The 141,058-nt window shown below is 44.5% G+C and overlaps 9 protein-coding genes across 12 annotated transcripts in view; 2 read left to right on the top strand and 7 right to left on the bottom strand.

Moving 5' to 3' along the window:
- Nucleotides 1-19,247, bottom strand: part of DTD1 (D-aminoacyl-tRNA deacylase 1) — a 26,462-nt gene extending 7,215 nt beyond the window's left edge. The window contains exons 1-5 of one of the 2 annotated variants that reach the window (XM_086745476.1): nt 19,140-19,222; nt 17,905-18,005; nt 16,702-16,792; nt 14,294-14,529; nt 7,277-7,374 (exon numbers count right to left, since the gene is read on the bottom strand). In XM_086745476.1, coding sequence (XP_086601602.1) covers nt 7,277-7,374; nt 14,294-14,529; nt 16,702-16,792; nt 17,905-17,920 — 441 coding nt within the window. In that variant the 5' untranslated portion in view covers nt 17,921-18,005; nt 19,140-19,222. Of the gene's footprint in view, nt 1-7,276; nt 7,375-14,293; nt 14,530-16,701; nt 16,793-17,904; nt 18,006-19,139 lie in introns of both variants that reach the window. The other variant, XM_086745475.1, reaches the window with a different exon arrangement.
- Nucleotides 19,248-20,179: 932 nt separating this feature from the next.
- On the bottom strand, nt 20,180-22,000 carry SMIM26 (small integral membrane protein 26). Its single transcript, XM_086744773.1, has 2 exons — nt 21,850-22,000; nt 20,180-20,844 (listed from the first exon to the last, which is right to left on the bottom strand). The coding sequence occupies exons 1-2, from the start codon at nt 21,989-21,991 to the stop codon at nt 20,660-20,662; spliced, it is 327 nt and encodes a 108-aa protein (XP_086600899.1). The 5' UTR covers nt 21,992-22,000; the 3' UTR covers nt 20,180-20,659.
- Nucleotides 22,001-22,740: 740 nt separating this feature from the next.
- SEC23B (SEC23 homolog B, COPII component) lies at nt 22,741-43,186 on the bottom strand. 2 transcript variants are annotated; one of them, XM_086745470.1, is made up of 20 exons: nt 43,058-43,186; nt 39,817-40,052; nt 38,633-38,690; nt 37,942-38,028; nt 37,495-37,731; nt 37,028-37,113; nt 36,077-36,221; nt 35,345-35,503; nt 34,395-34,510; nt 33,086-33,209; nt 32,481-32,561; nt 32,085-32,174; nt 31,145-31,251; nt 30,807-30,960; nt 29,631-29,708; nt 29,173-29,334; nt 28,227-28,313; nt 26,497-26,652; nt 25,574-25,639; nt 22,741-23,185 (listed from the first exon to the last, which is right to left on the bottom strand). In XM_086745470.1, exons 1-20 carry the CDS (start codon nt 43,184-43,186, stop codon nt 23,096-23,098), a joined length of 2,448 nt encoding a protein of 815 aa, XP_086601596.1. In that variant the 3' UTR covers nt 22,741-23,095. The 2 variants fall into 2 exon arrangements, with proteins under 2 accessions (XP_086601596.1, XP_086601595.1); XM_086745469.1 differs by lacking the exon at nt 43,058-43,186 and adding an exon at nt 42,285-42,395.
- Nucleotides 43,180-44,828, top strand: RBBP9 (RB binding protein 9, serine hydrolase). The gene is given in 5 exon segments (XM_086745472.1): nt 43,180-43,317; nt 43,419-43,494; nt 43,894-44,053; nt 44,530-44,628; nt 44,631-44,828. Coding segments are annotated over 3 exon segments (339 nt in total). The 5' UTR covers nt 43,180-43,317; nt 43,419-43,494; nt 43,894-43,995; the 3' UTR covers nt 44,813-44,828.
- Nucleotides 44,829-49,722: 4,894 nt separating this feature from the next.
- POLR3F (RNA polymerase III subunit F) lies at nt 49,723-60,553 on the bottom strand. The gene is made up of 9 exons (XM_086745471.1): nt 60,455-60,553; nt 59,512-59,629; nt 56,836-56,903; nt 55,747-55,814; nt 54,846-54,958; nt 52,863-53,006; nt 51,974-52,081; nt 51,026-51,217; nt 49,723-50,407 (listed from the first exon to the last, which is right to left on the bottom strand). The coding sequence occupies exons 1-9, from the start codon at nt 60,508-60,510 to the stop codon at nt 50,330-50,332; spliced, it is 945 nt and encodes a 314-aa protein (XP_086601597.1). The 5' UTR covers nt 60,511-60,553; the 3' UTR covers nt 49,723-50,329.
- Nucleotides 60,554-61,445: 892 nt separating this feature from the next.
- On the top strand, nt 61,446-92,842 carry DZANK1 (double zinc ribbon and ankyrin repeat domains 1). Its single transcript, XM_086744052.1, has 21 exons — nt 61,446-61,561; nt 62,519-62,643; nt 63,316-63,469; nt 64,559-64,676; nt 65,053-65,149; nt 65,906-66,030; nt 66,571-66,656; nt 67,340-67,457; nt 75,439-75,552; nt 77,063-77,155; nt 79,070-79,192; nt 80,239-80,403; nt 81,016-81,244; nt 84,244-84,347; nt 86,616-86,690; nt 87,616-87,712; nt 88,923-89,011; nt 91,075-91,155; nt 91,723-91,850; nt 92,294-92,368; nt 92,626-92,842. The coding sequence occupies exons 1-21, from the start codon at nt 61,458-61,460 to the stop codon at nt 92,789-92,791; spliced, it is 2,466 nt and encodes an 821-aa protein (XP_086600178.1). The 5' UTR covers nt 61,446-61,457; the 3' UTR covers nt 92,792-92,842.
- Nucleotides 92,843-92,976: 134 nt separating this feature from the next.
- BIRC5 (baculoviral IAP repeat containing 5) lies at nt 92,977-94,826 on the bottom strand. The gene is made up of 4 exons (XM_086744053.1): nt 94,701-94,826; nt 94,493-94,602; nt 94,158-94,275; nt 92,977-93,886 (listed from the first exon to the last, which is right to left on the bottom strand). Exons 1-4 carry the CDS (start codon nt 94,824-94,826, stop codon nt 93,803-93,805), a joined length of 438 nt encoding a protein of 145 aa, XP_086600179.1. The 3' UTR covers nt 92,977-93,802.
- Nucleotides 94,827-97,992: 3,166 nt separating this feature from the next.
- Nucleotides 97,993-117,583, bottom strand: KAT14 (lysine acetyltransferase 14). 2 transcript variants are annotated; one of them, XM_086745431.1, is made up of 10 exons: nt 117,069-117,583; nt 114,424-114,542; nt 112,461-112,582; nt 109,718-109,899; nt 108,785-109,201; nt 107,255-107,826; nt 106,588-106,724; nt 105,902-106,077; nt 102,551-102,741; nt 97,993-99,858 (listed from the first exon to the last, which is right to left on the bottom strand). In XM_086745431.1, the coding sequence occupies exons 1-10, from the start codon at nt 117,340-117,342 to the stop codon at nt 99,685-99,687; spliced, it is 2,364 nt and encodes a 787-aa protein (XP_086601557.1). In that variant the 5' UTR covers nt 117,343-117,583; the 3' UTR covers nt 97,993-99,684. The 2 variants fall into 2 exon arrangements, with proteins under 2 accessions (XP_086601557.1, XP_010125289.2); XM_010126987.2 differs by having other exon boundaries at nt 108,785-109,204; nt 117,069-117,582.
- Nucleotides 117,584-117,598: 15 nt separating this feature from the next.
- Nucleotides 117,599-129,544, bottom strand: PET117 (PET117 cytochrome c oxidase chaperone). The gene is made up of 2 exons (XM_086745432.1): nt 129,401-129,544; nt 117,599-117,748 (listed from the first exon to the last, which is right to left on the bottom strand). Exons 1-2 carry the CDS (start codon nt 129,494-129,496, stop codon nt 117,599-117,601), a joined length of 246 nt encoding a protein of 81 aa, XP_086601558.1. The 5' UTR covers nt 129,497-129,544.
- Nucleotides 129,545-141,058: the final 11,514 nt, after the last annotated feature.

Raw genomic sequence — 141,058 nt, 5'->3', positions numbered from 1 at the left:
TGCCGCTCGGCAGGGGAAGGTGGTAGAGATAATGTTAAGCCCGGGAAGAGGGAGGGGTGGGGGGAGGTTATCTTGTTCCCCGTCTCATTCTCCTGCTAGTTTTAGAAATAAATGAGTATTTTTCCCCAAGTCGAGTCTGTTTTGCCCGTAATGGTAACTTTAAGGATTTTCTCCCTGTTCTTATCTCAAACCTCGAGCCGTTTTTCTTATATTATCTCCCCCTATTCTCTCGGAGGGTGGGGGGAGCGAGAGAGAGACTGCGTAGTCTGGTCCCGATCCAGGCTGAACTACGACATACACGTCAATCCTTTTATCTCAAGCACAGTACCCTGGAATAATTTTCTGTTATGACTTTGGCCACAACCAAAACTCACAAACCAACCAGCTGTTCAGAAGAAGTCCTTTATTAAGAAGTCCTCCCTGCTAGTAGTCAAAAGCTGTGATTGAGGAATCAATATGTGGTCTGACCCAACTGCTGAACTTCTGAAGCATGAAAGAAATTAGAAAAGTCTTGAAACATCTCAAGTGTTTAAGACCATCTCCCTTGTGACCACGCACAAAAATGCAAGAGTCCTCAGAAGGCAACTTTTCTTTTTTCCCGTTGTAGTACAGATATTTTACATTGCTGAGACACAACCTATGAACTAATAATCTCAAACTATGTGGACACTGCTTCGTCCCCAACAGACTGACCAATATATAAAGTAATAGTTTTGGAAAAGGTCAAAATTTACACTTAGGTTGGCAGATTCTTTGACAAATTCTAGCCTGGTTCAATTTAATAGTACACCACAGACATGAAATTCTAAAAACTTAATTACAGTGGAAAGCTAGACTGCGCTGTGAAAGAAGGTTTCACCAAGGCAGAAATGTCTGCCATTACATCAGCTGAAATACATCACATCACTTTTGCAATAAATTTGCTGTAGCAAAAATATGCAAACAAACTGGCACACCAAGTCCCCTACATGAAACTGGTAATAATTCTCCAGGTTGTCTGTTTTGCTGAATTTAATTTCCCACATTCAGAAAGGCCTTAGTGTCAGTCTTCCCTGAAGTTCTACCTTCTTGAATACAGAAATACATCCTTTGTTTTCCTTTTTCTCTGTGACCAGTGTGTTCACAGAGGTTGATTGCTGCTCTAGAGACTGCTTTTCCTTTAGCAATCGCTATGGATAACGCCAGGAAGAAGTGAATGACAACAACACGAGAATTATTTTGTTAGCAGTCTGCTGGAAAATCAGTGGCAGGGTTCATGTTTCTGGAAGTTCAAACTACAACGAGATCTGCAGATGTATGTTTTAAACATCAGTAGTGGCGTGCCAAGCTGCTACAATTTCAAATTAAAAAAATATATATATATCACAATAACTTTAAGGACAGCTTACATTCCAGAAAGAGACCAATCCTTCAAACTGCCCTAGGGCATTGCAAGTCTAACAGTTTCATACTAAAGCCACTAAGCAAATGATAGCCCGGAGATAAAATGATTATCAGAGATCTGCTGCAAAAATAAATCATTGGAAAGGTCATGAGAGAAGGTGGCTAATCTTCAGAATCTGTTAAGGAGATGGCAGATCATCTGACTTTTTCCTTTTCCTTTCCACATATCTATACCTTAGACTTACAATCAAAGTGTTATTAGGAGTTTTTTTCTCTTTGAGAAGAGGACACAACCCTTTTGGCCAATGAGCAGGTCATGCAAGGAATTATATACTTCATTTTGTTCCTAGCAGAAACGTGAGTGGCACACAATGAAGTTACATTAGATAGGTTCAAAGCCTGAGACAAGAAAAGTGCTACCAGCCCTTCATTAGTTAGCCTGGTCTAACTCACTGCCCAGGGTCTTGGAAAAATTCCCTGGCCAAGAAGTTTATCAGCTGCATTGCTTCCCCACTCTTTTTCCTCAACCGCTCTTTATCACCAGTGATATAGATAACCAGTTGAGCTCCCTTTGGTTCATTTTCCTCACCACAACTTTCAGTCTAAGAAAATGAACTAACAGGTTTTGGATTTGTTTCTTCAAAGTAAGCTCAAAAACAGCGCATCTTGAAGAAGAGAAACATCAAAGCTGGCAACATAGCATCTAGAAAAAATGTCTGCTGATGGTGCCAAGGAGAGGCCTGTAGTTTATTTCTCATAATGGTGCATATGTTCACATGTGAAGGATTTAAAACTAGGTGACAAAAAACAAATTCAAAAACAACTGGAAAAATCCATTTGCTGCAGACGGAGGCCCTCACTATACAGTCATTTACCATAGTTTAACATCACTAAATATTTGAGACCAGCTGTGTCAGGACTGTGCTACTGATCACATAATTCCAAGACAATTCCCATCCCTCCTTAAAATGAAAACTGAAGCTGAAGCAACACCATGCTTGGAGAACTGAAAACACCCTCGGTTGCATTATATTAAAATGTTCTAACTGAAAAGTGATAGAAAATTTAAAAATACTAGATTTGGAGTTTCTCCACATTCATCAAAGAAATCACTTTTGGCTACACAGTTACAAAAAGTTTTTTAAGGCATAAATAACAGAATATTTATGTGGAATTCATTTAATGGATTTTCTATAACCAAGGTCCTCCTGCCATTTAAAAATGTAAGTTACTTAAATGTCAGTCTTGAGAAGTTCCTCTCTCATTCAAAACACTGACATTTCCAAGGGGGATTACATTATTATTTACACCTCATACCAACTAAGCATGTGCATGCTGCTTTATAGTACTGATACAGGCAGATTTGCTAACAAAGATCTGCTCCAATGCTTTCATTCTTATCCCTCCCACTACAGTGTCCAGTTCCAAAATATTGTTTAAAATACAATGTAGTTTATTTTATTCTAGACAGTAATGGAACAAATGGGTCCACAGAGATCAGTTCAGCATCTAATCCTTTTGTTTTCTGCATCATAGTCAAGAGTGAAGAGAAATACTTGATCTACCTTTATGGTCAAAGACTATGTAGGAAATGTAGTCACTGCTATTGAACTCAAAACAGAATCACCGCATGCGTATATTGACCTTCTCCCATCTTATGCCTTTTTGTTTGCACATTTCTTATCCAGTTTCTAATCCGTGGCTTTATTTTGCCTTTCAAGCAAAATTTCTTGTTCATCAGACTTACCAAAAAGGTGCTTTAAGAGCTCAATTAAATGCCAGCTATTTTTTCTTTTTCCAAATGTCCAAATTCCAAAATCATCACAAGTCTTCGGAAAAGGCCCAGCAATCACTAACTACTGCTGGTGCAAGAACCTTCTGATTTACTTCATACTTTGAATTCATTTGCTTACTATAAAATCAGACAACAATGGCACTGAACGGTTCACAACAAATTGAGCTGTGGTCGCTTCCCCTGCTTACCAGGGTTTCACAAACAGCTGGCATATTCTCTTTTATATATATACACATATATATACACACATATTACATATATATACTTACATATATATTTGTTGTATGTGGAGGACTTTTTTTTTAAATTAACTCTGTAAGTGATTTATTTATACCTCTCAAGCACAAGGAATACAAATAGATTTGGATTAATCAACTAATTACAAATTGATCAATAATTACTAATTACATTGCAAAGGAATTATAAAGATGAGATTACCAATTACAACCACAGACAACTGCTCAAAAAAAGAGGTATTTCACTGTCACATCCAATAACATAAAAGAGCTACATCAGCAATTATTTGTCTAATCTCTTTCTGTTAACATCACATGAAACACTGCAGGATGGTTTATTTATCTCTTCTTGCTAAAGCAGGAAGCAAAAAGATAAAAACCACATCATCTCTACGACTTAGATCCCATGCTACAAGTAAATCCACAGACTGTACAACAGCAAAAAAAAAGAAAATGAAATGGGCAGGGAAGACAGAAGAGAATGACAAATTTAAATTAATTCTTCCTCATCCCCCACTTTGTACGACGGGTGAGAGATGATGGCACAAATGTCAAATAATATCAGGAAAGGATGCTTGAGAGTGTGAGAAACAGCAGTGCCTCCAACAGTGTGTGTTAAGGTCCTGCTATGAGCTGGAAAAAATACCAAACAACAGTTAAAAGAGCTGCCAATTTTCAAGTAAATGGGGTTCTTTGAAATATGACATAGATTAAATTCTTTGTACATCCAAAGCGCACACGGCTGGACTGCTTTATTGGTGTCTTTGCCACTGTAAGAGCTCATCTATTTCTGTGACAAACAAGAATCCCCTGCATCAGGACCTGCAATGAGCTGGAACTGAGGGGGGCTAATGAAATGTGTGTGGACAACATGTTGCAGAATGAAAGTAAGCAAATTTACATTATTCTTATTCTCATATAAGGACTGCGCAGAACCCACTCAGACAGCCTATAGAAGGACCATGTCCTCATTTTTATAGGGTCCAGGCACAGATTCAGTAAGAAGATACTTGGTGTAACCTTATCTTAGGATAAACAACATCCTGCACAAGAAGCCTCATCTTGTGATGAAGAATGAGGTTTAAGGAGGAAAGGAAGGCAATTAGCAGGCAAGACTGAAGCACAATCATTCACATTAAAGAGAAAATTAATGCCAGACAAAGTTTGAAAAGCAGCAGCATCCTTCCTAGTCTTTATCCCATGTTATGGTCACAAGGAAGTTGTCAGATAGGAAAGGCAGGCAACTGTGAGGACAAAACCCTTAAGCCCATGTTCCCCACACACAGGATAGCAGGGGTAAAAGCTCTCTCGGTGCTCTCCATTTAGGTCAGAAACTGCACCATGTCATCCTTCAGTGATCAATCTACCCTTATGCCAAGATACCTTAGCCATTTAAGGCAAGAAGAGATGCTTCTTTAGGCCTTCCCATGCTCTTTTCCCAGTAGAATCCAAATGCCTTTAGTATGATCTTTTGAGATATGCAGAATTCCCAGGAGATGCCTAATTCCCACCAATTACAGCCACCAGTTGCACTGCAGTTATCACAGAACCTACAGCAGGCTTTAAAAGAGCAGATATAAACACACATGGCTGACTGAAAAACCTAAATGTCTGATTTTTAATTCAGAAGAGTGATGGTCAGATGGCAACTCAAGGACAGATTCGATCAGCAAAGTGATTTTACCTTGCTGATCAACTGATAATTGGGTAGGATCACTGTACCTGGGACAAGCTGCAGCTAGAAAGATAATAGAATAGAATAGAATAGAATAGAATAGAATAGAATAGAATAGAATAGAATAGAATAGAATAGAATAGAACAGAACAGAACAGAACAGAATAGTTCCAGTTGGAAGGGACGTACAATGATGATCTAGTCCAACTGTCTGACCACTTCAGGGCTGACCAAGAGCTAAAGCATATTATCAAGGGCATTGTCCACATGCCTCTTAACACTGACAGGCTTGGGGCATCGACCACCTCTCCAGGAAGTCTGTTCCAGTGTTTGACCACCCTCTCAGTAAAGAAATCCTTCCTAATGTCCAGCCTAAACCTCCCCAATGCAGCTTTGAACCATTCCCATGCATCCCGTCACTGGATATCAGGGAGCAGAGATCAGCACCTCCTTCTCCAGTTCCCCTCCTCAGGAAGCTGTAGAGAGCAATGAGGCCACTCCTCAGTCTCCTTTTCTCCAAACTAGACAAATCCAAAGTCCTTAGCTGCTCCTCACAGGACATTCCTTTCAGCCCTTCCACCAGCTTTGTTCCCCTCCTCTGGATGCACTCAAGTCTTAACATCCTTTTTAAATTGTGTGGCCCAGAGCCAGACACAGTACTCAAGGTGAGGCCGCACCAACACTGAAGACAGCAGGATAATCAGCTGGTTATGCTGTGTTTGATGCACCCCATGATGCGGTTTGCCCTCTTGGCTGACAGGGCACACTGCTGACTCATATTGAGCCTGCTGTCAACCAGCACCCCAGGTCCCTTTCTGCAGGGCTGCTCTCCAGCCACTCCTCTCCCAATCTACACTTGTGTTCAGCATCAGTTCATCCCAGGTGCAGAATATTGTTAAATTTCATGCCACTGACGACTGCCCAGTGCTCTAATCTATCCAGATCCATCTGCAAGTCCTCTTGTCCACTGAGAGAATCAACAGTACCTCCCACTTTAGTATCATCAGCAAACTTACTAATGGTGCATTCAACTCCTGCATCCAGATCATTGATAAATATATTGAACTGAACTGTCTCTAGAATTGAACCCTGAGGAACATCGCTGGTGACCCATCGCCAGCCAGATGTTGTCCCATTCACTGCAACCTTTTGAGACCTGCGCTTCAGACAGTTCTTCACCCAGCGCACTGCATATCTGCTTATCTCACAGTTGGACAACTTGTCCAGAAGGATGCTGTGAGGCTCAGTATCAAGAGCCTTACTGAAATCCACAAAAACTACACCCACTGCCTTCCCTTCATCCACTAGGTGGGTGACCTTATCATAGAAGGATATAAAATCAGTTAGACAAGACTTTCCCTTTGTGAACCCATGTTGACTGCGCTTGATGATTGCACTGTCCTTTAAATGCCTTTCAATAATCTTTTCCATAATTTTCCCAGGTACTGAGGTCAGATTAACAGATTTGTAGTTTCCTGGTTCTTCCCTCATGCCCTTCTCATAAACTGCAATAACAATTTCAACAAGGTTAAGTGAAGTGTTACACAAATAGGGTTGGTGTGGCCTCGCTGAAGTACAGCTGGTAATAACAATCCCCCCCCTTCTCTTTCAGCCTGGAAAAATTGGTCACTGTTGTGTTTAGAGGATGAGAAAACCTCATCATTACAGTTAGTTTTCAGCATAGCTTGTGCTGTTCCTCAGCAGAGCTAACTCTTCACTCCAGACTTAAATTCAGGACTTAAACTTGCTGTTCTCTTGTTTCTGGCAAAGAAGCAGTTCTCCAGTTCCATCCAGCCACCCACATACAAAAGCTCCTAAATGTCAAGAAACTTCACTAAAAAAAAGGAGAGTCCAGACACTCATTAACATAGTTAATGTTAATTAACTAGTTAACATAGTTAATGAGTCGTAATTAAACAGCAACTTTATTGATGAGCAAGAATAAACTGTAAAAAGTTGTTTTGCATTACACACGCACAACCTTTACCAGGACAGCAGGCAGCTATCAACAGACCAGGGAATTGAAGAAAACAATGCAATTATTTAACTTTTCAGAGGCTGCACAGACAGCACAAGGTCCTCATGACTAAGGAAAGCTATACTGCTTCATAACAAGAATGCTACAAATTCACAGAGGAGGCACAGCTTATACGTGCACCTTTTCCAGACTGACCCTGGCTCACTTACCTGTTTAGGGTCGACAGTGGCAGCCGGGGACTCCAATTCTATTGTTACAGGACCATCGTTCTGGATGTGTACCTGCATGTAGGCACCAAACTTGCCATCTGCAAAGGAAAAAGACAAGAGCTAAGGGCTCTTGAAAAGGTAACACATACCAAAATATTTCCCCAATGTGCTATTAAAGAGAAAAAAAAAAGATACATAAAAGGTCAAACAACGAACAAACTGCAGAAAGCTACTAAGAAAAAAAACAGTCTGTGTGCACCCAGCTCTGCAGTCTGACATTCAGAGATGATAAATACATAGCTAAGCACAACGATGTCCACAAAACAAACCAAGTCTACAGATAATCAAGGTGCTTGCTCATAGTTCAGGATGGGCAGGATAGCTGTCACAGGCAGGAGATGCAATTTTAAAAGATGCACCAGCTAAGCCTAGGGATCCAATCCAGCTAACTAGTTGATCTTCTGAAGAAATTTTACATATGGGCAAAAGACAAAAAGACTCAAAAGTCTATTCTGAAGCATTTGCCACTGAAAACTCTAGAGCAGGAGACACTGGTGTACAGCTTAGTCCCAGTCTGCTACAGTAATTTCTGTGTTCCTGTAGAATGGCATTCTTTGTCAGAGTTTGGCAAAAAAAGACAGCGTCTACTCCCTCAACATGTAACATGTAAAGGGTCTCACTGAGAAAATATGTCAGCTCATGATTATAGTTTTCCAGCACAGTTTTCAAACCCTTTCCCACCTATGATAGTTGAGAACCTGCAGAGAAAACCCAGGATGTTTTTCCCTAAACCTGTAGCTTTAGGTTTCACTGGTGAATCATGCAGAAACACATTTTCAGGGATGCCTATAAATGACTCTCAGTTGAGAAATAAAAGCTTGAAGAATGCTTGCTTTTGGTTAGCTGTATCTACACTCTTGAAGTCTAGCTACCATAAAGTCTAAGAGTCTCTTCAAGAAGAAATACTGACTACAGCACAGGATCTCACTGAATTGTTTCCCACACAGAGACGACAGCTTCTGCGTCTGACAAGCACAGTAAAACAAGACTCTATACCTTCGTGCAGATCATGAGGGAAGATCTACTGACATGCTTAGAAAGTGGTTATGTTGCAGCTTTGGGAAGATCAAGCAGACCCTGCTTGAGTTGCTGCTCATAGAAGGGTTGTTGTTATATTTACAGTGTATATGGAAAGAGATCTACCTATACGCTGATCACATAAACCAGTCGTAAACCAGTCAAAACTAATGCATTTTTCTTCAACAAAATAATAAGCAAAAAATACCATCTTAAACTGATTTAGTGGGAGCACAACTTTCCAAATAGCTCTCTACATATCATACCATCCCTCTGCTGCACTTTACTCACAGGAAAGGACTGCCTTTTGCACTTCTCATAAATGTATGGACGTAAAAAAAAGTAAACTTCACATGTCCCTTTTCAGAGGCTGATAAAGTGGTCAAATAAGCCCTCACCTATACCAGAACACTCAAAGCACCTCCATGTCACAAGCACTTTCTATCTTGTTTCAGCATCAGAACTACTGTCAAGGGACACCTTTCTATAACAGCTCCCTCCCATTCACCTCATACTTAAATTACCAGTTTTTTGACCCAAGGTCACCTCAGGTCAAAGTGAAGCACAGTTCAGAAAGTTGAAGATTTAAAGCTAATGAAAACAGTACTTAAAACAGAAATGCTTGTTAATGTTCCCCTCCTCTACAGCCTCTCTCTTCCAGACCCTCCTCTCAAAGACAGGAAGGGTCTCAGTGCCTTGCAATCACCAGAATACGGAAGGCTGTGTGGGTTTCAGTCTCAGCAACCTCATTCTTTCAAAGGATTTAAAAAGCTAACTGAGGGAGAATTTCTTCACACATTCCAAAATCCCTTTATTGGCCTTAATACAAAATGCCTTCTGGACCACTACACACCCTCATCTTCAAGCTTTCATCACCTGCAAAGGTGATGTTGTCAGAAGCAGCTGCTACCCTCCCTCATCACAAATTGATGTATCCTGTAGTTTCAGGGATTTTTGTCCCTGCATAGCATGTGCTTCTGGATTTGTGTGCTGGCAGCTCCCTGTCCTGGTTTTGGCTAGGACGGAGTTAATTTTCCGCTCAGGAGCTGATGTGTTTTGGATTTCATTTGTGAAGAATGTTGATAAACACACTGATGTTGTTAGTTGTTGCTAAAGAGACCAATGTCACTGTCTTCCCAGGTTTCACTAATGTGCAGGTGCAGGAAGCTGGGAGGGATAAAGCCAGAACAGTTGACCCAAACTGGCCAAAAAGAGTATTCCATGCCATAAACATCATGCTCAGTACTTAAGTGGGGAGGTGAGCCAGTGAGTTCTTTTTTTTTTCTCTCTCACTGTTTGGAATTGTTCCGGGATCGTTTACAGTTTGAGGTTTTTTTGGTCAGTGATTGCTGCTTGGGACAGGCTGTATCAGTCATCGGGTCATCGGGTGGTGAGAAATTGTGCATCATTCATTGTTCTTGTTTGTTTATTTAGGGGTTTTTTAATTATTATTATTCTTTTTTTTTTCTATTAGTATTATTATCATTATTACATATATTTTTATTACATTTTCTTTTGCTATCCTTGTAAACTGCCTTTATCTCAACACACAAGTTTTCTTTTCTTCCCGATTCTCTCCCCCATCCCCTGGGGAAGGGTAGGGTGATTGACCAGCTGTGTGGTACTCGATTGCTGACCGTAGCTAAACCATGACACTCCCTTATACAACAAAATCAAAGGGTTCTAGTGGTCCATTGGTCCTCGTAGCTCTTTTCAAGAAGAGCCCTCAGTGTAACACAGCTTTTTACTCTGCAGCTTCAGACTCTGGTCTTACCTGAAAGAACAGGGGACAGCTATAACCTAATTTCACAATTTCTTCTTAAATCAATGCCTAATCCCTCCTTAGGAAGAGATGCTTTTTCAGCAGGATCTCCCTAAGTGTGGGATGCCTGCCTCAAAAACTCAATGCTCCTGCCTTCCTTCCCTTGTCCCAGTGTCTACCGTAGTGTCAGTATATGGCAATTCCTATAATCTTTCAGAGAAGGCGTTTTTCATTTGTGTGTTATGGTTTCCTGAAGAGGTAAGTTGAGAGACAAGCCTGACTCCCCTAAAACAGACTAACATCCGTGGTACCACTGCATTTTGCATTCACCTAAGAGCACACTAGTGGAACACATCACTTCTGCAGCCCTTGGGCAGACAGGCTGCGAAGCAGTACATTGTTCTGCCCCTGAATCCAATTTCTTAAACTCCGATGCAGACAAATCTCTCTTCTGCACAGGACTGCAAAGAAACTGAAGACACCATCTCTTCCATCTGTCTGTCCCAACAGTCTGTCTGGACTGATTTTCATTTTCCAGTCAGAAGGAAAGGAGGAGAAAGAATCCACCCTTCTTGGATGTTGCTTGTTACCCCAGTAACTTTGGGTAAATTTATCACATGACCCTGTAGTGTCCATGGGAGACACTAGCAACTTACCCTTAAACACTATTTCTTTTCCTGCTTTTTATACTGCAATGCACTTCAATGCAGTAAGTATCTTTCCCCACTTTAAGACTTCTTGACTGATCAAGTCACCTCCTTGCAATATCCTCTGCAACAAAATGGGATCCTACAAGCATAATTAAAGTGACAAGTTTATTCTGCTGGACACCCATCTCTGCGAATTCCTTTTCCCTTAGAATCTGGCATGCATGCCTCCCTCAGAGGTAAAGATCTTTATCTGAGGTGAGACAGACAAGCCACATCTGAGATGTAAAGACTTGAAAATGAGATACAATTTACTTTCAGAATATTTTTTTGGACATATCTCAAGCCTCATGACCTAGAAACTTCACACTGGTTTTATTCAGAAGTTACTTATAAGCCTGTCTACTTGGAAAGTTATTCCTAATTACCCCCATGAGAGTACTCTTGTTCCAGATAAGAGCACTTCTTCCAAAGTGACAACACTCACGAAGGGAATTAATCAGAGAGAATAATTCTGCTTTCAACTTGCACCAAACCTCAATCTGAATTAAACTCCTCCTTGTGGAACAGTCCTCTCGTACTTACTCAGAGATCGTTATTAAGGGAGTGAGATATTTCACACTCTTTGCCATGCTAATCCTTACTGCCTCAGAAGACTAAATCCACATTCAAGACAGAGAGTGAAGACCCTGACACACAAGGAGAAGCCCTGGTAGCCTAGTTTTTGCATATTAGCTTGCTCAACAGACTACTTAGACCTGTATTCACCAGCTCTGCTCCTCAGAAGAAGAAAACACTGAAGCGAGAAAAGCAAGGACTTGTGATGCAAACTTCTCTTTCCTAGACATGGGTGCTCATCTGCAGTCTGAAGATACCTGTGTTAAACTAGAAGCCATGGCTCTGAGCCTTCTCCAAGATTTTGTTTGTCAAATGTCCCTCTGCTCTGGGTGTGAAAGAATGGTTTGTGCTTCTCTTTGGAGAACACTTCTCATTCTGAGCTCCTAGCTGGCAAGCTCTAGACAGACCAGATACCAGACGGAGGAGCTCCTGCCCAGCGCCTACAACAGTGACACTCATAGTAGCTCAATTTCCAACAGCCCAATTAGTCTACTGAAAAAATATAGGGACTAGAAAACACAAAGCTCTTGGGCAATATGGCAAGACATTTATTGATCTGTCTTTGACTCAGCTACACAAATCCCACTTTAAATGATTAAATTATTCCTCTAAAATGCATCAAGCCATTTGTAAGATCAAAGGGAAGGGCATCTACAGCAACCCAGAGAATTAAACTCCAATCTCCCAATAACTACGACTATGTGTGTGAGTATCTGTATGTGTATGTGGAGGGGAAATGCATGTGTACAGATTTTGAAGACAGAAGGTAGAGCCTCATGCTGATACACTAAGCCTATCTTAACAGTCCAGCAGCTCATTCATCAATGCTCCTTCCCAGGGTCCTCCCATCACCCTGTGCAATACAGTAGCACGTAGGACAGTCCCGCAGCAAGGCAGGTTCTGATTTCTCCAGGACTTTTTTGAGGCAGAATTCAGTATGTTTGCATGTCACACTACATCACAGCCCAGGTATTACAATTTCACAAAGTTATACCTACACTCAAGCAGTCCTGCTCACATACAGCCTGCCTGTGCTCTAATACACCTCAGCTCAGGGGAACTGTAAACTCTGCTGATGAAACCACAGGACTTAGCCTACTACCCATGAAACTGCCAAGCTTCGGAAATTTTGTATGCAGAAGAATAAATAGACAAAACAAGTAAACAAACAAAAAAGCCACTGGCAAAGCAATTGGCACAACAGAAACTTTGATCAAGAGAGTCTAAAAGACTTGGATCCAGCACAACGTAGACTGGCACAGCCTAAAAAGAAAGCAAAATTATAAATTAACAGGTGGTTCCAGTGCTGCCAGCCATTTCAAATGCATGTGTTATCTGACACAATAGCAAAGACAGTCACTCTTGGGCTTCTGAATCTATGTTTTCAGCATTTAAAAAAATGCAGAGGTGAAGGCTCTTTCTGCAGCAAGCATTGTCAAACAAGTGCCAAAATACAGGCACTTAACAACAGTGGATATTCATTTCAGTTGTATAAGTCTCATTCACTGAAAAGAGAAGCTCAAAAAGCTGCTGTAAAAATATGAACTGATTGAAAGTATTTCAGAAAGAGCATTTTCCAAAGCCCAAGGATAAAGATGGAGATATACAGAGATATATCAATTTTTCCACACCTCATTTAGGTGAAAGAAGAAAGTCCATACTTGCTTTCAGTTTACCAGGACATAAGGGTCCAACTCGATCAAATCTTACCAGAGCAAATCTTATTCCCATTGACTTTTCAGGAAGTTCTATTACCAGTTTCAGAGGCACAAGAACAGGTCCCAACTTAGCCATAACTCAACAAAGATAAAGATTCAAAAAACATATACTGCAAATTTGTTACAACAGAAGTTTTCTATTATATGGACTGAAAGGGATGCAGGGAAGGAGTATCAGAAATGCATTCCTTTTCATCCACAAATATTGATTGGAAGAACATATCAAACTACTGGGAAGTTGGCACAAGATGGACATTTTACGTGTGCATTTCACTGCACCTCCTTGGAAAGCACTTAGGATAATTTCCTTCATCTAGAGTCGATGTGGAGGTTAGCCTCTAAATCTTTCGCCAGCTATCAGTTTTCTGTCTTTTTCTCCTTTTTTTTTCCTCATAAGGAAAGTAAGGCTGACCATTATGTAATAGCCCCCATTTAATAAATAGTCTTTTCTAAACACTTGTCTTTTGGGCAAGTGTATCAAAAATTCAAGTCTAAATAAGAAAATGGCCAGAAAACAAACAGAAAAGCAAACAGAAAAAATCAAGGGTAGATAGAGCACAAATACAAGGGGAACTCGGGCGTTTTCTGGTAAAGAGAAAACTGTTGCACATATGGCATAGAGTTGAGAAAAGATAGTCTAAATCAAATGCTGTTCTCAAGTTGTACATTACACCTTCCACTGTCATAATTATAATTTAACAGAAAATAAAACTAAAGTGACAGATGGAGCTACACTGCCCATCACACACTGGTGACGCTTTTGAGTCTGACTAACCACGTATGCCTCAGAAAAAATGCTCCTCCTGGGTTAATCTAGCTACACAGTGCAAAACATCCAGCCTTTGAGGGAGCCTGACCCCAGAGCTTGTTCTCATGGCTGCAGTCTCTCTGGGTTTCGTTGTCAGAGTTATTGCTCATGTTGCACAGCCAATAACAATACAAGAACATCTACATGTCAAACTATTCCAGAGGAACACCAGGAAACAGCTTGGCTAGAGGAAGACTGGAGTGATCACCCTGCCAGGCGGCTAGTGAAAATACCATAATATCCCATCATCTATGGCACGTAAAGGCAGCTCCTTTGCAACTCAGGCAGAAAATTGCAGAATAAAGAAAGTAACAATCAGGGAAGAGCACATACAAACCAGGGTTCACTGGTCACATCAAGGACCTTACCAACCTTTTACCTCCTTACCTTTAATAAGCTCTGGTTTGTAGGCTTTTCTCAGCTGCTCTAGGAAGTTGTTATAAAAACACTCCGCCTGCTCTGTGGGCATTGCCATGTGGTAGTCAGGCTTGTTTCCCTTCAGGATGCACTGGAGAGTAAATTGGCTCACACACAACACTTCATACTGTTTATCCATCACGCTTTTGGACCAGTGCTTCCCACTTTCATCTTCAAATACTCGCAAGTTCAAGATCTTTCGAACCCTAGGAGAAGAAAAAGATAATTCCTCAATTGTTCCATGCAGGAGCAACAGGTACAAGTTAATGCCTACTACACAAGATGAGATAAAAGGGAAGGCAGATGAATATTCATTCTGCCTCTACATAACAACATCTCTTTGTCCCTTCCTTCCTAAACCACGGGAACCTCATCACATTAGGCAGAGCCCTCACGTATAACATTGTTAGATCATTAATTAACATAATCATTTTACAGAGCATGAGATCAGGACATAATAACTGCAAGTTACAGGGTGACATAAAAATAGTACAGGATGTAAGAAAGCTGACTCTTTGCTATCTATGTGTCACAACATTATTTAACATATTAAGAGTTTGGGGAATTTTAGTGCTCTCACCACACTGGGAAATCACACTCAGTATGAAATGAGAACACCCGAAACTATGGTTGCTTCCAAATCTGATCCACATATATTCCTCCAGCTTTGCCACCTCCTAGCACTCTTCCCAAATGCTGCCCTACAAGCCAGATGAGGACAGCACTTTTTCCTCAGGATGAGAGGAGGAAGGCAGGGAACAGTGCAGAATTGCAGATGGCAGCAAAGTGGCGACTGGAACTTATCTGTATTTGTATTAAGGCTGTTTTTTAGAGCTGGAGGGCAGAACTGCCTGAATACTCAAGAGAGTCCTTTCACAAATGGATCCTGAAAAGCAGCAGGCAGACTTGCAACCCAGTCTGTGGTTGAACATTGATTGATAACAAGACTGCATGCATGCAACTCTCCTGTCTTTAGTTTCTTCTTTTAGCTTCTACAAATCTGCAGCATCTATAAACAGGGGAGTGTATCAAGTGCAAAGCATTTCAACTGCAGCCATCAGCCAGGTATTTTACATTGCAGCAGAGGTGACGCAGTGAGTATAAAGGTCAGACTTTGTCATGGTCAAGCTTCATGGCTTTGCCATCACTGAGGCACAGTCACAAAAAGCATCCTTGCCAATTTGTGTGTGTCAAAGACAAACTAAATTGTCTCCTGAATTAAGTGGATGGTTAAAAGCCATGGAAGGCCCCAGTGCATAGGCTTAAATCATCATCACTGCTGTGTTTTAATAACAAAGATGTTTGTTGTTTCATTTACAGGATTACAAAAGTTCCCTTTAATAGCACTTGAAGAGCCTGGTTAAGCTGATTTCTTTCACTCCTTTTTTTCAGATGCTGGCTTCCTGCTTTTCCTGCATCAGTCATCCAAACAACCTGGTGTTGAGAGCACAGTCGCTAGCAATCACCTGCTTGCAATATTCAGAAGCATCTTTCACAACGACGATAGAGCAAATGTTACACACTGAGGAGGCAAACAGTACGGCAAGCCAATGGAGCATGTAATAATAAAAACATGTTCAGTTTTGCTGTAATTCTCTACAAGTTTCACATGTTTATGTGAGATCTTTGGTGACCTTTCGTTCACATCCCCACTCTCTGCTTTCTCTTCCACATCTGCTAAGGGTTGTTTTCACCCTCACTCACACTCTTCACTGCTTGAGCCTTTCCTCTTCTTGACATCAGTTAGCTCTATTACCTGTTTCTTCTTTGTCTTCATAAGAACAATGCACAGTGTGAAGAAGACAGTAGCCGCCCCTGGAGAACTCTCTCTTGCATGCGTTTGTGGATAAATCACAGTATTTCGTGGCCATGGAACAGATGGCCAGAGTCAGCCCTCCAGGCTGCCAAAATTTATTCAGTTTTACAAAAAAAGCAACTGACGAGACTATCCAGCCTTTTGGAAGAACAAAATTTCTCATGTGCAAGCTAAAATGAGAGTCTGAGGTTTCTGACAAATCCCATCCTTGAAGGATGGAGTCCTTTGGGGTAAATTCATACAGAACGAATATCTGTCAAAAAGGACAGATATTTTTAAAAGGAAGATCAGAAAATCCCAACATGTTGATTCTTCTTTTTTGAGTCTGTTCTTGATAAAACCACATAGACAGGGAATGGAAACAGATTTTTCTCAATGGAACATAAAAAGAAAACTCTAACTAAGAAACCTGTATTCAAGGTAAAATCTGAAGAGGAATTAACAGGCAAACTTGAGTTTCCCAACAGAAGTGCCCCATTTGTTTGTCTACTGCACAGGTATCACTGATTCAGTGTCAGAAACGCAAAATAAAAGAGTACAAGCAAAAGAAAATATGACTTACATGTGCTCCAGCTCTCTTTGCGTATCTTCCAAAGAAATGCCCAGCAGCACACAGAGGCCTCGTCCTATTGAACTTATTTGTTCACCACCCACTGGGGAAGGGGAGCAGGGGGGGAAGAAAAGTAAGGCTAAATGCACTGTCTCATTTTATGACACAGGTAAGTACCAATTTCAGCTGGAAACTGTACAACCACCAAAGAAAACATCATGTTAAACCCTTCTTCTCTGTCCTAAGTTTCTTACAGAGTAAAGATCACATAGAAGCCCTCTTTCAAAAGTTTTCCAAATGTCATGACTTATTTGTAAGGAACTCACTCAAGATGCTTACTCCAGCATTTAAAAACACTGTATAAAGACTTTTTACTACAATTGGATCAGTAGCGCTAAGAACCGTCTCCAATCCTTGTAAAAATTATCCACCTGGTTGATATCAATACGTGTACTCAATTTCTCTACTCTACCACTCCCTACATACTTTGCATTAGTTGTGAAAAGGTGATTTCTACTTGATATAGTCCTCATGGATTTTTTGAAACAAGAACTTTTAACAACCTGCTAATTCTGCCTTCCTAGCTGGGAACACAACTTCTTTAATGACACTTATAACAAAACACAAACCATCACAGAGGTATTGTGTTTTCCTAAAAAAATGTTTTAAATTATCTTAATTTTAATTACCTTAACATGTTTGAGCCTGAGATGATTGTAGTAAGATTTAAATAAGGTCTTAAAACTGAGATAAGCACCAGCACTCCTCCCAAAAACTCTTCCTTTCCATACAATCTGGGTATGCCCTCCAGCTCAGAAATCTATCCTCCTGCTAAGCACAGCACTATCTCCCTCACAGATGGACACCTCAAACCCTTTAACAGCCAGAAACAACAGTTTAAACTCTACGCAGAAATGTGGCTATAAGTTAGCCACAATTCCAGTGCTGATGAGGTCTGACCACTATTGTACCCGCAGGACCAGCTGTGCACAAAAGCTGTGCCCTTTACTTATCGACAGGCCTGCTCTTCCAGTGCTTACTGAGCAGTCATGCACAAGAAGAAGTGACTTCTTTAACATGCAGGCTATCCTGCTGCACACCACTTTGCCCTTGGGCTTCACAGCAGGCACACTTACTGCCTCACATGCAAACTTCTTGGGGATTTGAAGCATCCTGAACACAGAAGGGCCTACCAGTGCAATACCTGGGACATACCGTCAGGATACATCATTCCTACTGGCAGCTAAGCAAGCGCCAGGGCTATCACTGGCTTCCTCGACCCACGCAAGCAATGCATGGTGGCAATTGGGACAGCACTGCTGACACACGCAAACAACACAAACAGGTGAGTCAGGCTGCACTGCCAACATGCTTGCAATGCAAGGAGGTGACTTCAGTTGTAGTGTCAACATATGCAGGCTGTAGGAGAAGATAACTGGGATGGCACTGCCACCACACACAAGTAATGCACGGAGGCATCTCTGATTGTAGCGCTGACATGTTTAAGCCATGGGAGAAGGTGATCGCAACCACACTGCTGGCACACACAAGCAATCCAAAGAGGCAACTGTGAACATAGTGCCAACACATGTGAGCCACGCAAGAAGGCAACTGGGATGGCTCCACTGACACACACAAGCAATGCGCAACAGGAATCGGGACAGCCGTGCCACGACAAGCAAATAAATGCAAGGAGATTACTGTGATCATAGTGCCAACGCGTGCAAGCCATGCAAGAAGGCAACTCAACACATGCAAACTATGGGCAAAGGCAACTGGGACAGCACTGCTGACACGGACAAGCAATGAAAGGAGATGACTGTGACTGTAGTCACAATGCAAGGAGGCAATTGCAACCAACACACGACAGCAATGCAAGGAAGCAACCTTGCTTACAGTGCTGAGACATGCAAACCACGTCCCTGGCAACTCGGACGGCACCACTGAAGAAATGCAAGGAGGAGGCAACTCTTATTATCGTGCCTGACACATGCAAGCCGTCGGAGAAGGCGATCACAACTGCACTGCCGACACACGCAAGCCACGCAAGACAGCTGCAATTGGAGCGGCAGCACACGCAAGCCACGGGAGAAGGCGACGGGGACGGCACTGCAAACACATGCAAGGAATGCACGGAGGTGACTGGGCCAGCATCGCCGGCACACACCACCACCAAGAAACACCCAAGCCGCCCCACGCCAAACCCACGCAGGGGAACGGCGAGTGGGCCGGGGGACGACCGCTTCCCGCACACACATAGGCAAGGCGAGGAGGGGATGGCAGTGAAGGGAAGACGCTGAGGGACCGGTGGAGGCCGCGGCGGGGAATGTAGGCCCGGCCGGGGGAAGGGGGAGGCGGGGGCGGGCGGAGCGTGGCTCCGCCACGCTCCGCCCGCCCCCGCCTCCCCCTTCCCCCGGCCCCGGTAGCCCTCCCGGTGGCGGCACACTGACCTGTGACACTGGCCTGGGCCACCCGCTGGACGATGGCCTTCATGGTGGCGCGGCCGCGCAGCGCAGGCCCGGCGCCGGTACGGGGCGAGGCGGTGGCGGCAGTGGGGGGGGGAAGGCGGCGGCGGCGCTAGGCAACGGCGGCTCATAGCGCCCCCTGGTGGCTGGGAGGTGCTGCCGCACCCCCCCCCCCCCCCCCCCCCCGGTCAAAGTCCCTATAGCGGTGTGTGTACAGTATAGCATAAGCACAAGCGGTGCCTATAGGGGCTTCCTCTATAGGAATAGCTATAGGGGCATGGAGAGGGTGCCCATAGAGATTAGTGGCTGGGAGAAGCTTTCTGGAAAAGGAGGTGGTGGCTGTAGGGACCAGAGGAGCCCAGATAGAAAGGTGGGTCTGTGGGTGCACGGGCTGGGGCTCGTGGCATAAAAGCCCCCATAGAAGCCGAGGTGTGTGGGCAGACGGGCTGGAGATAGCTTTCTATACAGCACTGTGGGGAGACCTTATAAAGACTTGTGTCAGGAGGGGTGGCATCCTACAGAAAAGGCTGTAAGAAGAGCAGGCAGCTCCTGCAGAAACAGGGAGGTGTCTGCAGAGGCAGGGAGAAGCCTCTGCAAAAATGAAGGTCTGCTTGGGGAAAGTCTCAGCTCAGCATCCTCTAAAGGGAGGCCATGTCTATAGCGACTAGGGGAAGCCCCACGTACAAAGCAGGGACTGTGGGCAGCCTTCTAGAATTGGAAGTGGTGGCTGCAGGGAGTCCCTATAGCAATGAGGGTCAGCAGTAAGAGAAGCTGGGAAAACACCTACAGAAAACAGTGGCCAGGAGCAGCTTACTGTGAAAGGAGGTGATGTCTGTAAGGACTACGGAAAACCCTATAGAATGAAAGTCAGGTACAGCCACAGCATCTGGGGGGCAGTACCCTGCAAGGAGAGGTAGCACCTGTAAGGACCAGGGAAACCCCTACAGAAAGGAGCACCTGGTGGAGGGCCTGGAGCAGAGAATGTAGTAAGTTGTCAGCTTACAGTAGTACTTCTGCACTTGCAATTCATCTCTTGTAAGCTTTTATTTGAAGGACAATTAACAATTCCTGTATCCGAAAGTTTAAACTACGTTCCTTCCCATTTACTCATTGTTCTTAACGTATCCGTTTCAGAGCTGGTCAGTTGAGGAGCCATTCCATTCTGAGTACGTCCTGGATCACCCGGGTACGTCCTGCATACCAGCTGGGAAATCAACGTGGTAAAAAAGCTGTGACAGCCACCTGGTCAGACCATCAGACACAGGACACCAGGCAGCACACAGATTCATCAACATCTCACAACCCAGTTCACATTTAATAATTTGAATACATGTGCAAAGAACAGCAGTCATCCAAGCAGATTAGGTCTGCACACCCTGCAAAGCCATGTCAGAAATGAAGTTGTTGTTTCAGCAATGCAAGAGAGTTTTCCACCGACGGTCTCGTGCCAGGATGACTTTCTCTGATAAACCAGCTCCAGCACAAGGTCTGAGCTTCTGGACCACTCAATTTTCAGAAGGAGGGCTGTCGTTAGAATCAAAGAATGATTTCACACGCCTGAGCAGCCGAGTAATAGGAGGTTGAACATCTCTGTACGTTATTACTGTTGTCACGCGTAATCCTAAAGCTGTTTCTCTAGTGAATACTTCTTTGGAATTTCCTTGGTTTGCCTGAGAATTACTTTCATTCTCTAGGGAATATGGAGAGTAAGGGGGGAGAAAAAAAGAGCACAGCAGTAAAAATGTTTTAGCCCTTCATCATAGCAACAGCAGCCACATAAGCATTCAGTCTTCATTTTGCTTCTTCTCAAATTCTGAGAAATAGCAAAGATCTGGTGACTGTGTAGACAGAAAAAGTTATTTACTAGGATAAATTAGCTTGCTGCCCTGGGACTAGACTAGTATTGATACTACAGTAGCAGCAATAACAACTGGCTTCCAAATTATCTGCATTACAGCTAGCTAACACACGGAGTCAATAGAATAGAATAGAATATTTCAGTTAGGGACCTACAATGGTCACCTAGTCCAACTGCCTGAACCACTTCAAGGCTGACCAAGAGTTAAAACATATTATCAAATCCAAATGTCTCCTAAACGCTGACAGGCTTTGGGGCATCAACCACCTCTCTAGGAAGCCTGTTCCAGTGTCGGACCACCCTCTCCATACAGAAATGCTTCCAAATGCCCAGTCTAAACCTCCCCTGGCGCAGCTTTGAACCATTCCCACACCGCAAACAAAAGCAACAAGTTGGAAAGGGTCTAGACCCTGTTCCTGTCACCAGAGATAAGGCACATGCTCTTCCTACCAACACGGGATTTATCCTCCTTCAGGATGAACCTCCTCGGGATGCCGGGAGGCGCTGGGCCCGCCTCGGGCGCCCTGCCGGGCCCTGACAGCTCACCCGCCCTCGCACCCGGCAGCCACACAGCTGCAGGAGCCCCGAGCGGCAGGCAGGCAGGCAGGCAGGCAGGCAGGCAGGGCACTTCAGCGCAGGCAGCACCCGACGCTGCCCTCCTCGGCCGAGGGAACAGCCAGAACCGAGGCTGGGGGGCCCCGGAGTCCGCCCAAGCCCCGCCCCCTCGCCCAGGCCCTCCCTCGGCCGCGTCACCCACCCGCCGCCACCATCGCGACCACGCCCCATCGAAGTGACCCCAGGAGGCGTCCGCGGACCCGGGGCCGCGCTAGCCCGTACCGGGCACGCCGCCGTCCTCGGTGCCGCCGTCCTCGGTGCCGCCGCCGCTGCTGGAGTTGTAGTGGAGCATGGCCCCCAGCAAGGTCCAGCCGCCCACCGAGTACAGCAGCGCCGCCCGCGCGTTCCACACGGCCGCCCGCATCGCCCTTCAGCAACGCCCGCGCTCATTGGTCGGGCCGCGCCGCCAATCGGGCGGCCCGCGGGGGCAGGGACCTTGGTGTGCGCATGCCCCCTGGCGGCCAGCAGAGCCGCCGTAAGATGGCGGAGTGGGTAAGGCGTAGTCGTTGCCGCGGTGACAGAAAAGCGGAGCTCCTGCTGGAAAACACAGCGCCTGCGTGCGGTGCGAGGATCACGGCAGGAAGAGGAGCGAGCGGGGAGCACGGCAGCTGCTGAGAACCGAGTTTGGGCGGGAGCTTTGCGACTGACGCGACAGAGAGGGTGTGAGACGATTCAGCCCGGCCCTGGGCGCCCACCGGGACATGGTCTTAGTCAGGTGTAGACCCCGTGTTAGCAACAGCTGCACCGCCGGTTTTCCTGTCAGCTTTCCAGCTTATTAATACTGTGCTAAAGTGAGAAGGGAGGGGCTTGCATCACGGCAATGCAGAGGCAATGCTTCAGCACGCCACTTTCATTCTCAAAGCACACATTGTAGCTCTCACCCCCTTCCTGCGCTCGTCAACACATTCTCCACCATCTGACACTTCTTCTGCACTGTCTTGCCCCTAGAAGACCTCCCACTGAAAAACGATTAATGACTGAAGATATCAGTTAGGTAACAGAAACTGAAACTATTTTCGTGTACGTACCCCAGTGTTAGGTTTTCAAAAAGGAAGGGTGGTAGGCCAAGTCCATTGCTCGTACTGCTGAATTGGGGATAGCACTAAGTAGTAATGCTCTTACCCAGTTTTATTTTTCATTAATACAGTCCCTTGTTGCTAAAAGACAACTTTTAAGAACACATAATGTTAAAGCTAAAGACCGTTAAAATCTACATTGGCTAAAACATCTTCTAGCTTGAATTACAATGTATGAAAAATGCAGAGTAAACATAATATAGACAAAAAGGAATACAAATAAATTAATATCTAGAAGGGACAAGTAAAAAACCTTCCCTGATTATTTATTTCATTTCATACTTAAAAACTTTAGTCTAAAAGAGAGAAGGAAACATAAATAAATTGCTCCAGTTCTGTCATCAACATGACTTATGCAACTCTTCTGTTCTTGCTTCTCGGTTTGATCAAAGTCATGATGCACTTGAAACTGCCAGCTTTTTCAGATGGTCCATGAATACCTGGAGACTAACATCATCTGTCAAGATTGGGGCTCCCGATTCCTGCAGAAAAAAATAAAGAAACAATGAGCCTAAAATGGTGTGGTTAACACTGGGGACTAACTGAAAGCGAATCAGGTGTCAGCACTCTGAACTAACTGCCTGCTGAATCAACCACCTTTTTCCCTGCAAAGGACAGATACCTACTGGAGAGATGCTACTTTTGGGCAACAGCACTGACACTATCCTCTAGTGCAATCTGAACTGCTGGAAAAAAATAAAGTATCTTCTTTCTAAAGCATTAGGAATTTTGCTGCCCAAAGCTCTACACAATCAAGGTAAAGAAAGAGGATATAAAAGTCTACTATTCTCAGATAAATTAGATCTGTATGTATCCATATGCTTGTTACTTTTTCCAGAATACTAAATACACGGTGATCTAAGAGTTTTAAATCATATTTGTAGGAAAGGGTGAAGATAAATTTCTACATCAGGTCATCTGAAACCTGTAAGAGCATATCTTAGATCAAATTAGCTGCTTCCTTCAGCAGCAACCACCACAGAAAATTGTCCTGGTCCACCTGTGCCCCATGTGTAGCTGGGATATAGGAAGGGAGATCAAAGGCACAGAGCACTCATTCTGAATCATAGAATCATTATGGTTGGAAAAGACCTCCAAGATCATCAAGTCCAACCGCCAACCCAACACCACCGTGCCTACTAAACCATGTCCAAAAGTGCCACGTCTACATGTTCTTTGAACACCTCCAGGGATGGTGAATCCACCACTTCCTTGGGCAGCCTGTTCCAGTGCCTGATCACTCTTTCAGTAAAGAAATTTTTCCTAATATCCAACCTAAACACCTGACACAACTTGAGACCATTTCCTCTTGTCCTATCACTAGTTACCTGGGAGAAGAGATCAACACCAACCTCCCTACAACCTCTTTTCAGGTAGTTGTAGACAGCAATGAGGCCTCCCCTCAGCCTCCTCTTCTCTGGACTAAACAATCCCAGTTCCCTCAGCTGCTTGGGAAAACTTGGGCCCCAGACCCCTCACCAGCTTCATTGCCCTTCTCTGGACACGCTCCAGCAACTCAATGGCCTTCTTGTAGCGAGGGGCCCAAAACTGCACACAGTATTCAAAGTGCGGCCTCACCAGTGCCGAGTACAGGGGCACAATCACTTCCCTACTCCTGCTGGCCATACTGTTCCTGATACAAGCCCAGATGCTGTTGGCCTTCTTGGCCACCTGGGCACACTGCTGGCTCATGCTCAGCTGGCAGTCTACCAGCATCCCCAGATCCCTTTCTGCCAGGCAGCTTTCCAGCCACTCTTCCCCAAGCCTGTGGCGTTGCATGGGGTTGTTGTGACCGAAGTACAGGACTCTGCACTTGGCCTTGTTGAACCTCATAGAGTTCAACTCGGCCCATTGATCCATCTTGTCCAGATCCCTCTGCAGAGCCTTCCTACCCTCCAGCAGATCAACACTCCCACCCAATTTGGTGTCATCTGCAAACTTACTGAGGGTGCACTCAATCCCCTCATCCAGATTATTGATAGAGATATTAAATAAGACTGGCCCAAAAACTGAGCCGTGGGGAACACCACTTGTGACTGGCCACCAACTGGATTTAACTTTGTTCACCACAACTTTCTGGGCTTGGCCATCCAGCCAGTTTTTAACCCATCGCAGGGTACACCTGTCCAAGCCATGAGCTTCCAGCTTCTCTAGGAGAACGCTGTGGGAGACAGTGTCAAAGGCTGTCTGTCCAGGTAGATCACATCCACAGCCTTTCCCTCACCCAGTAAGCAGGTCACCTGGTCATAGAAGGAGATCAGGTGGAGACCACTCATCTCCTGCTATCAAGCTGCTGAGGTACTGAGCTGTTCTGGCAGCACCTCTATTTGGACAGCCATTCCTTGGATCCATTGAGAAAAAGCCCCAAAGTCAACTGGACTTTGCTGAAAATTTGCAGGGGATTCAGCACAAGAAAAGAAACATAAGCTAATCATCCAGGCTTGAAAACTGTATTCTGATCATCTTGTCATCTAGTGCTCCCCACCAGTACTGTTTCTCTTATCAACAGCCATGGACTCAAATAAGCAGGTTGAATAAAAATCTAACCTGCCTAAGCCTTAGCGGCAAATCTTATAAATTAGTTGTGTCTTTTAAAATGCTACAATTATTGCAGTCTCAGCTGGTAATTCCATTATCAGATCCCTTGGTACCTAGAAACAACTTTGTTTCCTTGCACCACAAAGCACGGTGAAGTTTTCAAATCCAGTCACATATGTCTGCAAAACGCTCTTAAGTAAGAAACAGAGATCAAATGTAAACAGCTCATGGTTTGTGGCCCTGAGGTGAAGCAGGATGGCTAATGCATCGACAGATATGTAAATGTACACTTCACGGTATTCACAAACACGAGCAGCTCTGCCACTGCTTACCTGTCCCCAGGCATAGAGGTTATTGTGGGTCTGAGAAGGGTTGACTTTAGACAAGAGGAACCGGGCCTGTTAAGACAAAACATTAGAGAAGTAGGTATGTAAAATGACAGACCCGTCAGCTTCCTCAAGACTTCTTACCACCTTAGATACATGACTATTGATGTTCTTCCACTTTTGCAAGCAAGACGCTAATTTAACTTAAACAGACCTCAAGCCCAGAAACAGCCCTGCTCCACAGACAACTTGTTTCCAATGGGGGCACAGAGTGCTCTGCTACAGCAAGCAGCACTCACCTGGGAGGGCAGCTCTGGTTCCATGTGACATGGGCATGTCACCAGCACTGGCCCTCGCATGCCCCTGTCTGCTCTTCAGAAAAGAGGTCAGTGGAGAACCAGCATAACACAATCAGGTCAGAAATTAATACAAAAATTTTGTTTTGGAGCATCAGTTCATGCCTCCTCACTGCTACAAACAAGCCACACAGAGACAAGCACTGCACAAGTGCAATTCCAGGAAGAGCAAAAATAGAAACTATTTTATATCCTCATTCGGCATCCGAGAATAAAAGAACAGATGGTCAATCATTCAGCGTAACTTAATGTTCTAGCAAGCTAACTGCACTCCCTGTCTTGGGTAAGTTTAGATAGGTTGCCTGGGGAATAAAAAATTAACTACGCTGGCTTTTCTGGTTTTTTTTGGTTTTTTTTCCATTTTCAGATTTCAAAAGCACATCCAGTAAATGACTGACTTATTAAATGACAATGTTGTAGCACGAGCTCAGGAGAAAATATGCAAGCTCTATACTTTGAAGAGCTAAATTGCTACTGTATTTAACTTACAGAACCATCCTTTTAGTAAAGCAGAAAAAGACAGGTATTTGCTCTATTCAACAACAGAAAGCGTTCCTCGATAAACCTCCTTACCTGACTGCCCCCGTGTTCAGTGTGGATGTAACGCGGCATTGGGAATCTCGTCTGCAAGATTTCCTGGGCATCATCCAGTGGGGCTTGCAGTAGGTGCTTGAAGTTTTCATATTCAGGCATGTCTTGGTAACCAGCTTTCTGCCACTGTGCAATAGTCTATTGACGGGACAAGGAGGAAATTAAAAAATAGTAGAGATGTCTGCAAGCCTCGCCTTTTTAACCTGCACAACTTAAGGCAGCAGAACATTACCTGTACTTCTGCTTACAGAGCACAGGACAAATGCATGCCTTCATTACTCTGGCAATAACATTATTCAGTTTCTGTCTGTTTCTGAATTTAAGAACAGACACTCAACACAAAAGCTGGCAGCAGCTTGTGCAGTGCAAGAGCAATTAATTGAAAGTGATCTTCAAGCCTTTATTTTTCAGCCTGTGCCAACTCAGAAACACAAAACATTCACAAATGACTGACATTCTGAATCTGACTTGGTCTTAAATGAAGCAGCCATTGCCTGAACAGGATTTTCAAAATACTTAAAACCATGTACCTAACAATTGCTCTGTACATGCACAGGTCACACACCCAGCTCTTCCTTTGTCTAAATTTTACCCAGTTGCTGAGGTCTTGCTCAGTGTCTTGCTTTGCAACAGCAGACAGAAACTGGTTTAAGGCAACTCTGGAAGATTTGTCATTGTTGACTCAAGCATTCAACTCCTGTTCACATCAATCAGGTATCCCTGCTCATTTCGCAAAGGGAACAAATCCTGTATGGAGGCAAGTTGGGAGCTAATGATGGAGCTGCCACAAACTATCACGCCAAGGATCGAGCATTCTAATAGCAATCATTAAATGAAGTAGCTTAGTTCAAAAACAAAGGGAAGAGTTAAAATGCCTCCCCAAAAGTTTTCACTAATAGGAATGTTTGACCATAAAACAAAACGGGTTTATTTCAACTACTCCAATCTGATGCCATCTTTAGGTAAAAGAAACTGGATGAGGGCCACTCCCCAAGCAGGACTATAAAGGATACAAGGGGGAAAAAGGCATCAAAAAACAGGGAGATTTTCAGAGAAAAAAAAAGTGGAAAACCATCTTCTTCTTCATCCCTTACCCTATAACTACTTTATGGAGTAATTTCCATTCTGCAGCTACAGTAGCATACTGCTCCCCTACAAAAACAGACATGATTAAAATACAGATCTACAAGTCTGCATACTGAAGAGGCACTGGAAAGCCAAGGCTTTGGATATTGGCATAGATATAAATTTTCAGAAAGGGCAAGTACCTAAGCACTTAGCTCAGTCACAATGAAAGGAAATTAGCAGGAACTCAAGCAAAAATTGGTAAAATTTGTGGCTGATTTCTTTATATGTGTCTAAACGTAGCAACCAAGTATCTCACGTATCTGAAAATCAAACTGCAGCTCTCTGCCCTGCTTAGTTTCATCTTTCTCTGTCTTTTTCCAGGCATGGTAAGGGACCATCTTCATTACCAAGCTAACATGACAGCTATTCCTCAGTGCAGAACACATCCTTAGTGACTCCAGTAGGATTTTTTTTGTTAAGTTGAACTGTGTGGTAATTGTATTACAACTGGCAGCGTGTATATGATCTCATTATGCGAGTGTGGCCTTTGCCAACAGCTCTTTTTATACCAACAGTGACACTGCACGCACGCATGGCAGGAAGGAGGGAGTGCAAACAGAGAATGAGAATGTATTTCACTGTACCTCACCAAGGTAGATAACTATCTGGAAGAAAGTATCCATCAGTAGGATTCTGTCAGGAAGAATACTGCTGCTGTCCAAAAGCACTGGCTGGGGAAAAGAAGGAAGAAAGTCAGGTGTCACCAGGCCCTCAGAACTGTATTACCCTCCATGGTTGGCTGAACAGCTGGGGCAGCCCTGCCCATATAGACACAACTCCACAGAGGGCTGCTCAGTCCATGTGAACGCCCTGCAGAGCGTGGTCAGCCTTCTGCAGCATCACTGAATGAAGCAGCAGGCTATCAGCTACTGTATGAAGCGCAGGATGCAAGACAGCAATTTCTATGGCTAGCCATGTTTAATTTGAAATGATCTTGAGCAAGAGTATCTTGAGAATAATAAGGAATAACATGTAAACTCTGGCAAATGCTGCCGAGAAGGTTTCCAAGTGTTACCCCAGCAGCTCCTGCGTTTCTTTCCTGCCAGACACACTCCTTTCAAGGAAGCTGTCAATGTAAGGGAAGCTGTGTCCATCCACTGAATACTTGCAGACAGTTAAACAAGGCTGTATAAACAACTGAAAGTAAGCAGCTGGTGGGAGGTTATGCCCTGGAAGGGCTGAGGCTTGCTGACTTACACAGTGGAGATGGTAGCCTCTGGCAGAGAAGCAAAAAAGTTATACTGACAGCTGCAATATTCACTAGATGTTAGGGGGTGGGGGCTGTGGCTTGACATCAGGAGTAGGGGCGATAGGTTGGGTTTTGGGGAGTTTTTTGGTGGTTTTGGTTTTTTTAATCAAAGCTGTAAGCTTACTGAAAACACAATTCCTATTTTACATTGCCACATCTCGTCCTTTAATAATTACCTTGATTAAATATATATAGGGGCCTTTTTGCTGAAATAGTGTTACTCTGACTGAATACTCATTATTTTGGATTGATCCACCTCTTACGGTTAAACAGGGACTCACCTCAGGAGGTCCATGAAAAGAATAAGCATAAAGGATGGGCTGGATCATAATGAGAGACTGGGTCAGATCTTGCCTAGCAAAGTGGTGACGGTAATAAGAAGATTCATCTGGACTGTTATTGAAGACCTGCAGGAATGGGGAGCGTCGCAGATGGAACATGAACTGCACCAGAAAGATGAGTGGGAAGGGAAATGTCACCAAGTTGCCAAAACTTCTGCACCCAAGCCCAATCTTTCTGAACTGCAAATTCTTTGAAAAAAAAGTCTACCCCTTATTAACTCCTCAGAGTTCTTCCCTTATCAGTCATTTGCAACAGTAAACTACAGGATCAGCCCACCAAATTAAAAACATGTACATTCCTCCTCTCTTGAATCTGATAAATGGTACAAGATGTTCTACCATCACTTTCCCTCCCCCTTGCACACTTTTCCCATGGCTGAGGGAAGTTAAGTTCTTACCTGGGGATACAACGAAAATGATTCTGACAATCTGAAGGAGTTGGGATCATCTTTGTTGTATTGTCCAAATTTCTGACACTGTTGGAAGCAAAATGGATACTTTAGTTACCTGTCTCTCTTTTTTTTTTTTTTTTTTTTTTTTTAGAATTAACACTTTTTTTGGGGAAGGGTGTGTTCTTTTGGTTGTTTTTCAACAGAGCAACCAAGGCATGAAAGTGACAATAACAAGTAATAAAAATTTGTTTTTCTTTCAATCAGTGGTTTCTGTGTCTTACTGGAATGAGAACAATGGTTCAATCTATTTTTTTATTCTGGCCCCTGTTTCTTCAGTGTCTGATTTGCTGTATCTGTTAGTATCAACTCCACATGGGTGTCTGGACAAAGCCAGAACTGATTTAGGCAATTCAGGCTTCTGAAATTCAAAGGAATAGACAGTATGAAGTTGTGGAAGACTACTACCCTGAACCTGGCACTGGTAAGCCCGCATCGGAATGCTTGAGTCCAGTTTGGGGCTCCACAGTGCAAGACAGACAGATATACTGGAGTGAGTTTAGCAGAGGCCACCAAGCTGGTCAGGGGCTGGAGCACCTCATGTAGAAAGAGAGGCTGAAGAAGCTGGGTTTGTTCGTCCTGGTGAAGAGTGGGATCAAAGAGTCATATCGCTGGCTACAGCAACCTGACAGGTAGCTAGAGAAATGGAAATTTGGGGAGGGTGGGGGAGAAAAGAGAAAAAAAAAATAATCACAGTGACTGTGATGAAACATTGGAACAGGCTGTCAAGGGAAGCAGTAGAAACTCCATCTTCGGAGATCTTCAAAACTCAGCTTATCAAGACCTGGAGCAACATGCTCTAAATTCAAAGCTGGCCCTACTGTGAGCAGGGGAGTTGAACCAGAGGCCTCCAGAGGCCCCTTCCCACCTGCATTATTCTGTGTTTCACTATCACTTCTTTAATCTCGGGTTTAAACCCTTCAGCATGACGGGGTGTTTACCTACCCTGCTCATGCTGGTTTCTGAGCTATTGCACACTACAACACTATCTCATACTACAACTATGTGACTGTGATCAGAACACAAACAAAGCAAGTAAATCTGGAAAAAGAATGGTGTTTTAATTTCCAGAGACCATTTTTAGTAAATTCAAGAATGCACCCAACTGCAGTCTATTAATCTTACCAGTCTGATCAGCTGCCTGTCCAGCCATCGCAGAACATCAGGTCCCTCCTCAGATTCAGCTCTGTACACTCCCAGTCGTGCCATCAGCACAGCAGCTGCTTCCTGGTCAAATGCAGCTTCTATATGCTGGAGTTGACTCTGTGCATCTGCCCAACTATAGGGTTAGTAAAGGGTTAGTGCTACATGCATTCACCTTCAGCAAAGCCTAAACCAGATCCAGCCTCCCTGTGCCAAATACTCTGCAGCCAATGCATGCAACAAAAAGCTTAGAAAAATTCCAGCACAGACTGAGGCTTAAGTTTCTGCCATCTGCCAAAGAACTGGCATGAGATACTCACTTTCTGGCTATGGTGGTGACACGAATGCGTTTCTGCGTACTGGAGTGTTGATACTGAGTGACAAACTGCACTGCCCCTCTGCCTCCCTGAGGTATCGGTGCATTGTGCTGCAAACAGAACAAGGTAAGCCTTCAAAACGAGCTGGCTTTTTCATAAGTCTGTACACTACAGAGACATCCAGGGCATCATTTGAGTAATCATAGAATAAGTAAAAGCTAGAGATTGACCAGAGAAGAGAGACACGTCTGTTAGTGTTGTGTTTTCCAGCAGCCCTCAGAGTCCAGTGGTGCTGGGCCCATTTAATATTGTGCCTGAGACTTTATCAGCTTGTCCCTTTAAAGACAGCTGCAACATACCACCTCTATAGTAATGAACCTAAGAATGGCAGTACGAGGTCTGAGCTAAGGTCCTGCGAGTCCACCATCCTATTCCCAACAGTAACAAGCCCACACAGCAGCGAACACAAAGAGAGACAAACATGGAATAGAATTCCTTTGGAGTGGTCTTCCTAGCTTCTAGCTGCCACATACTCAAAAACTTCCTGAGCTAAAAGCTGCTTCTGAGCCATCAAGTTATTACATCTTGGAGGATCAGCCCTCCATGAATTTGAAGGTATTTATACTTCTATCCTCCACAACACCTACTGGCAAAAAGACAACTTCTTCTTTGTTAAATAAATACCATAGAAAGAAGATAAGGAAAGAATGCTGGTTTTGTACAGAACAGAAATATTAGGCTATTTACGCATATGAAAACAACCCCTAAGACTATTTCTTTGGCACAAAACACTTGGTTGCTTTGCAACCATCCATCTGCAACACAGACGATGTCGTTGCATTTCCTGGCCCTGTTACAAATACTTTGTTGTGTAAAAAAGGCAACAACAACAACAAAACAACAACAACAGAAAAAAAAAAAAAACAACCAAGCCAGGACTGACCTGATTTACCACTTCAAAGTAAATGGCCAGAGTTGTGCTGGGATCCAGGCTACAAATTTTCCATTGGGATGTTCCTCCAATTCCAAGCTCCTGCATAGAATTGAAAAGAAAGTAACATTTTTGTCTCTAGCAGCACGTAAGGCAAGCTTATGTTAAACTCTGATCAGAGGTACAAGTTACGGCAGGCCTTCTAGATTTCTTATCTTTTGGGTGTGAATGAAGTTACTGAAGGACATACAGTTAAAAGAAAGCATTACAGGGCAAGACTAGGAAAGACTGTCTTTTCCTAGGGATGTTTCCAAATTGTTGTTCTTGCAAACCACAATTTGAGCTGTAGGTCTAGACATAAACTCTGTACTGGTTATTTAAGTCTTTATTTCCACCTCAGAAACTTACGTTTTCAGAGACACATGGCCCTTTAGCATTCAGGGATATGCATGGTCCAATAGCTCCTGCAATTTTCAGCTCCCTAGAGGTCTAGAACAAGGTAAAAAAAGTTGTGGGTTTTTTTTTTTTTTTTAATCAAGTCAGTCACATAGAATACACACAGACTAAATCAGTTGCTGAGCTTTCACCAGATGGTACATACACATTGCTGTCAGGGAAAGTACCTCTTTCCCAGATCACCCAACTACAATTAGTGAACATAAGAGAATCCACATAGTCACATTATAATAATGAAGGCATATTTATAGTGACCATGAGAAAGTATGAAATGTTCCTTGCTGAGTGCAGAGAGGCTGAGCTCAGGGCTTTTTTTTTTTTAAAAACCAAAAACAAAACCAAACAAAAAACAACAAAAAAACACCACCAAAAACCACCCAAACATATTTAATAAGCTTCCAAATAAAAATCACTCAATTCCAGTATGGTGCTTCTCCCAAAACAGGCATTATGGCTGACCTCAAATATGTAGAATTTTCTACACCCCAGATACTTAATCAAAATGAACAGCACTTGTATTTCCCAGGTAATATTATCCAATGAAACTTATCTCTCACCTTCACATCCAAACTTGCACCAAAAGCCATCCGAAATTCCCCGTTGAACCCTTTGTTAAATACCCGCTGGAAGGTCTGCTTGAAGAGAGAAGTATTGAAGGAGTCTCCCATCACCATGTGTCCTCTGGGAAAGAAAAAATGATACACAAGGGAACTTAAGCAACTGGGAACCAGAAGTAAACCACAAAGGATACATCCCTCCAGCTCTCATGCGTGCAAACGCATGCAGAAACTGTTTTAAAGCGTGCCTTTGCAGAGGTAGAGTTCACATCAGGGAACACAGATTAATGGATGCCTCCTCCAAAGCCAGACAAGTTAATGCCAGCTTGCTTTCACAACTATATTCCTTGCCATCCCTTTAGCTGCCAGTTAGTTAGAATCATCTCAACTCAGGAAAGAGCTTTGCTCATCCTGCTTTCCCTGAGTAGGGCTGGAACCACCCAAACTCCAGGCAGGACGGCTGCACCACTGCGGTACAAGGATGGATGTACAGATCTGTGCTGTGCACCCCTCAAGTGCCTTGGTAAACCCAGGCCTGATTAGATGGAGCTTAGTAATGCATGCAAAGGGTCAAACAATCTCTCTTCTGCTTACTGAGTATTATATTTTTATTTACAAATACTTTGCATTTGCTCAAACCATCCTTTGACTCCCTAGACACAGCAGATTTTAAATGGCAATGCTGAGCCCCTAAAAGGCCCGGTTTAGCATACAGCCTTCCTCACAGAGACCGTAAGGTTTTCAGCAATATGGAACACAGAAATTTACCCCTTAGAGATGTTACTTAAAACTAGATCCAGGGAAGCCAAGAATCCCTGGAGAAAGCACTAGTAAGTTGTTAAGCAGAGAAAATCTGGCCCGCACAAAGAAAGCTTCTACCCACCATGCCTGACACTCTGCTCTCCTGATGGCACTTCAGTCATGCACACACCACAAAGCATGGCATCTCTATGCCATAAATTTTGGAAAGGATATTTGCTATTTCCCAAGGAGGCAGAAGGCATTTGCAAAAGACATGTTGCACCATGCTTTAGAATACCTTTCTTAAAGCAGGACATCGAGTTTTCTACTAGCAGTGCTAATTCACATGCTGCTTTGAGACTTCAGACATGTGGACTGGGATCAGGGGAAGTTTGCCATATAATTCCTGGCAAATTCAAACCACAGTTTAGAATAGAATGATAAAAATCTCACCCTTTTGCCCTGACAGCAAACTTAACTGCCTTCTGAATCACTGTTCCCCTCAAAAAAAAAAAAAAAAAAAAAAAGAGAAAAAAAGAGAACAGGTGCTCTCCTGCTGTGAACATACCCAGTCAGGTTTGCACAACACTTCATCTCTAGCAGTCCAGTCTGATCCAGGGCACAGGCATAGATGTCAATGCAATGCCCGTTGGCTGCAGTGCGATTAGCCAGTGTCTCGTAGTGCTGGGGAAAACATACACAGTGTTTAGGATACCGCAACGGGCAATTTTTCTACTGCTGTCCAGCTGAGGCCAATACATGAAACACAAGGTACAAAGGAAACAATTACCAGTGCTGTGGTAACTGAACAGCTGTTTGCTCTTACTGCTCTGCTGGAGTACACTTCTCTTTACTAGCATGTTTGCACTTGGCCAAGCGTGAGTTGCATGTCACAAATACAGAGAGTGGATGAATTGCATGGGATCTTTGTCTGTGACAACTTAGGGGAAACCCAAAGGTTTCCAGGAGATAGCTAAGAGAACAGGTGTCACGCTGCTTTCTCTAAGCTGACAGGCACATTTCATGCCTGATGTTTTTACTATTTCAACTGTTGTTTCATTCACCAAGAAGACAAAGGAAGCTTTCTGGAAGTGACCAATTCTTGGAAGACAGGTTTTTTGCTCCCCAGAAGGAGATACAATGATGGTGATGAACAAACTCTACACCTGCCATCAGCTAAGAAACTACACTGAAATACTTCCTTCTCTGAGAAGGCACAAGACTGTGCTGGAGAAGTAACTAGGAGGGAGTCTTTATTACCCTTCCCTTGACCATTCGCACAATTTAACATACACAAAAGGCTCAAGAACTTCAAGGACAATCAGGCAAATATCTGGACATACTGTTCCCACATTGAGAGAATGGAATACGTTTGTTCCCTGGGAAAGGACATTGGGCAGCTGTCAACATAGCAGTGTATGCAGGTGTGTGTTATGTCCTTACCCCCCATTTAGCGTTCTGACACAATATTCAGGGGTTTTTTTTTTTTAAACACACCCAGCAGGCTCTAGCACCTACTTTGGTGGCCTTCTTCATGAACCTTGCGTTGTCCTTCTCTATGTCATGCCAAGAACGGATGGGTGTTTTCAGTTCATCTCCCACCACCATGCCCGGTCCTTGTGTTGGTGGTCCACCTGTAAAGAGCATTATTCTGGCCCCTGTGTTTGGGAATGTGCCCTAAAATTAAAACAAAGACTTATATCAGAGAGAGAGTGGGAGGGAAAAAAAAAAAAAGGGGCGGGGGGGGGAGAGGGAGAGACTGATTAAATGGCAACAATGCTTTCTTTAGAGAAGCATCTGCATGTGTTTCTGCAATGTCATTAGGAATCTGTCTCTGCTAGAGGCCACCTTGATAAACAGCGATGCATTTCCTGACAGTCACAGCACTCTCAAGTTTAGATTCAAGCTACGTCAAGTGTCTTGAGTTCGTAACAGGAAGTAGGCAGTTTCTGTTCTTTTTACTTACATCTTAGATGACCCTCAGATAAACCCAGTGTATAGTATCACCTCAACACAATGATACACACAAGAATCAGAGACCTTTAAACACCTGCATATTTCACCATTTACACGTAAACTCCCACCCCACTCTACCCCAGCTGGTGCTAGTTCAGTCAAACATCAGCAGAAACAAATTGCACCTCTGCAGTCCAACATAACTGGGCCACAGACCAAGCTGGACTGACACCTGCAAAGACTGCCGGGTGCTTACTTTGACCAGCTCATCCCAAACAGCAGCACTAAGAGTACCTCCAGTAAGCCAACAGCAATCGAAAGAGCTACTCCAGTGGAACGTAAAGGCCTCTTTCCCTGGGTCACTGGCCATGGGTCCCTTTGGAGTTCTCCAAGCAGATCTGTTAAATTCATGTCAATCTTATGTACTGGCTGCAGAAACCTGCAAAAATTAAAATAAAGTGTTTTCCTGCTTGTAAGTCCTTCCAGTTTAGAGAAGAAAGAAAGTGTCTCTTTGTTCCTGGCACACATAAATTGCACTGAGATAGTTATCAGAAGTAAAAAGTCACATCACATGTTCCCTTCTTACATCCAAACTTTCCAAGCTAACAGGCCTGTGCAAAATTAAAAAAAAAATAATCAAAGCAAGACATCAGGAACTGACAAGAAGGCAGTCACACAAAGGATAGGAAAGAACTTCAGTGGTGATTCAGTCTACCAAAATGCACAAGCGCTGCCACTGAAAGAGGAGCTAAGAAAGAGAAAACTGTATTCAACAGAAGCAAATACAGCTTTACTGTTCAAGGACCACTGCTTGCTTGTCAATCATTTTTTGGACTTGCTGGGTCAGGGGGTAGGAGGTGGTACGTAGGTGGTATTGTTATGCATAGACCAGGACCCCCATGGATTGGTCTATCAACAAGACAGGCCCTTGATGTAAACAACTCCTGAGCAATATTGCTTTTGAAAGAGAGCTACTCTATGTTTTACAAGGAGAAATCCAGTCTGAATGGCAATCATGTTCTTGCAACTGCAAAACCAAGATACTATAGAAGTCTAATACATCACCTGCAGCTCTAGTAAATCCCATCCATATGTATCACTTGATGTAGAGAAGTAACTGTGACAAGACAATACCACTTCAATCTTTTTACAAAGACTCCACTTGGGAAGCCTAGGTTTAGAAGCAGGACCCCAAAGGGGCACAAAACATCTGCCCTGCTCTTCCGCTGTGCCGGTGCAGCTTACCTGCTCGAAATAACAGGTTGCTCTGGAGTTTGAAAAGGTCTTCCCTGTTGAATGGGGACAGCTGGCCTTGAAAGCCCAAGCATATCCTAGAGAATAGTAAAGAGGAGGCAGAGGAGATGTAGTATGCAAACACTAAACGTATTATTTGCTGTCAAGCAATACACCCTGAGGCCTGCAACACTGTAGCATTAAATACATTAAAATCTGTGAAATTATTCAATTTTGAACTCCTACTAGGAATGGATCAATGGGTCCTTTATGTGAGATACACAAACTCTATCTTAAACAAGATTCTGAGGAACTTACAAAGGCAAAAAGACAGGACAGATACTGGGACAGAAACAGGATAACAGTTAAGAGCACTTAAATCTCCCTCCTCCCCAAGAGCCCAAAGCTTGAAAGACCAGCAGTGGTATCAACACTGTTAACAAGAACAAGCAACTGGCCTAAGAGACGGCAGAACATACCTGTATTTGCTTAGCTGTCAGGTCCTTTGTGCCCCTAAACACGTAGCTCTTGGAAATCCCTTCACAGCTCAGCTCGTGAACCTGGATCATTCTGCCGAAAGTGATAAGCCCCACCAGAGCGTCGGCAGGCAGCAGACTTAGGGACATCTGGAGGGACTCCTTCAGGGCCTGCAAGTCCTCCTCTTCCAAGCAGGTGTCGACAACATAAAGGAAGATCAATGGTGTCTGCGGACCTCGCTAATGTGGAAAGAGATGGATTTATTAGGCGCGTGCATACACCAGGTGACACTTTATAACGCCTCCAGCCAAGGGATAAAATGAGCCCTACCTTAAGCACCTTGCAGAAATGCTATTTATTTGCATTATCATAAGTAAATCTAATACATATATAAGCCATCACAAACAAGACAATTCTGGGGGCTTCAAACTTTCCTATGACTCATTTACCTGCACTATATATTCAATTGTTGAAAACTGAGGCATAAGCTCTGCTGGTTGATTGACTTCAGATATGCCTGCATATGCTGGAGGGAACTGAAAAAGAGAACAAAAAATCAGGACAAGAAAGCTGCAGGACAGAAATGTAGGGCCCTCCCCTGCAGTACAGAGGCTGGCCCGCTCATTATGTGGTTATTTAACTCTTTATTTACTGCACAAACCTGATTAATTCATGACAAGAGACCCATACTGCTGTCTTTCTAAGCACAGACAAGTGGCCAACAGTAAGGACAGCTGCTCAATCCAGTGCAAATAAAAGGTAAGACTAAAGCAGCAACTACACCTAAGCTGAAATTCATTTAGTCATGTGACACTTTCTGGTGGCAAAAGTCTACTCAAATCTAATGAATTTCATACTTGGCAAAAACAGTAAATGTCAAGTCCAAAAAACAGACTGGAATTATCTCCTTTCTATGCCCTGCACACTGGGAAAATCACAGGCAAAACTGAACTGCAAATAGACAAGATGTCAGGTAAAACAGACCCGTTAACAAGTACTCTGGCCTGGGTTCACAAGAGAAAAAGGCCAAGGAAAGGAATCTAGAACAGTGCAATTTATGCTTAACCTCCTTTGCCCGCGGAGGTCATCAATAAAATCTTCACTGGAAAGATTAAAGGGCTGATGCTTTTTCCAACTTACTTGATTTCTCTGAAAACAGAAGTTACAAGCCCAGAGCTTGGCCCGATAGTCAACTTGGCTGCAAGGGAAGACGAGGCATTAGTGTAACTATAGGAACAATTTTACAGTGCAGCTTCACAATTATCCATGCTGGTTCACCGCACTGAGAAAGAAATAGAGTACCAGACACTCTAATGCTCCAACTTGAACAACAAGAGTTTTAGGGATTCAGACTCTTGTTCTACTGCCAGAAAGTCCATTAGCTCATTCAGCCCTGTCACTTCCAGGCTTGTCAGCATGATGGACCACTGACAGCTCTCCAGAGCTTAGCCTTTGGCAGGCCAAGACTTGGGTCTAACCATTCTTTCACTACACTTCAGTTTATCTCAGTCATCTTCTTGTTTGTACAGCTGTAGCACACAAGTACTCCAGTCACAGAGCAGCAGAAGCCATTCACCCAGATCCTGCACAAACACTGAACAAACAGGCTGTTCCCTGCCCCAAAGAGTTTACTCTCCTTTGCCCGTTACAACATCCTGTAACTGCTGGTGCAGTAAAGCCTGGCTATATTCTTATTTCATGGGCATTATCTCTTACTTCCTCTTACTGGCCTTCCCTGCTTTTTCTCAGCCCAATGCAATGCTCCCAGTATATGATCATCACATGATTTTGGGACTGAGATTATTCCTCTTAAATTATCAGCAAAACTTCAAAGAAAACTTTTGATGCTTATACTGGAACTGACCTACAAGCAGTAGGATGTGTAGGAAGCAGGAAAACAAGTGAACATTGCAACCCAGAGAACAGTATCACTGCAGTCAGCATCTTTTTTTCTTTTAAGTTTCATTATTCACCACAAAATTCTCTGGGATGGTAAGAGGACTGGCCATTTCCATATCCTTTCTGCTCTGTTTCTGACAGCTCTAGTAACAGGCTGGCATCCAACACATCTCATTAGGCACACATGGATTTTAACAAACCCGCTACATCTACACAAACACATAGACATGGCACTTCAGGGACATGGTTTAGTGGACATGGTAGTGTTAGGTTGATGGTTGGACAACCTTAAAGATCCTATGATCTAATGAAAAAGGCTGCCAGGCATTGGGCAGAGAAAAAGGGGAATATGAAAGTAGTGAGGTTCAGATAAAAACTAGGTACTATCCAGCCTCTCTTAACATCCCAAGCCAAAAAATTCATACCAGAGTGGGTTGAGCACCGCTTTGCAAGTCAGCCTGCTACAAAGCACCGGTTCATACTGCACAGGCGGCAGGTCAAGACGCTCCTTCAGTGGGGTCAGAAGACAAGCCAGGGGGACAACCATCCTCGTGGCCTCCAGCCTGCTGGAGGGCCAGACATTCCAGCTGAAACGCACTCCGTCACGTTCCTCATTTTGCTGGATGAACTCCAGGTACGTTGCCATGGGACTACAGAAGCTCTGAAAGGACATAAGCAACACACGTTCAGGCAGCAGTCGCCTGTTTGGACAGCAGTCCTGCAAAGGAAGTCAGCAGATCAACAACATGTAGGCACAAGGCATTGCAAGACAGAGCCAATATGTTATAATGAGTTAATCTTGTTATCAAATGAACCATGTGACTACATTAATCTCTGCTGTCCAGTGCCCTCATCAACATCCCAAACAATTAAAATCCCACCAAATCCAGCAAAGAAACAAAGAAATGTGACATCAAAGCCAGAATGCAAGGGTTTTTTTTTTTGTTGTGATGTACATTTAATATCCCAATACCCATTCAGCTTCAGGCTGGCCTCAAGGCAATCCTGCCTGACTGGCATCAGTAAAGGAAAACAGGTCAGATTTGCAACACATCCTGAAGCCTTCAGCTAAAACTTTGAGGGAAGAAAAGGAGGTCAAGTCTGAGACCAAAACACTCATCACAAATGTCATCTGGTTTCCAGTCTACCCTGCTTACAGATGGAAAAGAGCACATGACAAAATGTCAAAAAAGATATTTGGTGATTTTAGACACCTTCTGTGCATAGCACCATGTCCCACTCCCAGTAAGGGAGGAATTGAGAGTCCAGCAGACTTCAGAAAACACATGCTATTCAACGAGAGATATCCCCAACACACCAGGGAAGTCACTCTCTGTATTGCCTTACTAAACTCTTCAGAGTAAGATGTGAACAAGACCTCTCAGACCATCGTTACCTTTCACGCCTCTAAGAAAGGGAAGAACAAGCCTACTGAAAAACTCACTCATCAAATCCAGCCCACAAACACCACACAGCATTGGCAGCAACTCACAGAGCCAAGAGCAGTAGCACCACAACCCACTCCAGCCAAGGAAACTCAGAGGTTCACCTCTGGCGGCAGGTGCTCCAGGATTACTTTACTCCTGGTCCTCACTGCAGCTGGGAGATTCAGGAGGGCTACAGGCATGAGAAATCAGAAGCACCACCTCCCACAGAGGAGTTCTGGTGTAACATTTTCCTACAGACCTCCAGACTCATCAACATTTTCCTTGTCCTTGCTGTTAAGGGTGTAAATCAAGCTTACAGGCATTGCCCTGTATTTTAACCCTCACCTCTGGATGGATAAACAGAAGTGTTCAGCAACGCATCCCCACCACAAATGGGTCTGTCAAGGTAAAAGTCAGAGCTGAGCTTCTCTGTAAAAGACCCCACAGGAACAGGAAGATGAACACCTGATATCTCAGGTATGCAGAGCAACTGCAGTGCGAATTTACTCCATGTTACTCCAGCTGCAGCCCAGCACCACTCCCCTGCCTCTGGCTGAGCCCCGACTGGGTCTGGCACAGGCTGCAGCCCTGCTTTGGGGTTGGGACAGCAGAAGGGGAGGCACTCCCACCCCAGAGAGGGCTGCGTAAGGTTTAGGGCCAAGTGCCTGCCCAGTGTGCCAGCTTCCTGACCACAGCAGGGCCCTCCAGCCCCAGTCGCAGCAACCTCCAGGGCCTGGCCCGGCAGTGGGGAGGTCCCAAAGCCCCTATCCAGGAGAGGAGGGGTCCTACTAAAGCTTCGGCACATGAGTGGTAGCAGTACTCCAGTTTCTGTACAGGAGCTGCTAACAGAGCACACTGCTGACCCACCCCTCCCAACAAAACTTCCCTAGCGAAGCCATAGGGCCCAGCTCTGACCCCCTATGCCACTGGTGCCCAGCACTGCCACAGCACTGGAGCCCCCGCACCGCTCCAGGTGGCACTGCTGACCCCCAGCCCAGCCCCGGGGGACACGGCCGACCCCAGCCCAGCCCTGTGGGACACTGCCAAGCCCCAGGACCCTCAGCACTGCCCCAGGGGACACTGCCGACCCCCGGCCCAGGTAGAGCCACAGGGGACACCCTGAGCCCCTGCGCTGCTCCATGGGACACTGCTGATCCCCATGCAAGCGCTGCTGTAGGGGACACCACTGACCAGAGCCCCCCATAGGGGACACCACTGAGCCTCCCCAATATCCCCGATAGGCTGATCCCTCAGCCCCCCCCTCAGAGGGGACGCCACTGACCCCCTCAACCCCCCCTCACAGCGGATGCCACTGACCACCCCCACCAAGGCTCCCCCTTAAAGGGGATCCCACCGACCCCCACAGCCCCCGCAAGAGGAGACACCACTAAATCCCCAGCCCCGCTACACCACCCGCCGTCCCCAAAGGGACGAGGACCCCCAGGAACCCTCCCCGCAGCGCCCACCTGCCCGCTCCGTGCTGCCCGCTGCCGCTCTCTCCCGGCAGGCCCCGCGCTCCCGGCAAGGCCAGCTCAGCGCTACGGTGTGCCCGCAGGCAAGATGGCGGCACCAGCACGCACCGCCCTCCCCCGGCGAGGCTCCGCCGACATCTTAGCTAAGGGCACCCTAGGCGCCGTTCCGAAGGACGGGAAGCGTCATGACCCGACCAAACATGGCGAGGCGGCGGCGTCAGGGAGGCCATCTTGACTATGGGTGCCAGGTGCAGCGTTGGAATATAGGCAAGGGGGGGATGCCCCTACTAAGTATGGGGGCGGGAAACGGCGTCGCTTTCCGGCACGGGCCGGTGAGCTGCCGGATGAGGGAAGAAGAGTTTCTCTCAGGGTAGTCGGTGGTTTTGGGAGGTGCTGTGGCCTTCAGCAGGGAGAGTCGTCTTTGTAAGCGTAGAAACTCCTGGGAAAATGTTATAAATAAATTTACTAATAATACAGATACTGTTTAAAAAAAAAAAAAAAAAGCAAACTACAAGACCAAAGCAGCCTAATCTTTGCTTCAGTTTTCAGCCCCTTCGTCAGGCCAGGGTCACCTTTCCAGCGCTCGCTGGCTCTGGAAAGCGTGCCAGGCCAAGCCCTGAGGCCGCCCAGGTCGGCTAGGAGGCAGGGCCAGCTGAGTCAGCCGGTTCCAGGCTGGAACTTGAAAAGGGCCAAGACAACATTTGCCTGGTTTGGTTTGCTCTGAGGACACGCACCCTTCGACAGCACATCTCCCACCGTGCACATACCAGGTTCCTGGTGTTCGCTTTCAAATATGCCTGACCCCAGTACATTGGATTTTCCTGCCTCACTGTTCCCAGAAAATAAGCAGGAGCCTGCTTTAACTTCACAGCTGGCTTGAGGCCACAGTGGTTCATGGCTCTGTGAGGAAACCTGCACCCCAGCCCGCTGGGAAGAGCCTGGTGCCCAGACCCTCTGGTGCGGAAGGATCCGGGGATGGCCACAATATCCAGAAATGCAACATGCTGCCTGTGGATGTGCCGTAGAGGTCTGACCAAACCTGACTTGCCTCAGAAACTTGTCTGTGCCTTGAAACTGGGCAAGTACATTCCCTCTTTCATTGCTTCCCTCTCTTGTTGCTTCCCACAGTCTCTTCTGAAGCCAAAGCCTGTTCCTAAAGAGACCGAGGACATGAATCCTCCACTGCAGCTTCGTGTAACGTTGTGTAAGTGGGATTTGTCTTATCTTAATGTATGCACATAAAATCAATTGCTGAACACTGCAAACTTCCACACATCCTTCTAGGGGCAAAGGTGTTATACTGAAACATCTTGATCCGCTTCTAGTAGCTTGGGTGCTTGCCTTCAATTCGTGTAGTGGTCAGCCTATAAATATTCCCCAGGCTTCTGTACGAGCGTCACTCCATCTTCACTTAAAGGAACTTAGTGACCTGTGATCAAATTCGCTCACCTATGCACCGTCAAGCTTTGGGTTTTTTTTCTGTTTTCTCTCTTTTAAATGCAAGAGAAATCTATGGTTTTGTATTTTGTATTTTTCTCAAAGTAATTTATTAGAAGAAAGTCTGTTCTGAAGTTGCTTGGTAACACTCAGCTTAAAACAACAGGAGCAATGTGACTGAAAAGCTGCCCAGCAGCGTGGTCCTTCTTGTAGATTTGATGATCAGGCTCCTGTTTTTCTCAGGTATGTCAGAACTCACCCAGTTATCATGCTGGTATGTGCCTACACCTCTGATATAGCAGATAAAAAAACCAAGAGAGCCAGTGGTATGGAGATCCAGGTGGCATTGCCTCCTACCAGTTAACTAGCACAAGAAATAAAAGCTGGCCAAACTGTGGCGTTTAGATTGCCTGTAGAGGCTCTCTGTTGTGACCAGCCACAGCGTGATGTTCTTTCTTTCTACTCTGTGAGCTATGTGGGACACATCTTACACTTTTCTTAGCTATATGAAGGTTTTGGTAAAACTATGCATAGGAGGTGTGGCCACTTGGACAGACAATAAGCAATTAGGAACATAAATATATTTTAAATGTTACTGCACAATCTACAATGGAATGCTTGGCTATAAAAAAAAAAGTAATAGGCAATCTCTTCTCAGTGCTCAAGCACCTGTAGAAATCTGTGACTGTTCCCAGTTCACAGTCTGTGCTAAGAGTTTGTTTGCACAGAAATATCAAGAAGTTAAACAAACCATTGAGGAGAGAAGGACAAGGTTTTCCACTCTGTTCTCTGTGCCCCTCATGATACTTCAACAGACCCTGGCAGTGGAAGAAGAGCCAATGAAACTGCCCTAGGGCTATTGTAGAGTTTGGATCCATCGGCAGTCCTTCTTCCATTCCCTGGATAGCACAGAAGAATTGGCTGACAGATAAGGAGCAGAACTGTGTAAGTACACAGATAGGGGCCGTTTTCCGAACACTGAATTCCACAGGGAGATTGTCATTGCCCAGGGAACGCTTGAGGAAACTGCTTTAACCAAGAGCCATTCCTTCTTCCCAGGGTACAAAAGGTGTATTTTCTACTGAAGCATCTAACAGTGGAGAGCAATGTTCCTGTAAAAGACTGTATCAAAAATTTGTCTCAACATTGTTGAAACAGCGGGCCACCACCCGAGCAATGGCTTCCCGTTATCTTGCAAGGCAACTCCTGTTGTCTTGCAAACCTGAATGCAGAGCTGGTTCCCAGAAATCTAGCCGTAGCCCCGCCCCCCCCCCCCGCCCCCCCCGCAAAGCGCCCAGAGATACATATCACCCGGTAATGGACATGCATATCGCCTGGTAATGGATCACCCGGTAATGGGCATGCATATCACCACCAGGTGAAGGGTGCGGCTAGGAAAACCAGCTCTCGAAATTCAATGAAAACAACCAACGTAAAAAGGAACACTTCTAGACTTAGACACTTCTTCTTCTACACTTCTACACTTCTACACTTCACTTCATTCATTCAACGGAATACACATTCGCCGGAATACACACCCACGGAACTGACATCAAGACGACCAACACCGGACGGATCGTCACCCCATCGAGCGAACTGAACTGTCGGGACGCCGCAGCTCCGTGGTGGTAGCTATTACAACCGAAACTCTTTCCCCTCTTTCCTTTCTCTCCTTTCTCTTCCATTTACAAACTCCTTATCAGGTTAATAAAGTTACCTGGCACTTGACTCCATTTTGAGTCTTAATTCTGTTCCCGAGAATACGAACAAAACCACGCTCTGGTGTGTGAGAGGTCGGTCCAGCCGCCCCTAGCCTCCCAGACTCATCTGAGGTCGGCTAGAACGCAAAGGGGCCTTCCTCTCGTCCGAAATCAGAACGTGACAGTTCCACACTCAAAACAAAGCAAAACGAGTGAGCTGAACATTAATATTGCCTTCCTAGCTTCCTAACATAAGGCAAGTCGTGTCCTTTGCAGGGGTTAAATTTGTGTAAAATCTGAACATGAGCAGAGAGATCACAAGTTCAGTGTGAATAAAATAGCAGAAGGACACTACCTATGCTTATACGCTAAAGTGTATAAAATTCAAATTACTTTACTACTATTGTTAACATCCTCAGACCCAGGACTTGCTCTCCAAGCACTATCAGTAAGAGGCAAAGCAAATCTCTTCTTCTGGAGTTACTAGTTTATGCTTCATTTTACATCTTCCTCACATCGCTACATCTCAAAAGCAAAGCAGACTCAGGGCTTCAATGCCATGCTGTGCCCATGCGCAGCATGGCATTGAATTTATTGAATCTAATTAGATTAAAATTAAAACATTCAGCAACTATTGCGAATTTGCAAGAGGAGCAAAGTCCTAAAGCCCTGTGTTTCTAGACCAAATAAGTGAAGTAAAGGCTTTTACATTCTGTTTTCCTGGAAGAATCACAAGCTTGCTCAAAAAGTACAGGAGAGAAAAAAACCACAAGCTACCTACATGAGCCCAATTTTTTTTTTTTTTTTTTTTGTGTCTAACAACTGAAAGAGGAGAATGCTTTGAGCTCTGCTTCCCTTCCTCCCCACTCCCACCAGGATCTCCTGAAGAGTGCAATTATTAACTTTCTCAGGTAGAAAGTTAACAATTTCAACAAGAGCTTGGACACTGCCCGTGGAGCTTCTCACAGCACCTTTTTGTCCCCTCCTGGCTGCAGGCTATGCTGGGTTCAGGACAGCTGAGGGTCTGGCTACCCATTTCTCCCAGGTGAAATGACAGAAAGTCCCAGCCATGTGAATGAAGCAAGAGGGGGAGCTGGTCTGCGTGTTGTGGAGGACAGCCCTGTTTAAGGTGTCTATGTCCTGTTTCAAAGCATGAAGTGTTTGGCAGCAATAGGAGACCGAGCTGTCCCTACTCGCTGTTGTTTCTTCCCCACAACTGCTCTGCACGTGTATGCAAACCAGGAAACCTGAGCAGGATTTAAGAGCGTTCTCTCTTCCTTCTTGAGCCCTAGGGTAGCCATACCAGTATAAGACAGAAGATGGCACTCGAAGAGCACCAGATGAACAACCATCACGCTTAACACCCCCAGCAGGGGCGAGAGCTGCCATCAGAGTAAATGAAACAAACAAAACCAGGAAAGACCGAACAGCCACTGAGCCACGTGGTGAATGTTTTCACCATCAAAGCTTCAAGTTTGCCATTTATGTTAATGTTTTAAACTTTGGACTTTAAAGGCTAGACATGTTAAACAGTACCTGCTAGCTGTACTCTCTCTCAGTTCACCATACAGCCTGGTACTGTAGTTAATGTTTCTCTTGGAAATAAAAAGCAATCTTACAGTTAATTCCGTGTGAATATGGCATTTGAGTGTGATCACCCTCCAACTTGCCTTTGGACATTTGGTTACTACTCGTGAGGAAACCGCTCAGAACAGCCTGGTAGGCTCACAGCAGGGTCTGCTCACCCCAGGGTTCAGGATAAGGGGCTGAGCAGTCTGACCCAGGAGGTCTCTCGTGGTCCTGCAGCAGCTGAACTGTGGCCTCTTGTATGAGGCTTGCAAGAAGAAATGAGTGGATCATGCTTCCAAGTGATCATCCATGTTTTGAGGGTTAACTTCAGCGCTCAGCTTTCTACACATAGCTGTTTTCATATTCAGTACTGGAGCTAGTATTACAGCTTCCTCAAAATATTTAATACTGGTTTGTAAAGGACATAGCTTTGCTTGGTAGAAGAGAAGAATGAAGTAACTCAGGGAGGAAAAAAAAGACTAGACTACTAATGTTATCTTTTAGCATTTATTCTCTTTAAAAAAAAAAAAAAAAAAAGAATTACAGGCTGATAGATTAGCCAGATTCATGAACCAGAGTGACAGAAAGATCATTGCTCCAATTAATTTAGAAATAGATCAGATTCCTATTTCACAGACAGGAAAGTGAAACTGCTTTACTTTTCTCCGTAGGCATATTTTTTTTTCCAAATTTGAGAAGTCTTGTTACAGTTGCAACACTAAGAAGCTTCAGAGACCACAAAGATCATCTAAACCAGATAAACAAAATACAAATAAGCCAGCTCTCTGCTTCCTAAAGCCGTTCACTGACAACAAACTCTCTCCTTTTTCTTACTGCCAATGAATACGGTCATACTGCATAAAGTGACATACCTGCACGATAAAGACATGTTGTTTCTTTGAAAGCTATCTTCTAGCTGCAGTAGAGCACAAACAATGCGTTATCTCTGCAGCAGCAGGATTCAGGACCCCATTGTGTTAGGGCCTCTTTGAAGGCAGGAAGACAAAGGCAACTCCAGCCCCACACCTCAATGAAATTACCTTTAGCCACATAAGGGATGTCTGAAGCTGAGGTTCAGGCTCCCTCCAGGGAAGCGAGCAGCGTCTTCCTCATGCTTCAGTGTGCTGAGTGATTAAAGGGGGCAGAAAAAGAACAAATATCTGATCATTTCTCCCGGGCATCTCTTTTGTAAGAGCTCTTCTGCCTCTGTAGAGATAAGCATCCCTGTCACCTCGAGACATGGCTGCAACAAAAGAAAGAGCCAGAAAGCCTGCTGTGGCTGCTCCCGCTAGCTAATACAATCAAACTCCTTCGAGGGACACACCAGCTTATCAGTACTAGTTGTTTGCTCCAGTCAGAGACAGCATGCCTACTCACAAACAAGGAGCCTTTGCCTCTGTATGGGACAGGAACCTTAATTTTATTATTACTCTTTGTACAGCACTTACCATCATTAGCCTTCTGTCCACAACTCACACTCTAAGTAGGAAAACAGGAATCAAGCAAGATTTGAACAGTTCTTTGGGATCCAGGCTGCTTTTACAAGGTGCAATCTCCTGAACAGTATTGAAATAGCTGATGTAAAGCCTCCTACCCTTATTAAGTAAGCTGTCTTCCAAAATATCTGTTAGCCCACCATTTACTACTCATGGTCGGATTATCTGGCATACTGATAACTCAGTTGTAAAGGTGCTTGACCATTGCCCTCCCAGCGGTATCCAGGAAGGCTTATTTTCAGAGAGGGAATTTTGAAAATAGCTAGATGCAACAGGTCCAGGGTTGTGCTTGACCCACTAACTGTTTCCCAGTGCTGGGAGGCTCTCATGATACCGAGTAGTTGCCCAGAGATCCAGCCTGGATGCAGCAAGATGAAGCTACAGGTAGGAAGTCATACTGGGACCAGACTGTCTCTGCACAGTTTATGTGTCTACATTGCCCTGCCTGCTAGTACATCTCAGCCCTCTGTTATTCTGGGTGGTGGAAGAGCTGGCTGTACCATATATGCACAATATTATTTTATGAAAAATGAGCTGACTTTTTTTTTTCCCTAGAGGTTGCTTGATTATAGATTAAGGAAGAGGTGAAGTAACTAATTGGCATAACATAGTTGGTACAAAAATCTGTTTACTTCCCAAGTGGGATTTGAACCTACATTTTCCAAAGGCTGTACCATCCCTCTAATTCTGCCAGATGGACATAGATAGCCAGAGGAAATTAGACACAGATCTCTTCAGAAGCCCATAACCCAGCATATCCTGGGCATGAGGCTTATGAAAACAGAAGTCTGTTCGTTATTGCCAATTCAGCAGTCCAGAGTCACACAGAGGAGCCAGAAAGGTCACACTTAGAGAAACAAATTGCCTCCACATTACAGGAAGAGGAGATTGTGCTTTTTGATGATATGCTGGTATCATGCCTTTCTCAGATCACAAACCAAGGGCAGAGGCCATATTTATGTACAAACAACTGTCACTGGCATCTTTTTCAACCCTGAGAATATTCAGCTACAGATTATCTGTCTGTCCACCAGACAGAGGAACTCTCTCTCTTCTGGAAAACACATCTTTCCAGATTACTTCTACTCAAAATTTCATCTGACATATCCGTGTATGTGATGCAGCTGCCAGGACACACCAATACAGATTTTGATCATAATCCTGTAGCTGTCAGATGAAGGAATAAATACAAAGATGCATCAGCAGCACAGAGAAAATGAAGCACAGATGTACATGAGAAAAATCAGGGTTTTAATGATAAAGATACAGGTAAGAAAGATAATAAAGAATCATTGAGTTCTGTTTGACATATTTAGGATCTTTCTCACGTCAGATTCTTAGTCTTCAATTAGATGGTAGCTATCATGGAGGAAAAGTATCAGATTTAGGACTTTAGCACCCACCAGTAACCTTAGTCTGAAAACAAAGTTTGGGATCTCATTCTTGGCAACACTCATTAGCAAGTTTTTCTGATCAGCTAATGACTTTTTTCCCCCCTCATTCAGAATAAGCATCTGTGGAGTACTTGACACAATCCTTGGAAGCGATGCGATGCATCACCACCCAGCTGTTCTACGGCACTTCTCAAGTCCCACAACCAATTTTTGGTACAAGAATGGATCTACATTTCCACTGCAGCCTTGATCTTCAGTGCTGACTTGATTTCCAGTCCACTCATGGGACTGCTCATGCAACTGATATGTTGCTGCTATACATTTTATTAAAAACAAAGTCACTCCATGTCCTGAAGTTGCTCACAAGTTTAAAAGACCACTTTTAAAAAAGCAAGCTGGTTTGTCATGTGAAGCATGAATCCAGTTTACAGTTTTCTTTCACTTTAAAATTCCAGCCACTCTGTCATATAAATACAATTCGATGGAGAAATCTCACCACCTTCATGGCAATCATCAAAAACCTGCAAAAGAAAGCCCTGTGTCAGTAGAGTATTTATACAAAGCAAGCGCAATCCAACTGGAAGTAACACGCTTGCATGTTTTCTGCTCCTTCCCCAGCAGAGAAGCGGTAGTCTATCATAGGCCAAAATCTAGAAGTCCAATGCCAGCTCTGAGGCAGAGTAATGTGAGTACAACAAAGCAAAACAGACTCCACTGTAGTAAATGATGCAAATGGACACACTGGCAAGTTTACACGTATCAGTTTACAATCCAAGTGGGAGACACCACAAGCTAGATAGAAATAAGTTAGCTTGTTTAAAAAAAACATAAATAGGCAAACTTGGGATCAGAAAATGTAGTAAGATAATTTGGAACGGTCTACACTTGACAGCACCCTTTCACATACAGTACAGTAAAGGGACAATATATAAGTGGGAAACATCCTGGTCTAAATTAAATAACCCACCTCTTACACTGCACCTAACGCATCACAGATTATACCTATCAGAATAGTTTGCTTAAAAAGCGATGGGGATCATTCACGGGCATAACCTTGCAGTGTGCTGGCCGGCCATTTGCAGGACTGCATTCAAAATTTCCATGCACCCACCTATTCATATACAGAACTAGCTACTTACAGGGCAGAGTCCACAGGGCGTCCTGACTAATCCAGTGGGTTGTATGAGAGGACTAACGGCTCTGTACAACTTCATCTGTCCATCCACGCTGCCTACCGTCCCTTCCTTTGCAGCAATAATAGTCATCTCCACTTTTCCATCATATATTAGCGTATTTAAAATAGTTTCAATGTCTTCCATTGACAACTCTACCTAAGAAATAATTTGTAAAATAAGCATTTGGAAAGATGCATGCCAGTAAGTCCTGCAAGGAGGAAACAAGCAAACACCATGAGTAATATACTTAGAGTTCTAACCTAGCCCAGATAAAGCCACCGCTCTCGCTGGGTACTTTATGGGGCTGTACAGATACAAGACGAAAAGCAAATATCAATACCTCCTACTTCCCAAGCACTTTTGGATTACGCTAGCCTTGGCTTACCAAAAAGAACTTCCCTATACACCTCAAGTGTCTACATCATCCTAGCACAACACTTTCCCTTTCCAGGAAAATAGTCATGAGAGAACACAGACTATTGAAGAGATGTGCGTTGATGGTGACCAATAATTTCAAGGTGTGGCAGCGGGGGAAGGGGCATTCCTATTTTTGGGTTTTTTACCTCCCCTAAAACTGCTCAAAGCGCATAGGGAAACTTGAGAGAAATTATAAAATATATCCCAGTTGAGACTGTTAATAGGAATACCTATTCCAGTTTCCATCAGCAAGTACGTGAATACAAATTCTTTTATACGTCTTTAGAAACCCTCACATACAAACTGGCTTGGAATCCTATGCAGCACCACTGACTCTCCTCAAAAAGCAGTAAAGCAGCAAAGCCCACCTCAACCGCAGTAACTGGGTATGGTACTAAAGCACTTATCGGACTTCTGCTGAATTTGCAGGAGCCAACTCCTGCAGCTAGTTATGCACTGACAATTTTGACAGTAGAAAGATCAATCTGTTCTGACCTTACTGATACCCAGTTCACAGATGTACTTCCACACCTCATGGGATGAGGCAAACGAGCTGTTCCTCTGTATCATTGGGTTCTGTTTGCTCTCTCGAGCTGCCTCTGCCTGAGAAAAAAGCAAAGATGAGTTATAGTCAGTACTCACTGCCGAAAGCCTCCTTCATGGTTCGGTTTCAGGCAGACTGAAGTATAAAAGTTGATTTCTAAACCATTTATGGGACATGTTTTTTTATTTAGCATTCAAAGCTATGTCCTTAAGACTGATGTACATAAGGCAATGCAGTGCACAACTAAACAAGATTTTGCACTAAATATGAAAAAATTTACAAAGTAATTTAGATTAATATGAAGGAATATCAGCTTTTGGTATTTTGTTGACAAAAAAAAACCCCACACTTCTGCTGTACCTAGCACCAGTTAAAAATATATTTTAATGGAATAAAGAAATGCTGCAACCTGCATAGGACTTATTTAACTGAAAGCAGGCTTCTCCTGCAGTTAAACCAGAGATGATTGTCTTCTGGGCAGAGCTGAATGACTACTGCCTTCTGTCCTCTCAGAAATTAGAAGCTCTGCAGGGAACACAGTGACTTTTGCTGAACTTTTTGGACCTGTATTCTTTGCTGCCTAGCTTGTCATTGGACCTTGGAGACGGAAGGCTTCACTTCCTGTACAGGGTGTGAAAATACTCATTATTAAAATGCAACACCATCACACTTGCTGTGACAAACACAATCCAGTACAGATTTGCTGATCTAGTTATAAACAATGGCCAACCCTTACAGAAGAAACTATGAAAAACTTAAGCCTTGCCTGTCAATGGTTTTATAACAAAAATAATTATTTGCACAAAAGAAATAGAAGATCAATTTCATAGAGGCACTCACCTTACTCTGTAGAAATTTAAAACACTGTTGATTTAACACCTCCACAAATTCAGACTCAAAGTCTTGGTCACTGTACCAAGCCCCACCAGTCACTGACCGGTCAGGCTGCAAATTGTATAGCATATACACCTTCTTCTTGGATGCCTGTTAGAGAAAAATGCACAGCTCTTATCAGCTGAAAAATCTTCCTTTCTTAAGGAAAACTTAAGAAGAGACCTGCAAAGATATTACTCAAAGCGCATCGCTCCTGAAACCTGGTCAGGAATCCAGCTGACTCAAGTCATCCTTAACATGTTTGACCCTCAGGTAACATGGAGATAAAGAGAAGATCAATACATTTAGATTCCTAATTATTTTATAACATAGTATTTGAAGAGAGAATCCCACTAACAATGTGCACACAATACAAACTTACTGAAGAAGATCTCAGAGTTTAATTTCAGCCTACTGACTCTAATCCCCATCCACATTCAAAAGAGGGCAGGAATATGTCTTTAGAAGATAGCAAAGAAACTTAATGGAGAAGCTTTCATCTGCTTCTATGGGATTCAACTTATGCACTTGTGACAGGAAGACCCTTCCATGATTAAACTCTGCAGCTGAATTAGCCCTTGTGAGCCCACTCCTTACTGCCACACCTAGATGGGGTGAATGGGAATGCTGCTTCAGTCCTTATATATTTAGTATATTAGTAGTCAGTTAGAGGACAATGGTCATCCGAAGGACTACTCAGCAACCACTGAAGCAATTTTATCAGCATTACATCCCCTGTATGACTAGATGAAGCCAGGATCTCTCACAAGAACGTGAAAAAGCTACTGCTTCTCTACGTCTAATTTCTTTATCTCCACTGTCTTTTTATTTAGGAAGTTTCCCTCACTTCTCACTCCCTCCCTGCTGCCCTGCACCCCCTCCACCCACCCCCCGCCAAAATGCGGGCACGCAAAGCCAAGGTATTGCTTCCATGGTGCAAATGAGACTGGCACACAGAAAAGGCACACAACATAAAACTTTCAAGAGTTCACAAACAAGTGGTCTTCCTGGTGTATCAGGGCCTGCAACAAGACAGAATTTCTGCTGGAAACCAGAAGAATGTCCAAAGAACATGCTGATAACAATTATTTGTAATTAAGCAGGTAAGGAAGAGCAGGATGTTGCACAGGCATTATAACAGAGTGAGAAAAAGCATAGAAAAGGATAAGCTCTACTCTGGTACGTGGACTATTTGCACATAAGATAAGAAAGTACTTGAGTAACCGGAACAAAGTAGAGGAACCAAGACTAAAAGAGAATCAAATTTCAGGCAGGTTGCTTATTTGGGTGGAGACTGAGCGGAGAAAGAAGAAAAAGGTGGTAGAAAGGAGAGGTAAGAAACAAGAAAGGAGAATAAGGTATAAAAATCAGAGAACAAGAGAGGAGAGGATCTGCAGATAGCAGGAATTATGGATGCGTACGGACAGCAGAGAAGCTGGCCTGTGGACCCAAGTCCATTAGGATGCTGGAGGGAAACCCACCAGACTCTTCCCTAAGTTTATGTCCTAAAGACTAGGTATGGAAGGGCAGAGAAAATGGTGACAGACCAGCAGATGAGTAGTAAGCAGTGCGAGAGGTTTGTGAAGGGTAACAGAACTGTAACAACAGTTGTGTGCCATAAGGAATTGAAAAAACTAAAACTACAATTTTATAGTAAGGGTGTGTAATTAGTAGTTGTGTGAAGAGTGATAAAACTGTATATCAATAGTGATGTTTAATTATTAATCAGTTAATCAGTTTGTTAATAGTATGTTGATTATTTAATAAACATTACAGCCTCTCATATCTGTTGCACCTCAAATCGGCATACTAAAGGCAGAGAGTCACTGGTGCATAGTCAGTGAGAAAGCTGGAGGCAGAATGAGATTTCTCTGCTCCCAATCTCCTTTCCAAACATACACAGCATGCAGCAAACATCTGAAGTTATTTAAAAAGTCACAAAATACTCACTGCTACAGATTTAACTGCTTTAATTAATTTCTTGCTTTCCAAGTTTTTCAGAATCTTGTTGATCTCCGTTAAAGGCAAATTACTTTTGTATCTAATGTCCCTGCTCCAAATACCTGTTTAAAAACAGAGACATGAACAAAAATGAAAAGAACAATCCATTTATTTCTGTACATACTCACAAATCAAAAGTCACATCACAACATTGCTTGACTCGTTTGCCAACCGTAGGATGTATCCTTGATCCTACCACTCCCAGCAAAAGAGAGAGAAGGGACAGAAGCAGATGGAACAAAAAAAAAAAAAACCAAACCACTAATAAAACCTAGAAATGCATACCACAACCACCATACTGTCCTTCTGCCTTTTACCTCTCCTCTTAGAGCTCTTACGAGTGAACCCCATTTCACTGCCAACATGAATACATCACAGAAATGTTCTTGTATTTTTAAGTAACTTGTGTTTGCTTCAACAAAAATAGGACAGACAGTTTTACCTGCCATCTCTCAACCACCTCATGCAATGACTGCTGAGAAAGCCCAGTTACTAGCAATGGTTTCTGCTGTTAAATCCAATACAGATATCAAATTTTCTTTTAAGTAGCGAGTGTTCTGCTGATTTCTCAGCTTGACAGTCCCACAGATAACTCATAATTCATACTGCAAATATTCTGAAAGAGGCCCCCCCAAAAATCAACCAGGACAAGTTGTTATTTTAAGAGAGAAATATGTTGTCTTCTCTGGTTTGTAAAAAGTGGACACATGGTACACTACAGACGTGGTATGGGGATTCTAGATTTTGTAGTTCTGTTGTGTGGACAACATGCATTTAAAAGTTTGGACAGGAACAGTTCCATAAGTAAACAGAGTAAGTACCATTCACAATTAAAATTTATTTAAGCTACCTTTGTTGCCTGCATCTTCTATAATTTGGTAAACCAGCTTCTCTTGATTGTCAGAGCCTTTCATTTTACTGTAAAATAAGACAGACATCAGGATTTTTGAAAGGTCTAAAATTTGAAAGAAGTTGAATTTGTTTTAAACTGAAAACAAGTACTATGAAAAAGAAACAATGCACAAAGGAAAAAAATAAAACCCTAGACAATAAGCCAGCCATTGACAAATAGAAGACATGACACTAAACCTCTCTGGATCAAGGCAAGCTTGCCAGTAAGAAGCCACAGTAAAGAGGAAAGAGCATAGTACAAATGAAAAGTTACTAAGCAGGAGCCACTCAACTTGTCATAACAATGAGGAATTTGGAGTCACATATTAACACAACTGTGGAAGGTCAAACACAGCATGGAGCACAATTTAGGATAATCTGTCTCTAGACAGAGGATCTACAAAGGGATAGTAGCGTGCTCTCAACTCTAAAACATGTCTTTTCACTGGTCTGAAAAAGCCTGAAGTCAGCAATCTTTTTCTAAAGCATTTGAAAGAGAGGATGACACGCCTGCACTGAGGATAATTTTGCAGGATATTTCTTTCCAGAAGTATGTCTAAGACATCTTTTACTCAGATTTACATAGCCATCACAAGACACGGTTTGAAGGTACATTTTAATAAAGAGTGTGAGTAGCAGTTCAAGTGGCCTCCTGGAACTGCCGTAAATATGAGCGCTGATCCCGCAACATGAGCAGCGAGGACGACCACAGAACCACAGTTTGCAGATGGTATAGCTGGGCTTCAGCTAGATTTCAGCTGAGCCTATACAGATGTTTGCACAGATCACTTTCCTGTCACCTGGACCAGGAACTCCGCTAGCAAGTTAGAACTGTAGTCCTACGGCACTTTCTGTTCAGCAGAAACCACTATACCTAAAACAGTTTTCGGGACCAGCTCAGGGGAGTTAAGTGTTAAACAAGCAGTTACGTTCTGTAACATCCATGTTACAGAATCCATATTACTTTGCTGAGTGTATTCTCAGCAATGCTGCACGCCAACTTGTAGAACTTGTTCCAAATACATTTACCCATCAAACCAAGGCTTACCTTGCATTTTGAGACTCTTTGATTCTATACAGGAGACCCGCATTGCTCCTGAGAAGGTCCAGTTGCCCCTAGGAGAGATGGAAACAATGCATTTATTTTCCGACAAATAGCTTGTCTCAGAATGTGGCAAGAATCCTCTAAACTTCTAAAATAAAAACTTATTTCATGTCAACTGAATAAAGAAAAGGGACAACTAACATTTCTAACCACTAGAAACAATAATACCCTTGAGGATGTTTTTTTCCCTACAAGTACAATAATACCCTTGAGGATATTTTTCCCCCCTAAGAGTATCCACTCATCATCAGCTATCAGAAATAATAAATACACTTCCTGACCCTTCCCACAACATGTATGCACTTCCTATTATTTCTCCTAACTTTTACACTGTATGAGTCAAAGCTCTTGTATACTTTGCTCTCATCTTCCACCAAAACACTACTTTGCATGGCTACCCAAAAGTCATGTTTGAGCTCTACTGCACCATTTTTGAACAATTTTGAGTTCCAGTAGCAAAGTTCTACTTTTTACTAAGTAGAGATCACTGGAAAACTGCTAGTCAGGATCAACAGTACCTCTCAGAGGCAAGTTACCTGCATTTCTCACACACAGAACGTTTGTTCTGCCCTTTGACATTTGGTGGCTAGGCCAGGCAAATTCTTATTTCCTGTTTTGAAGAGGCAAGCAATTAGACAAGTCCAAGAGCATAACTGTGTATAACAGCATTAACTAACATTCACTCTTCCACTGCCATATCCTTTCCCCATATTTACACACTTGTTTCTTACAGACTTGCATTATGTGGTTGACTGGAGCTCACACCTCAAGAGGATCCCCTTCAATGCGTTTCTACAGATGAAGTAACTGCAGCTTACCTCAAGCGAAGCTCCCAATGCTTATTAAGCCTGAGCTCTCACTACAGTTTTTCCCCCTGCCTAAAGTACTTACTAGATCTCCCCACACACCCTCCACTCCCCAGGGCATCTATTTAAAAAAAAAAAAATCCAAAGTCTTAACTATTTTTGAAGCCTCATTGTGAAATTTGGCCAACCCATTCAATAGTTACTGAACACGCAAGCTCACATCCAATGTACTGATAAACCTCACGTCTACAACAAAAAGACCAAAAAGAGAGAGATTAGATTACTTCCAGTACTACCTAGTATGGTCCAAGCTAAGAAGTTTCAGTTAAAAATAAAAAATAAAAAATTTTTAAAAATTAAAAAAAGCAAACCACTGCACTTTACTCAGTTTGGATACTTTCCAACACTCCTCTTTCTGAGAAAGCCCCTCTTTTCAACAATGCTCTCTCGACTGCACGACTCAGTCTGCTTTATCTCCTGACTTCACATATCCAGGAAGCAGCTAGCTAAGGAATCAAAAGCAACCCTGATCTTTAAAGACCTTGAACATTTAGCTGATACTTAAGTTTATGTCACACTGAACCAACAAGACTAAACAGCTACTATCTGTTCCTGAACATGTGTCAGAAGTAGTTGGCTGTGATCTTCACTCTTATCTTAGGTTGGCTCCTGATACAGTAAAGGGAAATGCACAGAGAGATATGGGAAAAAAAGATCCTTGAGACATTTCAGCTGCGTATTACCAGAGTAATCCACAACTTTGGGATTTTCTGTGGCGTTCAAGGAAGATCTTCACATATAAGAGCATGGGCTGACAGCCATTCTTTTATCTCTAGCTAATTAATTCCCCATCATTAATGGGCCTTGTGGTTACCACCTGTGGCCATGTTACCACCTCTGCAACTACACTTGCACCCAGATGTTACATTAGACCATTGTATCCTGCTTTACAAAGTAAAGCAATACAAAGTAACACACAGGGAAAAGACAACGCAAAAATTCTAGACATCTCAAAAAAACAAATGTGGTACTTCTCAGTGGTAGCTTCCTCACCTAGAAATTCATGTGGATATATATTTGTGTCAACTTTGTTTTGCAGAACAGAAAGAGTAAATTGAAATATGTTTTAATTGGTCTTATCAATCATAAGGCTTATGATTATGATTTACCAAAAGTAAATTATGGTAACTGTACATTGCGTCCAGCTCTGCAGCCCCCAACATAAGAAGGACGTGGACCTGTTGGAGCGGGTTCAGAGGAGGGCCACGAAGATGATCAGAGGGCTGGAGCACAGGCTGAGAGAGTTGGGGCTGTTCAGCCTGGAGAAGAGAAGGCTCCTGGGAGACTTTATAGTGGCCTTCCAGTACCTAAAGGGGGCCTACAAGAAAGATGGGGAGAGACTTTTTAGCAGGGCCTGTTGTGTTAGGTCATGGAGTAATGGTTTTAATATAAGGGGAGGTAGACATCAGGAAAAATATTTTTGCAATGAGGGTGGTGGAACACTGGAACAGGTTGCCCAGAGAGGTGGTGGATGCCCCATCCCTGGAAACGTTCAAGGCCAGGTTGGACGGGGCTCTGAGCAACCTGATCTAGTTGGGGATGTCCCTGCTCCTTGCAGCGGGGTTGGACTAGGTGACCTTTAAAGGCCCCTTCCAACCCAAACTATTCTATGATTCTACATTATGGCAAATGCTGATAAATCCAAAAGGATTAATTTGCTAGCCCTGCCCAAAAGTTGCTGCCATGCAGACTGTGTGTACTACGAGTGCTCTGGGTTTCCTGAAGTAACATGAGGAAGAGCAGACCACCCTACCATCGAGAGCAGCCTGTTGATTGCCATGGCTCGCTGCTGGGCTTCCATATGAGGCATATCATTTTGAATCACCTGGTCTGTGATACCATGAGGGAACTGATGACACAGCTCAATAATCCTGGAGGGAGAGAAAAGCAAAAAAATCATGTTCTACTGCATCAAAATTCAAATCCAAACAGTATTAGAGTCAGAATGGAAGAGGGGGAAAAGAACAACTCAGAGAAAAAGTGCCCATGAAATCCTCGGTCATGTCTATTGAGGGGACTTAGCATCTACTCCCTGTGCTGACAAATACACCTCTGCAACTGCTGGACAAACTACCTTTGCTCTTTGTGACAACACTGAACATGGTGCTTCATTTTACTTTTATATTGTTCTCATCATTAAGTACATGGATTTAGAGCTTCCTGTACAGTTTTGTTATACAAAAGGTTCTGACAAGAAGGAATTGCTAGCTAGTCAGAGAATGCACATACTGGTTAAATACTGCTTAGAAGCCAGTAACGTAATGCAGAAATACTGCAATTCCCCTTTGTAAAATTTTCCAAGAACAGAAAGACGCGGGGGCAGCCGAAGGTAACCTGACCCATCCCTCGCTGCCACCTAAGCACCTGCCAGCACAAAACACACAGAGCCCCAACAACAGCAAACCACTCCTTCAGAACCGATTTCCTGACCGCCACCCGGGCCTCGACCACCACGGCCCGAGGCACCGGCATGGCCTGTGCCCCACCTACTCCCCTCACATCTCTGCTGCCACTGCCGCCGCCGCCGCCGCCTCCTCCTCCTCCTCGGACACTTCCCTAGCCTCCCTGACAGGCCCCCCTGCCCCTTCACCGCCCTCTTCTCCCCACCGCCAAGGCCCTCACCGCCCGGCAACCCCCCCCCCCCCCCCCCCCCGCCACACACCGCGCCCCCTCGCCCCGCAACACCCGCCCCGCACCTGTTCTCTATGTCCATGGGGTCAGGGGCCTCCGGCTTCACCTTCACCTCCGCCATGGCGCAGTACGGGCCCAGACCGGCGCCCGCACCAGCGACCCGGCCCCGGCGCGGGGAGATGACGTCCGTAGCCGCGCGACGACGGCAGCGGCGGCGGCGGGGCGGGCCCAGTTGCTAAGCAGCGGGACGCGGGCCAATGGGCCGCCGCGCTGGCGGGGCCAGGGACGCGCGGCGTCTGTGGTGACCGGAGGGCGGGGGGAGCCCGAGATCGAGTGGGGATCGAGTCGGGTGGGCAGGGCTGCGAGGGGGGGGCTCGGGTGGAGTGGGCGAGGGGCTGTGGGGTGGGATCGAGTGGGGTGGGCAGGGCTCTACAGCAGGGATCGAGTGAGGAGGGCAAGGCTATGGGATGGGGTCGGGTGGGGTGGGCGAGGGGCTCAGTAGCAGGGATCGAGTGTGGTGGGATCAAGTGGAGTGGGCAAGGCTGTGGCTGCGATCGAGTGGGGTGAGGAGGGCTGTGGCGTGGGATCGAGCCGGGTGAGCAAGGGGCTCAGTAGCAGGAATCGACTAGGGTGGGTAGGGCTCTATAGCAGGGATCAAGTGAGGAGGGCAAAGCTGTGTGGTGGAATCGAGTAGGGTGGATAGGGCTGTGAGGTGGGATCGAGGGGAGTGGGCGAGGGGCTCAGTAGCAGGGATCGAGTAGGGTGGGCAAGGCTGTGGAATGGGATCGAGTGGAGTGGGCGAGGGGCTCAGTAGCAGGGATCGAGTGGGATGGGCAAGACTGCGTCTGGGATCGAGTTGGGGGAGCAGGCTCTTGCAGCAGGACCGAGATGGGTGGCAGGGGCTGTACAGCAGGGATGGAGTGGGGCGAGGTGGGGTGGGCTGTGCCGTGAGGGGACGAGAAGCAAGGCCTGGCCTGGCAGGGCAAGCACAGGCAGGGATGGAGCCCATGCTGGGCCGGGGCCAGGCACGCTGGGGAGGTTGGCAGGACCAGTTGTGTCCCACAGCGAATGGGCTCCCAGAAGGCTGAAACAAGGCACTGTGCTTTTTGGTCTAGGTGTGCCAAGAGCAGGAGGCTCCTTGGGGAAAAATACTCTCTGTCCCGTTGCGTCAGGTAAAAGATCTGATCCACCCATCGTTGTTTCTCCCATGCCACTGCGTGCAACCCAAGAGAGTTTGGCTGAGAACCGCCTGCACTCCTTAACCGCTCTTTTGGGCAACCCAGCCCAGGAGATAGGCAGCTGCTGGCAGTGCTGTGGCTTACCTCACTGTAGCCCCAGTGAGAGCATGGACTGACGAACACCTCCCATGCTGAATCATTACTGTCTGTGTTGATGAGTAGCATAAGAGACATTTCTGGAGGGTTGAAGAGTTGGTTACAAAACCAAATCCTTCTAGTGTAGACATGTTTCCTGTCCCTGAGTATCAATTCCCAAGATCTGGAGTACATCTTGTATTGTAAAATGTTATTGTCTCCAAATGCAATTTTTTACTCTTGAATTGTGTGACATGATAATGACTACGTAAATTATGATAAATCATGTTTGGCACCTGTTTTCTAGGTATATTCTTACTGCATAAGATAGCTGAGATAAGCTTAAGCAATAGCTGTCTTGCTTTAGTCTTTTTCTGGACATCTTGCATATATTCAGATGGCCACAATGAAACAAGAGTCTGGTTCCACATCTACCATGGTTAGGGTGGAGACACTTTGCTATTACTCACTCCTACTGTGTATCACTGATGTATGATGCTATAGCTGTTTCACTTGAATACATGGAAATCAGACTTGAGCAAGGAAGGCCAAAATGAAATGGAAGTGCTCATCTCAAGTTTTGTTCACAGTTCTGAAACAGGACAATAAGTTGGAAGTGTGATGCTTGTTAGGATCTTGCTCCTTTTCAATGTGAAAATCATGCAAATATTAATGAGAACTAACAGTTTAAAGAAACTGGTATTCTGTCTTTTAAGAGAAATGAAGACAAGGAATCACATTAAAAGGCCGTATTTTTCAATGCATTCTTCTGTTTAGAAAAAATAATGTCTACTTTTTTCTTTTTCTTTTTTAAAGATCACTGCTGAAAAAGATGACAGCTGGCTCTGTCTCAGTTCCTCGGGTCATACCACTTCGAATACCTCTTCCAGGGAAGGCTAAACATGAAATAGACACAAATACTCTCATAGAAATAAAATCAGGTATGAATAAAAGCTTTGGCTCTATGTAAAAACTTTTCTTGTGTGTTCATTTGAAACTTTTAGCTTCTATATATTTGTTTGCATTTAATTTTTTTTTTTATGAGTGCCCACTCATGAGTGTTCCGTTAAGGAACTTATAAAATTAACCAACATGTTCTGATAAACTAAATATACTTGCACTTAATTTTATGCATTCAAACAATATTACTGACATACGAGTTATTTTGTATATGTTAGCAGTCTTAATTGCTTCCAAGATCAAGCTCTTAAGCTGTTGCATTTTGCTTTGACTGCAAAAACAGTGCTTGAAAGTGTCATGTGCCAGGCTCACCCCAAAGGTCTTCCTTACAGTTTTTGAAATGTCAGCTTTCACCGTGGGAGAAAATATCTTTTCTGTCATTAGAAGGGACAAGCTGTTGCAATGTTTTCAGAGAAAACCATTGCACAGCTAATTTATGAAGAGAAATATTGCTTATAATGAAACTGTGTTTGTTGAGCAATTAATTTTTCATGGGAGAAACAGTTTTGGTCCCAAACATTCAGTCATTTATGGAACTGCTTTATTTTGTTTATGTGAGAAAAATCAAGCACAGTAGTGAGGACTTTGAAGCATAGAGCTTGTTTTTTCACAGGTTGAATAGTTTGGCTAATTACTTTCTCTGTGTGTTTCAGATACACCTGAGGTCTCAATTTATTACACTTTAGATGGAAGTAAACCAGAACTCCTTAGGAACGCTAGCTATGGAGAGCATAACACTTTAAAGTATACGAGTCCTATTGTATTACCAGTTGGGAAAGTAATGGTCAAGGCACTGGCAGTTACAAAGTAAGTGTCCTGTTTTATTTTAGTTGCACTTTGGCAAGGGACAGATATCCCAGTCATGGCTTGGAGCCATGCTGGTTATAGCACTCCGTATCTTGTAAATGAGAGACACCACTTTCCCCAGCCAGTTTGCAATCTAAGTGATCTTCGTGGGTTGCATTGACTTCACTTTCTCACAACACTTTTTATCCATTAAGTGTTTGTGTGGCTGGATTATCTCTCGGATGTTTATCTCCTGGGCTGTGGGTAATACCATTGGCTGTGCGCCAATGATCCATAGAGGCCTTGGGTGAGAAATTAATAAAATATACTGTACTTAGAGCTCATCCTTTTGCATGTGAGATAATGCTATGCATTATCTGTTATTTCCAAGGGAGCAGGAACTTCTACTCCATTTGGGGATTTATGCGTGCTGTTCTCTTCTGCAGGTAGCCTTTGCTTGTGCCTGCACTGGAACATTATATTCCCTGTGCAGGGACATGCAAAACCTGGGCCTATGTGTATCTATCACTACCCAGATTAACACTTGTCTCCAGTCTGTTTTTATTAAGACATTTTCAGGTATCCTAAATAGATGCTCTAGAATGACAATAAATCCTAAATGAATGGTTTGGACATTTACAGCAATTTCAATGTTACTGTTGTAATTTAATAAATAGTAGAGAGTGACAGTTGTTTTATCAACTAAATAGTGTGCTACCTGCTGTTTGACTAGAAAAATGAATATGATACTATGAATGGAAGAAAAGTCTTGCTCTCGTCTATTTTCTGCAATGCTGGCAAACACTAGTGACCCCTGAAAGCAAACACAGGAGTATCAAGAGTTTTACACGTAAAAGATTTTGAGGGATTAAAGTGTCTGTATATTTTATTGGCAACTTCTTATCATGTGCATTTTAAACTTAAACAAAACAAAATCCCCAAAGCAGTAGTTCCTAAGAGTGTTGCCCAGGATCATACTTATCAACTGAAATAATGACTTGCACGCTTGGAAGAGATGTTCCAGCCAATGAGCCATGTTCACCAGTGATTTACCCGTTGCTGCATGTGGGTTTGTGACATGTGTACAGTTTTACAAACATTGATTTTCAGGGACTGCAGGGAGAGTACAGTTGTAACAAAGATGTTCCTGGTAGAGTACAAGCAACCAAACATACTTTTCTCTGTTGAAGACGATGACAAGAATTTCCTTAAAGACCTCGCCACACAGGTAAGTTTTAGCAATTGTAACCCCTTGTGTAAATATAAAATATTGTATGCATGATATTAATTAGAAATTAAAGCTTGGCTGCCTATACTTTTAATATATTTTATTTTCTCAATTTGCCCTTCTTTGCTGCCTTAGTCCTTTCTGTAATATTAACATTTTGAGGGGGCACATCATTTTTTTTTCCTTTTTCCACTAGTCTTTTATGACTAATTCAGGTCAAAAATGTTTAAAATAAATTTATAATTTAAGCTTTTCTAATGCTTGCATCAAAAATAAATACCTTAACAATGTAATTTTAAAATAATAACAAATAACTATAGAAATATAGGATTAGAGAAAAAAAAAAAATTGGATTTCAAATTGAGTTGCTTTTTAGGAGAGGGAAGGTGGAATATTTACTACAAAACCAAAGAAGAATGGAGTGAATGTGGAAATCAAGCCTGCCTGGAGTGAAGCACCCCAAGATTTTCAAGGTACAGTATTACTTCATAAAACTTCACTTCTGTCTTAGCTGAAAGTAGTTTTAAGTTTTCCTCTTATATCACTGGTAAAATATGGGTAATTTAAAAACCATCTTAGAAGACAGAACATCCTCTCAGAATTCCAATTTTGATTGCTCAACACTGCAAATGGAGAACAGAAATTACCTTCCATACATTTCACATTACCTTTTAAAAACACTAACATGTCATTCATTTCTCAGCAACATAACAAGGCCCAGTCTGTGTTTCCCTTTGTGCTGGAAAATGCTGTTAGATAGATGGGATTGCAAATTCTTTACAGAATTCTTTACTGATGTTTGGTTGCAGTAAGATTCCAAAATAAATACACAGAGCAGAAATGAAAGCTTGACCCAGATTTCCTCTATAGATAAAGCCTGTTATCCCGTGGTAATGGGAATTGGACTGTTTAAGAGCAGAGAATCGTATTAATGTTTACTCATTAATTTACTCTTAAGAGCTGGGGGTTTTTTGAGCATGCAGGAAGGAAGAAAACTGCAAGTAGAGAAACTTACAAAAGTAAGCTCTTTCAGAGAGGAATGAGGCTTCTTCTAGTTTAATTTCCTGTAATTCCATGCAGTTTATATGAACCCAATATCTCCATGTTAAATAAATTTTTCAATGTATTTAGCTATTGCAAGTTAAAGCGAGAGTATGTAATATTCATGTTAAGATACATGTTAAGTGCATGAAGGGCATGACAGTAGAATAACAGGATTGTAATTTTAGACCTGGAAACAGGAAGAAAGACTGCTCACAGGTCCCTGCAAGGACCACAGCTCCTTGCCAGTCATTTGGAAACAACAGAGGACAGAGAGGAATCCATCTCAGCACTACCAATAGAGTCGCTACAGGTAAGCAAAGGGGTGTTGAGGAACTGTCATCAGAACTGAGCTCTGAAAAAATAAAGATATGAAGATTTGTGATAATTCTCATATAATCACTCAGAAATGAATGTATTTGGCTGTATTATATAATACTAATTTAAATTTACTGGTAAGGACTCACTAGGAATAGGAATGCCCAAAGCAGTACACAGTTATCAGTAAGGACAAAACAAAGAAAAGTTAATTAACAATGCCTGCATTCCTGCTAATTCTCTTCTAATACATTACTGAATCTGCAATTAGCAAATAATTATCGCTATAGGTTGGCAAGTTGATATTTAAAACTTAATATTCAGTAATGCTGTCTTGGAAATTGATTTATTCTTATTGGAAGAAGCTGTGGGTCCTTAATACAGCTAATGGAGGAATCAAGTGTAGTAGGCATTTCTTAAAGCAATGCATTTCAGTGCAGTTTGTCTCCAGTAACATCTGTAGCTGATTTTGCTACTCTCACATGCATCTTGCAAATATTTGCGTACTAAGGCTAAAGAACTACCTTTATTTCAGTTTGCTAGTTCTTCTGCAGTGACTAGCCGGAAAAGCTTAGCAAGCACACAGCTAGCAAGGATCCAGAGGGAAACAGATTTCCTTAAGTAAGTGACGACTTTTTTTTAGCATATTTGTCCTAATTGAACAATTGCTTTTTGCAACCAAGTTAATAATACTGTGGGACTCTATAAAAACGAGGAAAGCAAAGACAGATACTGGCTTATAATTGGAGAATGTGATCTAAGTAGGGCTTTGAAAATTCTCTGACGTATAGTTTTCTTTACATAGCACCATACACAGCTATCAATTATCTTATCAACCTTTAAAATAAATTCCTAACACCTGTAGGATCAGAGGAAAAGCTGTCTTTTCAAATTAGAGTACAGTCTTTACTGTCGTAGGTGAAAACTGCTCACTCGAGTTGTCTCACAGAACATGAGTGCTTATCAGTATTGAAAGGATTATGTGATCTACCTCAGTGGTTCCCCATGTTGCAGCAGTGGGGCCTGATACTGATTGTGTGTCAGGAGGCTTGTTTACCTCACATGATGAGGAAGAAAGTATGAGACTCCATAGCAGCCAGAGAGCTTTCTACTTTGCAAAGCTGTTCAGAGTTCAGAACCTTGTATCATGGATGCTGAGGCATGATCTGGTGGACCACCATAGCTTGGAAACCACAACAGAGAAATCAGTGGCCTAATTCCTGTCACAATAAGTTCCCGATTAATTATTATTATGCATCAGTACAATACCAAAACAAGCTGAGACAGTTTCCTCTTATTTTCAGATGTGCACGCTGTTCTGCACCTCGCCTGTCTGATCCCTTGGCTCACTTCTGTCAGGAATGTGGATCTCCTATCCCACCAGTGCCAGTATGTCGCTTCCCACCCCCTGAAGGAGCGCAGGTCAGCAAAACTTCATAACAGTCAATAAATCCTCTTTGGAGAAACCAACTTCCTCAGCAAATTCGACTTTCAATGCTGGCAAAACCATTATTTAGTCACACTTTCATTTGGGAAGCTCTGTTCTGATTGTTTTATTTTGTTCCATACCTTTAGCAGTGGACCCAATGTAATTCTTAAATGATGGGCAAAATTAATCATATATTGCTTCAAGTGTCATGTATTTTAATAAGGTGTGGTGGTTTAGCCCGGATCACCACACAGTTTCTTATTCACCCTGCCCCTACCTAGTGGGACAGGGGAGAGAAATTGGGAAGAAAGGAAAACTCGTGGGTTGAGATAAAAACAGTTTACTAAAAATACTAAAAACTACAAAGCTAACAGGATATAAGGATATAAATATATACAAAATATACAAAATGAACAATGTACAATTTCTCACCACCCGATGTCCGAATGACCGACGCAGCCCGTCCTGAGCAGCGATCACAGGAACAACACCGAGCAGCAAGCAAAGGGGGAGAGCAAGCTAGCAAGGTAGAGGGAACGATGCCAGCAAGCAAGAGAGAAGAAAAGAATGCCAAGGGTGCCCAAACGGATACCCGACAAGAAAAGGAATAACTGAAAAATGATGCCCCCTCCCATGGGCAACCCCCACTTATATACTGAGCATGACGTTTATGGCATGGAATACTCTCTTTGGCCAGTTTGGATCAATTATTCTGTCTGTCTTTCGCCCAGCTTCCCGCATCTGCACGCTAACGAGACCTTAACGAGACTTGGAAAGCCAGACAGTGTCCTTGGTCTCATTCACAACAACTCGTATCATCAGAATGTTTTTATCAACATTCTTCACACACAAAATCCAAAACACACCAGCTACTGAGAAGAAAATTAACTCCATCCCTGCTGAAACCAGGACAGTATCCACCCCTTATTCCATACCATTTACGTCATGCTTATAGATATACACACAGATATCACTATCTCAATCTATGAGCTATCCCTCCAGAGTCTGTTGAGTTAATTTAGTCCATGACTTTGGGCTCCATCTGTGATAGCAGTCTCTCAGGGCAGGAGAGATCGTATGTAGTGTGAAGTTGTTACATACTGCATCTGGAACTCGTAGCTGGTACCTCTGGCGCGGCTGGTGTATCACGTCCATGGTCTGCAAGTTGAAGATGTTGATCTCGAGGAAGTTGTTGGTCACCAGTTCTGACTCCATCACTGCTGCACATCGCTCGGTTTCATCGAAGCTTGTTCTTCACTGTTGAGTGTGATTCTTGCTTCACTACCTCTGATAGAACATAAAAGAACTACAGACATGATTATATACAGTTCAAATTATTGGCTGTTTTCACCTAGAATCAAATCTCCTTGAGGTACACATCGGACTTCCCCATCCTCCCGCATCACCCACCAAGTACATCCAGGTCCTTGAGCGAAAGCAATCCCACGAATGGGTTTGCCTTTGCCCAGAGGAGGAATAACCCAGACTGTTTTCCCCAACATATTCCTTACATGCACCACAGGAACTTTATCACCATCTACCGTATGTAAAAGTTCAGATTGGGCAGGGCCAGCTCGATTGATGGATCCCCGAGTGTTGACTAACCAAGTGGCTTTTGCTAAATGTTTGTCCCAGTTTTTGAAGGTTCCACCACCCATTGCTTTCAGTGTAGTTTTCAGCAGTCCATTGTACCGTTCAATCTTTCCAGAGGCTGGTGCGTGATAGGGGATGTGATATACCCACTCAATGCCATGCTCTTTGGCCCAGGTATCTATGAGGTTGTTTCGGAAATGAGTCCCATTGTCTGACTCTATTCTGTCTGGAGTGCCATGTCGCCAGAGAACTTGCTTCTCAAGGCCCAAGATGGTGTTTCGGGCGGTGGCATGGGGTACAGAATATGTCTCTAGCCACCCAGTGGTTGCTTCTACCATTGTAAGCACATAGCGCTTGCCTTGGCGAGTTTGTGGGAGTGTGATGTAATCAATCTGCCAGGCCTCTCCATATTTGTATTTCAGCCATCGTCCTCCATACCAAAGAGGCTTTAGCCGCTTGGCTTGCTTAATTGCAGCGCATGTCTCACAGTCGTGGATAACCTGTGCAATAGTGTCCATGGTTAAATCCACCCCTCGATCACGAGCCCATTTGTATGTTGCGTCTCTTCCTTGATGACCTGAGGTGTCATGGGCCCACCGAGCTAAAAATAGTTCACCTCTGTGTTGCCAGTCTAAGTCCACTTGGGAAACTTTAATCTTAGCAGCCTGATCCACTTGCTGGTTGTTTTGATGTTCTTCAGTGGCTCGACTCTTGGGTATGTGAGCATCTACGTGACGTACTTTTACAACAAGCTTCTCTAACCGGGCAGCAATATCTTGCCACAGTGCGGCAGCCCAGATGGGTTTGCCTCTGCGCTGCCAGTTGCTCTGTTTCCATTGCTTTAACCACCCCCACAGGGCATTTGCCACCATCCATGAGTCAGTGTAGAGATAGAGCTTTGGCCATTTTTCCCGTTCAGCAATGTCTAAAGCCAGCTGGATGGCTTTCACCTCTGCAAACTGACTTGATTCACCTTGGCCTTCAGTGGCTTCTGCCACTCGTCGTGTAGGACTCCACACAGCAGCTTTCCACTTTCGATGTTTTCCTACAATACGACAGGATCCATCAGTGAACAAAGCATATCGCCTCTCATTTTCTGGGAGGTTGTTGTATGGTGGGGCTTCTTCAGCACGTGTCACCTCTTCCTCTGGCGGCATTCCAAAATCTTTGCCTTCTGGCCAATCTGTGATCACTTCTAAGATTCCTGGGCGATTGGGGTTTCCTATTCGGGCTCGCTGTGTGATCAGTGCGACCCATTTACTCCACGTGGCATCAGTTGCATGATGTGTAGAGGGGACCTTCCCTTTGAACATCCAGCCCAGCACTGGCAATCGGGGTGCCAGGAGGAGCTGTGCTTCAGTACCAATCACTTCTGAAGCAGCTCGAACTCCTTCGTATGCTGCCAGTATCTCTTTTTCAGTTGGAGTATAGCGAGCCTCAGATCCTCTATATCCCCGGCTCCAAAAGCCTAGGGGTCGACCTCGAGTCTCTCCTGATGTTCTCTGCCAAAGACTCCAGGTAGGGCCATTCTCCCCGGCTGCGGTGTAGAGGATGTTTTTCACATCTTGTCCTGTTCGGACTGGCCCAAGGGCTACTGCATGAACAATCTCCTGTTTAATTTGTTCAAAGGCTTGTCGTTGTTCAGGGCCCCATTTAAAATCATTCTTCTTTCGAGTCACTTCATAGAGAGGGCTTACAATCATACTGTAATTTGGAATATGCATTCTCCAGAAACCCACAACACCTAAAAAGGCTTGTGTTTCCTTTTTGTTAGCTGGTGGAGCCATAGCTGTTATTTTGTTGACCACATCCATTGGAATGTGACGACGTCCATCTTGCCACTTTACTCCTAAAAACTGGATCTCTTGTGCAGGCCCCTTGACTTTGCTTTGTTTTATTGCAAAACCGGCTTTCAGAAGGATTTGGATTATTTTCTCCCCTTTCTCAAAAACTTCTTCTGCTGTATTGCCCCATACAATGATGTCATCAATGTATTGCAGATGTTCTGGAGCTCCACCCTTTTCTAATACAGTCTGGATCAGTCCATGGCAAATGGTGGGGCTGTGTTTCCACCCCTGGGGCAGTCGATTCCAGGTGTACTGGACACCCCTCCAAGTGAAAGCAAACTGTGGCCTGCATTCTGGTGCCAGAGGAATGGAGAAGAACGCATTGGCAATATCGATGGTGGCATACCACTTGGCTGCTTTTGACTCCAGTTCATACTGAAGTTCTAGCATGTCTGGCACGGCAGCACTCATTGGTGGTGTAACCTCATTTAGGCCACGATAGTCCATTGTTAGTCTCCATTCTCCATTAGATTTTCGCACTGGCCATATGGGACTGTTAAAGGGTGAGCGGGACTTGCTGATCACTCCCTGGCTCTCCAGTCGACGAATCAGCTTGAGGATGGGGATTATGGAGTCTCGGTTGGTGCGACATTGCCGCCGGTGCACCGTGGTGGTAGCAATTGGTACCTTTTGTTCTTCAACCTTCAGCTTTCCCACAACGGAAGGGTCCTTTGAAAGTCTGGGCAAGATGGACAGCTGTTTATTTGTCTCCACGGTGGCTATACCAAAAGCCCACCGGTGCCCTTTTGGGTCTTTGAAATACCCACTCCTGAGGTAATCTATACCAAGAATGCATGGAGCATCTGGGCCAGTCACTATGGGGTGCTTTTGCCACTCATTCCCAGTCAAACTTACTTCAGCCTCCAATACAGTCAGCTCTTGGGATCCTCCTGTCACTCCAGAAATACAAATGGGTTGTGCCCCTTTATAGCTTGATGGCATTAGGGTACACTGTGCACCAGTGTCTACTAGAGCTTTATACCTTTGTGGGTCTGATGTGCCAGGCCATTTAATCCATACAGTCCAATAAACTCTGTTGTCCCTCTCCTCCGCCTGGCTGGAGGCAGGGCCCCTCTAGTCCTGTTTGTAATATTTTCTATTCACTTTCTGTGAATATGAATCAGAAGTTCCTTCCATAGGATCAGAGGTAAGATCAGCCCTTCTACGCTGTCTGGGGAACTGCCCACTGGAGACTGGAGCAGCAAATTGCCTGGAAGAACCTCCCTTTGTGATTGTTTTACCTCGCAACTCACGTACACGTGCCTCTAGGGCCGAGGTAGGCTTTCCATCCCACTTCCTCATATCCTCTCCTTGGTCACGCAAGGTAAACCATAGGTCATCTCGTCGGGTGTACCGTCTCCCTTGAGCAGGAGGAGGATGAGGTCTTCTTCTAATAGCTGAGATATTAGTCCGTGCAGGTGGGGAGCAAGAATCTTCGAGTTTCTCACACACCTCAGATAGTTTTTCTAACAGTTTTTCAAACTGGCTTTCAGATTTCTCAGTCAGTCTTTCTATAGCTGAGACACAGGCCCGCATCGGGGAAGAGAGATTGTCTTCATATTGTCGGAGCTGGTTAGCCACTGCACGTACTGGTGGCATCTCATCATCTTTCCAACTCATTGCTGCCAATGAGTTGGCATACGATGATGGTGCACTCTGTACAAATTTCCGCCACATGGGTCGGGTACATTCAATTTCATCTGGATCTACGGATGTCCGTGGGTCATCCAGGTTATGATAAATCAGCTCCCGAACAGCTAATTCTCTCAGAAACTGGATACCTCTCTCCATGGTGGTCCACTTGCTTGGGTGGCATACAATATCTTCCTTAAAGAAATACCTGTCCCTCACACCTGACAGGAGTCTCCTCCAGAGGCTGCAGGCTGCTGACTCTCTTCCAATTGCCCTGTCAATGGCTGCTTCCCTAGACAGAGATCCCAGCTGCCTGGCTTCCCTGCCTTCTAATTCCAGGCTACTGGCCCCTCTGTCCCAGCATCGGAGCAACCAGGTGACAAGTTGCTCACCTTGATTACGGCTGAAATCTTTTCGCATATCTCGCAGCTCACTCAGGGATAGGGATCGGGTGACTACCTCCCCTTCTGTGTCTCCCTGATCATGTGATGGGCCTGGTTCATCATCATCTTTCACTATGCGAACTGATTTTTTGGTGTATTTCTTATGTACAGGGGCAACTGATACTGGTGTGGATGATTGGTTTTTCGGTTTCTCTTTGGTACTGCTTGCCGAGGTTTGAGTAGCCACAGTGTCTGGCGTGGGGGCTGAAGCAATTGCAGTGCCTGTAGCAGGGGCTGGGGTAGCTGCAGCACCTGCCGTAGCGGCTGAAGTAGCTGCAGTATTTGTAGCAGCAGTTTGAGTAGCCACAGTGTCTGTTGCAGGGATTGGAGGAGCCATAATACTTTTAAAAAACTGTTTAAACTTCATCAATATCAAGATCTGAGATAGCTGCAAGAGACTTGTCACCATGAACATGGTGGTAGGGGTATAAAAAGGGTATTCAAAATTCTCAAAAGCTGTTGAAATTAGCTTGGTGAGGTGGGGAAAGCTGTAAACAGATGTTCCACCCGCGGCCTGGCTTCCCGGAACAAAACAACAGGTATAGTTCCAAACAACACCCACAAGATGGCTCCCGAAATACCCGGGTGGAGCTGCCTCTGCCTCCTCGCTCTGCACACTGCCCGCCGCCATTGAGTACAAATATGAAAATGGTCCCGTTACCAGCAATCTCACTAAACAAATCAGTGCCGCATAGCACAGCAGAACGATACCTTTGATCCAACACACATCATTGATAAAGCGTGCACAAACACCGACAAACAGAAAATATGGCAAGTAGGGTGCTATCCAGTACAGCTCTAAAAACAACTGCGAGAACAAATAAAATAACATTGTGCCCAGCGATGACCAAACCGGCTTAATGAACACTTGTAACAAATCTGTTTTCAACACACTGTGTTCAAACCTGTCCTTATCTCAACCCTTCGGGACTGACCAGGGCTTGAACCTTGGATCCTCCGACTACGGTCCGATGATCTCACGACTGATCTAGTGAGGCCCCTTCGAGCCCCACGTTGGGCGCCAAAAAGACTGTGGTGGTTTAGCCCGGATCACCACACAGTTTCTTATTCACCCTGCCCCTACCTAGTGGGACAGGGGAGAGAAATTGGGAAGAAAGGAAAACTCGTGGGTTGAGATAAAAACAGTTTACTAAAAATACTAAAAACTACAAAGCTAACAGGATATAAGGATATAAATATATACAAAATATACAAAATGAACAATGTACAATTTCTCACCACCCGATGTCCGAATGACCGACGCAGCCCGTCCTGAGCAGTGATCACAGGAACAACACCGAGCAGCAAGCAAAGGGGGAGAGCAAGCTAGCAAGGTAGAGGGAACGATGCCAGCAAGCAAGAGAGAAGAAAAGAATGCCAAGGGTGCCCAAACGGATACCCGACAAGAAAAGGAATAACTGAAAAATGATGCCCCCTCCCATGGGCAACCCCCACTTATATACTGAGCATGACGTTTATGGCATGGAATACTCTCTTTGGCCAGTTTGGATCAATTATTCTGTCTGTCTTTCGCCCAGCTTCCCGCATCTGCACGCTAACGAGACCTTAACGAGACTTGGAAAGCCAGACAGTGTCCTTGGTCTCATTCACAACAACTCGTATCATCAGAATGTTTTTATCAACATTCTTCACACACAAAATCCAAAACACACCAGCTACTGAGAAGAAAATTAACTCCATCCCTGCTGAAACCAGGACATAAGGGTAACAATGAAAAAGTAAATTGTGTTTTATTGGCTTGTGCCAGGAAACATCACCAAATTCAGATTCCTTCTCATCCTGCAACCACAAGCACCATGTCTTCAGCACTTGCATATGCATCTTATTCCAGTGCTAACTAATGCAATTAATTAGTAACTAGTGCCTATATCATAGCTGTAGAAGATCCATCTAATATGCTTGAAAACTTAAAACAGTGGCATGTGCGGGCATATGGAAGAGCACTGAGTTTTTACAAATAATGCCTGTAACTATCTTCACTAAGTTTTTCCCAAGAGATAATAACCTGATCTAACAAGTCAATGGTGTATTTTTTTTCCTATATCATCAGCAAGTTGTCTTGTCTGGGGCAATGCTGTAGTTTCAAGTGATGATGGATAATATTTACCAGCTCCTTAGATTAGGTTCATAATTAGGAGAATTTGAACTACCTGCACACGTCTTATAGTAGCATTTTAAATTTGCTGATAATTAACTCAGTACCTTCTTGTCATATTTTTAGTAGTCAGTAAAGCATTCTCTTTCCAGTTGTCTTCATATTTTCTCAACAGACTTTGATCTTTAAGGATCGATATCAGTATCCGTTGCTGTCAGTTGCTACATTTCCAGTGACTTTGCTGCTGATGTAGACTCTAACTGTGAAAATATTGAAAATCTCATTATAACCTTAATGATCTCATTGTGGTCCTTAACATGCTGTGATGTGGCTGTTTCTTCAGATGGCACCATGTCTTGAATGCAGACATCTTGTGCCAATGAATACGCCCACTTGCATTGTATGTGAGTCGCCAATAGCTCCACAGCTGCAGCCCCAAACCAACAGCTGCATAAAGGTAATTGAGAATAAATGTAACAAAATAGCAATTTACCTCCTGGCATGCATTTTCTAAGAGATTACTTCATTACAAATATTTTGATTCAACTTGGATTTGTATAATTACATTATGACAGCTTTAAGAGTTAGTAGAATTAAAAACACCTTGAACAGAAATAATCGTTAAAGGTGAACCACATTAGCTCAGGAAGGCATGCTGAAGAGCACGTGATGTAGCAGTGTGAATGACAGGAATGCATGCACTTGTGTTCAGTGGAGAGATTTAAAATGATTTTGAGTAGAGATGATTGTATGATTTATGGCCTTAGTAATACTAAGCATTTTAAGTTTATTAAATATATCCTCATTACTCTGCTTACCTCATTTGATTGTAAGTGCTTAGCACAGATGGGCTGGCAGGACTGGGGCAGTGTATATACGCCCAAAATATTAGAGCACAGTCTTGATTGGTGATCCAAAAGTGCTAGTGGTCTTAACTAGATGAAATTTGCCCAACAAAATACTCCCTACCCAGGGGCATGGGGACCAGGTAGGGGCCCTCCTTGATCCCCCCAGTCAGGGGAAATGGTGTGAGGAGGAGAGGTCTGATACCACATGTCGACAATTGGTTGCAACCAACTGGGGAATCTCATCAATACATGAGAGGGAGGGTGTAAAAAAGGGAGGAGCCAGGCTCTTTTCAGTGGTGCCCAGTGACAGGACCAGAGGCACAAACTGAAACACAGGAGGTTCCCTCTGAACATTAAGAAACACTTTTTTACTGTGAGGGTAGTTGAGCACTGGCACAGCTTGTCCAGAGAGGTTGTGGAGTCTCCATCCTTGGAGATATTCAAAAGCCATCTGGACATGGTCCTAGGCAACCAGCTCTGGGTGGCCCTGCTTCAGCAGGCAGGGTTGGACCTCCAGATGTCCCTTCCAACCTCAACTGTTCTGTGGTTTGTGATAATTGCAAGGGAACATTTTTGGAAAGAGAAGGATGCTGAAAGGATCTGAAAAAGGATGCTGAAAGTTGACTGAAGATTAACAGATAACAAAGGAGATTAATAATCTGAGGCAGTTATCAGCTTAATGTCACAGTCAATTATAGACATTGGCCCAAATTTAATGTTTTATGACAACCTTCATGTGGGTGCAAAGACAAACCTGAACTAATTGAACTATTATTATTATTAATAATAATTTTCCTTGCAGATACTGGACTATCTGTTTTGTGTGAGTGAGTACAGTGACTAAGCAAACTGACACTAATATGTACAAAGATCTTGAGGTATTGACGCTTAGGAACTGTACCATGGTTTTAAAAAAATTATCACCAAGATACATAGATTTGTGATGCCCAGGCAATATGGCCTAACTAAAGTCTGAAGCCCACAGCACAGACTTGAAAGTTCTCTTCTATCTGCAGGGCTGAATAACCACAGCACTTTGTAAGATCAAGTCCTCTTCTTATTATTGTTGTTCACAGTTTTCAAATACTATGTGAAATGTATTATTTCTCTATTTAAAAGGGCAAAATAATTTGTCAGGTGTGTGGCACAGGAAATCCTCTTCACCATAAGCACTGTGTGACATGTGAAAGCAGACTGCCTCAAGTACAGACGGTAAGGCTGCTTGCATCAATCACACTAGGGGTAATCAAATCAAGCGAAACCAGGACAATAACATTCTTTTTATTTGGAAAATTGAAGTCATGTCCCTGTGTCCTTATGTTACAAAAGCAGAGATTCCCTCTTCTATGCGATATTCAAGCCCAGTACTCCCACAGATGCTCCATCACAAATGTCCAGCTAAACATAAGTGTATTGTATAGCTTCAAATTTCTCCTGTGGAAGTTAGGATTGCAAATGCAATTGTGAATGTTCAGAAGGCTCTCAGAAAAAATGGGTAGTATTGAGTCCAAGGGAGTCTTTTTTTGTGTTCAGATTATTTTCAATTGCAATAGAAAACTTGAGTTATATAAATCACAAAGATCATTCTAATTTATTTAAATTATTTTGTGAAAATAAAATATTCTTTTACATTATTTTTATCTCCATTTGCTGCTTCCTCTATGTGCATACAGCTACTAGGCTTGTATTTGGCTGTGACTCTGCACAGAGGAGAGAAAAACAAGTGTTCCCCCTAAAAATGCTGTCTCTTTCAACTCCCTATTTAGCTTGTTCATTTGGTTCCTTAGAAGAATTATACTTTCACTTCTGAAGAGAAAAGTGTTTTATGAAAACCTTATGGTACATTTCACTTCTCCAGGTTGCAATAAATACAGAAATGAGAGAATGATTTGTGAGTCAAAAACATCTGATTCTAAAGGCAACAACTTGAGTTTTAAAACTGTCAGTAGCTAGAGGCAAAGGTCTCTTGTATTGCCACTGAGGTGTAATTTCGAAGTGAATTTCAGTAGGAATCTGTACTTACCTAAGATAAACGTATATTTAGGTGCTTCACTGAATGTAGCTGCATATGTAGTTCAGCCTATGACTTGAATTGTGAGACCTGCAGTAGCTAAGAGAGAAAGTTAAATGCTTACTAAGAATTATTAACAGTAATGAGAAATTTTACTAATAACGGTGATTAATTAGTGATAACCAATAGTAATTCCTGAATAATTAATTATTAGTAACAATGCTAGTATTACTGTTAATTACTATTAAATAATTTAGATTTAGAACATATTTAGACTTGTGCTTTTGCAAATTTTGTCTTCCAAAAGAACCCCCAAATTACATCATTCAAATTGCAATGCAGGCCACAGATTAAAATAGGGCTGTTTCATGTTTGCTTACGTCCTGTTGTGGTGTCTGTAGTCAAAATAATTTTCCTCAGGTTCTATTCCTTATCCATATTCCTGACTTGCAGAGAAAATAAACTGCATAAGCCCGGACGCAAAACTTAACAAAACATTTTAAGACCTACTTGTCCTAACTAGGATCTATAATCAACCTCTAGAAGTTTCAGCTGAAAAATCTGTTTTCTTTTGCTTACCCATATAGGTTAACTGTAGTAGGAAGGCTAGGTAATATATAACTTGTATGGGGTAGAAGAGTGATAAAAATATTTATATAGCAAATATCAAACTGAGAGAAAACTATTTATCTGAACACACTCTCCCTGCCATACTACTACAAAGAAAGGTACAAACAAAAAGAGCTGTTGTGTTCTGGATTTGAAAATACAGGTTTATCAGCAGAGAAACCTCCCTCTTAACTCTAAATATACTTATACATGGGGCCATATTAGTAAATACTCCATGTAAAAAGACAAAATTTTTTTTTGCACTTAGTTCTGCTAAAAATATTTTAAAATTAATTCATGCCACATTCTACTGTGTTTTTGTAATAAAAAAATTACAAGTTAGATCCAAGTCAGTCTGTTGCTTATTCAAAGTTGAAATAATTCTTTTACGCTAAATGTTACTTTATGTTATCAAAGTAGCTTGCTTTCCTCTTTCACCTTGTTTAGCTTGTGAACTTTTCTTCATAAGAACTATTTTCTCCCTAATGCTTTTTTTGTCTTATTAGCCCATGTTTGGAGGAGACACCTCCCTGCCTTATCACAGCCAGCGAAGGAAGACAGTTTCGTGCTCAAAATGCAACCATGTTAACCCATGTGATGCCCGTTTCTGTGACTGGTGTGGAGCCAAGGCATGTGCTCTCAGTCTTTGTGTTGACAAATCTGTTTTTACTCATCTGTGACCTGCAGCAACTTCAAACTTATCTTTGCAAAACTCTTGTCAGTTAGCACATAGATTATTAATATCAAAATACTTTCTTAGAACATGTAAGACTATATAAAATAAAATGAAAGGCTTAAATGACATCCTGACCCCACGTCAGTCAGTGACTTAAGGGTTTAAAGATGTAAACAAATTACCATGGGTCAATGAGCATCGGCTCATTGCATCAGCTGAGGTGCAATAGCTGCGTACTCTGTCAAAGTAACTTAGCCAGAAAAGGTTAAAGTGTAGGCTAATTTAATGCAAGTTTTCCCATATCTGCTCTGACCTATGATCACCTATACAGGTAGTCACCAGAGATTACATGATGCATGCAATTTTTTTTTTGGCTGAAGTCCTCATTAACTTCACTGAAGACAAGTACTTTCTCTTAACTGCTGCTCAGTAGAGCTTTTGCATGGTACAATCATTGTAAACAATTTCATCTGGCATATATGTTTATAAATATAGTGTTTCAAGCTAAGATAATACTTGGGGAGATTTATTTTTTTTCTGTGAGCTTAGTCTACATAAAATTTGAAACACTTCCCTATATGCATGCATAACTATTGGTCTCGTACTGTTCCAGGAGACTCAGGAGTGGTGGGGGTCGTGTTAGAATTGAACAGGAAAGAATTGCAGTCACTATTCAATATCAGAGCACACACTCCCACTGGCAAGGCTTTACCAAAGAAAAGAAATATTTTTGGAAGTGTATGTTAAATAACATACCAAATGCTAGATCTGTCTGAAAAAAAAGTGTTTGCCTCCATAGCACCATGCTGAGATAGGTGAAGATTCGCTGTCTTGCATCTGCCAGTGTGTGAGCAGCCTGGTATGCTGGTTAATATTTCTAATCTAATAGCTTTAGGTAGTGTTACTTTACTTCCTTTTAATTTGTGTCACTGCTTTTATCTTTCCTGAACCATGCATCATGTGTTTCTGTAGTGACAAGTGTCTCATTCAACTTTCCAGCCTGGACCTCCTCCATCCTACTTTACTTGTTTCAAGTGTGGCACAAGCAACCGTCCATATGCTCGCTTCTGTGGGTCCTGCGGTGTTTACATAGAGCCCCCATCAAGGGAGGGTTCTCAGAACACCAGTCTTATGGATACTGGGGATTCACTGGCGTTTTCTGAGGTAAGACACAGTATTACAAAGCCCGGTAGAAATCAGCACAACTCTGTTCATTTCCTCTTTGAGACAATGTTGTGGTCTGTGAGCATGCTGAAGGCGAAACCAAAGATACAAAGATATGTTTATTCTGAGAACTTCTTTCTGCCGAAAAGTAACCTTAGCTAAAGGCCTTAATCCAGCCATATTCTAAATAGGAAAGTGAGAAACAATCAGCTTTTCAAAAGTCTTATCTCTTTAAGTACTTTTATCTTATTCCTTGTGAATTATTTGTCCTGCTGATGCAAGGTATTCTTTCATGCATACATAACAGTGCTTTGAAAACTCTCTTTTAAGAAAGACCATAATACTCAGCAAGGCAAGCTTTTGTCCTGCTAAAGCATACATGTCATTCTGCTGGCAATCATGAAGAGTTGTGCTTTTGCTTGAATATTTATGATAAGTTGCTTCATTGTTACAGACTGGTAATTAAAATCAAGAATTGTTAATGATTCTTCCCACTAGCTTTTTCATTCTTGTACAGTTTTGTATACTGTTCTAGTTGATTTCTACTTGTAAGCCATTTCATTATATCTAAGTATATTACTTACACTTTTCCTTCTCCTCCACTCCCCACAGGCTAAACGATTTCAAACTCAAGTTGCCTGGCAGCCTCTTCCTATTTCCTTGCCCAAATCAAGGGCAGAACTAAAAGAAAGAGAAGACAAAGGAACCCAAACCATTGGGCTTTTTTACCCATCTAGCAAACTGTTGGAAAAGAAGGAGCTTGAGCTCATTTCACAAAAAGAAAAGCTGGAAAAGATGAGTGATCATAATCCTCTCCTGACAGCCATTAGTCCTGGAAAAGGTTAGGAGTTTTGATTTTATGTTTTCTAAACAAAGCTGCAATGTATGACTTTGCTTTTTCTGGAGAAGATCATAGTCTATGCAATGTGGCATCAGTGGGACACTGATTTACATCTTTACAAGTCTGTCTTCCCAGCAGTCACTTGTAAATGCAGTGCCTTAGAATTGAATCACTGATCTCCATCAACAGGTAAAAGAAAGCGTATCAGCAATATCAAATTTATAGTTACTGAACCCTCTGCAGCCTTACTAATTTGCTAGTAGTTTGACTTCCACAGATCCTACAAGGTCAGGGCAAATGTCCTGTATTTGAACCGGAAACCACTGAGCAACCACCCCACCTCCCAGCACTCTCCCCACCTCCGGCAATGTGAAGTTCAGTTAGAACTGCAATAGCACCTGCTGGGAGTATTGTTAAACGAAACTGAGATGCAGGGGATCATAGTTTTGAAAAATATAATGAGGCTTGTCTATGTGAAGAACTTGTTTGGGGTGCTGTTCTGGAATGAATTATAGACATTTCAGAAGCAAAGCAAACTAAACTAGAGAAAGAGATTCTTAACCAGATTACAAAAAACAGGGTCCGTAGAAACCTTGAGAGCTCTTGTAGGCTCCATCTTCCAGCCCCCGAAAGGTATCGGTGTATCTAATAACTCATTGCAGAGACTGTCCATGCACAGACTACCGTATCAGTGCTGCACATGACTTTGTTTCACAGTCCCTGGTTTGGTCAGTTAGTTCTTTGTGGAATTACTTAACTTTTTGCTGTCATTAAAGTTTGCAATTTTTAGAGATATTAGTTTTTCTATCCTGGGAAAACACCAGTTTCAGCTTTCTGGATCCCAAACCTTTGAAGACAGTCCATCAATATTAATTAGGGACCTAATAAATGGCCAAATGTGAAAAATTGTCTTTAATGTCACAGGGCAGCCCAGCTGTGCAGTTCAAAAAAAAAACTTAATTTTAAATCACTACAGCACCAAACCATGGTTTGGAGGAGCAGTTACTTTTTTTGATCCGCTTTCCCATCTCTAGCTCTTTTCTACAAACCCTCAGGCTATTATCAGAGTTGTTTATCTACTGGGTAGAAAAAAGTTGCTAATTAATGTTAGAAATTCCTCTTTTTACTCTGTGTATAGATATCCAGATGATAAACTTCTATGTTTGAAATCATCACTAAGGAAATCTGTTTTTCTACGCCCTTTCTCTGAAATGTGGCATGTTCTCTTAGACATTACTGTAGGAAATACAACATGACTCAACATGTTAGGGAGCTTAATTTAGTCAGAGATGATACAGAATTGGCCTGCAATAGTGCTGAGAGAAAAAAAAAAAAAATAGCACCAAACATTCATATATCTCTAGCAGAAGAACAGCTCTTGACTTGTGAGTGAGAACTCCCTTCACTGGGAAAAGTTGAGAAGAAATTTTGAACTGCTTTTGAACTATGGTAATTTTTTTCCATTTAGTAGAGGTAACGAGGGAAATAGCAGCAGCACCAAAACACTAATCCTCTGACGTGTACTGTATTTCTTTTGTGCTCTTCTTTCAGTCTGTTTTGAACAGGAGCCAAGTAATTTACCAGGTAAAATTTACAAAGAAGTCTCCCATTTTCTACTGTAATAAACAGTAAATCAGTGTGATATAGGTGTATTCAACTATTGACAGCATGAATCCAAGTATTCCATCAGTGCTGCCGAAAATCCTTTTAGATGTAATAAAACATCGAACATGCAAGAGTATGTTCCTGGCCATATGGATTTTTTGAAATAAAATCTGGGGATCTAGGCTAGTTATGAACCTGTTTATTGCAAATAATACTGACTTATCTGGAGGGATCCCTCACTAAGTAGTAGTCTAGCTTAGATTTTTTAATTACTATTTTCAACTTGTATTAGTTTTTGCATATGAGACCATGGCGGGGAAAAAATTATGTTGCTCTGTGCATCCTTCTTTTTAAATTCCTTTGAAGCTGCCTAATAAATAAGACTTGCTGTTTTAGTTTGTCATAGTTTCTGCAAGTTCAATCTTGGAAGAGTCCTCCAAGCACAAAAACCCTTGCGCACTTGCCTTCTCTTGTAAAAGTCAGAGCACAGCACTTTTCTTCTAACTTGGCTTCTTTTCACTGTTTTGAGCTTCACTTAACATGAAGGGAAGGATAAGGTCAGAGCAACTTCATTGTGTAAGTTAAACAAGGTTACCAAGCCTACAGAATTTATTTACAACAAAATAAATCATACTCTGTACTTTCAGAGTATTAGCCAGATCCTGATAACAATCACTTAAGAATAAGAGCAAGTAATTTTATTTCTTTCTCCGATGAAAACAGAACGTTGCTTCAGAAATATTTGGACAGGAGCTGCAAAAACTGGAAATGGCCTAAGATTAGCTTTGAATCCAGGCGCATTCAGCCCCTAATGTTTCATGCCCTGTACCAGTGTGAAGGAATGTTGACTTTCTCCCAGAGATGCTGACAGACAAAAGAGCAGACACGCTTAAGCTTTTAATATGCTCTCCCATATTTGGGGATAATTTACACAGACCAGAACACTGTACAGTTGAGTTACTATGCCTGCAGTTTCCAGATTTGGCTTATTGTTACCTGTCAGTGATCTCAAATAAATTAAAAATCAGTTCAGTCACGCACAATTGCTTAGATATAATATTGTACTTTTAAAAAATGATCTGGAATGATGTGAGATTCTCCTTCACACGGGGCCAGTTTTGATTCCAAAGGACAATTTCAAGACATGGTTTTGTTGTGACTAGAGGTGCCCTAAGAATGAATTATAACCTATGGATAAGACAGTATTTCACCTTTTTTAGGGTATAACTTGATTCTCATTTTCTTGATCAGATAGATTTTTCTAAAGAAAAGTTCAAGTTTTTTTTTTTATCTCAGTGAAAATATGCTAACTTTTAAATAATCCATCACATGGCTAGAAGAAATGTTAATCACAATTTCAGGGATTTTTCTCCTGCTTAACTCTCTCTGATCAGGTTACTGGAGAAAACAGCTGGACCATGTCTGCGCTCACCTTAGAAGCTATGCTCAGAACAACCTTGAATTCAGAGCACTGATTGGGGAACCCCGAATGGGAAAGGTAGGAAGGAGCTTGTGAGTAGCGGCTTTCTGTGCAGCCTCATGAAAAGATTATTGTGGCTGCGGAAAAATAAATGTCTCCCTTGTCCTTACACTTTGACCCGTTTGTGTGTGTAATTATTTTTGGTTTGTTATTCCATTTTTTGCTCAGTCTTTTTTTGAAGATTTTTTTCCTGCTTTCTTTCCTATGGCAGTTTCTATTCTTCTCTCACCTCACAGCTGTAAGAGATGTGATAAAAGTGAGAAAACACTTGCTCAGCTGCTTCTATATTATCCCACAGCAGGCAATCAAGAAAAAGGAGACATCACTAACATCTATGTAGTTGATTAGTTAAATAAATCCTACTAGAAATGGGATTTAGATTATATGCTTGCCTCTGCTCCGGGCTGGATTATACCAGCAGATAGCAGCAATTATCTTTGGCTATAGAGTATACTTCTAGCATAAACTATACCAGTATTACAGGAACAGGGTATTGCTTTTCATACTGGAGATGTAGTCTTCAGGATATCACCAAACTGCATTAAAATTATTAAAGGGGTGATAGCAAGAAGGTGGAAGAACCTGGAGATTCTTCATGAAGTGTCCTAAAAGATAGGGCTGGTATGACTGAGAGATCATTTGGTCCCTGTCCTGAGGGAGGACCAACTCTGCCTAAACTGTTCCTGACAGATGTTTGTCTTGAAGCTTTTCAAACTCACCAACAATGGAGATTTCACAATTGCCCCAGGCAGTCCACTTCTGTGCTCAATTATCCTTGCTGTTCAGCTGCAGTACTGTATTGCTTTCTTTGGCAGCCCTGCTGGGTTAAGGAGTTGCATCCCCTCACACTGCTTCCTAGGTGCTGCCAGCACAACTGCTTGCGGCAACGTCCTGTGGACTGGGTCAGTGACTGACCCAGGCTAAAAATAGCTCCGGAGGGGGAAAAAAAGGCCATCAGTGCTAGTACAAAAATAGGTTAGCAGTGAGCAACTGGAAGTGGGATGCAGGCAGAAGTAGGGTTGGAACTCCTTGAACTGGCATAGCTACTGGGAAGCTTTTTCCCAGTGTCTGACCTAAGTCTCCCTTGTTACGGTTCAAGCTCACTATTTCTTAGCCTGTCCTGTCTGATGTAACACACCAGTCAAAAAAGAAATCAATTTTAGCACATAGAAACAAGTACAGAAAAATTTGCGAATACTGAAGGTCAGAAACCTAACTGTCATTTGGCAGATTACACTTTTGGGTGGTAGGACACTCCATCAGATACTTTGCATCTGAATTTTATACCCACTGAGACCTCTTGGGTCTGCCAATATGTTCAGAAGCTGTAATATAATGTAATATATATATGTAATAATAAATGTAAAAGATAGCTGCTTGGTGAAGTTGAGATATAGGTCCACTGCAACTTGTTTCCTTTGCTACAGGATTCAAAAGAATATGCCTGAAAAATGCTAAATTGCCTAGAGAAGGCTATTCCTGCTGCTTCTTGGCCTTTTGTCATCCTATTGTCTTGAAACCACGGCCCCCAAAAGTGACAGAAGTGATTCAAAGTAGATGCCAACTATCTGGGTTTAATGCTTCTTTTTCAGTTTTCATGCAGGTTAGAAATATAATCAACCTTACCTCAAAATTCTCAACCTGCTGCAATACAACCTTGTCAGCTCCATTCCACTTCTTCATAATCCCCTCTGCACTTATTTATTTATAACTTCAATAGTCTTCTTGTCAGCAGTACTGTCTTGATGAAATGATGTAGACAGTTGCCCACATTTTACTACAGACTGGTACAAGTAAAGCAGCAACCAGTTCTCCTGGAGAAGGGAGCCCTAAGGACAACACAGTCTTTCATGCAGCCGCAAAATCTGGGTGGAGAATGACTGAACTTTCATGAAACGTAGCATGATTACATCTTTTGGATTCATTTGGCATTTCAGTCATTCTGTATTTCATAGAATATTTTGGGTTGGAAGGGACCTTTAAAGGTCACTAGTCCAACCCCCCTGCAAGGAGCAGGGACATCTCCAACTCGATCAGGTTGCTCAGATCCCTATCGAACCTGGCCTTGAATGTCTCCAGGGATGGGGCATTTCCAGTTACTCAAAATACCACCTGCCCCTTCCTCAGTTAGATGAGATGTGTTGGTACAACACCACAAGTAGGCAAAGGCCACATGTGTGATTTTGTGTATTGGCTCCATAATAAATATCATCAGTAAGACTTATTCCTAAAACTATTTCTATGTACTTTTTGTAAGAGACACTAACCATTCCTCTTTCCCTCTAGATTAATTCTGCTGCCATCCATGAGGATGACAATGAAGTCACTATTACATTGAATTACGCTCTTGCTATTAACAAGGTCAGTTCAGGGGATGAGGACCGTTGTTAGGTGGCTCGTTTAAAACTGTCGCTAGACCAGTCAGTGTAACACTGAAATATTTTAAATTCAGGTCTAAGCAAGAAAGTATTTTTGTTTAGAGGGTGTTAACTCATCACTTTAGAGAAACTAATCTTTTTCTTTTTCTGTTGGAGCTGGCTGAACAGGTATCTTTATCTAATTAAGCCAGACTTCATGGTTATGTTGCTATCATCTTGCATTTCATTAGTTTGCTATTAATATTAGCAAATTAGCTGATGTTGTTTGATCATTCTAGTACCCCTTAGCTCTTGATCTTAGAGCCTCCTTTTCTTCAGTCTCCATATTGTGCTCTTAAGAAACAAGTTTAGTAATTTTCAAGAGTTTGGGATAATGTTTGCCAGAGCTCCTGTTAACTGTACTCAAACGCTTGAAATCTTTACCTCCAGAATTACCATATTTCAAAAATCATCCACATATTCATTTCCAGCTTTTCAAATATGAAAATCTACCATTTCAAAGATCCCAAATTCAGACTGTGTCTCTTGTGTAGAATCTTTAAAATCTTACTTTGCTGAGTAGTGCCTGAAAAGGTGTATCACATCATTGCACAAGTGAGGAGTTAATCAGATCTCCCAAGTGGTAGACACACTTTCATTCAGATGAGAAGTTTCATTTCATTAAGTGAGGTTGTGTAACTTTTTTCTTTTTTAAATTAAAAAAAACCCAACATTTAGAAAAAAAATGCTAATTATTTTGCCTCAAAACAGAGTTCAATTACATATAATAATTTGTCTTGTGCTAATTTGAGACTGATATTAAAAGCCTATATATTTCTTCATATGCAACACCACTGTTTCGTGCTACTAAGATTCAAACAGCATTACATGATAATCTGATTCACTGCCTGCATTTGATGATTCTACAGGATATTTATAGTAATAAACCAGTGAAGTTCAGCAGTCATTACCTCAATACTGTAACAGAAGTCAGAGATGGACAGGATGGCAGTCAGACTATTTCTGGTGAGATTTTTTTCCCCCCTGTCTTTATCATAGACCATAAATATAGTAGTCAAGAATACGGAAGTAGTGCTTGGAAGATTAGACACTGAGATAGGCAAACGAATATATTAGCACATTCTCTGCCTACTTAAGTTCATCTTTAAGTCTCAAAATGTGGCCAAGTTGAGATTTAAGCAATGTACAGACTCTGTCAAAAGCTAATGGGAATGCTTCATCCCTAGGGAACAGCTGGAGAGGCAAATAAACTGCGGCCGCAGCTCATGGCAGTGTCTTTATTAGTGTAGTAAAGCTTTAGATGCTTTGCATATTCTTTTATAATATTGACATTTATAGCTCCTATCATCTCTGCTTCGGAGCTGTGTCAGGGACTTCAGCTTTGGCACATTTGGCAAAGATAAATTACGAAATACATTAATGCTAGACCTAGTTTTCAGAGATGCTTAACTTGCATCTCCCATTACTGTGAGTATCAGCTCAGCATTTTAGGCATCTCATATTGGACTTAGGTTTTCATTAAATGAACTAATTGTAAAGTCAGCGTTAGAATTCAGAAATTCTTATAATATAATTTGACATACTTCAATTCATGTCAAAGTTTCGCCCAGTAGGTGCTTCTAATCTGAGACTTGGCAAGTGGCAGCCACAGCACTAGGAGCTGGTTTTCTGGAGTGTCAATAATGTGACTGTGATTCCAGGCACTCCAGGAGCACCAGCTCAAAAGGTCCCCACGTGCTGCGCAATTTTCTTATCAATCCTCTTGCGCATTGGAAGATTACATCTCTTAAAAATAATGGATGTACTTATCCACTCATAGTCCTCTACTCTTGTTCTTAAAGTATTTGGGAGCTAAACAGCATTGAAAAATTATAAAGTTTTTTTGGTCAAAACAATTAATGAATCTGAATCAAGCCTGTTGAATAGCTGCAGCTAGTTAAAAAAAAGACTCAAATCCCCCAAACTCCACATTTCATTGAATCTTCATTTCAAAGCAAGTTTTTAAGTCTGCCTGAGTGTAAACCTTTTGTTAAAACCAGTCTGATCTGCAACAAATATTTCATCACTTTCTCTTGTAGAAAACTGATAAATACTGCTTTCATTTCAACGCAAAATAAAATATTTTTGTGGATAAATTATTTCCAGATCTCTCTGTCAAGTTCTTGTTAGGATACTAACTTTGCTTTGAATTAACACTTGTTTCCCTTTCTGGTAGGCAAAGATGTTCATAATCTTTTCCATTCAAGAAACAAAATAAAGAGAACGAAGTCAAGAACACTTACAGAAAAAGAAGACAAGCTCCCCGTACGTATCTTCTGCCTGTACAGGAACAACTACCTGTAGAACACCACTAATGTGAAGGAGGGCATCCAAGGGTAAAACCAGAAAGCTTTTAATACTGGCTAGGGTGGGAGAAGGAGAGGGGACAAACGTCCAACTTAACATAAAACCTGAGAACTGGTAGCTGACATTTGTTACAAAACTGAAAATAACCAAACTTTGTTCCTACTAAGAGTTTAATTAGATTGTTGCTCTTCTTTTTGCATCCATTCTGTTTTCCTGACACAACCTTAAGCCTAAAGACTGTTGCAGACTGATTTTGTTACAGGTTTTTCTCAGAAGTAACATCAAATGAAGGCATTATCATCTTCTCTTGACCCTTACTACCTGGTTTGACTGCTGTGCTATAACTACTGTTCGCACAGTCAGACGGTGAACTAGACAGGGAAAGACGATTTACGAAACAAGCTTTTAAGTCAACTCAGTTCTCCCATAAAGCTGAGATGTCAGCACAACTGAGGGCTAGCTTAATGCAAGAAGCAATGCTTTACTTCCACTAGAGAAATATCCTGGAAGCATGGCCTACAAAATGTATCATCAGTAATAGCCCAGAAAACTTCAAAAGAGAAACATGCATTAACCTCAGGTTGGATCACTTCGCCAACTCCATGGGTGGAAGAATCATAGAATCACATGGTTGGATGGGACCTATAAGATCATCTAGTCCAACCGTCTTCCCACTACCATTGCTGCCACAGCTACTAAACCATATCTTGTAGCTCCTCATCAAGCCGCCTCTTGAACACTGCCAGGGACGGAGACTCCCACCACCTCCCTGGGCAGGCCGTTCCAGTGCCTTACCACTCTTTGAGAGAAAAAGTTTTTCCTCAAGTCCAATCTAAACCTCCTCTGGTACAACTTGTGGCCATTTCCTCGGGTCCTGCTTGTTGCCTGGAAGAAGAGGCCAAACCCCTGTTCATCACAACCTGCCTTCAGGAAGCTATAGAGTGCAATGAGGTCTCCCCTGAGCCTCCTCTTCTTCAGACTAAACAATCCCAACTCTCTCAGCCGCTCCTCATAAGACTTGTGCTCCAGACCCCTCACCAGCTTTGTTGCCCTTCTCTGGACACGTTCCAGGGCTTCAATGTCTTTCTTGTAGTGAGGGGCCCAAAACTGAACACAATACTCAAGGTGCGGCCTCACCAGTGCCGAGTACAGGGGGATGATTACCTCCCTGCTCCTGCTGGCCACACTATTTCTAATGCAGGCCAGGATGCCGTTGGCCCTCTTGGCCACCTGGGCACACTGTCGGCTCATGTTCAGCTGAGCATCAACCAACACCCCCAGGACCCTTTCCTCTTCACAGTCCTCCAGCCACTCAGCTCCGAGCCTATAGCGCTGCATGGGGTTATTGTGGCCAAAGTGCAGGACCCGACACTTGGCCTTGTTGAACCTCATGCCATTCAGCTCAGCCCAGTGATCCAGCCTATCCAGATCCCTCTGAAGGGCCTCCCTACCCTCAGGCAGATCAACACCGCCAAGAAGATACAGAGCTTTGTGATAAGAGTCCAGAGATGAAAAATTCTTGGTCAAGTGTTTGGGCTTTTGAAAGGGGAGAGGTGGAAAGGTGGGAAGAAATAAAAGGAGAAGATTTTTTGTTTGGTTGGTTGTTTTATCTCAAGTTATCAAACTTCTCTGAGGCAAAACATACTCATTTTCTAAATAAAATACTTCCACAAGTTCTGGAAGCTTTGAACTTTAATTTTACGGCAAAGAACTTGTGCCTATATTTACTGTGGTGAACAAATCTTTGTACAATCCTGGAGAGTGGCACTGCCATAAAGCTAATCACTTGCAGGCACATTTGCTGAGTCAACACCTCAGTATCGAGATATTTGCCTGGGCTATCCAACACTTGCTCAAATTCAGAAATTCCTACAGAAAGGTCATGAGTTAGTAATGCTGAGGCTTAGCTACATTCATGCCACTGTGTGCATTTTCCACCTCTACACAAAGGCAGAATATGGCTCGCCTACTTGTATCTTCACTACGTGAAATTTTACTGGCTGTTCTCTGTGTTTCCACAGCCAGAGTCCAGACAACTACTGGACGAATTGGGTCCAAATGGGAAAGGAAGAATTACCTTGGTAGAACAATTGCTCAGTGAAGTAAGTTATTGCTGGATAAAGTTTCCCTTTCCAACTCTTTGACCATCTACTGCATGAATATTAGCCTGGTATGCAACTTCAACGTCATGTTTAGGAGGCAACATCCTTGGAAGACAACTGTCTTTGAGTTGAAAGAGCACTTTAGAGAAGAAACAGCCTGTTTTACATTTATATATATTCTCCCCAAATTCCTATTCGGCTGCTGTGTAAGGCATTCTCCTCCTGGTTTGTCAAGGCCATACAGAAAGAAAAATATATGAATCTTATAGTTTCAGGTCAGGTCCTCTGTATAGCAAAAGAAAGCATAACCTCTACCGTTCTGTTGTGTAGGTGCATCCTGACTATGAAATCTAGCTTGACTGCCCTTGTTATACACATTTACTCTGCTTTTGAGCTAGGACAAACATTGTCAGCAGAAACATTAAGAATCAACATCACAATCTGAACATTTCTGTCTTGAGCACAAAGACCATTTGCACGTTAAATTGGCACAATATTAAAGTAAAGCGGCAGCTGAAGGATCTTTACGGCTTTAACAGTTTACCATCCCTCCCCTGTCTGTTCTAGGGAGCTGACCCAAATTGCAGCAGTGAGGAGGGCCGACCTGCTCTCACAGTTGCTGTCCTTAACAAGCACGTGGAAGCGATCTCCCTTCTTGTGCAGAAAGGTGCTGACATCGACCAGCAGTCAGGACTGTAAGTGAGCACTGATTCTCTGCCTCAGGTCTTTCGAAGTTTTACCAAAAAAGCACTTATGCTGCACTTTCAGATAGGATTAACCTCCCACCTCCCCTCCAAAAGTCTGTAGTTGAGGAGCTACTTTCAAAGCCAAATTTTTTAGAACAACAACAAAAAGCCCCTGCAAATGAGCAAAGATAATAGTATTCACAGTCCTTCTCTCAGTTGCCAGCTTTGAAGATTTCTCATAATTTGTTAGAAAAGCTGCTCTTCTACTCAATTGCTTCCCTCATCCACTTCAACTTAATACAATAAACCACACTAAAGCCTACCCCCCAAAAAAATCACTGTGACTCGTCATGTATTCTCTATCTTATTAATTTTCCTTAATTTAATTTGCTAACCATTTACTGGGACACTTTCCTTAGGTAATAAGTACATTGCTTATTCCTCCTGCGCAGGCACAACAACACTGCTCTCCATGAGGCAGTTCTGCTTGGATTGGAGGGAGAGGAGTGCATCCGAGTCCTGTTACGGTAAGCACTGCAGCTGGGCCTCTAGCTCAGCTACAGGCTACCCACAGTCTACCTGCACAGACCTAGTTGGCAATACCGGAGGGCTAGAGCTTGGCTGAGGCTCAGCGCTCCTGCCTCACAGTTGTGTCCCTGCAGGAAGAGGCATCCAGAAATTCTGAAGTGACTCTACATCAGCACTTACCTACAAGTCACTTCACTAATTCCAGTAACTTAGAATGAATTTAAGTAATTTGAAACAATCTGTTCTTTATTTACAGCTGCAATGCAAGCATAAAAAAGAAGAATGCAAAAGGACAATCAGCATATGATTTGGCTGTTACAGCTGGAAATAATGAAGTTATTTCATTGTTTGCAAGTAAGCTTGGACAAGGAACATTGGACAAAGTTAGAAAGCCCAGGAGCATTGGTCTCGTCAGTGTGTGATTGCAACCAACTTTTCCCCAAAATGGAGCTGGAGGTTCTTTGAGTTTGGGAGCACCTAAGCGCACACATCCAGTTCTGTCTGCAGACTTCACAAACCCAATACAATCAACTCCAGCCTTGTAACAACCAACTGTTTTGTACAAGATTCCCCCATTCCTTCACAGCCGTTTAGAGCACAACTCTTCACTGTCTGTGTTCTCTTCTACAAGATTTCTTTTGCTTTACAAATTTGAGCAAGAAGAGGGACCAACCAAACCTTTCAAGGCACGAGGACATTCAAAGGAGACCTGATGAACACTGCTTAAGACAGTTTGACACTTGAGCAATATCACTGCTTTTGATTAGCTTGTTTTCCATTTTGAAGTTAAAACTGCATTCAGTGCAGCTCATTGCGTTAAAGGTCAGATTCTTTTCCTCCAGAAAACTGAGTAAAATTACTTTTCTGTTTTGCCTTCAACTTTTATTTATAAATGCATCAACATGAGGCAGCACTCAACTACAAATAAAAGTTTACAAGGATACCAGGCACGCTAAGATTTGGTATAAGTAGACATTATTAGCCACAATCCTAAAGGAGTTTTAAACCTCCTTCCCCTTTTTATTTCCAAAAGTATCCAAAAGCATTGGTATATTCAGTACAAAAGTGGAAGTGCCTGTCAGCTCCTGCCAGAAACACAAGCTTTTGCACCAGAGCTACCAGCATCTCCAAAATGGAAACAGCTGGGCTTAAAAAAAAACCCACAACAAATAAACAAATAAAACCACAAGTAGTAATCCTTAATTAAATGAACCGGAAGAATAGGAGAATCCCTGCAGAAAGAGATTATGTATGCAGTGCATCAAACGCCAGGTACTTCCCAGACAGACTCAGGCGAGTGAACTTCAGTCTGTTTCTCACAGAGACGGCCATCCTGAAAGCAGTCTCAGGAAACACAGCCATTCAGTCAGAGTGGCAGTGCCAGTGCACGCATATGAGACAGGTGTCACCGGCAAGTCAGAAGCTACAGCAGCCTAGGAGTCCAGCTTTGCTATTTCACGGCGCACGCTTTTGGCTGCATCTTCAACCTCGGTCGCCTTCTGAGAAATTTCTTTTTTCTACAAAGAATAAAAATAATACATTACCATCTACCACTAAATTAAGCATCATTCAGCTTCAAGGGGAAAGTGGGCTACAGCTCCCATAGGGCAAAGGCCGACAACCAGGAAAGGACACACATCCGATCCAGCACAAGTCAGGAAGCAACAACCCATTTGGGCAACACTGCGCTAAGGAACCAGGAGGACACCTAAAGAAGGCTAGAAACTAAATAACTCTTCCAGCGTTATAAGGGTGTAGAAAAACATCATGGTGCTGATGTGTACATACAATTGCATTTCTCATTCGTTCTTTGTCCAGCTTCAGGAACTCCTGCAGTGTCAGGTTAGAAGGATGTTTCCGAAGGGAGAGAAAAGCACAGTGTGCAGAGTGTTTTTTGTGTTCCTGCCTGAAAAGGGGGGAAATAAATAAATAAATAATTTTAAAAAGGCAGCTCACAGAAAGACACACGAAGCCATTCTTCCCTGCCAAGCCCCTCGGTTCCACCGCTGCCGCTATTGCCCAGCCTCATCCACCCCCACACTGGAGCGGAGCTGCCATGGGAAGCGGCGCCACGGTCCCGATTGCGGAGCGGGGGGCCGGGGGGAACCCTCCCCACTACTCACATGGGGTCGTCGTCGGGCTCCCAGCCCTCCAGCTCCTTGAGGCAGAAGAAGCACTGCGCCACGTCGGGGCCGTTCTCGCTGGGGCAGTGCACGAAACCCGCCGCCGCCATCTGCGGGCAAAGGGAAGGAGGGCGGGAGGGCCCGGTCAGAGCCGACTGGCCCCCGCTCGGCCCGGCTCCCCCGGGCCCCGCTCCCCCGCCGGGCTCACCCGCTCGGGCGTGCAGGCGCAGCCCTCGGTGAAGGGCCAGTTGCGGAAGGTGGCGGCGCGCGTAGGGACAAGGTAGAGCTGCCATTCCGCGGGCAAATCCGCCGCCGTCTTCGCGTCGGCCGCCATGGCTCCGTTCAAACGGCGGCGGTTGGCCGCGCGGGGCAGGGCGGGAGCGGGGCGGCCGCGGGGGCCGACGGGAGCTGTAGTTCCGCTGCCGAGGCCCGGCTCGGGCCTCCCGTCACGGCCCGGGGAGGCGGTCTGTGGGGAAGACCCCGGCGGGCGGTACCGTGAACGGGTGAGGGCAGGACCCACCCTGGCAAAGGCATGGGGCCGGCGCAGCGTCAGCCGCCCTCCGCCCAGCAGTGGCTCACACAGCTCTGGGCCACGCGGCCTCGCACTCCGCCGGCCCAAACCTCCCGCTGGGTCTGACCTGCCAGCCGTGGCACCCCTGGGCTCCCCCCGAGACCCCCCACCACCCCACCCCACCCAAAGCAGCATCAGCCAGGGCACAGCCCTGACAGTGAGGGCAGGCAAGAAGCACCCTTGTAGTCATGAAGGAGCTTGATGTACGGCATGAGCCAGCAGGGAAAAAATGCCTTTTTTAAAGCCTCCAGCGTAAATCCAAGGTGAAGGAGGACAGTTTTGCAAGTTTGACCTTTTTTTTTTTTTTAAAAAAAAAAAGTTACACCCACAGGAAGATGCCATGGGTTTCTGTGTTGGCGGAGAAGCACAGTGGGAAGGGTCCTGTTGAGGCAGCACCCTGTACACAGATGCTCTCACTGCTCTGTGGCAATGGCCGCCTGTTCTTGCCACAGGCAGCTGCCCTTCCCCTGCCGCAGGCAACAGGAGCAGCGGAACTCGCTCGTCTCTGCCTGACTTAACGGCGCCTGCCTGCAGAAGGGAGCGGGACCTGGCAGTCTGGCTCGCTGCCACAGGGGCAGGAGGCAGCTGGTTTTTCAGGGAAGAAACGGCTACTCATCCATCACAGCGGCAGGAGCTCAGTTTCCTGCATTGTCTGCTGCTGCAGGCACTGTGTGCTCAGTCTTCTCCAGAAAAAAACCGCAAGGACTAGAGGGAAGCAACCCCGTGGTCTGGGTTACCTCCTCAAGCAGGCTGATGTAAGCAAAGTAGTCAGAGACAAGGGATAAAGACAGCTTAGCTCAACCATTTGCTAGCTTATCATCACAAGCAGGTAGGTCTGCAAAGAAGCACAGCCTCACACCATAGGTGGCAATGAGAGGACCACGCAGACTTGCTTCCTCCCTCAGACTGAATCTAAAACCTGAAAAAAAGCATTCAGCACATATGTGTGCAACATCAGGACTCTCGGGAAAGAAACTTCTCTTTCAAGTAAACTGCAAAGTGTTACTTCTACAAAATTACTGACTACTATGCAGAATGATCCCAGTATTTACCCAGCTCAGACACTGTAGATCAACGGGCATGATAAGCTCACCACAATGGGCAGCTTCCTGGTTGGGAAATATCAAAGCTCAGACAAGCACGTGGAAAGGTTTGGGCTTTGCTGCCCTGTTAGGAAAGGGTGAGGTTCCACCTTTATTCTCCAGGAAAACTTCATTCTGTTAAACTGAGCTGTGTTTGGCAACCACAATCACTGCTACAGCCACTGTGCAGCTCAGGAAAGTGTGGAGTAATCATGTCATTAAGCAGTGTGCATGCTGGCTGTCTAATCACAGCTAACGTAACATCGCACTGGTCTCTGAGGCACAAAGAGGCAAGCAGAAGGCTAAGAGCACACAGTTTGTTTCATTGCATGCCTTGGAGGAGCCTCAGCCGTGCAGAGAAAGCCAGCTGTGCATGACCATTCAAGTAGTGGCCTTAAGCTGCTATGAGCCATTCAGGCTTCTCATTATTCAACGTTTTGGGGAGGAAACATTCTCTCGAGAGAAGGCTGGAAGTGGTCCCTGTGCAGCCACAAAAGAGAAATGGAGCTGCAGCAGCTATTTCATAGCTACTTCAAAGGCTGCTTAATTCTGCTGCTGACCTAGTGAGGGCAGGTAAACCTCCCTAGCAACCCTGGCACTTTTCCCCAGGGCTGGCAGTCCCTATCAGATCGCACACCTGATCTCACGTAGTGCCTGGCCTCAACCTCCTGTCCTCAGAAGACTCTTGCTGAAAGCAGGAGGTGAATTCCTGCTCACCGCACAGTGCCTCCATGCTCTCTGCTCACCTATATAGCCAGCATAGTAAAAGAAACTTGTCTCTTACAGACAGCTGGAATTGCCAAGAGAAAACAATGCACAGATAACACAGGCTTCACCAGGGTCATTCAGATCTGGTTTGCTGGGATCCCTGTGCAAGTCAGGAAGAGTTTCTTGGGTCATAGCTATGCATCTTGGCCCAGAACATCAATAAAGTGATCCTCGGGCCAGCCACGCTTGCGCCCTGTTCTCACCAAAGCCATTAGGATCAACAGGGAAAGATGTCATGGAAAGCAATTCAAAGCCATGACAGATTTTCACAGGCAGCACTAAGAAACAGGATGTGGAGTGTCCTCCACATAAGATAACATCAGGAGATCAAAACTTAAGCCTACAGTCCCTGGAAGTGCGGGATATAATAAGTAGAGCAGTTAATTGGCTGGTTTTCCAAGAAATATGGGCACATAGCAAGTAACAAGTCATGTCCACATAGATGCTGGTGGACCTGTGAAGTTGCAAAGCAATTTCATGTTTCTGCAGCTTGCAGAACAGCAATATTGATCTTCATCTCCTGTAACCTTTAATGAGCTCATTCTTACCAGTCCCCCGAAGAAGGCAAATATTGCTGTTTCTGCTTTTCCAGGTGACAGATAGATCCAAAATGGCTGAGATGTGAAGTCTCAAAGGCACTTAATTGCCCTTGAGGATCCAGGTGTAAACAAACCACCTGGACAAAGCAAGCAGCCTGCAGCACAGCAGGAATACCAGGGCTGTTCTAACACCTCTTCACTTGGCATCCTCCCTCTGAGGGACAAAGCCACAGAGGCATAAGCACAGAACAGGAAGCCCCTCAAAACTTTCACGGTCACACCTTTGAGAACGTGACACAGAACTGGTCATCTTCTTCAGACCATCTTTTATCTCCTAATTCTGGTTGGCAAGGAAAGCCTGCTAGGGCCTGCATGTGTGCAGCTTCTGTGTGGATGCTCAGTAGAAAAATAAGGAGTTTCTTGCCTTGCTCCACTAACCATGCACACACTTTGCATCCTCTATCAGCCATACTTGAGTTTGCTAGATTTCAATTAAGTAAGATGACAGAGAGACAGCTTAACAAACTGCATGACTACAGGTAGGCTTTTCCAAGAGAAGGGCTTTAATTCCCGTTCATAAAGACAGATACTTTTTTCTTTCCAAGTACAGCTAACTCATAACATCAGAAACATTGAAAATGTTCACGTAGTCATAAAGCAGGCAGAAATGTGCATGGATGTTAGGATATAAAACACTTGGATGGGTTCTTTTTCCCTCCCACTAACACTGTTTTTGTTTTGATGATGTACATTTGCTACACAAAAACATATTTTGTGTCCATCTCTCTGCTGTTACCAAAATGAAGACTCCATTAAGGCAACTACTACTATAGCCAGGTACCCAACAGGTGTACACCGTGGATTAAGAACAAAGAAGTCACATTTGTTGTGTAGCTCTCCGTGGGGCTTTATGTGAAAGGAACAGCACAGTGGATGTGATTTGTATTTAAAATGCACGGACCTGACCTTTGGTCAGGCAGCAAACTGCCAGCTTACTGTTCATCTGCAATAAAAGGGAGAGAGAAGCTGCTGAACTGTGTAAAAGGACTAGACCTCACTACCAGAGAACCTGGGGGTTGTATTTTTTTTTATTCTTGGTTATTTCTATTTACTCTTTGCTCTCCTTTTTACTTAGAGCCATGAAATCATAGCCTATATGCTTCCAAGAACTGGAACTGCCCTTCCTCTACCCTCTCCTCCCTCCAAGCTGCAAACAGATTGCTTCTACAAACCAGAGCTTGCATTTCAAACGTCACCACTGACTTTTGTTCTGGGTTTCTTCTAGCCAGAGTGTCTGTAGCAGGAGGTGGATGCTGGAGCCTGTGAGGCCGGCTCTGTGGTTAGAGGTGTGCCCAAAGGGCTGATCTGCAGCATCAACAACTGGCAGATAGGCTGTAAGGTTTCAAAGAGCTGATTTGGCAGCTGTTGCGCCCTACCTAACCTAGCTACAAACTTGCTTGACATCTTGTTCCTCAACACAAAACACTGCACACTACAAGAACTTCACACTGAGCACAGGATCAACAAGGGGAAAGGAAGGCAGCACGGAAGAAGTGGAAGAAAGAAATCTCTTCTGAGCCCTGGATTTGGTTTCACATGAGTTCACAGGCTCTTCCCTTATTCCTAAGACATCGTTCCAGTATTGCTGTTCTGGCATGTGTAGAGCTTTCCTAATGTTAGCATCTAGCTAGATGCAGTAGTGTCTTGTTTCTCTTCATGGATTCAAGACACAGTTCCTAACAAAGCAATCAAATCACAGAAACACTGTGGATGATTTAAATTTAGATGTTAATTTCCCATAAACAAAAACAGAAACAAAAAACCTGTGACTTTTTTTGGATAGGTTTCAAAATTTGAAATCCGTGGGGCCCCTCTGAAGTTACAACTATTTTTTTGTTTGAGTTTGCTGGGTTTTTTTTTATTTGTTTGTCAATGAAGCTCTCCAAAGTCACAGCGGCAGGAAAACTCCCCATAAAGAATTTCAGCCTTCCAGTGGTTTCAGCATATCCCTGCTGGCATTTCCAGGCCTCTCCCCTTGGAGCATAGGAATCAATCCTCTTGGATGGCAGTTTCAGCACACAACATATCACTGTTGACATTCGAAGTCTTAGGGATAAAGGCATCAGTGGGTTCCAGCTCTCACATGGCAGCCAGTGTCCTCCGCTGAAAGCCATGGTAGTTCCTTGCTTGACAGACTGCACTTTTTGCAGACCCCCAGACAACTCCGATGGATCAGCGCCGCAGCCTGAGAAAGAATGCGTGCTTGCACTCCTTGCTGTCCAAGGGATAATATTTGTCATAAAAATCCAAAATGTATTCTTCAGTCTTAAATCCAAACTTTTGGTAGAGCAGCATAGCAGGGTTGCTTGCAGAGACGTGAAGGGTTACATCTTTGCCCATGCAGGTCTGCCAAGGGAGGGGGAGAAAAAAAAAAAAAAAGAAAAGTATCACAGCAAGAGCATGAGACAGCCTCTGGGGGAATGCGGAGGTGAAGAGATTCATCAGTTCAGGTATTCAAGTTACTGAGGAAATGTGAGAAAATCGCAGGCCTTGACACAGAAGTTACCACACATAGCAACAGCTGACAGGCAAAGGGAACACTGCTGTTCCTCTGAGCCTTTGTTTCTGGGAAACATGGACTCTCTGACAAATTAAAGCAGGTTTTGGATTATCATTTGTCAACAGCAAAGTAATTGTTAATTAGAAATAATCTCGGTGTACAGCACTGATCTCAAATACTTATAAACAATGGCCTGAAGAAAAGACAAAACATGCCAGAGGATCAGGCACCGCGCTCCTCCCTGTCAGCAAACAGAGCTGAGCTCTCTGGGACCACGCAAGCAGCCCCAGCGCGCCTCTGGGCTGTCACGCTGGAATTCCTGTCTATCCCACCCAGCTCCTCTCCCATCCTTCAGGGCACAGCACTCCTCCTGAGAAAGGCAGGGAATTCAGTTCAGACAGCAAATGGCATGGCTGAAGTTACCTTAAAGATCCCAGATGATCCTAACCAGCAGCTCTCTGATAAGATGCTGATATAATACATTTTTCTTGCTTTCATCTAGTGTTTTAATAGCATTCTATTTATATTGAACGTATTGTAACTCTAAGTGGGAACAGAAACACCCTTTAGGAAATTTCCATGGTAGATTATTCAAAGCGAAAGCTCTCATAGGGATTTAAGTGCGGGGTGGGGGGAGGAGGGGCACGGGCAGGTAAAATAATCTGGATTCGTTTTTGGGAAAAGGAAATTGGAATGAGATATAAGAAGATGCAGTTTGGTCCTCTGGGCTGGATGCACTAGAGCGTAACTTCTGAAAACAAACCCATCATCAAGGCATCATTCACATCAACAGATTTTCTGTTCAATTACGCTGTTCCCAAGAATCCATCCCTAAACTCAGCACAATGATCCCAGAGACAGAGAATTACCCTTAATCCAGTCTATGAAAGAGGCTCGATCTACAAAGAGCAGAGCCTGGTGTCAGCCCAAGCAGGCTGCGAAGCAGCACATACAGTCTGACAATTGAGGAACAGAAGGTCACAACTACCATTCCTTCTCTTCCATGTCTAAACACCTTCTACCACTGACAGATACTCAGCAGTGGAAAAATAAATTAACATGAACTGACAACACACTGGTGATCTCTCATTGCCTGCAAGCCTAATCAGCCTCCAACCTGCTTGGCTCTCCTTAACATGATAATTTCATACTAGTTTACCTGCAAGCAGAATTAGGTTAATTAGCTGTGATACATCCTACAAAAAGCAGTGATGATTTTGTACAGCTGACTTACCAACACATCCCAGCTCTGCTGGAGAGACATGAGTCCAGCTGCTGGATCCCTGCAAACCCTGGCGCATCGTTCATGCCTGTTCTCACTAGGTGTTGACGTCTCACATTGACAGACTACAGTTGAGGACAGTTTACTTAAACACCTTACAGAGAGATGCTTGGGAAACGTAAGGGGTGAATTTAAAGTAGGTTGGTTAGTGGCCTGTGTCAACACGTAGAGCAAAGAGAGGTGGACACTGCAGAGAGCTGTGTAGGTAAAAGAATTACCCTCGGGTGGCCCAGAAGAACTACCCTCAGTGGAAACTGCTTTTCCAAGGTACAGATCACTGTTCCCAAGGCTCTGCCAGCACTCCCTACTTCTCTTCAGCCAAATGAGTATGAAAAAAAAAAAAAAAAAAAAAAAAAGAGAGAGTTTCAATGGCGAGTTTTTGCTAGTGCAGCTCATCTTAACTGAAACAAGTTAAGAAATGTTTCACATTGGCAGCTCTGCCAAGAGAGTTCAGCAAGTGGTAAAACTGTGGGCCCTGAAGAGGCACAGTTGGGCTCTGAAAAGGACATCTGTCTGCATCCTTACTCAAAATTAAGCTGGCTTTCCTGCAATTTAATTCAAGAAAGTGAATGGAATGAAGGCCACCTGAATAACAGTATTCATTCAGAGATTTAATGAAGTTTAACTACTTTAATACCACCCGTTTAGTTAGCTCAGATTAATTTTCCCAAGTGTCTTTGTGGAACAAAGCCCAGTACAAGCTAGTTTGAAAAAAATTGAATGAGGTTGCAAACACTTATTCTTTATCTTCATCTCAGCTGGATTTGAATCAAAGTATTAAAAGTGAAAGAGAATGATTAAGATCAGTTAGTGATTTAATGCAACAGCCACAGTCACAGAATAAGCCTCCAGGTGTAGCCAAGAAAGCTGCAATAGATTCTAACTGAACTTCTCCGCTATTATCTCATTTTCGCCTTTAAACCCCAAATTTACGGTACTACTGTTATGTGAACCACTATCGGTACTAAAGAACACAAAGTTAATCCCAAGTCAAAGTCTACAGCAACTCGGTAATTCTGAGGACCTGTCCAGTATGGTTGTTCTTCTAAATACATTTTAGTTTCGGCTTTTTAGTTATTTCCCCCCATAAATGTTCACATGGGCTGCTGACAATCTGTGCAGGTGTTTAAGCAAAGAAAGGGCAAGGGAAAGTGACAGAAAGGAGGAACACAACACTACTTACTTTCTAATATTTGCATGTGTGCACACAAGGAAGAAGGGAGAGCTAGTTAGAGATATGGAATTTTTTTCATTACCTGGATAAGATGGTAAATCATGAAGGTTGCAATCCCAGCTCTTCTCCACTCAGGATGAACTAACAGAAAAGAGATGTAAGCTTCATTGTATTTCACGTCTGGCACCATAAAGCCAAAGGCAATAATAACTTTCTTGTAAAGGACGACAACGCTGAAGTCTGGATACTGCAGGCATTCTGACAAATCAATTCCTACAAAGAAACAGAGAAACAGCAGTTGTAAGCATTGCAAACCAAAAGAAAGGTGTCACACTTGCACAGAAATTCAGGGTTTTAGGGCCTTTTAGAAACACTCACTTGATCCTTTCCTTTATTTCAAAGCTCTAAGATCAAGAGATGCTTTAACTAGACACCAAGACAAAATGAGACACGCTTACTAGCGGGGATTCTTGCATCAAGGAATTAACAAAGCTGATTTCCTCCCACATGACTTGAGGATGAAAATAAAACTCTAAAAGCACATTCTCTAAAATAGAATGGTTAAAAAAAAATTTAAAATAACATGATCTCATCACCCAGCTAATCTTTCCTTGGTTTATAGTCTGAACCATATCAGCAGACTCTACTAAGGACCCAGTTCTAAATATCCATGTGGATAAAGATACTTGCATTTGCAAATGTTTGCTGGATTGAGTCCTAGTAAATGTGTGCCCCTTGCCTGGGTTTCCCAAGAGCTACAGTAACATTAATGGGTAAGGGTTTGCTTCTTCATTTCACCTGGGCTGGGCCAGCACCAGTTTGGTGTACACCGTTCCTATTCCAGTTGGCTAACGCCAAGGATTTGCCTGCAGACAAGCAAAGGGGGGCAGTTTAGAGTGTAGCAGCCTCACAGACTGGGTGAACCGTCCCATTCTTCCTGCAAACTCTCTCCAGATGCAGTGGATATGAAACTGGCCTTCAGCTCTGGTAGCATGACCTGCCTAAAGTTCCTTGCTCTTTTCTCCACCTGGCCTTGAGCTCCTCCTCCTTCATCTGTTGTGCATACTCAGCTGTTGTGGAGCTGCACTGTGAACCTGCCCGCAGCTTTCAATGCTATCAAAACATTTGCTTTTAGCATGCAAATTCTCTAATCTGGGGCATGGAGCAGCCTCTCAGGCAGTGGTGCTTCTGTGAGTCAGAGGCGGGACAGAAAGGCCTGAAGCCAGTAACTTCTGAGTGGAATTTCTTACCTTGCCCTAAGAGGATCCACACAGCATGTTAGGGCCAAGCAGTGCAGTTCACAGCACGGAAGACTGCTTGGTAATTTGTGTGGACAGGCTCTAAATGAGGTGCAAGACATAGCGGAACTGTACCATAAATGTTAGTTTCAGCCTCAAATTGGCAATCACGGATATATTTGGAATGTGGGATAACAAAATAGCAGAGTACGTTTTCCAGTTATGTTTATCACTCTTGATGAGATGCAAGACTTCATAAGGCACCAGACAAAAATAAGCGGGTGAATTATTTTCTTGCTGGAGAGTAAGCTGGGTGGAGTAAGACGTGGGAGGAATCGATTGGCAATAGGGAGCCACGTTAATTATCTCAAGGCTGCAATTGACTGTGAAGTGCTTTACAGCATGTCTGTGCAAGAATCCTACATTGCCCTGAGCATACTGACGTCTATGAAACGGTGCCGTCCCCTCAGCATGCAGTTATTCCTGTAGGAAGATGCTTAGCTCAGTATGGTTTACCACTCGTCTGCTCAGGAGACGTTTCCCGTTAGGACATGAAGGCACAAGATACCGTGAGAGACAACAAGGGGGAATCTTGCTTCACATCAGCTCATTTGCGGTAACTACCTGCAAACTTGTTTCTGCCTTGTGAGAAACAAGAAGAGCTCTGATGGGAAGGATATGGAGTGGTGGAAGAACTAAGGCCTGGGTTCACCTAACCTGGTGAAGTGCCTAAAACTTAAGAACTCAGTCAATGAGAGCATCACTACTGGAAGGCAGCTGAGCACACCCAAGATACCAGTTTTTGACAACAGCACCCCATCCCCCACGCACACATGCTTCGGGTGCCTAAACTTAGGTAGAATTACAGCTGTTTCTCTGAACAACAGTGCTAGCCTAATTATGCCCTTCCAGCTACGTATCCCACGCCCTCCCCAACTGTAGGAGCCTGTTGTGAAGCTAAACCCTTCAGGTCCACAAAGACACTGTGCTTTATCTCCTGAAGTATCACCACCTTGCTTACCTCTCCTGCTAAAACAAAACCAAGGTGCAATAAATCATATAATTCAGCCTCAGAAAATTCGCACCACAGAAGAGAATTTGACTCCTGTTTGGAGACGGAAGGGAGTGTCAGCTTTCTGATTTAATGATGAACAGTTCACAGTCGGGTGGAACACACCCACACTCCTTATGTTAAATAAAACAGGGTGAGTCCTGAAAAACTTAATGAAGGTGCGACTCAACTTGGCCAGGACTTCAAATGCATTATCAGAAGAGGAGAGACTATGACAAAGGGGTTCAGCCTCTGTTTGGATTGCAAGTGTCTCTCATGAGCTCCAAAACAGCTTGTGAAAGGGAAGGCATGCCACCTTATCTCCCCTCGAATTGTACAATTTGGACAATGAGTAGCACAAAGAGATCCTGACTGCAGCATATGAGCACTGCTGAACTACAAACCCTGTTGAATCACTATCTGCAAATCAAAACATAAAGCAAACAGTCACTTGGAATAAGAGTGTGTACTGTTTGTACTGGGCTTTTCTAAATTAGACCGCCACGTTGTTTGCTGATCAGAAGCTGATCCATGTAACAGATGAACATCACTATTATTATTTCAGAAGAACTACAGACTACAGCCTCATAACTTCTCCCACAAAGGGCAGTCACTGTCCCAGAGAGCCTACAGTTCAAGAAATGACCCAAAAATCGAGAGCCAAACTTTCCCATACCTTGCAAATACTGAGGCTTGAAGAAATAAAGGACACCAGAGTGAAGCTTGCAGTTGTAAATGCAATTTCCAAATCTCATTCCAACATATCCAGCTTACAGCTACTACAGAGAAACTTTCTTATGAAGCTATCGATCTCTGGTATAAAACTGTTTACTTTCCCCTAGACTCTGCAAAACATTTCACAGGATGCTTAATTTTAGTAACTGACTACTCCTATTGGCATCGATGGTGTTACCAAAACAACAAGAGCTGTGCTAATTAGGGCCTAATTGCCCAGTTCTAAATGATCTCAAAAGACAAAGACACCAAGTCCATGTCTCCATCTCAACCGCATTCCTATGACATCTGATAATGGTTTTCTAAGAACTGAGCCAGGCACCAACTGAAGAAAAATTTGGCCCAAGAATATTTTCTCCTGAACAAAACTACTTCCTTCTTAGAAAACCAAGTACTGAAGGAATCTTACCAGGCCAGAAGAATTCGTGGCACATGGAGTTTATAGTAGGGATGTGATTAGGGCGAACGTAGCAGTAATCAATGGGTGCTTCTGGCTCAGCCTTCCAGTTGAGATCATTCCTGTGTGGATACGCCCGGATTTCTGCCAGCAGTCTGAGTTTTGGGGGCTTTGTCTCATAATCGCGCCTGCCAGTAACATGAAAAGCAAACACAAAAGGCAAGTGAGCAACAATAACTGCTACTGCAGCTGAATGGGTACTGCCCATGGAGTGTTTTCTGACATGCTCAACTTGGAACAGAAGAACAGTCTTCCATTCATGTAGGAAAGCAGCACCCAGCTCAGCAAAAACACCCTTGTGTCAGAGGCCAGGACACTTTCCGGATCCGCAGTACAGCAAGCCAGTCTCTCCTTACAGCAGGAGCAAGGAAATCACAGTTCTGACCCAAGAGCAGGTGCAACTTGCATTGAATGACTACGGTGATTCCCTCTCTGCCCTGCCCTCTCTTGAAGATTCCCCTTTCCAATGCAGAGCCAGTTTAACCACTCAGCTAAACAAAACACTGTCCTTTCAGGTTACCATAGTATACTGGGCTGTACTTCACAGATGAGTGAGGAGCACTGCCCAAGAAAGGTGTCCTCTCCATGAGCTGTCAGTTCACAAGCCAAGAGCAAATTCGACCTCTGACCAGCTGTACCTGATGTAAGGTTTCAGGACACGGGATGTGTAAGGACTGACAATACTGTGGTCTGTCAGCAGGTCTTCTGAGCCTACCAGTCGATACAGAAACTTTGTCGTTTGCTGTCGATATCCCTTCATGGCTGGCAGCATTGTCTAAATGCACAAAAAAAATGCAGAACATTTTAGGAAAATTAGTCAATAACACAGGGGAATCATATCAACAGAGGGAGAATAAGGCCCTTTCAATGTGACAGGATAGACTGCACCTAGAGCATGATGGACCCACCTCACAGGACTCTGCTGTGCACTCTCAAATTTAGTGCTCAAACCTATGAGCTCAGAAAAACACTGCAAGTGATCTCCCTCCTACATAGCATGAAACAGCAAATGCCTATTTGGGTACTTCCAGGCCTCCACCATCAGTGTTTGGGCAGGGCTGGAGTACAAATACATAGCCATTTGTGGTGCTAACAGTGACAGACAGCTATGCTGTATGAGCATGTCCCAAGAAGAAAGGGGTTTGTGAGAACACTGGTGAGGACACGGCCTGAAGTCAAAATGAGTCTTGTTCACATAATCCTTTTCACTTTGTGAGTTGGATAACCTCAAGGTAACACCGCTGTCTGCAGCAAAAGGTCTAAAATAACCAGTGCCAAAAGCACAGTTAAGATTTAGAAACTCACCTGGTATCTGTCCAAGATCCTGAAGTCCTGGCTAGTAGTTCTGTATGTTGCTTGCCCTACTGGGGACCTGGAAACACCTCCTTCTTTGGCTCCGTAAATCCCATCAACCAAGAGCAGTGCAGCGTTCACAACTTGGTCCAAGTCAAAGAGTGGCAGTCCTCTTTCCCTCTTGGCCTGCCTGACTATCAGTTTGCGCCTCAGTCTCCGGGCCTCTGGGGTCATGCTCATGGCATTGGGACAGGCTTCCAGTCTCTTCAGCAGCAGCTTTTCCTCATAGATACTAACAGAGGTGTGCTTGGGAGCTCTGGGTTTAGCATCCTTTTCCAGCTGTGGCTTCCTCTTGTCTCTCCCCCTCACCTGCAGAGACGAATTTGATTCTTCAGGATCTTCACTGTCACCTTCCATCCTTTCTGTTTTTTCTTCTTCACTCTCCACCTCTTGCTTGATCTGCTCGGCTGTCTTCACTTTTTTCCTACTTGCTATCACAGTGCCAGCACCAGCCGTCCCACTGGGAGGGGGCACATACTCTATTCCTGGGTCTATGACTCCATCCCCTTCCATCTCCTCATCATCTGTTCAACAGATCAAAATAATCCAGGAAAAAAATATAAACACCAAAGCCCCACTTCAAAAAGGGTTGTCACACGACTTTTCTGCTAAGGAAAAATAATGCAGGTTTACCCAACACACTCCATTTTCTACATACTTCTGGACCTCCTGATTTTGGACAGCAAACAGCATAAGGAGTCCAATTTCAGGTCACAGAATCAATCTTCCTGCAGTTTGGCATCTGAGCTGCACGCTCAGGCTCTTTGACAAAAGTTAAATTGTTGAAAATTCCTGAAGACTGGGGATCAAATGGTCAAGCTGGTGAGCTGTATTTTCAAATAGCATACCTTGGAGAAGTTATTTTTAATTTGAGGGAACAATTAGGAGTTACAGAAGCGCAGGATTTGTCCCTCTACAGAACCTGACTGTCCTTCCTTCCATCAAGAAGTGCTTTATTCTCTACTTTCCCAAGTAGATTGAGGTCTGGCTCCTTAAGGAACTAACAGCATTCAGCCTGCATCACTGCTTTGCAACCCAAACAAAATTTAGCATCTGTTAATCGGGATATTCAAACTTATAAAACTTACAAAACCAGAACGTTACCATGAGAATAAAATTTCTCCCATTTAAAAACATTTGAGACAAAATTAGAGTTTGTTGCAGTTAAATGCTTATGCTGAGTGGTGCAATAATTGCTAGGTGAAATCTTCTACCCACTGTTTCTTCAGGATCCTTCAGAAGATGGTAATAGTGTCTCCTTCTGGGCTTAAAAGCTGGCAATACAACTATAGAAAACTAATCAATATTTATAGGCAGCTAAGACAAACAGAATTTTACCAGTTACTTTTCATCTTTTCTTGAAAAGATCCTGCAGCGCATTGGAAGTTGGTTTCTTTTTTTGTTTGTTTGGTTTTTTTTAAAACATCTTCCTTGATAACTATGAATGGCTTATCATTAAACAAAAACCATAGCATCTCTTACCATGAAACAAAGCTTGTGGTGGCATGACATCTGGGATGAGATCTGCTTCTGAGAGAAGGCTGGGAGTAGCTGAATGTGAGGCTGGAGTGCCAGGAGCAGAGAAGTCCAGAGACGGGGAAGGAGAAGGGCTCGTCAGAGGAGTACGATCTGAAGAGCTCAAGGAGGAGAAGTCAATCACCTCTCCCTTCTCAAGGACCATATCAGGGCGACGGCCTCGACTGGTGAATTTAACAGGAGTGGAGGAAGTACTCCGGTCCAGAAAGCCAGCTGCCTCCTTCTGGGCTCTCCGAATGTCCTTGGCTTCCTGAGTGCGAGATCTCTTCTCCTTCAGCTCCATGGCCGATTCGACTGGATTGCGGCTCACCCGTTTCCTGAGTCCTTCCACAGTAATGATGGGATCCAGAGGTGGCTTTGAAGCTGCTGAAGAAATAGTTTGCTTATTCTAACAGTCACTGAGCTCCTGCCGTCACTGGATACATACTATATGGTCAGAATAACACATTGACTACAAATCTTAGAAGATGTATTACACGTAGCAGAAAGCCAATGCACAACCAAAGCCTCATTAAATCCTCAATTTTCCTCCTCTGCATAGAAGGGAACTTGCATCCCATGACAAAAGATAAAAAAAACCCAACCCTCCCTAGAGCAAAGAGGAGCAGAAAAATTGTAGATTTCAGCTAAAAAACACCCTGCACAAATCTCAAAAGCCTTTAAATTAGTTAGCACAATGCAAAAATGTAATAAAATACGAGCTTCTCATACTACAGTCTATGCACCATAGTCCTCTTAAGTCATCCACTACAGCAGAGCAAAACTAAGAAACTGTCCGTGCACACAAACACATAGCTTTAAGTAAACTTTTCTCATGTCTTCCAGCATTATCAGCTCTGGCCCAGCTAGGAACCTACACACCACTGGGAGAAGAGTTACCTTTTGCCTTTAGTGCAGATGCAGACAGCTTCTCTCCTTCAGGTTTCATTGTTGGGGGTTTATTATGAACCAATTTCCACCATCCTGGTTCTCCAAATTCCTGTGCCCCTGAGCGGAAAAACAAGGGGCTCCCCACAGAGAGACAGCCAGCGACTGTGCTCCACCATGTTGAGGTCTTTTTCCTATGGTGGGAGAGGGGAAAACAAGCGTTGGGTCCCCACTCGCCAGCTGTGCTTTCATCCTGAAGCCTCCTCCCTCTGCCAAGATGGCAAGGGAAGAGCGCCTCTCCCACTGGCACTGATGCAGGAGGATGATGTACTCTCCACACCCCCACCCTCAAAGAGGTGAAAGACTAATTAATGGTTTTTCAAACAGAGAACCACTCTGAAGGGCAAGCTACAAGGTACTGGTGGGCTCTGATGCACAAAGCACTGCGTACATATGCTTCATAAATACCACGCCAATGCAGCATGGTGAGATGCAATTTTTCTTTTGTCAGTGAGCCACCATACACCAAGCCTACAGAGGAAAGGTCTGTTGTGCCACTGGAACCCACAGCTTTCAAATGCTGACGTTGCTACCTTCATTAACAATTTGACAACACAAGAACAGGAACAGGATCCTAGTGAGAGCTGTGTTGACCTGACATTGCAGAGCCATATTCCATTACTCAAGATGGAAAACAGGACTCTGGGCATACAGGATGGGAGCGGCAAGGGAAAGGTAGTGATGAAGGTGTCACTTCACACAGAAGGAAAGGCAAACTTAATTTAAATGCCTGCCTTGACTACTTGAGATTTCATTTAGCAAAGCATGCTCTCAGAGCTGTAGGACAGGATCCCTAAGGCTGAAATCACAAAGGGGACTGGGATATGACCACTCTGCCCTCCATAGCTGCAGTCTTGTCAGGCACTGCAGAGAAGCAGAGTTACCAGTCTGAGAAATAAATCACTGAGGACAACAGAGCTGCAGGAAGCAGCAAGGTAACAGAGTATGCATACTTGTCCCACAGACATAGGCATGCTTGGGGTTTTCTGCCATAAAACCTCTCCTGCAGCATGGGGAAGAGGATCCCTATTAGTCAACGTACCAGCCAGCCACACTCACTGGACTATGTTTGAAGCACACTTCTGGCCACTTGGAGGCAGGGAGCTACACTTCAGCTTTTCACTCTGTAGGGCAGTGTACTCTCCTGGGCATCTATGCACCTTCTGTTCCTCTAAGAACTGGTCACAGACATAATTAAAATGTCACTTAGGGAGGAAGTGAGAAGAAATATTTTTTAAATTTCTCCTGTAGCCAATAACAGAGGTACTCCCTTGGATACCGGAGAATCAGGTTCATGGTGTAGAGCCTAAACCCTTGCTTGCACAGGGTCTCGGGATTCCTTCTTGCCTTTGCACACATCCACTGGCAAAGACTTCAGTGCTTGAGCTAGGCTTGGCAGAGCAGGTATTCGCTGCTGTCAGAATGTTGCAATTACACATCTTGGGGTACTGACCCTCAAATGCAGGGGATTAAACTAAAGTGTCCCAGATCAGAGTCCAGAGCATTACAGTAAGTCTGGATAAGCTGTACTTTAATATTCCAAGGAAGTAAAGTATGGCACACCTTCAACCGCTACACATATGGTTCAGCTGTCCCTGCTCCATCAGTGGCCTGTCCAGGCAAGCAAGACTATGTCTGAGGCCAGTAATCACTTCATCTGAATTTAATCAGAGCAAGGAGTGCCCTGTTCCCTGGGCAGGTCGCAAAAGGCAGCAGCAAATCCTGGGAGGTGATGGCTCCCTGAGCAAGGGACAATGGGCCATGAGCTGCCTTCCCATCAGGGTCCCCGTGGTTTCCAGAGGGGACAAATACTAACACTGCTGAGAACAGAGCAAGGAGGCACAGACAAGCAATGAAGGCGAAGCCAAAGAGCAAATCTGCTTAGGGAGAAAGGCCAGATCTTACAACAGAGAAATGCCTGGGGAAGAAAAGCAGCTGTGTAGTCAATCAAATCTACAACTTCGGAGGCTTGTTCAGTTCCTTTCCTGCCTCCTTAGCACAGGCATTAAGTGAGACTTGGGTTTGACAGCTTCAGTGCGCTCTGAAAAAATGTGCCGTTCGCCTATACGGCACACAACTCATCGTGCCACGAAGGCTGCCCTTTACAAGAAGGGTTCATCACCCCTTTACAGCTTCTTTTTTTTACACACACTGAAAAACATTTCAGTGTTTGGTAATGCCTGCTATATAAAAGCTATTTTATTAAGATCCAAAACAAGCTAATAGAAAAGCACAATTTTTCTTTTGGAGACTAGATCCATACAAGTGCTTTATAGCCAAGTAATGTGGTACTTTGCTGAACCTATTTTTCTTTTTTTTTTTTTTTTTCTCCTTCTTTAAAGCCCAGTGGCAGCAGGACTAGCCCGTCTGTTGTGTCTACTTAGAAACACTCAAAGGCTTTGCCGGTTCATACACTACCTACAGGAAGAAAAGAAATAACCCAAAATATATGCATATATGTTGGTTTTGTGTGACATTCTTGGGGTTTTTTTCCTCACTAAGAAATGCTTATTCATTTTCAAGAGTACCCCTCATGCCTACATTCAGGTTCTGAATATTAAATTTTCCCATTTTCTCACTAGTGAGGCTCAACAGAGACATCACCAAATTAACCGGTATTCTTGTCCATCTGTATAATAGCTTTTCATTCCTTTGGCTCACCAGCCAGACCTTCATGGAAACATCACGTCTTTACCTGTTCCCTAATAAGAAAGTCCAGTGTTTCTCAATAAAAGCACAAATATCTTCTTTCCATCTGAAGTACCCCTGACGGCCTGTTCCTTCCAGAGACAAATTGTACATTGCCAGCATGACAACCTGGAACAGAAAACATTGGATATAAGTGAATCTTTTATTTTTCATCTGCTGAACTGCTCCTCACACCCACCACACACACACACAAATCTTGCTCCCTCATAAATATCTTATTTTTGCAACATCTCATAGGCAACTTCTGCAATCCATCTTCTTCCTGCTTTCATGCTGCCTGTTCTTGTCTTACTATTGTTAGATGCACATTCTCCCAGGGATTTCTCCATCCCAGGGGAATAACAAGCTGCCTAGTTATGCAGGTTTATGCTAAGATACAAGCTTTTACAGCAGTTGTATAAATTAATTATATCACAGCTGGGATCTGAATGTAGTGTGGAGGTAGGGAAAAAGTCTTGCTTCACAACCAAATTCAGTCTCACCTATGACATGCCTAAACTGAAGGGCAGATTTGAAAAATATCACACCTCTTTGTAAGTAAATCCTAGGTGATCAACTGCTAATTACATTTACCCAATTCATTTGAATACAACTGAAAACGTACAGCTGGGCTGGGACCATCTTTCAAGAATCACACAGCCTCGGTTGGATACCACTTCCAATAGGGACTCATTCTTCCCTGTCAGAGAGAAGTTTGAAATGTATTTTTAATAGGGAGATGGGTCTCCTCGCAGCAGGCTGTAACCTTCTGGAATGCATTGCTGATGATACCCAAATGAGGAAATACAGACAGCCTTAATGTCCCCTGTACCCTATTTCTGCCTCGCAACCCCTCTTAGTTGATAACCATTTATCTAGGATTTTGTGGGTTTTTTAAGCCAGGTGGGACAGTGGCTCAAGACTTCAGAAGCAAATCTGTTTTCAGCTGGCTAAAGACAAGGATCTGTCGAGGCCATACACTCTGGAAAAAAATCCAAAAATCAGTCCTTATTTTTCCTGCTTCAGATGAGCCTAGGGAAATAAGTGTCTTCACTAGTCAACTTTCTTCCTCACCTGTTTTGATTTTGTCTTTCCCTTTGCCACTCGGGACAGACCTGGGTGTAATGCCAGCAGTCTTTGCTCTCCAGAGCTGTAACTTGCTGAAACTCTGCTACGCCAACCTTTTCGCCTGCACAGCCCTGCACTGAGCACCATGAGAAAGCACTGGAGGCGTTACAACTGATGTTTTAAACGATCTATTATCAGACAGCACAACGCTATTGTCCCAAAGGTTGCAAAGAGATGTCTCGCACATACAGCCCGTTGTTAGCATGTGGATGCTAACAGCATTTAATGCTGAGCAGCAGCTACTGCTCAGTCAAGTTCATTTTATGCAGAGCCTGCCAGCACTGCCTGCCTGCTCCTCTAGCACCCTGCTTAGAGCAAGCCCATGTGCATCAGTCTACTCACATGGTAGTTGCTGGATAATGCAAATTATTTTGAGTGGTCAGGTGTGCAGGTGACTGAAATAGCATATTCCAGCAAGGACTGTTGCTAGCAAGTAAGCAGCCAGGTTGGAGTTTTGCATTCAGGGAGCTGGCAAGCCTTCTGCTTGTATGTTCCCACCTCACTAGTTTTACGTTTGCTCATATACACAAAAAACTGTTCATGCCTAGCAGCCAAACTGCATTAACTTTGCTTTTCCAAACCTGCCTGAAGCCATGAATTCATGAGCAACATAAGGGGAAGGGGAGAAAAAAAAAAAAAAAAAAAGAATGTGGTTTGTATTATTATCTTTCAATTAATTTACCTGCCAAATGTCCAAGTTCTAATATGCAGACAATCCTTAGCTAGTTAATTTCTGAAGTTCATGTTCCTTTGTTACCTATACCTGATCCTCCTTTTACAGGTAGCACATACACAACAAACAACAATTTTAGAAGTCCTGTGGTTGTACTGCCAGCACTTACTTGTTGCCATGTTAGTCGCAGCCGTTCAAATTGCTCCTTTCCATCTTCTGAGCAATCAGAGCAAGTAAATCTGAAAAAGTTATCTCCTTTGAGGTAGCTGAGCTGTTCTCTCAGTTGACCTAAAATGAATAGGCAAAAATCAATTTATTGGTCTTTTTGTAGGAAAAAATGCTGCAAAGGAGTTTTGGATTCCCTACAACATCAGGCAGAAAAGTGCTTTTTGCCTTTTTCCCAGAGTCCAGAAACCCAGACAGTTCCCAGGAAGCTCCAGAACTCGCTGTGATGGAAGGTACAGATTGATTTCACAGTTGCAGCAGCCACCAGTGACCAACGGAAAAGCACAGGCATCAAAAAGGGGCGTTCTAATTAACATCTGAACGCAGGTACAAAGTCAAGGATTTCCTTGTTTCTGCTGCATTGCTCATTCATTCTTGCTTCCCCAGGATAACCTATGTACTTCAGTAAATAACTGTTTTCCCACTCTACTTAAAAAAAGCTGACCTGTAAAAAAACCAAGGTATGCTAATGCAAAGGCTATCAAAATATACAAGCTTTCTCTTCCATCTCATCTTTCCAGTCACTGCTACATGTCTTGACAGCTTGCTTTTTCCCTGTCCATAAACTACTCCTAAAGTGAGGTTGTCAGTTCCTGTTTGAGCAGCCTCCAAGATGCACTGCAGCAGACATACTGCAAAGCTTTAAGGTATTTATTTCTCCTAGCAGGGGAAGATCTTCTTTCCTTCAGACTGCGAACCAAAAGAATGGCCCAACATTATCAGGAAATGCTTTTTCTTGACCGCAGTTGATAAATTAGGTCCCAGTCAGCAAAGCACGTGTAAAGCTGTGTAAAGCTAAGCCTGTGTAAAAGTTTGTCTTAACAAAAGTGATCTGCTGGGATAGAGCCACCTGTAAGACTCCACACATCCAAAGTTACAAGTTCTAATTCTATGACTCTGCAGGAGAGAAAAAAAAAAAAAAAACATCATATGAATCAAAACTTCTCAACTCTCCAGGGGTTAGTTTACACAAACATGAAAAATTTAAAAATAAATTCACAAGACAGGGAAACAGTTAAGACTACAGCATTTCTGAAAATTCACGCATGTAAGGTCTTTCTCTAAAAGCATGACACCTCTTTTACTGTATAATGGCACCAGATCAAGCATTTGCAATGAATGGATGCTCTGCTTCCTTAGTGAAATGCAGAATCTAACCATTAAAGTTGCACCTATGTCTGATGGGGAACGCCTCCCACACTTAGCAGATTAACAGAATTTCTAGATGGTGATTCAGTACAAAACGTGATAATTTGTCTGAGCTTGTTGGTGGCTTTCACAAGTGACAACTGATATCAGTATAACTGAACAATTAGCAAAGAGAACAGTATTTCCCTTTTCCAGCTCGTTTACTTTGCACATTTGTATGCAGTTACTGTTGCTCTGTGATTGGCTTTTCCTGCTCTTTGGATTTGTTCCACAGCAATGAGAGAGAGGAACATCTTTCTAAAATAAAAGAAATTGAGTGTTAAATCAAGTGCTTTCAGATGAGATATCCCATGCCATCTTTAACTCTACTCCATTTTTTTAATAATTAATAATTTCAAGTTAATATGTCCCTTTAACTGCATATTACCTTAATAGTACAATGCTGGTTCTGTTACATTAATATCAAAACACTCACTAACACATCTTGAGAGATTTCTACACTGTAACTTTTGGCAAATCCTAGGATGGCAAAAAAGGGGAGCTCTGACATATCTGTCAGGCAGGTGCCACCTGAAGAGTTCACAATTTCTAATCACAAACAAATAAATAAGAAAGCAAAAAAAAAAAACCCAGAAAACTACAAATAAAAAAAAAAAACCACAAAAAAAAAAAAAGCCAACAAAAACCCACAACCAGTGCTTAGCAATATCTAGCTTTTGGAGCTAATAATAGATCCGATAATCCAGAACTTAGAAAGTAGAGTCTAGTCTGTTATGTTGCTAAGAGCATATATCTTATGTCAAGCAGAGGTAGCAGAGGGATCAAGTTCTGCAGCTTGCTCCAAATGCCTCCCAAAGCTAGATGTACAAGCTGGACACGCTTCCGTGAAAGCTAACTGAAATTCACATTATTGGGAAACCACCAAGGTTGAGATTTAGCCAGATGCTCCACAGGTGTGCAAAATTGACTAGGAAAAACCAAAAAAAAAAGAAAGAAAGAAAAAGTAACACTATCCCAAAGCCCCTTTCTTCCATAGCAAGAGCTTTACAGTAAGGGTCATTATCTTTATCTGAGGGAGCAGAGAGGCCAAGTGGCCTGGCCAAAGTCCCCTAAACACACCAGCAGCAAGACTCGGGAAGGTGTGCGTGTTTCTGAAGTCATACTCATGTTTTCTACTAATTAAGGAAATCAATCTCATTTCTTTACAGGGTATGCCAGCTTTGGGCACCCACGCAGTTCATAGATTGAAGTGCCCAACGCACACCACTGGCATCAGGGCTCCATGCAATGCCAAGACAGCCTTTCTCCTCCAACACAGAAAGGGCAAGATACAGCTAAACAAGGGCAGCCCCGTAAAACTGGTATGCAGGACAGCGTAACCTCCTTGCAAACAGTAACCGCAGCAATGCAAGCAAGACACAACACAACCGGCAGGCTTACTTGCGGGAATCCACTTCTGGCACTTCTCGCAGTAATAGGACATCTCCTCCATCCAGGATGCGTCACCTTCGTCGCTGTTCAGAGAGTCCCCGCTCTGGTCATGCGATAAATCCACTGAAGCCTGGTCCTCAGACTCGACAATCAGGAGGGTCTCTCCTTCCACCTCACCTTCCTCCAGGCCCTCTGAGGTGGAGGTCCTGGTGGCTTCATCATCGTGGCGGCTCAGGAGCCCACTCATGTGAACGTTATTAGCCATCCTAGATGGTATCTGCATAACAAGGAGCTATTCCTCCCCACATTGACAAGTCCATCCACGCTGGATGTGCTGGCCAAGTCTCCACAGTCAAAGTACCGATGACAAAGGAAATGTTTTGTGCCCACCCTATAGTTTTTGGGACTGGATTATAACCTATATAAAAGAAAAAGTCTTTCACAGGTTACCTCTGTTTGCTGAAACGCTTGCAAGTACTTAGATACCAATGATCTCCAAATGTCTTTAATCACACCTCTAAAAACTCAGGACTACGTGCCTAGGACTGCTGTGATCCTTTTTCCTTTAGTGCCTTGTCTCTTTCTTCCATCAGCTGCTTTGTCAAAGCAATCTGCTCTTCCAGCAGGCGAATATTCTCCTTTTTCTGACTTTGCCGCTCAAGATCTCTGAGAACTCCACTGTGCAGCCTCTGAAAACACAAGAGACAGGGTTTATCACAGCCTCTTGGATGCTGAATGCAGTTAACCTTCACTAACCCCTCCTGCAGGGCTGTTCACACTGCTGCCTTTGCCAGCCCTCTGCCACTGCCTGTAGCCAGCAGATAACAACTCTCTCTCTTTTTTTTTCCCTTTGCAAAGCAAGTCATACTCTGCTGATTTAACTCCCTGAGCTGGCTAACCAAAGACAAGTGCCAGTGCAAAAAAGAACACAGTATGCCCAGTCCACCTTGGTGGTTTGGCTTGAACTCAGGCAGGCGATATGCTTTCAGATATTCAGACACTTACTAGAATTCAAACCAATAGTCGTAAGCTTATCAGAAAATACGATACAGGAGGACAGAACTATTATAAATGAGCAAAACCATGAAATTATTGTTGAGAGCCAACCCCAGCTCACATCTAAATCAAGTTGTGTGATCACAGTTGTGTTATAGCCCACCTGAAGATGAGAATCTTTAGATGAAGCTAAGTTTAGTTAAAGCATTATCCACCTGCCTAATTTACCAACTCATGCTCAGCTTGGACTCAGGCATGAGAAAGTTTCACAGGTACCAAGGTTAGCCACTGGATACTGAAGATATGAATAAATTATTTAGCCTAATGGCAAAAAAACCCCCCGAATAATTTATTTGACATGTTTGAATGACACCAAAATGCAACTGCAAATAATTTATTTGAAAGCTGACCCTGAAGTCATTTTAGCAGATGTTTGTGATTATTATTTGACAAGTTCTCACTGCGTTTTATTCCTCATCTAGAATGACAATAACTGCACATTTCAAAGGCAATTATTTCTCCCATCAAGATTAAAATAGAAAGGTTTTGTTTAAGAAATATTTTGTCTTGTTAAGAAAACGCACAGACACATATGTCAGCCAATAATCAAAACTCTCTCTGGAAATTAATCTAATAAAACCAGTTCAGCTGAACTCAGGTTACAAATTAGTAAGCACTAAAGACAAAGTGCATAAACTTATTATTTCATTATTATTAGTTCTTAGCAATAAAGAAAAGATGTGGGGAGACACAATGTAACTGAACAATTACATCAATAATGTATTTTTTTCCCTTCACAGAACACAGCTATGCTGCAATCTTTCAGATTGTGAAGGCACTTACTTCAGAAATGCGCAGTTTGCAAAAGACACCTTTATAATGTGAGCACCATGAGCGACAAAGAGCTATGAAAAGGTTAATCTTCTCACCTTTCTCTGTTCTCAGAAGTTAGGTCTGCTTGTTGCAAATATTATGATAAAAATTAAAACTTGATTATATATAAAAGAGCCAGATTTGATTAAAAGTAAAATTGTAGAACATAGGAGTGTTAAGAATCAATTGTAGTTACAGGAACTGTAACCATAAGGATTCAAGCATTGTCTAAAATCACTTAACCACAGAGACTTTGACAAAGATTAACTGATTTGAAGTATTTTGTTTTAGGAAACTAAGGAAACCATTATGGACACCAGTTTGCTGCTAGGGAAACCCCTACCCTTCCCATCTTGATCTGGGTATCGAGGATTCCAATCAGTAGAGCTAAGTGAGATGAACCAATGATTGCTTTAATACAAGAGTATTAATGAGATGGTGTGACTGAAGCACCAATCATTAGAAAGGTTAAATTTAACAATAGACATAGTATGCAAATTAATATTAGGTAATGGTGAGAATCGTACTGCACAGAATCACCCAAGAGGTCAAGAAGCAGACGAGTGAGGAAGACTATGGAAAGACCACCAGAGGGCTTCTGAAGACCACCATGGACCTTCACTGCGCCTGTGTTAAGGACATTTACATATGCTAATGATTTACCAGAAAGTTAATGTTTATGTATAACATTTCCCAGAAATTTAGTAAATATGTATAACAGGTGTGTATTTAACCTGCACTGTTAGATCAGACAGGTGAACACGCTAGGTGGAGCGATCCCCCGTGTGCCCAGCGCTGCAATAAAGGAGTGCCTGCTTCTTAACTTCTCATTGCTGTTAAGGAGTTTTATTCCGGATTTTGGTAACATTTTGGCAACCCAGATGGGACCTTGCAAGTGAAACTGGACAAGATCGAGTGTTGATCGAACTCCAGCCGGCACCAAGGGATTCTCGGGGAGACCCATCGCTCCCAATTCACAAAGCTCCTCGCAACGTTCCCTGGAGAAAAGGGTAAGGCACTTCTTTGAAATTTGTTTGGATAGCCTGCCCGTAAGACGCGGTGAAAGCTTCACAGGGTTGGGGCTCAGAGGGTACCCGTTTGCACTGGAAGCCTAGGCGTCTGCCTGTAAGTCACAAGCGAAAGCTATTGCTGGGTTGGACATTCGTGTATTTGGGACAACTGTCTTTTGCATTTGTTTGGTATTTGGTATTCGATACTTAGTATTTGAAACTTGCTATTTAATATCTGATAATTGGTAATTGACATTTGGCATATGATATTTGGTTTTTGATATTCGGTACGTGATATTTGATATTTGGTATATTTGGTATATAAGTATAATGGCGTTAGCCAAATTATTTAAAAGTAAGAGTATGGAAAATATTAACACTGATGAAAAGATACCAAAAACATCACCGTTGAGATGTTTATTGGCACACTGGAGTGAAATATATGATAACTTATGTAAGAGTCAAATGACTGAATATTGTAATCATTGGTGGCCTTTGTTTGTTTTGGAAGATCAGGAAAAATGGTCAACTAGTGGAACTTTAAATTATAATACTATATTACAGTTAATGTTATTTTGTAGGAGAGAGGGTAAATGGAGTGAAGTGCCATCTGTGGATTTATTCTTTTATTTGAGACAGAGAACAGACTGGCAAAAAGAATGCAAGTTAAGTAGTCGAGATGATAATTCGGTGATAACATTAACTTCAGAAAATAAGAAAACTAAGAGTTGTTGTTCAGCTTGTGACATTGGAAGGAGGTGCATTACATGTATGGTACCAAAAGAGGACGAGATGGAATTAGAATTAGAGATAGCCCCACCGGGGGGGGAGCAGGATCTCTCTCCCTCACATACACAGGAAAGGAGTATTGAATCAGGACGAATGGAACCGGATAGTACTAGAATGGGGGAAGGAGTTGATGAGACACCAGAAGTAATAATTCATGCCCCGGTGCCTAGAAGAACTCGTCAGCAAACTCAGTTGTTGGCTCCCTTGAGACAAGGAGAAGGACGACACGGGCCGGTGTATGTCAAAGTGTTGTTTTCTATTACAGACTGGATGGCATGGAAACAGGCAGCAGGGGTTTATAGAGAAGATCTGGAGAGGGTAGGAAGAGTTGTAGAAACAATTATTAGAACTCAGGATCCTGATTGGAATTATTTACAAGTAATACTGGATAATTTATTGGATAGTACTGAAAAACAGATGGTATTAAAAACTGGAAAAGCACAAGCAGAAGCGGCACATGCAAATGAAACGTTCTCTGGAACATTGGAACAGAGTTTTCCTTCGGGAGATCCCCAGTGGGATCCGAATGACCCTGTATACAGGAGAAGGTTAACTTGCTACCAGAAATGGGTATTGTATGGAGTAAAACATGCAATGCCAAAACCTTTGAATTGGTCTAAATTATATGAAATAAAGCAAGATAAAAATGAATCTCCCTCTGTGTTTTTGGAAAGATTGAAAGAAGCTTCTAGAAAATATACTGATTTAAAATTGGAAACAGAGGCAGAACAGCAACAACTAGCCTTAATTTTTATGGCACAATCAGCACCTGATATAAGGCGAAAGCTCCAAAAATTGGAGGGAGAGGATTCAAGAAATTTGATTAGAATGCTGGAAATGGCATGGAAAGTTTACTACAATCGGGAAAAGGAGGAAGAACAAAGGAAAGAAAAGATTAGAGATAGTAGACTAATAGCTGCCTTAACAGGGAGTGCAACAAGAGGGAGAGGACGAGTTCGAGGAAGAGGAGGTTTTAGAAATTTTGGTAACTGGGAACCTAATGCACCTCTAGGAATGAATCAGTGTGCGTATTGCAGAGAGGATGTGCATTGGAAAAAGGACTGCCCTCGGCTGCAAACAAATCAGCAAGAGGTTGCAAACACGATGACTTTAAATGAATGAAGGGGACTTGGGGGGAACCCAGCTGAACCTCTGGTTATAATTAAGCTAGGAAATTATAAAGTTGAATTTTTAGTGGATATGGGAGCAGTATATTCTGTTTTAAATAGCCATAAAGGGAAATTAGGAGATAAAACAGCAACCATAATTGGAGCGATGGGGAAACAGGAAAATAGACCATTCCTTCAACCCCTTGATTTAAAATTTGGAAATAAGGCAATTACACATGAATTTTTGTATGTGCCAGAATGTCCAATACCCTTGTTGGGTTGAGATCTGTTATCTAAATTAAATGCACAAATAGTTTTTGAAAGAGGAGAAATTATTTTTAAAATACCAGAATCAAAGACAGGAGAAATACAGGAGGTTAAAATTCAGGAGATGCTGCAAGAAGTTGATGATGCTGTGATACCTATAGTTTGGAACACAGAGATGCCTGGAAAATCTAAGGCAGCACATCCTGTAAAGGTAGACTTGAAGGAAAATGTGAAGCCAGTAAGATTAAAACAATATCTGATTAGAGGCTAGATTGGGAATTAAGAAATTAATTGATAAATTTCTGGAATATGGAATTTTGGAGGAGTGTGAATCTGAATATAATACTCCAATTTTACCAGTGAAAAAGCCATCGGGAGAATACAGATTAGTACAGGATTTGAGGGCAATAAATCAGATAGTGAAAGATACACATCCTGTAATCGCCAATCCATACACACTCCTAACAGCTTTAGGAGAGAATCATCAGTGGTTTACAGTGCTTGATTTAAAAGATGCTTTCTTTTGTATATCTCTGGAGGAAGAAAGTAGAAAATTGTTTGCTTTCAAGTGGGAAAATCCACACACAGGACGAAAAATACAATTGACATGGACGAGATTACCACAAGGATTCAAGAATAGTCCAACAATTTTTGGAAGCCAATTAGCAAAAGAACTGGAGATGCGGAAACAAGATGGCCCTAAACCTGGACATTTACTCCTACAGTATGTAGACGACATACTGATAGCGACAGAAGAAAGACCAGCATGTACAAAGGTAACAATTGACCTTTTAAACTTTTGGGGGCTAAGTGGATACAAAGTTTCTAGAACTAAGGCCCAGATAGCAAAACAGACTGTGATATATCTGGTTTTTGAAATTTCTCAAGGGCAAAGACAGCTGGGGACAGACCGCAAAGAAGCTATTTGCAGTATCCCGGAGCCAAGAAATACCCACGAACTGAGAATCTTTTTGGGAATGGCTGGGTGGTGTCGGTTATGGATAATGAACTATGGTCTGTTAGTTAAACCATTATATGAAGCTCTTAAAGGTCCACCATTTGAATGGGGTCCAGATCAGCAAAGAGCCTTTCGAAGTTTAAAACAAGCTCTGATGATAGCACCAGCCTTGGACTTCCAAATTTGACCAAGGACTTCCAGTTGTTTGTTTAATACAAGAGACATCATATTGCTCTGGGAGTGCTGACTCAGAAGATGGGAAATTGGAAGCAACCGGTTGGATATTTTTCCAAACAATTGGATTTTGTAAGTAAGGGTTAGCCTGCTTGCCTGAGAGCTGTTGCAGCCACTGTGATGTTAATACAGGAGGCTCGAAAATTGACTTTGGGGAGAATGATGGTGGTGTATGTGCCACATATGGTGATCAGTGTTGGAACAAAAGGGGGGCCATTGGCTATCCCCGAGCAGAATAATGAAATATCAGGTGGTTTTAATGGAGCAAGATGATGTGATTTTGAAAACCACTAACTTGATTAATCCTGCAGTCTTTCTGAGTTCTGTACAGGAAGAAGGACAACTGCAACATGACTGCTTGACCACCATTAAAATGTGTATTCCAGTCGAGAAGATCTGAAGGATGTACCCAAGGACAATCCAGACTCGGAATTGTACACAGATGGTAGCAGTTTCGTCAAAAATGGACTTCGTTATGCAGGATATGCGGTAACAACTGAAAAATCGGTTATAGAAGCCAATGCTTTGCCCAGCACAACTTCAGCTCAGAAAGCGGAATTAGTGGCTTTAACAAAGGCTTTGGAATTGAGTGAGGAAAAGAGTGAATAGCTGGACTGATTCAAAATATGCATTTGGTGTGGTACATGTCCATGGGATTTTATGGAAAGAGAGAGGATTACTATCCTCTCAGGGACCTGACATTAAACATAAAGAGGAAATTCTGCATCTATTACAAGCAGTTCAGAAACCAACTGCAGTAGCAATCATGCCCTGTAAAGCACATCAATCGGGAGGTACAGAAGAGATTGCAGGGAACAGCTTAGCAGATAAAGCAGCTAGGGAAGCAGCCAAAAGGAATGCATTACAAACGGCATTAATTCCTACAAAAACTATTGCATTACCAAAGGAAAAACCTAAATACTCAGAAGCAGATGAGAAATTGGGGAAATTATTGAATGCTAAGAAAAATCAAGTGGGATGGTGGGTGACTACAGCAGGCCAAGTAGTAATCCCACCACTGTTACTGAGAGAAATAATACAGACAAAACATAAAAAATGTCATTGGGGGGCAGAAGCATTAGTAACTCTCTTAAGGAGACAAGTAGTATCAGTAAAAATGCTAGAGATAGCTAAGATGACAATTGCAAAATGTAAGATATGCTTGAAAAACAATCCAGTTGTGAAGAAAAGGGTTTGAATGGGAAAGCTGAAGTCAGGAATGGAACCAGGAGATTATTGACAAATAGATTTTTTAGAGTTATCTCGACAAAATGGGTATTGATATATCCTGATAGGGGTTGATACTTTTACAGGATGGCCAGAAGCTTTTCCCTGTCACACCAACCAGGCAAAAGAGGTTATTAAATGGTTACTACAGGAAGTTATCCCGAGATTTGGGGTACCTATCGGAATCTCTTCTGATAGAGGTTCCCATCTTGTTGCAGAGGTGGTTGAGGGTGTTAGTAAAATCTTGGGAATGGAATGAACGCTCTACTGGAGTTAGAATTAGTTGGGCCCTAGAATCTTTATTAACCCCTTTAGCAGTATATAGGAATCGAGATTGGCTGTACCAATTAACAGGACAGGTAGAGAAACTGGCCAATGTGACCAGAAAAGGATTTAGAGATTTAAATATACAACTACAGGCCACTTCCAAAATGACTTTGCAGAATAGGATGGCTTTAGATATGCTTTTACTCAAAGAACAAAGAGTGTGTAGATATTTAAAAGACAGAATAGATCACTGTTGTATACACATTCCGAATGTAACTCGGGATGTAGGACATGATTGGGAATTATTGGGAAAGATTGAAAAAGACTACCAAGAATTGCAACAAGATATCCAAGAAAGTTGGATAGACAAGATTTTTAAAGGACTAGGCTGGAATCTGAGTTCTTGGATTAAAGCATTGATCAGCCCAGCATTAACTCTGTTGATAATCTTTTTGATGATTACCTTGATTTATTATTTTCTGAAGAAACAAATCAATCGTAAAACTTCTTTTAATCACATGCTTATCCAGGCTGTAGCAAGACAGCAGAACGGACGATCAATCCCAGAGTTACCTCCAGCTTATAGTGAGTAATTAGTAAAATTAGTGAAAGTATTGAAATGATTTTCAAAACTTTCAAAGAGGGGAAATGTTGCAAATATTACGATAAAAATTAAGACTTGATTATATGCAAAAGAGCCAGGTTTGATTAAAAGTAAAATTGTAGAACATAGGAGTGTTAAGAATCAAATGTAGTTATAGGAACTGTAACCATAAGGATTCAAGCATTGTCTAAAATCACTTAACCACAGAGACTTTGACAAAGATTAACTGATTTGTAGTATTTTGTTTTAGGAAACTAAGGAAACCATTATGGACACCAGTTTGCTGCTAGGAAACCCCTACCCTTCCCATCTTGATCTGGGTATCGAGGATTCCAATCAGTAGAGCTAAGTGAGATGAACCAATGATTGCTTTAATACAAGAGTATTAATGAGATGGTGTGACTGAAGCACCAATCATTAGAAAGGTTAAATTTAACAATAGACATAGTATACAAATTAATATTAGGTAATGGTGAGAATCGTACTGCACAGAATCACCCAAGAGGTCAAGAAGCGGACGAGTGAGGAAGACTATGGAAAGACCACCAGAGGGCTTCTGAAGACCACCATGGACCTTCACTGTGCCTGTGTTAAGGACATTTACATATGCTAATGATTTACCAGAAAGTTAATGTTTATGTATAACATTTCCCAGAAATTTAGTAAATATGTATAACAGGTGTGTATTTAACCTGCACTGTTAGATCAGACAGGTGCACACACTAGGTGGAGCGATCCCCCGTGTGCCCAGCACTGCAATAAAGAAGTGCCTGCTTCTTATCTTCTCATTGCTGTTAAGGAGTTTTATTCTGGATTTCGGTAACATGCTTGTCTTCTGCATCAGTTTAGATAAATGTGCGCAAGCTCAAATCACTTTGTGCCTGGCATATCAATTTATAAAAGTCAAAAGTTTATTAATCTGCATAAAGATAAACCTGAAATAATCCCTACACCGGGACTACAGAATGTCCATGTTACTTATTTCCATTACCTTATCTAAATAACTGAGTCCCTTAAACCTGAAGCCATTATTCCATGACTTGAAGATTAAGAATTATAAAGAGAAAATCTCAGATTCCATTTACAAAAGATAAGCTTTGAGCCTTAGCATTTCTGAATAGCGATTTTTAATTAAGTTAAACTGATCGCTGGTAAAAGAGAATTGAGCATTTTGGCTTCACTTCTTCAGCACCACATCTTGAGGAATGCTGATATCCCTGCAAACATACACATATTAGCATCAAATTCAGCTTTTGGGGAGAACACTTCTGATTCTAGAGAACTGGTTTGTGAATGCATCCCTGTATGTACAGGTCAGGCACCTCTGAAGTCATGAGTTCCCCATGCAGAGTTCATAGGCTGTGCCCACACCTGAGTGTTAGGAAGGATAGCAAAGAATAGACACTGGATCTGGCCCCCAAAACCCCCAAAAAGTTTTGTCACTGACCAACTGGACCCTTTGACCCCTCCATCTCTAGGACACTCAGCAAAACTGCCTATCTGCCAGTAGCCTGACAGCAGCGACACCGATACCCTCGACGGCAATGGTTGCTTTCAGCTGCGGAAAAATAAGTTAAAACAGACCCACAGGGAGAAACTTGCCCACCGTTATCTTGTTTGGGAAACCTAGGATCCCCCTAGGCATAAGTTTGCAGCAGCAACCTCGGGTGTACCAACCAAAGCAGTTTAACCTTATTTTGCAAATCAAGCAACAGCTACAGCATAGAGCAAGAGTAACAGGCAAAGGGCAGCAAGTCCCTGTTTTCTTCCTGGAATCACCAGAAATATATGAAGCAACTGGAGCGGATTCACCGTATCAACTCACTGCCTGACCCACCCCTCCTTTTACCAGAGACATATTTCATACACTCGTAGAATGCATATCGTAAACTTGCAGCCCTGCCCTTAACTTACCCGTGTTTTGCACATGAGTTACAACGCAGTCTCTGCGTACTAGGGGACCGCTGTCTTGCTCAGTGTGGATCCTGACCAGGTACTCAGTGTTTAGTTTCACACTCCTTGTTCAGCCTGTTGCCTGAGGCGTTATTTACCTCATGACACACAGCTCCCGCTCTGACAGTGGCATTACTCATTTACCTGTAGACAGTTGTATGCCTGTTGCCCTTCTACAATATGAGCGTTTTGTAAACGTTAATTTATTTTCACAGTCTCTCTATGAGATGAGGGAGAGATCTTAGCCAAAGATTAAGGTCAAAAACACCCATTAAGTTTAGGTGTCTCACTGAAACACTCAAGGGTGATTTTTTTCAGAGCATGTGTTGCCCTGCAGCGCATGCTCAAAGTACAGCTCTCATGTGTTTTAGCTTAGTTTAGGAACATTCCTGCCAGGCCTTCAGTGGCTCAAGGCAGGCACACTGAATTAGCCAGCAATCACCTACAAAACTCTGAACTTAAGTGCTCTACCCAGCACACACATCAGCTCTGGCAAACGCAGAGCCATTACCCATCGCCACTACAAGAGACTAGCCCTCCTCTTCTCACTACTGCCTGTGCCACAGTGTGTTTTCCGGCTTCCGCAGCAAATTAACCTGCCTTTTTCCTTACCCAGTTCAGTCTCATCCTCCAAGATCCATCATTCTCAAGCACTGACAGAGACAATCTCTTGAGGAAAAAAAACATAATCCTGTAATTACAGACTGCATGGTAAAGCCCATGCAACAGGCAACCGAGCTGGGGTACAGACTAGCAACTTGAACTCTGGTGTTTTGTAACTTCTGACTGCTTCAGGCCTTTAACAACAGTCATTTAACACATGCCTTTTTTGTGTGCATCTTGTGGATTTTTTTTGGTAAATAATAGGGGGAAAAATCAGATGCGTGCCCTCATATCAGTACCCATTTGGCTGATCAGCAGGGTCTACACCTGCACACTGATCACCCAAACTTCCGTCACACACAACATACCCGTTCTGCCACCGCATGACTTTTAGTCCCGGGCAGGATTTCCTCATATTGGGACTCACCGTCGTCTGACCTGACACTTCTGGCTGTGGGGCTCTCTTGCACACAAGGTGCCCGCCAGGAATTACCTGATTCTTGTAAATGGAGCACAGAAATCTTCCCTGTTTAATTATCGCATGGTATTTCTGTTAGCTCGCACTCCGCCTGTTCTGTCAGAAGGCAGCAGCGGGAGCCGGCTGCACGGCACGGAACGGCACTGTCTGCCCTGCAGCGGGAGGCGTTTCGGGAGCCCAGGAAAAGCGGAGCACGTGCACTGCCAGAGGGACGGGCACCGGCGGGACAGCACGGCTGGGCAGGGGAGAGCCCTGGGAACGCCGCCAGCATGGTGCCCTTGGGGCCCGGAGGGTGCGGGGTTACATCCCGCCTGCCCCAAAACACCTCCAGCTGCTGCAGAGGGTGAGGAAGCCTCCGCCGCAGAGCCCCTCCTGCCGCGCCCTGCGGGTCCAACCTGCCCCTTGCCCCCGTAGGCGAAGGCAGGACGGGGTAAGGGAGCGGGCGCAGGGTTGTGAGGGCGGAAAGGGCCGATGCCAAGGCTGGAGAAGGTGGGGAATGGGCAGTTCCTGGAGAAACGTCGAGGGCAGGGCAGCGCTGTGCCGGCACACCAAAACCAAAAAAAACCCAAAGAAGCTCCGGGCAGGGGCACGGAAGGCGGCAGGGCGCGGCGGGCCCGGCTCCCCGCGGGCGGGCGCTGCGGGCGTGCGGCACAGGCACGTGGAGAGGCGGCGGGGGCGAGGGGCGGGGCTAAGGGAGAGGGGCGGAGCTCCGGCCTGAGACCTCGTGCCGAACCTCCAGGTGAGGGGCGGGGCTCCGAGCGAGGGGCGGGGCTCAGGCCTGAGACCTCAGGTCAGGCCTCCAGGTGAGACAGGCGGGGCTCGAGGCGCCGGGGTGGGGCCTAAGGTGAAGGGGCGTGTCCTGCTGTGCCGGTGGGCGTGGCCGCGGGCGCAAGGGCCGCGGTAGGGGCGGGGCAGGGCCCCGCTCGCCCCCTCCCCCCTGCCACCCTCCCCTCCCCCGCGGTCGGTCACTCACCTCCCGCTCCCACCGCTGCTGGAGGTGTACGGCCACCACGGTGGCGGCGGAGAGCAGCGCAGAGGCGGCCAGCACCGCCCGGGATCTCCTCGACATCGCCGGCGGCGGCGGCGGCGGTAGCGCTGGCGGGGCGGGCGGCGCGTGCCGGAGCCGCCTGCTCGCCGCGGGGGGGGGCGGGAGGGGGGAGAAAGAGAGAGGAGGCGCGCCACTCCCCTAGCCGAGCACCGAGCGCGTCGAGCCAGGCCAGAGTAACGGATCGCCGATGCGGGGCTGGGCAGAGCGACGCCTCGTCCGGTGGGGCGGGCGGGGAAGGCCTGGGCCGCGCCCCGGGAGCGGTGGGAGGGGGAAACGCGGCTGAAGCGGTAGCCCCTGGCCGCCTGCCCTGCACGTGGAGCGGCCACCGGGGCTCCTCGGCTTTTCTGACGGGTTTTGGGGTGCACTCACGCCTCACGGGCCGTTCCCGGGCCCGCGACAGGGAGCAGGCTGCGGCCCGGTCCCTGGCGCCTGAGGTGCGGCACCTCGTCCTCCTCGTGGTGGAGCAACCCCGGAAACGGCAGCCTGCAGCCAGCACTCCCCTAACCCGGCCGCCAGCACCGCAGGGTGAGCGGCAGGGCCGTCACCCTGCCCTGGCTGGGCCCTTGCTCTGTTCTGGCCAGAGCACTGACACAAGTGGCTAAAAAAGGGGCCTTTGCCCCATCAGTGCTGCTGCTGGGGAGAGCCCTCTGCGGAAGGGAGGTTGCCCAGCTGATCCGGTGCCTTCCCAGAGGGTGTTTTCTGGAGCTTCCTGCTGGCGTGTGCTTGCATTTCCAGTGCGGTTGCAGCTCTGAAAAACAAACAAAAGGAGGTTTCTTCTGAGTTCAAGAAAAATTTTTGCTTTTATTGCCTGAAGACCTCCCGTTCTGCACTTTCCTTGCCCAGAAAACCCAAATGGCATAGGACAAGCAGCTGGAGAAAGGAGCTCTTCAATTGTTTGGTTTCTTCTCATTGTTCAGTGTGTGGCCTTAGGCTCTTCCCTGGCACCTCCTCACTAGAGTATCAGAGTGCTTTACAGACAGACCAATATTTATGTTCCAAATGCTCCCATGTGAGGGCAACAGATGGCTTGTTGTGAATGACTTTGATCCACCATGTTCAGATGCGCATCAGGCTTCAGATGGAGGACTTCAGCCTTTCGAGGCACTTTCACCCTGTAACACTTTAATGCAAAGTTCTCCGTGGCTACTGTGGAGTGGACAGAGGCAACAGGTCACACTCCCAAAAAGCAAAGAACGTGTCAGCAGTCACCGTGTGCTGCGTTACCACCCAAATGAGCACATCAAAGGTGCAGAAGAGTGACTCTTACAAAGGTATCAATAAAAAAATGTCTAGTGGGGAGGTGGGAGGTCTATAAAACCCTGAAGGAGGTCAGGGAACGATCATTCACCATTTCCCGCAGTGAAGGACTAACCAGTCGGTATGTGGGTAGCAAGCTTAAACCAAGCAAAAAGAAGCTCATACCACGCGTGAGGGAGTTGTGGAAGTCATCGCCCCTGATGCTACAGATGCTGAACTTGCCTATGGATCCAGAAAGGAACTGAACAAACTCCCTGGTGTCTGGATGCTACTTTTGGCTCAAGAACTCGTTAAACCACAAATGAATGGGAAGGTGGGAGGTTTATCACAATAAGGGTGTAGGCTTATTCCTCACTCTTTCTCATAGGTTTTTCTCTAAGCATCTGCCACAGCTCACTGCCAGGCAGGATGATGGGGCAAAAGGAATTTCGGCCTCAGCAGGTACCACAGTCCCTGTCTCAAAACCAGGCTTAGATATCTCCAGGTAGGGTTTAGAAAAGTTACAGAGCGGTTGCTGCAAGGGGATGGCTGAGTGGCATCCCCAGCCCCATCCAGAGTGGAAGAGGAAAACCAAACGTGTGAAGCCGATCCCTCCTTGTTCTAATCTTTTTCATCTGTCTGCTGAACGAATGTGATTAAAATGAAAGGCGAAATTAGTGGGAATGATAATATTTCAATTGAGTCTAATAGTTTTGCTCACATCGGTGTGTTTACTGTTATTAAGACTTATGCATAAGTGCTTGTAACGTGTCCAAGGCCACTGGAGTGCCAAGAACAGCGTCGGGCCAGATGTGCAGTGGATGTGAGCCAGCACAGCACCTTTGGCACGGTGGAAGGGTGCAACTCACCCTGGCTGAAAGCCGAGCGCCTCTACCCAAGCCTGGCATTAGTTGCTTGAGGGGCTAAAACCCCAGCAGGGAATGTTCAGGCTGTGCTTTCACAACCTGAGTTTCTTCCCTGGTAGTTCAGGTGTTCCTGCTCTCTTCCCTTCCCTCTCAAGGGCTAGAGCTTGCTGAAGTGCTCACCTTCCCTGCCTTGGCCCTGCTCTCCTCCTGCTTTGGGTGGTTGCCCCCTTCCTGTGCTCGAGGCAGGCTTGCTCAGGGAGGCAACCTTCTGGAAAGCCCAGCCACGGACCAGATTAGCAGCTGGGTCTGGCTTAAAACCCTGCAGCAGCAACGATGTGGAAAAGCCCATTTTCTTTTTTGTGAGACGCTTTTCCAGCTGAGTTGGGTAAGCCCTGCTAGGGCCACACTGCAGAGGCATGGAAGTGAGGGGAGAAGGAGGCAGGAAGCAGGAGCACCCAGCGGTGATACCGCTGGGAAAAGCGTTTTTAGCTGGCAGTTAGCTGAGTGACAAGAGAGGAGATTACAGAGCTCCTTCCAACACACAGAACCTTGACCACCCCAGGCACAGCAGCAGAGAGGTCGTGCGGGGCCGACGGGGTGTGTGCGACTGGCAAGGAGATGAGCCGCGTTGCTCAGGAGGGCCTCTTTCTTTGCTGGCTCTGCTGGTTGCTCCCCACATGAGGTTTCCTCAAACAAACCAGCTAGCTTTGGCTGCTAATAGCTGGGTCCTGGTGTGTCGTGCCCATGCCTTTCTTTGATGCCCTCTTTTCCTGTGCCTTCGTTCTTCTTTTGCTGATGTAGGTGTAGCGGCATGCACCGTCTCATGGAGACAGGGCTGAGCACTGGTCAGGGAAGGGCTGACTTGCAAGTGAAGGAGACCGTGAAAAGCTGAAGGGCATTTTTCCCCTGGGCAAACAGCTCAGATCTCTATGATGGTCTTGGATAACATGTTTGAAGTCAGTGCTTAGGGGGAATTGTTATCCTGGTTTCTAAAGAAAATGAAGCTTGTGCAACCTCTGTGCTTCATCCGCCGCCTCCCTCCCCTCCATCCTCTTGCTCGGGCATTTGCCAGCCTCCTTGGTAAGGCTGCACTGCAAATCCTGTCTCAGTAAGACTTCCACGTTTATTTGCCCGTTCCAACCATTTTGACAGACATGAAGGAGTTCTGGCTCAGCTTTGTGTAATGGGTGGATGTGTAATGCCCCCGCTGAAGAGAGGGGCATCCCATGAAGGAAAGGGGCGGCAGTCTCAGCTCAACCCTATATTAGCCACCAGAGAATCCACAAAACTGAGTTCTTAGTGATGGGTTGCACACACCTGGAGCATTCCACTGAGACACAGTAGCTCTGCTACCTCACTCGGAAAGAAGACCAAAAAAAAAAAAAAAAAGCCCAAACCCAGACTAAACCAAACTCCCACCTGCTCCATGAAGCCGCTGGAGGAGGTTGCCGGCGCTGCCGTTAGGAATTCACCCCGGAGAGCCCAGCCTGGCCCAGCCCAGCCCTCCCGGGTGCTGCGAAGGGGGAGCTGCACCTGGCACCTGGCCACCCTCTCTCGCACGCTTGGCCGCAGGCCGGAGGGGTCTGGGCGTGAGGGTGTGCGTGTGTGCCTGCACGCCGTCGGCCGGGCACCTTGGGAAAGGCGCGGAGCTGAGCACACGGGAGACCCTGCCCAGGAGGGATGTGTGCCGTGCCTGCTGTTACGAGCATTGATTTTCTTCTTATGGCAGCGCTAAAAATAGCTGCAAAAAAAACCAGATAATTGCCATGTTGGAGGCACATTTTTTCTCCCCATGATGCCTTTTCCACTTTGAGAAATGTAATTATTCCCCCTCCAATAATTGCAGACCTGCTTGCGGCAGCATAGGCATTGTCCAGGTGCGACCGCCCTGGCCGGGCACTGAATGTTTCTGTCGGATTTGCTGGGCCAGGGGGGTCATGTTGATGTACCTTGAGAAATGCAGGGGACAAAATGGAAATGTGTTAAAGTTTCTGTGTCCCTCCTCTGTAATTAAGAGGTGGGGTCACTGGGGGCTTCTCTGTGTGCAGAAACTCAAAAAATAATTTAAATAAATGAAATGTGTGGATTTAAAATGCCTTGTTTTGAGCGGGTTAGCCTCCTCTCCAGGCAGGCAGGCGGAGGTATGTCTGACTTAGGCGAGTTTTATTTTCTGATGGGCATGAATGAAGTGGAAGCCACCTTAACTCATCCCCTCAGCATTCGTACAGGGGCTTCCTGAGCCTCTGACCTGCTCTCACCAGCAATTTGGATGAGTTTTGTTGTTCCCCTCATGCAGACAAGCCCTGGAGCTCTGAGAGATGTTCTCAAGGAGCTGAAGGGAAGCAAGTCTGATCTTCCTGTGATTTTAATGATGGAGAAAAGAGAAATGGGGGAGAACACTTCCTTTACTCCCTTGCAAGCGAGAGAGCAAGGAAGCTTTCCTTCCCTTTGCAGGGCAGCCTGCAAGACAGTTACTTTTGATTTTAATTTGCCTGTGCACTTCCTCCTTCCAGCGGGGAGGGCAGAAACCCCGGGCAGCCGCTACGCGAGCCCTCCTGGTTTTATGGTGGGGTGATGTGTGGTTACACGTTAGCCAGCCCCAGGGGCGGCCGCGCCAGCGGGTCACCTCCAGGTAAATAAACTAAGGTGTGGGCTCCGCCGCTTGCCCCGTCATCGCGGCCTCGATTCGCCCCAGCTGGAGGGTGTGAAGGGGCCCCCTGTGGCCCCAGCCGCTCTGGGCTCCTTCCTCGGCATCCCCGGGATGGGAGGAAGGCAGCCGGGTGATCTGGATGCTGCCTCCTCCCAACATCTCACCCTGCTTTTCCCCCATCAGGGCTTGTCCGTGCCCTTTGTTTTGGGGCGCTGTAGTGGGTACCCGACCCAGGGAGCTGCACCCCAGCTCCCTCTTGCACGTGCTTCTCCCGAGAGGGGACGGGCAGTTGAAATGCAAGCGGAGGCCAAAGTCTACCCACGCGGCAGCGAGGGGAGGATGTAAACCCAGCGCTTTATAATTATATTGGTGGCAATCGCACAGACCCTTGCCCGCGGATGGCGGGAGGCGGGTATTGGGGCAATGCTGAGTCGAGGGCAGAGACGCTAACGGGGGTAGGGTTGGGTTTTTTTTTTTTTTACCTGGCAAACATTGTAAAAGGCATCGGGAGATAAAAACCCTTGTGCAAAAGAAAAGAAAAAAAAAAAAACCAAAACCAAACAAACAACAAACCGTTGGTGGAGTAATTCTGCAAGCAATCACCCTGCAGCTTGCATGGCAAAGGTAACCCTGCCCCAGCGCCGGGACCACTGCAAGGCGGCCACATGTGTGGGTCCTCAGCCCCCAAAGCAGAGTGAGCCCTGTGGGGTGCAGGGTGCTGCACCCCCCAGCTCCCACCCTCCCGGGGCTCCCCCAAGAGGAGGAGAGCTTTTTGGGCTGAGGCAGTGTAACGGTGCAGGGAGCGGGGAGAGGAGGGCTAACGTTGGGATTTGGCCTCAGCTGGGTGGGTGGGGAGGGGGCAGAGGCACCCATGGGTGCTGCAGCAGGCACCAAGCCACCCCCCCAGCCATTAAAAGACAGCTGCAGGGAAAGAACCCTGGCTGGAAGCGGCACCGCTGAGCTCCCTGGGTGATTTCGTAGGCAGCGGGTGCGTATCATGATGCTTAACTCATCCTGGGCATGTTGGAGCACATGCTCTGCCTTAGCCCAGGCAGGGACTCTCCGGCAGCGGCCCTGCATCCCCGCTGGGAGCCAGCCCTCCCCGTGCACCCGCGGCACCAGGACGGGGAGCGGGAAAGGTCCATCTCCAGCATTTGAACAGGGGTTGGGGTTTCCCAACCTGTCCCTTGGCTCAGCTTGGAGCAGACTTGTGCTCAAGTTGGCATCCACCATGTCGATGGCCAGGGCTGTCCTGGTGTTCCTCCTTGTTGGAGAGGAGCTCAGAGGAGTCCAAGATGGACCTCATCTTCTCTTCTACTGCCGCAAAAATCCCCAGGGAGTTGCACTGCAAGGGTGCTTGGCCAGGGGTGGCAGCAGTGGGATGGTCCCCCAGCACCGAACCCGAGACAGTTATTCCTTCCTCCGGCTCATCACTATCCCTCTGTGCCCTTATCACCGCTCTGTCATGCTGTTAATCTTCCCGTTCCTCCCTAAAAGGAGAGGGATGGCGGGGTCAGCACCTACCACCCGGATGGGCCCCTCTTGGAGGTTTTTGAAATGGTAGAGAAATGCATGAACACCATACGCATACAATGGGGTTGATGGCGGTGGTCATCTGGCAGGAATGAGGAAGCCTCGGGGCCCCAAGGTGCCATTTGTCCTTGGGGTAGGGACAGGGGATTTTCTGCCACCGAGGTTTGAGCTTGCAGGGGGTGGCAGAGCTGGCAGGGCTTGCGGGAGGGGAGGAGCACCCTGCAGCCCCCCAGGCAGTGCGGCACCTCCTCAGCCTGTGCCAGCTGCAGGAAGTGGGGGTTTTAGAGGCGTTTCAAAAGCGCTCCCATTATTTTTAGGAACCTGGGAAGGGACTGACTGGGTCAGACCCCAGTTGTGACTCATCCAGCTTTTTTCCACCAGCACCAGTGACTGCTGGTTCCCTAAACCCCAGATGAAAGATTCTGGTCCCCAGTCAGCTAACAAGGACAGGCTGGCCTTGCCCAGCAGCTGGGCTTTACACTCCTTGCTTGAACCCTCAGCCTCCATGAGCACAGGCAGCGCATCCCGACATGCAGCGCATCCTGACGGCAGGGAAAATTTGTCTTTTCTGGGGCAATGCCCCCTCCCCCCCCATTTGCATGGGTCACCCCACTGAAGCAAGCACTGGCTGGGCAGCGAAAGGGGAACATGGAGATGTGATGGTGCTGAGAGCTGAGCGTAGCACAGGGAGGGAAGGCATCTTTCTCGAGGATAAAGCCAGGGCGTGGGATTTTGGCAGACCACCAGCCATAGCCTTTCCCCTGTGTTGAGTCAAAGCTGGGACCCCCACAGGAGGTGGAATCGGGCTTAGATGGGGAAGCTGCTCATCTTCGTGGGTATCGACACCCGCAGGATGGACCCACCTGGCCAAAGCTTTCTGTGACCTCCTGCCAGAGAGAACCCAAAATCCAAACCACCAGAAAAAAAAGAGAGAGTGGCCGCTGCCCCATTTCTTTACTGTTCACGCAGCCATTGGGTTTGGTGCGTAGAGAAACTCCTCTTGTGAAAACATCGGAGAAAGCCTGAGGACTGAGGTCCACCACCACCAGTGACTGGTTGCTGGAGGAGCTGGAGGGGCTCTGGCTTGCGTGGATGAGGGTTTTGGAGGTTAGAGCCCATGTGGATTCACTGATGTCTAATAAAGGTTGTGCACATGAGGTATTTTTTAGCGGGAACATTAAGAGGGAGTAGCTTTCTGTCCTCTATATAGCTACCCATTTGCAGGAATCTCTTGGGATTTCACTACCTTTGCAACCTCTGCTGCTTTGTCGGGCTTGGTAGGAACGCCCTGAAGTTGCCCAGGGAGGAAACACTGGGCAGACTGTGGGATTGCAGGAAACCAAGCAACAAAAAAAAAGTTAGGCAGTGCAGGCAAAGCTGGGGAAGGGGCTTCAGAGGACCTCCAGAGACAGATGCTTATGCGGTCATGTTTCTAGGGTAGAGTCTGCAGGGCTCTGCTGACGACCTTGTGAGAGTGGACAGCCCTCCAAGAGGGTAATTCCATCCTCCCAGAGTGATGTTGGACCATGTGTGGGGGGCACGGATCCTCTGGCAGCCTCTTCCCCCAAGCCTCAGGGCCATGTGTGCCACCGAGGAGGATGCTCAGGGGATGCTGCTGGGGTCCAACACCCAGCACGGGCTCCACGGAGATGGCTGGGTGCCATTTCTACAGGGAGCAGGACTTGGAGGCTTGGCAGGGAGAGGCCGGGCAACCTGGGGTGATGCCGGGCGCCCTGAGGGAGCAGAACCGCAGCGAGTGGGTGGCTGGAGAGACAGCGCCGAGCCGGCGGTGGAGAGTGGGAAGGAAGCGGAGGTATCGATGGAGAAAGACAGGGAGACGCTGGGAGTGGCAGGGGCCGTGGGAGGCAGGGAGTCGGGAGCCCGGTGAGTCAGCCTGGTGGGGTGCTTTGAAACCCGGTGGGGAAGCACAGGCAGGGCAGGTTCTGCCGCAGCCTGAGGAGCCATCTTATCCCGGCTGGCACCTTCTCCATCCCTCCTTCCCTGCTCAGCCAAGAAAAGCAGATCGCCCTCCAAACCGGGGCAGCTTGCAGAGCCGCTGCTCCCTACTTCTGAGGTAACGCTGGCACGGAGCCACCCGGGTTCCATCCGCTGTGGTGAAGTGGTTCCTCACCTAACCAGGGGAGCTGCCAAAACTCAGCTTGGAAGCAGAGCTTTCTGGTGGTTGGGCTTGGCCCCGTGGCTAGCGGCACAGGGGAGTGTTGCGCAGGCGTGACCCGGGCAGCAGCTTTCCTCTGGCAGCCTGTGCTGCCCCCCGGCAATGCCCACATCCCACTGACTTCAGGGGGACCGTGGGCCAATATTGACCCAAATGTTGGCACTGGAGATGCCACGCTTTGGGTGGGAACCTGCCCTCGGAGGCAACAGCAACCCCTCCGGCAACGCACGGTGCGTGCGTGCAGGCGGCTGCTGAAACCCGGCTGAGTCACCCCTGGTGCCGCAGGTGTGCGATGGGGTGCGGGGCAGGGTGGAGGGGAGCATCCCCCGAGAGCACGTTGGCTCTTCGCAGGCAGAGGCTGAGCTGCGAGACCAAGGGCAGACATCTAGGTGGAAGGAAAGCCAGGGCTGGAAGCATTGTGTGCCCCAGGTGAGGGTTTCTTTTAGAGCAGGGGGACCTTTCCTCTGTCCTCTTCTGCAGGCTTGCAAACGGTGGTCCTCAGAGATTTCTGCAGTCATTCTTGGATGACCTTAGAACATGGTGGACCTCCATGGAGGTACAGGGAGGCAGCAGGTTGGGAAAAGCTGCAGAGAAGATCCCCTGCCATGTTCTCATCTTGCCCTGGCTGCAACGGGAGCATCTTCCTTCTGTGAACCCTTTCCCTGTAACATGGCTGGGATGCAAGCCCGGGGCTCCCGGTGGCCTTGTGGTGCCCATTCCTGGGTGTTGGCACAGGCTCCATGCTCACCGTCCCACCTCATGTGGGGAAATGTGGAGCGTTTCAAGGAAGGCATGTCACACCAGGATGCCTCTCACAGAGGACTGGGCAATGTTTTGACACCCAGCCTCCTCCCCATCTCTCCCCAAACACCTCTGGGAGCAGTGTGGGGGTTCACCAGCCAAGGGGGTGTCAGCTGGGTGTTTGGGTGACTTGCAGCAGCCCAGATGTCCTAGCCCCGATGTTTTAGGTGTACTGCAGACTCCAGAAGGTGAAGGTTCATCTTCCCAAGGATATGAAGCTGTGGCCTCTCTTGTATGGTCAGTAAACTTGTGTAAATCCTCCCCCATCTGAGTTCTTCTGGGAGCCAGAGACCAAAGCCTGCGCTGTTGCATTGCCAGCTCCTGTACTAGTCAGGGTCTCACCTCCATCCAGCCTGGTTTGGCTCAAAATCATGAGAAATCAGCAGAAAAAGGGAACTGTGTGACAGTACTCCCAGCCTCTTGGGCAGAGCATCCCCAGCCCAGCCCCTGCAGGTGTACCCACTGGTGTCCCTCCACATCTGTGCAGGGGGGGGTGATGGTTGGGGGGCAAGATCTCACCAGAGACCGAACATGAAGGTCCCTTTGCTGGACCTCATGCTAAAGGCTCAGCTCAAAGATATAACCATGGCATTGCCGAGGGACTGTGCCATCCAGCTCTGCCTGACTGTATGATCAAACCCTTGTCCCTGCCCAGGCCATGTCCCTCCACCATGCGGGCACATGCCTGCTTCTGCAGCTACATGGTGCTGATCGTGGAGAAAAGTTGCCCAGGCAAGAAGAAGAAAGAACATGGCTTCCTGTGGTCACAGCTAAAATATTCCCTGTTCACAGATAACACCGAGTAGTCGTCATCCCCTGGACAGTGGCCATGTGCCTTTGCTCACTCCTCCTTTACTGAGCATCCCTTCCTCTACTCTTCTCTTCTGAAGCCCAGCTCCTTCCCTTGCTCCCTACACCCAGGTCCTTGCCCCCAGGCGCGCTTTCCCCACTCCTCAGGTGCTCTATCAGCTGGGGCAAGGCTGGCGGTGAGAGGGAGCCCCCCCTCCAAAAGTGATGAGTCCCCTGTGCCCCTCGCATGTGGCCATCCATCTGCCCCCACCCGGGTTTGGTTTGGGAAGGAGTGGGGTGCGATTGCGACAGCGACACATGGCCGATTCATTGTTTGATCCAGTCTCTCCCTCCTCGCTCCCAAATGATTCAAGTCAAAGGAAACACATTTTAGTAGTCAAATCTGTGAGGGTGGGTCCCATTGTGCTTTGACCCTACAGGGGATTTTGTACATTTAGTTTGATTTACACCCGAAATGTTAATTTAACGTACTGGATTTTCTCCCACGCCCAACTTAGGACTGAAAATTAAACAAGATCCTACAGATCTCGTTAGCGTTGTTATTTATTGAGTAATTACAGTGCTCGGGCTATACGTGCAACATTGCTCCAGCGGGCGTATGGAGAAGGACGCCGGCTGTCCCGTGACATGTCTGTGGGCTGTCCCCCTGAAGATGGTGTGGCCCCGAGGATGTGGCTTCATGGTGCTGCATGTGGCTCCCTGCAACGGTGCTGGTGGGGCCATGCTAAGAGCATGTTCCCCAGGCTCCTCTGGGTTAAAAAATAACAAGGAATGGTATTTCTAGGAAAGACAGTATGGTTTTCTTCTGGGCTAGAGCCAAGCAACACCAAGACTTGGTCAACAGTCTGGATTTCCACCCGCTAGTGCAGGGGGAAGGCAATCCACCACTGCTGAGATGCTCTGCTTGGTGTAGGTGGTGCCTCTCCATCCAGCTGCTCCTGCCTTGACGGAGTCTACAGGACCTTCTCTCCACTCTGTGCCCCCGACAGCACTGGGCACACTGCAGCCCTGACCACTCATCTTGGGGCTCCAGAGCTGATAATAAAATAATAATTTAGTTCCTGATTCAGCCATGCCTGTAAGTGCACGTTTGACTTGGGGCACCCAGTCAAAGCTAAGTGTGTTTTCCAGGACCTTGCTAAATGGGAACCTCAAAGCAGGATTTGAAAAAGGAGAGAAGACGTTAAAGTAGTCGCAGCAAGTTCTTGGTTCGGGAGTGTTGTGATTAATGTCATTTGCTACCTCTTTTGGCTTAAAAGGCAAGGAGTGGTTAAAATAAAAGAAACCTCAAGTTGAAAGCATTGCAAAAAATCAATTAAAACCCATGTAGCTGCATTTTGACCCAGAGCAAAATCTCAGACATAACAGAGAAATTACATAGCCTTAAAGAGAAAGAAAGAAAGGGAAGGTTTTATCTGTGGTATTGCTGAGGTATTGCCCGAAGGCGCACTGAGGTGGCTTCTCCCTTGGTACCTTCTCAGACTGTAAACTCCTTGCAGGAGCGGGGGGAG

This window comes from Chlamydotis macqueenii, chromosome 3, assembly GCF_036417535.1.
Source record: "Chlamydotis macqueenii isolate bChlMac1 chromosome 3, bChlMac1.mat, whole genome shotgun sequence".
In the NCBI taxonomy this organism is placed as follows: Eukaryota; Metazoa; Chordata; class Aves; order Otidiformes; family Otididae; genus Chlamydotis; species Chlamydotis macqueenii.
Note: the sequence above shows the minus strand (reverse complement) of the source record. Positions and strands in the feature narration are given on the sequence as shown.

What these genes read in the sequence shown, in the direction of transcription:
- KAT14 (XM_010126987.2), bottom strand. Translation starts at nt 117,342, where the DNA reads ATGCAGATACCATCTAGGATGGCTAATAACGTTCACATGAGTGGGCTC. An exon ending in CCAGAAGTGGATTCCCGCAA is followed by an intron (nt 114,543 to 117,068) that starts GTAAGCCTGCCG and finishes TATTCATTTTAG; the next exon opens with GTCAACTGAGAGAACAGCTC. An exon ending in CCACGAATTCTTCTGGCCTG is followed by an intron (nt 102,742 to 105,901) that starts GTAAGATTCCTT and finishes GTTTCTTTGTAG; the next exon opens with GAATTGATTTGTCAGAATGC.
- SEC23B (XM_086745470.1), bottom strand. Translation starts at nt 43,186, where the DNA reads ATGAACCACTGTGGCCTCAAGCCAGCTGTGAAGTTAAAGCAGGCTCCT. An exon ending in CAACCTGTTATTTCGAGCAG is followed by an intron (nt 36,222 to 37,027) that starts GTAAGCTGCACC and finishes TAATTTTTGCAG; the next exon opens with GTTTCTGCAGCCAGTACATA. An exon ending in CTGAACACGGGGGCAGTCAG is followed by an intron (nt 25,640 to 26,496) that starts GTAAGGAGGTTT and finishes TTGTCTTAACAG; the next exon opens with GCCCGGTTCCTCTTGTCTAA.
- POLR3F (XM_086745471.1), bottom strand. Translation starts at nt 60,510, where the DNA reads ATGGCGGAGGTGAAGGTGAAGCCGGAGGCCCCTGACCCCATGGACATA. An exon ending in TCAACAGGCTGCTCTCGATG is followed by an intron (nt 56,904 to 59,511) that starts GTAGGGTGGTCT and finishes CATCTCTCCTAG; the next exon opens with GGGCAACTGGACCTTCTCAG. An exon ending in AAGCAGTTAAATCTGTAGCA is followed by an intron (nt 53,007 to 54,845) that starts GTGAGTATTTTG and finishes TTTCTCTAACAG; the next exon opens with GCATCCAAGAAGAAGGTGTA.
- PET117 (XM_086745432.1), bottom strand. Translation starts at nt 129,496, where the DNA reads ATGTCGAGGAGATCCCGGGCGGTGCTGGCCGCCTCTGCGCTGCTCTCC. An exon ending in AGCAGCGGTGGGAGCGGGAG is followed by an intron (nt 117,749 to 129,400) that starts GTGAGTGACCGA and finishes TTGTGTTTTCAG; the next exon opens with AGGCTGCACAGTGGAGTTCT.
- BIRC5 (XM_086744053.1), bottom strand. Translation starts at nt 94,826, where the DNA reads ATGGCGGCCGACGCGAAGACGGCGGCGGATTTGCCCGCGGAATGGCAG. An exon ending in GCGCCTGCACGCCCGAGCGG is followed by an intron (nt 94,603 to 94,700) that starts GTGAGCCCGGCG and finishes CTTTGCCCGCAG; the next exon opens with ATGGCGGCGGCGGGTTTCGT. An exon ending in AACGAATGAGAAATGCAATT is followed by an intron (nt 93,887 to 94,157) that starts GTATGTACACAT and finishes TATTCTTTGTAG; the next exon opens with AAAAAAGAAATTTCTCAGAA.
- DZANK1 (XM_086744052.1), top strand. Translation starts at nt 61,458, where the DNA reads ATGGGCTCCCAGAAGGCTGAAACAAGGCACTGTGCTTTTTGGTCTAGG. An exon ending in GACTGCCTCAAGTACAGACG is followed by an intron (nt 77,156 to 79,069) that starts GTAAGGCTGCTT and finishes TTGTCTTATTAG; the next exon opens with CCCATGTTTGGAGGAGACAC. An exon ending in ACGCTCTTGCTATTAACAAG is followed by an intron (nt 86,691 to 87,615) that starts GTCAGTTCAGGG and finishes ATGATTCTACAG; the next exon opens with GATATTTATAGTAATAAACC.
- SMIM26 (XM_086744773.1), bottom strand. Translation starts at nt 21,991, where the DNA reads ATGCGGGCGGCCGTGTGGAACGCGCGGGCGGCGCTGCTGTACTCGGTG. An exon ending in CGAGGACGGCGGCGTGCCCG is followed by an intron (nt 20,845 to 21,849) that starts GTACGGGCTAGC and finishes CATATTCCCTAG; the next exon opens with AGAATGAAAGTAATTCTCAG.